The following is a 120779-nucleotide window of genomic DNA, read 5'->3' on the forward strand; positions in this document are numbered from 1 at the left end:
TCAAAAATGGCAGCCTTATCACATGTTTCAAATCTAAACCAGAATAAATCTGTATTAGGAGAGAGAGGTGCTCTATTGCTCAAGAAATCAAGATTTCAGGTCCATGGAGGCTGTCTGGGGATTTTAAGGCAACTCATTAATTCTGTAAAACAGAACATTTGTACTTTAGACTTGAGTAAAGTACAGTTTACAATAGTGCAACATTGTTAGAATATTGCTTTGTTATAATAAAGAAAATATATTTTTTAAATTAGTTTTTTTTACACTGTTATATTCTTCAGAAAAATAAAAATAAATTTTTTTTTTTTTTTTTAAAAAAAGCAGTGCAATAATATTTCAAAAAGATCTCCATAACAGTTTCAAACATGCATGTTACTGACCTGAAAGCCTGTCCTTTTAAAGGAAAACAAAAGACTGATGTCTAGAAATGTTTTGTTAGATGGTAGCACCACTTAATGAAGAGCAGAAAGTGCTTTTAAGAATTTGTCTCCAAACTAAGTTGAGTAATGCCTTGTGAGAATGTATGAGTGATTGGTTAGGAAGCAGGTGATCCACAATATCACACAGCCTTTATGATCTAGCTTTAAAAAGTAGCTGGTTTCATGACATCTGCATGACTGAGTCTCTTTGTAGCCTCCACATCCTGTGGATGTCAAATGATGCAGGTCATGAGTAGAAATTCTTGGCCAGCTTCCTCATTCTTTTATTGTAGTGTGCTGAGACTTCTGTTGCAGAGCTCATCATGCGGAAGTCCACCTGATCTACAGATTGCTGCTCATCGCTGTCAAGGTTTGGGTGGAAGAACTTATAATAAATAACTTTGAGTATTAGACCGAGGATGTAAACCACAACAACACAGACAGCTGTGATTAAAGCGTACGTGGGCTCTATCACAAAATCAGGAGGATCTGTGCTCATCTTCCAGCACCACACAGCACAGAGGATGCAAATATCAGTCAGCATATACCCGTGATAGAGCACAGTCCTGTACCGCGTCTTCCCCTCGGCCACATTAAACCAGTCGAAATACCAAATGAGGCCAACAGTGGCTCGATAAAGCCATTCTCCACAAGGACTATCCATGAACTCTGTCTTGGATCGCCAAGCGAAGAAGAATAAAACCAGCCAAGAGCAGATGAAGTGGGTGAAGATGAAGCAGGGCAGCACGGAGGCGAAAAGAGCGAGGGCAGTGAGACGAGAAGAGATGAGAACCAGGTTCCAGATGAAGTAGATGACTGATGAGGTTATGTTCTGCTTCTTCTTGTCAGGCAGGAAAGAGCGCAGCGAGCGATGATAGGTCGTCACAGCGAAGGCGATAGCCGAGGCCGAGCCGACGGCCTTCAACACTGAGGGAAACGAGAGGCAGCGTTAGAAAGTCCAGAAATGACTGAGAAATCTTGTTAAGCCAGGTGATTCTGTATGAAGACGAAAAAAATCTGGAAAGTATTCCAACCTGATCACCTCAGAATCACCAAATTTTTAATGTAAGATAACATTAGTGCATTTACTGAAGCCAGGGGGAAAATTCCAACAATGACAATATCACACGTGGTTAGAAGCCGTTAAAGGTTTTCCCTCAATGAATTATGCAAAGGAGATCAAAAATCCAAGGTACTAGTGGTCGTTTCTCTACATCAGAAACATAAGCTGTTGGAACTCTAATATATCAAATCAGATTGGTGCTCACAGTTGGTTGCAATAAATGTTTGACAAGAAAGAGATTTTGACTATCTCCTGTACATACAGTGGCTTGCAAAAGTATTCGGCCCCCTTGAACTTTCCCACATTTTGTCACATTACAGCCACAAACATGAATCAATTTTATTGGAATTCCACATGAAAGACCAACACAAAGTGGTGCACACGTGAGAAGTGGAACAAAAATCATACATGATTCCAAACATTTTTTACAAATAAATAACTGCAAAGTGGGGTGTGCGTAATTATTCAGCCCCCTTTGGTCTGAGTGCAGTCAGTTGCCCATAGACATGCCTGATGAGTGCTAATGACTAAACAGAGTGCACCTGTGTGTGATCTAATGTCAGTACAAATACAGCTGCTCTGTGATGGCCTCAGAGGTTGTCTAAGAGAATATTGGGAGCAACAACACCATGAAGTCCAAAGAGCACACCAGACAGGTCAGAGATAAAGTTATTGAGAAATTTAAAGCAGGTTTAGGCTACAAAAAGATTTCCCAAGCCTTGAACATCCCACGGAGCACTGTTCAAGCCATCATTCAGAAATGGAAGGAGTATGGCACAACTGTAAACCTACCAAGACAAGGCCGTCCACCTAAACTCACAGGCCGAACAAGGAGAGCGCTGATCAGAAATGCAGCCAAGAGGCCCATGGTGACTCTGGATGAGCTGCAGAGATCTACAGCTCAGGTGGGGGAATCTGTCCATAGGACAACTATTAGTCGTGCACTGCACAAAGTTGGCCTTTATGTAAGAGTGGCAAGAAGAAAGCCATTGTTAACAGAAAACCATAAGAAGTCCCGTTTGCAGTTTGCCACAAGCCATGTGGGGGACACAGCAGACATGTGGAAGAAGGCGCTCTGGTCAGATGAGACCAAAATGCAAAACGCTATGTGTGGCGGAAAACTAACACTGCACATCACTCTGAACACACCATCCCCACTGTCAAATATGGGGGTGGCAGCATCATGCTCTGGGGGTGCTTCTCTTCAGCAGGGACAGGGAAGCTGGTCAGAGTTGATGGGAAGATGGATGGAGCTAAATACAGGGCAATCTTGGAAGAAAACCTCTTTGAGTCTGCAAAAGACTTGAGACTGGGGCGGAGGTTCACCTTCAAGCAAGACAACGACCCTAAACATAAAGCCAGGGCAACAATGGAATGGTTTAAAACAAAACATATCCATGTGTTAGAATGGCCCAGTCAAAGTCCAGATCTAAATCCAATCGAGAATCTGTGGCAAGATCTGAAAACTGCTGTTCACAAACGCTCTCCATCCAATCTGACTGAGCTGGAGCGGTTTTGCAAAGAAGAATGGATAAGAATTTTAGTCTCTTGATGTGCAAAGCTGGTAGAGACATACCCTAAAATTCTGGCAGCTGTAATTGCAGCAAAAGGTGGTTCTACAAAGTATTGACTCAGGGGGCTGATTAATTACGCACACCCCACTTTGCAGTTATTTATTTGTAAAAAATGTTTGGAATCATGTATGATTTTCGTTCCACTTCTCACGTGTGCACCACTTTGTATTGGTCTTTCACGTGGAAGACCAATAAAATTTATTCATGTTTGTGGCTGTAATGTGACAAAATGTGGGAAAGTTCAAGGGGGCCGAATACTTTTGCAAGCCACTGTATAAAGTTATAAATGAACTTATAAACAAAAAAAAGAAGAGGAAACAAAAAAAAAAAAGCACACAGATATAAAGAACACGTGTCCATTAAGAATTGCACCTGTAATAAGATCTGGATGGCCCTGCTGCAGAAAGATGGTGAGCATGAGCGTGAGCTGCGGGGCGCTCTCTGCAAACGTCTCTATGATTCGTAACATGCTCAGATCGTGGTTCAACGACACGGCTATGCTCTCGGAATCAGGCTCCTGTTCATCTGCAGAGGAACCCGTATGTCGGCTGGCACCATTCTCAGGGTCGGGGATCTTCTTGTAGAAGCTTTGCACAGCCATTTCCAGGACTCCTGCATGCCTGCGAAACAGGAAACATAACCAGTTAGACTGAATCCTCCCGTCAAATATGCTGCATTGAATTTCTAAGGAAGCATGCACGAGAGAAGAAAACTACAATCCAAATAATATCAGGTTCACCCACTCAACATGGAGACAGGAAGGAGCTGCATTACCTCATCAGCTCAGCTATTGTAAACCAGAAAACTGAGGCATGACTCATGTTTCAGATATTTCCCAGGTCTCAACTACGGGTTTACACACAGACATATTTAAAGCAGGGCGAAACGAAACCAAAAATGTAATCTGTGGATAGTTTATTACAGCAGACAGTCAGGTGCACAACATTGTAGTATAGTAACCGCAGATTGTCAGTCTGCATTTCCTGTATGGGACGGTCAGGGTGGCACCCTTAGATAAGCTGAACTTCTTAAGTATTCCCTGCTTACACCTACTTCAAAAACAAAAACAGGCACTTTGCACTTATAGTTATTATTTAAAAAAAAAAAAAAAAAAAAAAACTACCTGAAGTAGATTCCCAGCTGAAATACGTGGAGCAGCTTGAGCTGCCTCGGGGACGGCAGCTTCTCGACCTTTGTCTTCCTCTCAAACTCGTCATAGCTGTACCAAAGCCAGCTGTAAGCCTGAGTGAGCAGCGACGAGCCCAGGAGAAACAGCACCAGCACACCGAGGTACACGTAGGCCCTTTCCTTATAAAAGGACACAGCAGCCAGTACATCCAAAACAACGTCAAGCACGAACAGCGGCAGGCCCACACAAGTGAAGAAGAAGTCCCAGCAGTTGTATTTAAACTTGGTCCGAGTACCTGACATGTTCTCTGCGTGCCTCTGACACAGCTACACGTTAACATTGACAGCTGATTATGATTCAAGCAGCAGTTCTGACACAAACGAAAGCAACGACCAAAGTTCAGCGTTTAAAAACACCTCCTACAGTCTGACCCGCCCATGTTTGCAGGATCGTCTTAAAGGCACATCGAGGTATTTCACACACCAACACGCCTGCTATTGACAGCCGCCCCTTTAACATTAACTGACGGTATTTCCACACAGAAGTTAATGGCTTACAGTAAAATCTAAAGTAAATCTAGTAAAAACAAACAAATAACAAATAGAAAATTTTAACAAATGTGTATTTTTATTGCAGGGAATAGGTTAAAATTTAACAAACACTGAGCCTCACTTTTGATACTCGCCGACAACATGAAAAAACGTGGATTCAAACACTGTCTCGCAGGTTTTTGTAATAAAATGCCTCATATATTACAAATAATGCTGAATCTTTAGGCCAGTACACGTACTGAACTTTGAACTAAGATTGAAGTAAACAAAGTTGTTTTTTGTTTTGTTTTGTTTTTTACATTTGAACGAGCTAAACAAACACTGGATGAGTGAATAAAATTAACACTAAATCTGGTACCTGAACACACTGAAATATCTTCATTTTTAACATATTTATGGCTGTGATGAATCAGCATCTCTCTCATGTGTTTTAATACCTGTGACATGACGGTCATGAGCCTGCACACAGACGTCGTGTTGAACAGATGGCGCTGTGGTGAGGTCAGAATAACTAAGAGCTGATTGCGCTCAAAACTGAGACTTTTTGTCTGATTGTAAACAGCCTTGAAAGTTAAATGTTGCTACCAGGAGCGTCGTAGTGGAGGCTAAAGGGACGCTCAGATAAAGACACCCACGGAGGCAAAGGAAGGAGGCAGCAGTAGGTCTGGATGCAACGCAAAACAGCAAATAGCTGCTTTTAAGATTGATTAAGAAAAACTGCATTATTTTCTAAACACAAGAGAAGTAATCTTATTTCAATATATAACACAAAAAACGAAGACGTAATTTTTTTCCATAGTAAAAAAAAATCAGCGCAGTTCGCCCGCTTGTACTAAATATTATCCTTCCTACCTTAGACGTAAGCAACAGGCACATGACACGTTCATATTGACCCACAGTCGTGTGAAGCTGTAAAATGTGAGTGTTTAATGAGGGTCTGTACAGCTTTGGAGTGTGTTAGTGTGTGTTTGAACTGACCTGAACCTCCTCTCTGTGGGCAGAAGGTCAAAGGGGTGATTTTTGCGTGCATCAATCCTGCAGAGGATCTGTGTAGCAAATAGTGGGGGAAAAGATGTGAGAAGGGCTGATGGAAGTGAAGAGAGCGTGAAAATTAAGGTTTTCTACCACAGAGAAGAGCTTCTGTGTCAGGGGTGAAAATAGTTTTAGGGTAAATGTAGAAGAGAGATGAATCAAAAAAAAAAAAAAACCAAACATATTTCTAATTGATGTATGAATTTCATTGTAAAATTCTGAGAGCCTGTTGTTTGTGTTCTTTCAACGAGCCAGTGGGCGGGGCCTGTCTAAGACATCAGAGGAAAGAGAATCAGGCCTGACGTCACAGTCGCCCTATGACAGCTGGGATAGGCTCCAGCGCCCCCCCCCCCCGCAACCCTGAAAAGGATAAGCGGAAGCAAATGGATGGATGGAAATTTAAAAACAAACAATTTCTAATTAATGTATCAATTTTTAGAGCCTGTTCTGTGTGGGCGGGGCCTATTTTCAATGAGTGTACGTTGTTGTGGGGGCCTGTCTCAAACATCAAAGGAAAGAGAATCAGGCCTGACGTCACAGTCAACACAAGTCTATAAATTGCCAGGTGAACCTGCACACAGGACAAGCACGTTTCTTACCTACAGTCACGAGCAAGTGTCTAGACGAACTTTTGTTCTGCTACAGACAACTTTAAACCCTGATTCATATCTGAATATCTGACTCATTGTACCACAGTAGATTTGTTTCACAGTTAAATATCAAAAATGAGCTACGAGAAAGGAAATCCAAAATTTGTATGCACTCTCCCACAGAGTAAATTCTACGACTTTATTCAGGCTAGGAAAACCTTCGAAAACACTATGTCTGAGACACTCAAACAGCTGAATGCCCAAATTTCAATGGTACCCACCAAGCCGGACCAAAATGAGATCCAAGCTGGAGAACTCACTGATCAATCAGCTTCATGCCCAGTTCAAATGAACAGTACCACCAAAGAAAAATGGGATCAGGCCTGTTCATATCAGGAAAAGACCAGAAACTTTGACCTTGAGATGAACCGTCTTAAAGAGCAGCTTCAGCAGAGGGACAGCGAAATCCTGATCCTGAAACAGGAGAAGGACAGTCTGTCTGCCGAGCTCACGCAGTTTCAGAAACATGAAGGAAATCTGAAAAAAACTCTGTGGAAAGAACAAACACAGAGAGAGAATCTGGAGCGGGAGAAAAAGGTCCTGGAGGAAGGAAATAAGAAACTCCTGGAAGAACAGAAAGTGGTAAACGACACAAACGAAAAACTTAAAGAGGCCATAACAAAATTTAAGGAAGCAAACGAAGCATGTAAAAAAGAACTGGAGGCCATGAAAGCTCTGCAACTACAGAGTGAAAAGAGAGAAATTTTTACACAGGATCATCAGGAAGCATCTGGGACGACACAGAAGAAAATCTTCACAGCTGAAAAACAAGACTTTGATAAAATAAAGTCTTGTTTGTCTGGCTCAGATTTAGGTCCTTCTGACATCAGTCTGGCATCTGATTGTCTGAGTGGGGAAAAGTTGTGTGTCAACATACTGATCCAGTTGGTGGTTTTTCAGGCCATAGAGAAAAAATACAAGCTCTTCACAGAGCGCCTCACTCCTGACTGCATCAGCGATCGTCTGATTGAGAAGATCTGGCCTGAAATCAAGCAGAAACATTTGGATCTGTCCCCAAAACGGCTGAAAAATCTAGACAAGGCCATTCTCAAGGATCTTTGCAAAGCACACAACTGCAAGGAAAAACATTTGATTTTTAATCTGAGGGAACACCTTGATAATATTACTGTCCCAGCCTTCACCAAACGCCTGTTGTCATTACCAAGAAGAGTACTCAGTGTCTCTAAACACAGAGAAGAGTACAAGGAAGTGGTGAAAAATGTCACTAAAGATCTGGTATTGCACGCTATGAGCCAAGAAAATGATACAATGGATCCAGGAACATCTGATTTTATTATAGAGAAGCTTTCCCATAAGATCTGGATGGAAATTTTGTCCAAAAACTACAAAATGTCCTTGGAGAACATTGAACAACTCGCCCTGACAATGTACAACGACCTTAATGAAAAGTGGCCTTCTCCAGTACTCTCAATGAAGTCGAGCAGCCTGGCGGTTGACAAAGAAATCGTCAGCAGCTTCAAAAAACACGCCAAACTGAGGAGTCAAAACATCATCTTTAGGGTTTTCTCGTGTGCACGCTAAAATTGAACTGAAACGTGCATGCGACTATGTGACAAAACTCTCAAAGTGGCTTAAATTATTCATTTAAATTTGGCATCTAAGTTTAATTTTAAAACCAGAGTGGTTAAAAAGAACCCCTCTTCTTCTCCCAACTTCCTTCCCTCATCACCAACTGGCCGAGGCAGATGGCCACCCCCATCCCAGAGCCTGGGTCTGCCGGAGGTTTCTCTCTTTTAAAAGTGAGTTTTTCCTTCCCACTGTCGCCAAAGTGCTTGCTCTAGGGGGTTAGTTTTTGTGCATTCTTGTAGGGTCTTCACCTTACAATATAAAGCACCATGAGGGAAGTGTTGTTGGGGCTTGGCGCTGTTTCTTAGCTCAAAATGTCCAATTACAACAGGACATTTTGAGTTAAGAAACAGCGTCAAACCACAAATTAAAATAAAAAAATTAAATGAAAAAAAACAACTGTGACTTTGTGCTTTGTTTCATTTGCTGTAAATTTGCTAAGAATGTAATATAAGATTAGAATAGTGTTTATTTGTCTGCTTATTTATAAGGAACTCCATTAGCTTCCACAACAGTGGTTGCTAGTCTTCCTGGGGCCTAAGCCATCAAATACAATCAATTAAAATATTACACAATAAAGTGGATTTTATATGAAAGTGCAAAATTCCTCCTCTGCCACACTCCTGGCTGTAATCTAAAGCACAGCGTTAACATAACTTTATGGCAGTTCAGGTACTACCATAAACAAGGTATAGCGTCACATCAGCAGTGACAACATCAGTGACATCGCTTCACGTCCTTTATAAGATTTTGTTTTCCTGATGTGTCATGATTTTTAGTATTCCCCAAAATCCGTAATTAGTAATAAGCTGTTGAAAAATAAAAAGATCACCTTAAAAAAAACTAGTACACATATTCTCTGTGTTTTAATTTGATGCAGGATGAAAGCAAACATGTCACACTGATGTGTTACAGCATTTTTCTTTTTTTAAATGAGTGAAGTTATCAAACCAGAAGCCAAGAGGCTTGATGTTGTGTCCAGTCCTACTGGATCCCTACTGTCTGTTTAACGAGCAGGCTGTGAAGTGTTAACAGCTCAATGTTGCTCTTTTTTTTGCCACCTGTTAGATGTTTAGTAATGATGCTGGATTCCTGATTCCTTGCAAGCTTTGTTTACTATGTAACTGAGAGACATTAGATGCAAGCAGCTTGACTCCCGGGGGCGGGTCTAGCGTTAGACGTTTTCTCACTGGCTGCGTGCGCAGAGTATTACTTTGAACAGGAATAGGAAACAAGCATTAATGAACAATACTAATCAGATGTTCTACAGCACCTGAAACATTTGAACAAGCTAAACAAACCCTGGATGACTGAATAAAATTAGCACTAAATCTGGTACTTGAACACAGTGAAATCTCTTCATTTCTAACATATTTATGGCTGTGATGAACACGCAGCGCTCTGAAAATGGGCTTAGGTTAAATTTAGAAGAGGGATGAATTAAAATTTAAAAATAAACAAAAACACATTTCAAATTAATGTATGAATTTAACTGACAAATTCTGAGAGCCTGTGGGCGGGACCTATTTTCAATGGGCGGGAACTATTTTCAAACATCAAAGCAAAGAGAATGAGGCCATGACATCACAGTCACCAAAATTCTATAAATAGGGGTGAAACAGCACACTGGTCAAGCACGTTTCTTACTTACAGTCACGAGCGATTCACTAGACGAACTTTTGTTCTGCTACAGCCAACTTCAAACCCTGATTCACATTTGATTATCGAATTCACATCTGAATATCTTATTTAGTGTAACACGCTAAATTTGTTTCAAAGTTAAATATCAAAAATGAGCAATCAGGAAGGAAAACCAGAATTTGTCTTCACTCTGCCAAAGAGTGCACTCGACAACCTCATGCTGGTTAGGAAAGCCTTGCAAAACTCTCTGACTGAAAACAAACTTTTAAAAGAGGGTGAAAGTAGAGCCAGACAGCAAATCAAACAGATGATGACTCAAATTTCAAACATGCGCACCAAGCTGGAGCTGTATGAGAACCAAGCTGCAGGAGTCACTGACGAATCAGTGTCGCGCAAACCGCAGGTGAGCAGCGCCACCAAAGAAAAAGAGCAACAGACGTGTTCAGATCAGGAAAAGGTCAGCAACCTTGACCTTGAGATGAACTGTCTGAAAGAGCAGCTTCAGCAGAGGGACAACGAAATCCTGATGCTGCAACAGGAGAAGGACACTCTGTCTGCCAAGTTCACGCAGCTCCAGAAACATGAAAGAGATCTGAAAGAAACTATGTGGAATGCTCTGTGGAAAGAACAAACACTGAGAGAGAATCTGGAGCAGGAGAAAAAAGTCCTGGAGGAACAAAATAAGAAACTCCTGGAAGAACAGAAAGTGGTGAAGGACACAACAGAAGAAGTCAAAGAGGCCATCACAAAATGTCAGGATGCAGAGAAAGAAGAGAAAGAACTGGAGGAGGACAAGAAAGCTCTGCAGCCACAGAGTGAGGACTCCAGCGAGATTAAAGAAAGTCAGGCAGAGACAAACATACCAGAAATGCAGACAGAACTGGACACGCAGAGAAAAGAATTAGTAGAGTCTCAGACTGAAACACAGGAGACGGCAACCCCAGAGTCGTCCTCATCTGATTGTCTGAGTGGGGAAAAGTTGTGTGTCAACAAAGTGATTGAGTTGGTGGTTTCACAGGCCATAGAACAAGTCTCCACTAAATACAAGCTCTTCACAGAGCGCCTCACTGCTGACTGCATTAGCGATCGCCTGATGGAAAAAATTTGGCCTGAAATTGAGCTGAAACATTTGGATCTATCCCCCAAATGGCTGAAAAACATAGACAAGGCCATTCTCAAGGATCTTTGCAAAACACACAACTGCAAGGGAAAATATCTGATTTTCAATCTGAGGGAACAGCTTGATAGTATTACTGTCCCAGCCTTCACCAAACACCTGTTGGCATTACCAACAAGAGTACTTAGTGTCTCTAAACACAGGGAAGAGTACCAGGAGGCTGTGAAAAATGTCACCAAAGATCTGGTAATGCACGCTATGAAGGGAGAAAATGAGACAGCTACATGGAATGCAGGAACATCAGAGTTTATTGTACAGAGGCTTTCCCACAAGATCTGGAACAAAATTTTGTCCAAAAGCTACAAAATGTCCATGGAAAACATTGAACAACTCGGCCTGAAAGTAGCCAATGATCTCCGTGAAAAGTGGCCTTCTCCAATACTGTTAATGAGGTCAAGCAACCCAGTGGTTGACGAAGCGGTCGTCAGCATATTCAAAAAACATGCCAAGCTGAGGAGCCAAAATGTCATCTTGAGGGTTTTCTCATGAGCATGCTAAAATCGAACTGAAACGTGCACGTGATTATGTTACAAAACTCTTAAACTGGCGTCAAATATTCTTTTAATTCAGCAACCTAAATTACATTTTAAAACCCCAACTTCCTTCCCTCATCACTAACTGGCCGAGGCAGATGGCCACCCCCATCTCAGAGCCTGGTTCTGCCGGAGGTTTCTCTCTTTTAAAAGTGAGTTTTTCCTTCCCACTGTCGCCAATGTGCTTGCTCTAGGGGGTTCGTTTTTGTGCATTATTGTAGGGTCTTCACCTTACAATATAAAGCACCATGAGGGAAGTGTTGTTGGGGCTTGGCGCTGTTTCTTAGCTCAAAATGTCCAATTACAACAGGACATTTTGAGTTAAGAAACAGCGTCAAACCACAAATTAAAATTAAAAAATAAAATGAAAAAAAAAACAACTGTGACTTTGTGCTTTGTTTCATTTGCTGTAAATTTGCTAAGAATGTAATATAAGATTAGAATAGTGTTTATTTGTCTGCTTATTTATAAGGAACTCCATTAGCTTCCACAACAGTGGTTGCTAGTCTTCCTGGGGCCTAAGCCATCAAATACAATCAATTAAAATATTACACAATAAAGTGGATTTTATATGAAAGTGCAAAATTCCTCCTCTGCCACACTCCTGGCTGTAATCTAAAGCACAGCGTTAACATAACTTTATGGCAGTTCAGGTACTACCATAAACAAGGTATAGCGTCACATCAGCAGTGACAACATCAGTGACATCGCTTCACGTCCTTTATAAGATTTTGTTTTCCTGATGTGTCATGATTTTTAGTATTCCCCAAAATCCGTAATTAGTAATAAGCTGTTGAAAAATAAAAAGATCACCTTAAAAAAAACTAGTACACATATTCTCTGTGTTTTAATTTGATGCAGGATGAAAGCAAACATGTCACACTGATGTGTTACAGCATTTTTCTTTTTTTAAATGAGTGAAGTTATCAAACCAGAAGCCAAGAGGCTTGATGTTGTGTCCAGTCCTACTGGATCCCTACTGTCTGTTTAACGAGCAGGCTGTGAAGTGTTAACAGCTCAATGTTGCTCTTTTTTTTGGCACCTGTTAGATGTTTAGTAATGATGCTGGATTCCTGATTCCTTGCAAGCTTTGTTTACTATGTAACTGAGAGACATTAGATGCAAGCAGCTTGACTCCCGGGGGCGGGTCTAGCGTTAGACGTTTTCTCACTGGCTGCGTGCGCAGAGTATTACTTTGAACAGGAATAGGAAACAAGCATTAATGAACAATACTAATCAGATGTTCTACAGCACCTGAAACATTTGAACAAGCTAAACAAACCCTGGATGACTGAATAAAATTAGCACTAAATCTGGTACTTGAACACAGTGAAATCTCTTCATTTCTAACATATTTATGGCTGTGATGAACACGCAGCGCTCTGAAAATGGGCTTAGGTTAAATTTAGAAGAGGGATGAATTAAAATTTAAAAATAAACAAAAACATTTTTCAAATTAATGTATGAATTTAACTGACAAATTCTGAGAGCCTGTGGGCGGGACCTATTTTCAATGGGCGGGACCTATTTTCAAACATCAAAGCAAAGAGAATGAGGCCATGACATCACAGTCACCAAAATTCTATAAATAGGGGTGAAACAGCACACTGGTCAAGCACGTTTCTTACTTACAGTCACGAGCGATTCACTAGACGAACTTTTGTTCTGCTACAGCCAACTTCAAACCCTGATTCACATTTGATTATCGAATTCACATCTGAATATCTTATTTAGTGTAACACGCTAAATTTGTTTCAAAGTTAAATATCAAAAATGAGCAATCAGGAAGGAAAACCAGAATTTGTCTTCACTCTGCCAAAGAGTGCACTCGACAACCTCATGCTGGTTAGGAAAGCCTTGCAAAACTCTCTGACTGAAAACAAACTTTTAAAAGAGGGTGAAAGTAGAGCCAGACAGCAAATCAAACAGATGATGACTCAAATTTCAAACATGCGCACCAAGCTGGAGCTGTATGAGAACCAAGCTGCAGGAGTCACTGACGAATCAGTGTCGCGCAAACCGCAGGTGAGCAGCGCCACCAAAGAAAAAGAGCAACAGACGTGTTCAGATCAGGAAAAGGTCAGCAACCTTGACCTTGAGATGAACTGTCTGAAAGAGCAGCTTCAGCAGAGGGACAACGAAATCCTGATGCTGCAACAGGAGAAGGACACTCTGTCTGCCAAGTTCACGCAGCTCCAGAAACATGAAAGATATCTGAAAGAAACTATGTGGAATGCTCTGTGGAAAGAACAAACACTGAGAGAGAATCTGGAGCAGGAGAAAAAAGTCCTGGAGGAACAAAATAAGAAACTCCTGGAAGAACAGAAAGTGGTGAAGGACACAACAGAAGAAGTCAAAGAGGCCATCACAAAATGTCAGGATGCAGAGAAAGAAGAGAAAGAACTGGAGGAGGACAAGAAAGCTCTGCAGCCACAGAGTGAGGACTCCAGCGAGATTAAAGAAAGTCAGGCAGAGACAAACATACCAGAAATGCAGACAGAACTGGACACGCAGAGAAAAGAATTAGTAGAGTCTCAGACTGAAACACAGGAGACGGCAACCCCAGAGTCGTCCTCATCTGATTGTCTGAGTGGGGAAAAGTTGTGTGTCAACAAAGTGATTGAGTTGGTGGTTTCACAGGCCATAGAACAAGTCTCCACTAAATACAAGCTCTTCACAGAGCGCCTCACTGCTGACTGCATTAGCGATCGCCTGATGGAAAAAATTTGGCCTGAAATTGAGCTGAAACATTTGGATCTATCCCCCAAATGGCTGAAAAACATAGACAAGGCCATTCTCAAGGATCTTTGCAAAACACACAACTGCAAGGGAAAATATCTGATTTTCAATCTGAGGGAACAGCTTGATAGTATTACTGTCCCAACCTTCACCAAACACCTGTTGGCATTACCAACAAGAGTACTTAGTGTCTCTAAACACAGGGAAGAGTACCAGGAGGCTGTGAAAAATGTCACCAAAGATCTGGTAATGCACGCTATGAAGGGAGAAAATGAGGCAGCTACATGGAATGCAGGAACATCAGAGTTTATTGTACAGAGGCTTTCCCACAAGATCTGGAACAAAATTTTGTCCAAAAGCTACAAAATGTCCATGGAAAACATTGAACAACTCGGCCTGAAAGTAGCCAATGATCTCCGTGAAAAGTGGCCTTCTCCAATACTGTTAATGAGGTCAAGCAACCCAGTGGTTGACGAAGCGGTCGTCAGCATATTCAAAAAACATGCCAAGCTGAGGAGCCAAAATGTCATCTTGAGGGTTTTCTCATGAGCACGCTAAAATCGAACTGAAACGTGCACGTGATTCTGTTACAAAACTCTTAAACTGGCGTCAAATATTCTTTTAATTCAGCAACCTAAATTACATTTTAAAACCCCAACTTCCTTCCCTCATCACTAACTGGCCGAGGCAGATGGCCACCCCCATCTCAGAGCCTGGTTCTGCCGGAGGTTTCTCTCTTTTAAAAGTGAGTTTTTCCTTCCCACTGTCGCCAATGTGCTTGCTCTAGGGGCTTAGTTTTTGTGCATTATTGTAGGGTCTTCACCTTACAATATAAAGCACCATGAGGGAAGTGTTGTTGGGGCTTGGCGCTGTTTCTTAGCTCAAAATGTCCAATTACAACAGGACATTTTGAGTTAAGAAACAGCGTCAAACCACAAAATAAAATAAAAAAAATAAAATAAAAAAAACAACTGTGACTTTGTGCTTTGTTTCATTTGCTGTAAATTTGCTAAGAATGTAATATAAGATTAGAATAGTGTTTATTTGTCTGCTTATTTATAAGGAACTCCATTAGCTTCCACAACAGTGGTTGCTAGTCTTCCTGGGGCCTAAGCCATCAAATACAATCAATTAAAATATTACACAATAAAGTGGATGCAAAATATCCACAATTTGGCTCTTATATCCACAGTGAGATTTTGCAATTGTGAAAATATAAGCATATAAATATCAATAACACTGAGGCAAAACACACCAATAATGTTGTTTAGATATTCTGCTTTCCATGTTCCAGATCCCCAGAATTGATATTTTCACCGAATGGTCTTTTCTGTCTGCCAGTGTGTCATGCAGGTTTCAAGATTAATAAGCGCTGACACTCAACCTGACAAAGTGTGAATTTGCCAAGGCCACTGTAACATACTTGAGCAGGGAAGTGGGACGTGGTCAGGTGCGGCCCCTTAGCGCCAAAGTGGTGGCGATTAATGAATATCCCACACCTAAATAAAGGACTTGAACTGTGCAGATTCCTGGGAATGGTAGGTTATTACAGGAACTTCTGCAAAAACTTCTCCTCCATAGTCCAGCCATTAACTGATCTACTTAGTCCAAAAGTGGATTTTATATGAAAGTGCAAAATTCCTCCTCTGCCACACTCCTGGCTGTAATCTAAAGCACAGCGTTAACATAACTTTATGGCAGTTCAGGTACTACCATAAACAAGGTATAGCGTCACATCAGCAGTGACAACATCAGTGACATCGCTTCACGTCCTTTATAAGATTTTGTTTTCCTGATGTGTCATGATTTTCAGTATTCCCCAAAATCCGTAATTAGTAATAAGCTGTTGAAAAATAAAAAGATCACCTTAAAAAAAACTAGTACACATATTCTCTGTGTTTTAATTTGATGCAGGATGAAAGCAAACATGTCACACTGATGTGTTACAGCATTTTTCTTTTTTTAAATGAGTGAAGTTATCAAACCAGAAGCCAAGAGGCTTGATGTTGTGTCCAGTCCTACTGGATCCCTACTGTCTGTTTAACGAGCAGGCTGTGAAGTGTTAACAGCTCAATGTTGCTCTTTTTTTTGGCACCTGTTAGATGTTTAGTAATGATGCTGGATTCGTGATTCCTTGCAAGCTTTGTTTACTATGTAACTGAGAGACATTAGATGCAAGCAGCTTGACTCCCGGGGGCGGGTCTAGCGTTAGACGTTTTCTCACTGGCTGCGTGCGCAGAGTATTACTTTGAACAGGAATAGGAAACAAGCATTAATGAACAATACTAATCAGATGTTCTACAGCACCTGAAACATTTGAACAAGCTAAACAAACCCTGGATGACTGAATAAAATTAGCACTAAATCTGGTACTTGAACACAGTGAAATCTCTTCATTTCTAACATATTTATGGCTGTGATGAACACGCAGCGCTCTGAAAATGGGCTTAGGTTAAATTTAGAAGAGGGATGAATTAAAATTTAAAAATAAACAAAAACACATTTCAAATTAATGTATGAATTTAACTGACAAATTCTGAGAGCCTGTGGGCGGGACCTATTTTCAATGGGCGGGAACTATTTTCAAACATCAAAGCAAAGAGAATGAGGCCATGACATCACAGTCACCAAAATTCTATAAATAGGGGTGAAACAGCACACTGGTCAAGCACGTTTCTTACTTACAGTCACGAGCGATTCACTAGACGAACTTTTGTTCTGCTACAGCCAACTTCAAACCCTGATTCACATTTGATTATCGAATTCACATCTGAATATCTTATTTAGTGTAACACGCTAAATTTGTTTCAAAGTTAAATATCAAAAATGAGCAATCAGGAAGGAAAACCAGAATTTGTCTTCACTCTGCCAAAGAGTGCACTCGACAACCTCATGCTGGTTAGGAAAGCCTTGCAAAACTCTCTGACTGAAAACAAACTTTTAAAAGAGGGTGAAAGTAGAGCCAGACAGCAAATCAAACAGATGATGACTCAAATTTCAAACATGCGCACCAAGCTGGAGCTGTATGAGAACCAAGCTGCAGGAGTCACTGACGAATCAGTGTCGCGCAAACCGCAGGTGAGCAGCGCCACCAAAGAAAAAGAGCAACAGACGTGTTTAGATCAGGAAAAGGTCAGCAACCTTGACCTTGAGATGAACTGTCTGAAAGAGCAGCTTCAGCAGAGGGACAACGAAATCCTGATGCTGCAACAGGAGAAGGACACTCTGTCTGCCAAGTTCACGCAGCTCCAGAAACATGAAAGATATCTGAAAGAAACTATGTGGAATGCTCTGTGGAAAGAACAAACACTGAGAGAGAATCTGGAGCAGGAGAAAAAAGTCCTGGAGGAACAAAATAAGAAACTCCTGGAAGAACAGAAAGTGGTGAAGGACACAACAGAAGAAGTCAAAGAGGCCATCACAAAATGTCAGGATGCAGAGAAAGAAGAGAAAGAACTGGAGGAGGACAAGAAAGCTCTGCAGCCACAGAGTGAGGACTCCAGCGAGATTAAAGAAAGTCAGGCAGAGACAAACATACCAGAAATGCAGACAGAACTGGACACGCAGAGAAAAGAATTAGTAGAGTCTCAGACTGAAACACAGGAGACGGCAACCCCAGAGTCGTCCTCATCTGATTGTCTGAGTGGGGAAAAGTTGTGTGTCAACAAAGTGATTGAGTTGGTGGTTTCACAGGCCATAGAACAAGTCTCCACTAAATACAAGCTCTTCACAGAGCGCCTCACTGCTGACTGCATTAGCGATCGCCTGATGGAAAAAATTTGGCCTGAAATTGAGCTGAAACATTTGGATCTATCCCCCAAATGGCTGAAAAACATAGACAAGGCCATTCTCAAGGATCTTTGCAAAAGACACAACTGCAAGGGAAAATATCTGATTTTCAATCTGAGGGAACAGCTTGATAGTATTACTGTCCCAACCTTCACCAAACACCTGTTGGCATTACCAACAAGAGTACTTAGTGTCTCTAAACACAGGGAAGAGTACCAGGAGGCTGTGAAAAATGTCACCAAAGATCTGGTAATGCACGCTATGAAGGGAGAAAATGAGGCAGCTACATGGAATGCAGGAACATCAGAGTTTATTGTACAGAGGCTTTCCCACAAGATCTGGAACAAAATTTTGTCCAAAAGCTACAAAATGTCCATGGAAAACATTGAACAACTCGGCCTGAAAGTAGCCAATGATCTCCGTGAAAAGTGGCCTTCTCCAATACTGTTAATGAGGTCAAGCAACCCAGTGGTTGACGAAGCGGTCGTCAGCATATTCAAAAAACATGCCAAGCTGAGGAGCCAAAATGTCATCTTGAGGGTTTTCTCATGAGCACGCTAAAATCGAACTGAAACGTGCACGTGATTCTGTTACAAAACTCTTAAACTGGCGTCAAATATTCTTTTAATTCAGCAACCTAAATTACATTTTAAAACCCCAACTTCCTTCCCTCATCACTAACTGGCCGAGGCAGATGGCCACCCCCATCTCAGAGCCTGGTTCTGCCGGAGGTTTCTCTCTTTTAAAAGTGAGTTTTTCCTTCCCACTGTCGCCAATGTGCTTGCTCTAGGGGCTTAGTTTTTGTGCATTATTGTAGGGTCTTCACCTTACAATATAAAGCACCATGAGGGAAGTGTTGTTGGGGCTTGGCGCTGTTTCTTAGCTCAAAATGTCCAATTACAACAGGACATTTTGAGTTAAGAAACAGCGTCAAACCACAAATTAAAATTAAAAAATAAAATGAAAAAAAACAACTGTGACTTTGTGCTTTGTTTCATTTGCTGTAAATTTGCTAAGAATGTAATATAAGATTAGAATAGTGTTTATTTGTCTGCTTATTTATAAGGAACTCCATTAGCTTCCACAACAGTGGTTGCTAGTCTTCCTGGGGCCTAAGCCATCAAATACAATCAATTAAAATATTACACAATAAAGTGGATGCAAAATATCCACAATTTGGCTCTTATATCCACAGTGAGATTTTGCAATTGTGAAAATATAAGCATATAAATATCAATAACACTGAGGCAAAACACACCAATAATGTTGTTTAGATATTCTACTTTCCATGTTCCAGATCCCCAGAATTGATATTTTCACCGAATGGTCTTTTCTGTCTGCCAGTGTGTCATGCAGGTTTCAAGATTAATAAGCGCTGACACTCAACCTGACAAAGTGTGAATTTGCCAAGGCCACTGTAACATACTTGAGCAGGGAAGTGGGACGTGGTCAGGTGCGGCCCCTTAGCGCCAAAGTGGTGGCGATTAATGAATATCCCACACCTAAACAAAGGACTTGAACTGTGCAGATTCCTGGGAATGGTAGGTTATTACAGGAACTTCTGCAAAAACTTCTCCTCCATAGTCCAGCCATTAACTGATCTACTTAGTCCAAAAGTGGATTTTATATGAAAGTGCAAAATTCCTCCTCTGCCACACTCCTGGCTGTAATCTAAAGCACAGCGTTAACATAACTTTATGGCAGTTCAGGTACTACCATAAACAAGGTATAGCGTCACATCAGCAGTGACAACATCAGTGACATCGCTTCACGTCCTTTATAAGATTTTGTTTTCCTGATGTGTCATGATTTTTAGTATTCCCCAAAATCCGTAATTAGTAATAAGCTGTTGAAAAATAAAAAGATCACCTTAAAAAAACCTAGTACACATATTCTCTGTGTTTTAATTTGATGCAGGATGAAAGCAAACATGTCACACTGATGTGTTACAGCATTTTTCTTTTTTTAAATGAGTGAAGTTATCAAACCAGAAGCCAAGAGGCTTGATGTTGTGTCCAGTCCTACTGGATCCCTACTGTCTGTTTAACGAGCAGGCTGTGAAGTGTTAACAGCTCAATGTTGCTCTTTTTTTTGGCACCTGTTAGATGTTTAGTAATGATGCTGGATTCCTGATTCCTTGCAAGCTTTGTTTACTATGTAACTGAGAGACATTAGATGCAAGCAGCTTGACTCCCGGGGGCGGGTCTAGCATTAGACGTTTTCTCACTGGCTGCGTGCGCAGAGTATTACTTTGAACAGGAATAGGAAACAAGCATTAATGAACAATACTAATCAGATGTTCTACAGCACCTGAAACATTTGAACAAGCTAAACAAACCCTGGATGACTGAATAAAATTAGCACTAAATCTGGTACTTGAACACAGTGAAATCTCTTCATTTCTAACATATTTATGGCTGTGATGAACACGCAGCGCTCTGAAAATGGGCTTAGGTTAAATTTAGAAGAGGGATGAATTAAAATTTAAAAATAAACAAAAACACATTTCAAATTAATGTATGAATTTAACTGACAAATTCTGAGAGCCTGTGGGCGGGACCTATTTTCAATGGGCGGGAACTATTTTCAAACATCAAAGCAAAGAGAATGAGGCCATGACATCACAGTCACCAAAATTCTATAAATAGGGGTGAAACAGCACACTGGTCAAGCACGTTTCTTACTTACAGTCACGAGCGATTCACTAGACGAACTTTTGTTCTGCTACAGCCAACTTCAAACCCTGATTCACATTTGATTATCGAATTCACATCTGAATATCTTATTTAGTGTAACACGCTAAATTTGTTTCAAAGTTAAATATCAAAAATGAGCAATCAGGAAGGAAAACCAGAATTTGTCTTCACTCTGCCAAAGAGTGCACTCGACAACCTCATGCTGGTTAGGAAAGCCTTGCAAAACTCTCTGACTGAAAACAAACTTTTAAAAGAGGGTGAAAGTAGAGCCAGACAGCAAATCAAACAGATGATGACTCAAATTTCAAACATGCGCACCAAGCTGGAGCTGTATGAGAACCAAGCTGCAGGAGTCACTGACGAATCAGTGTCGCGCAAACCGCAGGTGAGCAGCGCCACCAAAGAAAAAGAGCAACAGACGTGTTCAGATCAGGAAAAGGTCAGCAACCTTGACCTTGAGATGAACTGTCTGAAAGAGCAGCTTCAGCAGAGGGACAACGAAATCCTGATGCTGAAACAGGAGAAGGACACTCTGTCTGCCAAGTTCACGCAGCTCCAGAAACATGAAAGATATCTGAAAGAAACTATGTGGAATGCTCTGTGGAAAGAACAAACACTGAGAGAGAATCTGGAGCAGGAGAAAAAAGTCCTGGAGGAACAAAATAAGAAACTCCTGGAAGAACAGAAAGTGGTGAAGGACACAACAGAAGAAGTCAAAGAGGCCATCACAAAATGTCAGGATGCAGAGAAAGAAGAGAAAGAACTGGAGGAGGACAAGAAAGCTCTGCAGCCACAGAGTGAGGACTCCAGCGAGATTAAAGAAAGTCAGGCAGAGACAAACATACCAGAAATGCAGACAGGACTGGACACGCAGAGAAAAGAATTAGTAGAGTCTCAGACTGAAACACAGGAGACGGCAACCCCAGAGTCGTCCTCATCTGATTGTCTGAGTGGGGAAAAGTTGTGTGTCAACAAAGTGATTGAGTTGGTGGTTTCACAGGCCATAGAACAAGTCTCCACTAAATACAAGCTCTTCACAGAGCGCCTCACTGCTGACTGCATTAGCGATCGCCTGATGGAAAAAATTTGGCCTGAAATTGAGCTGAAACATTTGGATCTATCCCCCAAATGGCTGAAAAACATAGACAAGGCCATTCTCAAGGATCTTTGCAAAAGACACAACTGCAAGGGAAAATATCTGATTTTCAATCTGAGGGAACAGCTTGATAGTATTACTGTCCCAGCCTTCACCAAACACCTGTTGGCATTACCAACAAGAGTACTTAGTGTCTCTAAACACAGGGAAGAGTACCAGGAGGCTGTGAAAAATGTCACCAAAGATCTGGTAATGCACGCTATGAAGGGAGAAAATGAGGCAGCTACATGGAATGCAGGAACATCAGAGTTTATTGTACAGAGGCTTTCCCACAAGATCTGGAACAAAATTTTGTCCAAAAGCTACAAAATGTCCATGGAAAACATTGAACAACTCGGCCTGAAAGTAGCCAATGATCTCCGTGAAAAGTGGCCTTCTCCAATACTGTTAATGAGGTCAAGCAACCCAGTGGTTGACGAAGCGGTCGTCAGCATATTCAAAAAACATGCCAAGCTGAGGAGCCAAAATGTCATCTTGAGGGTTTTCTCATGAGCACGCTAAAATCGAACTGAAACGTGCACGTGATTCTGTTACAAAACTCTTAAACTGGCGTCAAATATTCTTTTAATTCAGCAACCTAAATTACATTTTAAAACCCCAACTTCCTTCCCTCATCACTAACTGGCCGAGGCAGATGGCCACCCCCATCTCAGAGCCTGGTTCTGCCGGAGGTTTCTCTCTTTTAAAAGTGAGTTTTTCCTTCCCACTGTCGCCAATGTGCTTGCTCTAGGGGGTTCGTTTTTGTGCATTATTGTAGGGTCTTCACCTTACAATATAAAGCACCATGGGGGAAGTGTTGTTGGGGCTTGGTGCTGTTTCTTAGCTCAAAATGTCCAATTACAACAGGACATTTTGAGTTAAGAAACAGCGTCAAACCACAAATTAAAATTAAAAAATAAAATGAAAAAAAAAAACAACTGTGACTTTGTGCTTTGTTTCATTTGCTGTAAATTTGCTAAGAATGTAATATAAGATTAGAATAGTGTTTATTTGTCTGCTTATTTATAAGGAACTCCATTAGCTTCCACAACAGTGGTTGCTAGTCTTCCTGGGGCCTAAGCCATCAAATACAATCAATTAAAATATTACACAATAAAGTGGATGCAAAATATCCACAATTTGGCTCTTATATCCACAGTGAGATTTTGCAATTGTGAAAATATAAGCATATAAATATCAATAACACTGAGGCAAAACACACCAATAATGTTGTTTAGATATTCTACTCTCCATGTTCCAGATCCCCAGAATTGATATTTTCACCGAATGGTCTTTTCTGTCTGCCAGTGTGTCATGCAGGTTTCAAGATTAATAAGCGCTGACACTCAACCTGACAAAGTGTGAATTTGCCAAGGCCACTGTAACATACTTGAGCAGGGAAGTGGGACGTGGTCAGGTGCGGCCCCTTAGCGCCAAAGTGGTGGCGATTAATGAATATCCCACACCTAAACAAAGGACTTGAACTGTGCAGATTCCTGGGAATGGTAGGTTATTACAGGAACTTCTGCAAAAACTTCTCCTCCATAGTCCAGCCATTAACTGATCTACTTAGTCCAAAAGTGGATTTTATATGAAAGTGCAAAATTCCTCCTCTGCCACACTCCTGGCTGTAATCTAAAGCACAGCGTTAACATAACTTTATGGCAGTTCAGGTACTACCATAAACAAGGTATAGCGTCACATCAGCAGTGACAACATCAGTGACATCGCTTCACGTCCTTTATAAGATTTTGTTTTCCTGATGTGTCATGATTTTTAGTATTCCCCAAAATCCGTAATTAGTAATAAGCTGTTGAAAAATAAAAAGATCACCTTAAAAAAACCTAGTACACATATTCTCTGTGTTTTAATTGGATGCAGGATGAAAGCAAACATGTCACACTGATGTGTTACAGCATTTTTCTTTTTTTAAATGAGTGAAGTTATCAAACCAGAAGCCAAGAGGCTTGATGTTGTGTCCAGTCCTACTGGATCCCTACTGTCTGTTTAACGAGCAGGCTGTGAAGTGTTAACAGCTCAATGTTGCTCTTTTTTTTGCCACCTGTTAGATGTTTAGTAATGATGCTGGATTCCTGATTCCTTGCAAGCTTTGTTTACTATGTAACTGAGAGACATTAGATGCAAGCAGCTTGACTCCCGGGGGCGGGTCTAGCGTTAGACGTTTTCTCACTGGCTGCGTGCGCAGAGTATTACTTTGAACAGGAATAGGAAACAAGCATTAATGAACAATACTAATCAGATGTTCTACAGCACCTGAAACATTTGAACAAGCTAAACAAACCCTGGATGACTGAATAAAATTAGCACTAAATCTGGTACTTGAACACAGTGAAATCTCTTCATTTCTAACATATTTATGGCTGTGATGAACACGCAGCGCTCTGAAAATGGGCTTAGGTTAAATTTAGAAGAGGGATGAATTAAAATTTAAAAATAAACAAAAACACATTTCAAATTAATGTATGAATTTAACTGACAAATTCTGAGAGCCTGTGGGCGGGACCTATTTTCAATGGGCGGGACCTATTTTCAAACATCAAAGCAAAGAGAATGAGGCCATGACATCACAGTCACCAAAATTCTATAAATAGGGGTGAAACAGCACACTGGTCAAGCACGTTTCTTACTTACAGTCACGAGCGATTCACTAGACGAACTTTTGTTCTGCTACAGCCAACTTCAAACCCTGATTCACATTTGATTATCGAATTCACATCTGAATATCTTATTTAGTGTAACACGCTAAATTTGTTTCAAAGTTAAATATCAAAAATGAGCAATCAGGAAGGAAAACCAGAATTTGTCTTCACTCTGCCAAAGAGTGCACTCGACAACCTCATGCTGGTTAGGAAAGCCTTGCAAAACTCTCTGACTGAAAACAAACTTTTAAAAGAGGGTGAAAGTAGAGCCAGACAGCAAATCAAACAGATGATGACTCAAATTTCAAACATGCGCACCAAGCTGGAGCTGTATGAGAACCAAGCTGCAGGAGTCACTGACGAATCAGTGTCGCGCAAACCGCAGGTGAGCAGCGCCACCAAAGAAAAAGAGCAACAGACGTGTTCAGATCAGGAAAAGGTCAGCAACCTTGACCTTGAGATGAACTGTCTGAAAGAGCAGCTTCAGCAGAGGGACAACGAAATCCTGATGCTGAAACAGGAGAAGGACACTCTGTCTGCCAAGTTCACGCAGCTCCAGAAACATGAAAGATATCTGAAAGAAACTATGTGGAATGCTCTGTGGAAAGAACAAACACTGAGAGAGAATCTGGAGCAGGAGAAAAAAGTCCTGGAGGAACAAAATAAGAAACTCCTGGAAGAACAGAAAGTGGTGAAGGACACAACAGAAGAAGTCAAAGAGGCCATCACAAAATGTCAGCATGCAGAGAAAGAAGAGAAAGAACTGGAGGAGGACAAGAAAGCTCTGCAGCCACAGAGTGAGGACTCCAGCGAGATTAAAGAAAGTCAGGCAGAGACAAACATACCAGAAATGCAGACAGAACTGGACACGCAGAGAAAAGAATTAGTAGAGTCTCAGACTGAAACACAGGAGACGGCAACCCCAGAGTCGTCCTCATCTGATTGTCTGAGTGGGGAAAAGTTGTGTGTCAACAAAGTGATTGAGTTGGTGGTTTCACAGGCCATAGAACAAGTCTCCACTAAATACAAGCTCTTCACAGAGCGCCTCACTGCTGACTGCATTAGCGATCGCCTGATGGAAAAAATTTGGCCTGAAATTGAGCTGAAACATTTGGATCTATCCCCCAAATGGCTGAAAAACATAGACAAGGCCATTCTCAAGGATCTTTGCAAAAGACACAACTGCAAGGGAAAATATCTGATTTTCAATCTGAGGGAACAGCTTGATAGTATTACTGTCCCAACCTTCACCAAACACCTGTTGGCATTACCAACAAGAGTACTTAGTGTCTCTAAACACAGGGAAGAGTACCAGGAGGCTGTGAAAAATGTCACCAAAGATCTGGTAATGCACGCTATGAAGGGAGAAAATGAGGCAGCTACATGGAATGCAGGAACATCAGAGTTTATTGTACAGAGGCTTTCCCACAAGATCTGGAACAAAATTTTGTCCAAAAGCTACAAAATGTCCATGGAAAACATTGAACAACTCGGCCTGAAAGTAGCCAATGATCTCCGTGAAAAGTGGCCTTCTCCAATACTGTTAATGAGGTCAAGCAACCCAGTGGTTGACGAAGCGGTCGTCAGCATATTCAAAAAACATGCCAAGCTGAGGAGCCAAAATGTCATCTTGAGGGTTTTCTCATGAGCACGCTAAAATCGAACTGAAACGTGCACGTGATTCTGTTACAAAACTCTTAAACTGGCGTCAAATATTCTTTTAATTCAGCAACCTAAATTACATTTTAAAACCCCAACTTCCTTCCCTCATCACTAACTGGCCGAGGCAGATGGCCACCCCCATCTCAGAGCCTGGTTCTGCCGGAGGTTTCTCTCTTTTAAAAGTGAGTTTTTCCTTCCCACTGTCGCCAATGTGCTTGCTCTAGGGGCTTAGTTTTTGTGCATTATTGTAGGGTCTTCACCTTACAATATAAAGCACCATGAGGGAAGTGTTGTTGGGGCTTGGCGCTGTTTCTTAGCTCAAAATGTCCAATTACAACAGGACATTTTGAGTTAAGAAACAGCGTCAAACCACAAATTAAAATTAAAAAATAAAATGAAAAAAAACAACTGTGACTTTGTGCTTTGTTTCATTTGCTGTAAATTTGCTAAGAATGTAATATAAGATTAGAATAGTGTTTATTTGTCTGCTTATTTATAAGGAACTCCATTAGCTTCCACAACAGTGGTTGCTAGTCTTCCTGGGGCCTAAGCCATCAAATACAATCAATTAAAATATTACACAATAAAGTGGATGCAAAATATCCACAATTTGGCTCTTATATCCACAGTGAGATTTTGCAATTGTGAAAATATAAGCATATAAATATCAATAACACTGAGGCAAAACACACCAATAATGTTGTTTAGATATTCTACTTTCCATGTTCCAGATCCCCAGAATTGATATTTTCACCGAATGGTCTTTTCTGTCTGCCAGTGTGTCATGCAGGTTTCAAGATTAATAAGCGCTGACACTCAACCTGACAAAGTGTGAATTTGCCAAGGCCACTGTAACATACTTGAGCAGGGAAGTGGGACGTGGTCAGGTGCGGCCCCTTAGCGCCAAAGTGGTGGCGATTAATGAATATCCCACACCTAAACAAAGGACTTGAACTGTGCAGATTCCTGGGAATGGTAGGTTATTACAGGAACTTCTGCAAAAACTTCTCCTCCATAGTCCAGCCATTAACTGATCTACTTAGTCCAAAAGTGGATTTTATATGAAAGTGCAAAATTCCTCCTCTGCCACACTCCTGGCTGTAATCTAAAGCACAGCGTTAACATAACTTTATGGCAGTTCAGGTACTACCATAAACAAGGTATAGCGTCACATCAGCAGTGACAACATCAGTGACATCGCTTCACGTCCTTTATAAGATTTTGTTTTCCTGATGTGTCATGATTTTTAGTATTCCCCAAAATCCGTAATTAGTAATAAGCTGTTGAAAAATAAAAAGATCACCTTAAAAAAACCTAGTACACATATTCTCTGTGTTTTAATTTGATGCAGGATGAAAGCAAACATGTCACACTGATGTGTTACAGCATTTTTCTTTTTTTAAATGAGTGAAGTTATCAAACCAGAAGCCAAGAGGCTTGATGTTGTGTCCAGTCCTACTGGATCCCTACTGTCTGTTTAACGAGCAGGCTGTGAAGTGTTAACAGCTCAATGTTGCTCTTTTTTTTGCCACCTGTTAGATGTTTAGTAATGATGCTGGATTCCTGATTCCTTGCAAGCTTTGTTTACTATGTAACTGAGAGACATTAGATGCAAGCAGCTTGACTCCCGGGGGCGGGTCTAGCATTAGACGTTTTCTCACTGGCTGCGTGCGCAGAGTATTACTTTGAACAGGAATAGGAAACAAGCATTAATGAACAATACTAATCAGATGTTCTACAGCACCTGAAACATTTGAACAAGCTAAACAAACCCTGGATGACTGAATAAAATTAGCACTAAATCTGGTACTTGAACACAGTGAAATCTCTTCATTTCTAACATATTTATGGCTGTGATGAACACGCAGCGCTCTGAAAATGGGCTTAGGTTAAATTTAGAAGAGGGATGAATTAAAATTTAAAAATAAACAAAAACACATTTCAAATTAATGTATGAATTTAACTGACAAATTCTGAGAGCCTGTGGGCGGGACCTATTTTCAATGGGCGGGAACTATTTTCAAACATCAAAGCAAAGAGAATGAGGCCATGACATCACAGTCACCAAAATTCTATAAATAGGGGTGAAACAGCACACTGGTCAAGCACGTTTCTTACTTACAGTCACGAGCGATTCACTAGACGAACTTTTGTTCTGCTACAGCCAACTTCAAACCCTGATTCACATTTGATTATCGAATTCACATCTGAATATCTTATTTAGTGTAACACGCTAAATTTGTTTCAAAGTTAAATATCAAAAATGAGCAATCAGGAAGGAAAACCAGAATTTGTCTTCACTCTGCCAAAGAGTGCACTCGACAACCTCATGCTGGTTAGGAAAGCCTTGCAAAACTCTCTGACTGAAAACAAACTTTTAAAAGAGGGTGAAAGTAGAGCCAGACAGCAAATCAAACAGATGATGACTCAAATTTCAAACATGCGCACCAAGCTGGAGCTGTATGAGAACCAAGCTGCAGGAGTCACTGACGAATCAGTGTCGCGCAAACCGCAGGTGAGCAGCGCCACCAAAGAAAAAGAGCAACAGACGTGTTCAGATCAGGAAAAGGTCAGCAACCTTGACCTTGAGATGAACTGTCTGAAAGAGCAGCTTCAGCAGAGGGACAACGAAATCCTGATGCTGAAACAGGAGAAGGACACTCTGTCTGCCAAGTTCACGCAGCTCCAGAAACATGAAAGATATCTGAAAGAAACTATGTGGAATGCTCTGTGGAAAGAACAAACACTGAGAGAGAATCTGGAGCAGGAGAAAAAAGTCCTGGAGGAACAAAATAAGAAACTCCTGGAAGAACAGAAAGTGGTGAAGGACACAACAGAAGAAGTCAAAGAGGCCATCACAAAATGTCAGGATGCAGAGAAAGAAGAGAAAGAACTGGAGGAGGACAAGAAAGCTCTGCAGCCACAGAGTGAGGACTCCAGCGAGATTAAAGAAAGTCAGGCAGAGACAAACATACCAGAAATGCAGACAGGACTGGACACGCAGAGAAAAGAATTAGTAGAGTCTCAGACTGAAACACAGGAGACGGCAACCCCAGAGTCGTCCTCATCTGATTGTCTGAGTGGGGAAAAGTTGTGTGTCAACAAAGTGATTGAGTTGGTGGTTTCACAGGCCATAGAACAAGTCTCCACTAAATACAAGCTCTTCACAGAGCGCCTCACTGCTGACTGCATTAGCGATCGCCTGATGGAAAAAATTTGGCCTGAAATTGAGCTGAAACATTTGGATCTATCCCCCAAATGGCTGAAAAACATAGACAAGGCCATTCTCAAGGATCTTTGCAAAAGACACAACTGCAAGGGAAAATATCTGATTTTCAATCTGAGGGAACAGCTTGATAGTATTACTGTCCCAACCTTCACCAAACACCTGTTGGCATTACCAACAAGAGTACTTAGTGTCTCTAAACACAGGGAAGAGTACCAGGAGGCTGTGAAAAATGTCACCAAAGATCTGGTAATGCACGCTATGAAGGGAGAAAATGAGGCAGCTACATGGAATGCAGGAACATCAGAGTTTATTGTACAGAGGCTTTCCCACAAGATCTGGAACAAAATTTTGTCCAAAAGATACAAAATGTCCATGGAAAACATTGAACAACTCGGCCTGAAAGTAGCCAATGATCTCCGTGAAAAGTGGCCTTCTCCAATACTGTTAATGAGGTCAAGCAACCCAGTGGTTGACGAAGCGGTCGTCAGCATATTCAAAAAACATGCCAAGCTGAGGAGCCAAAATGTCATCTTGAGGGTTTTCTCATGTGCACGCTAAAATCGAACTGAAACGTGCACGTGATTCTGTTACAAAACTCTTAAACTGGCGTCAAATATTCTTTTAATTCAGCAACCTAAATTACATTTTAAAACCCCAACTTCCTTCCCTCATCACTAACTGGCCGAGGCAGATGGCCACCCCCATCTCAGAGCCTGGTTCTGCCGGAGGTTTCTCTCTTTTAAAAGTGAGTTTTTCCTTCCCACTGTCGCCAATGTGCTTGCTCTAGGGGGTTCGTTTTTGTGCATTATTGTAGGGTCTTCACCTTACAATATAAAGCACCATGGGGGAAGTGTTGTTGGGGCTTGGCGCTGTTTCTTAGCTCAAAATGTCCAATTACAACAGGACATTTTGAGTTAAGAAACAGTGTCAAACCACAAATTAAAATTAAAAAATAAAATGAAAAAAAAACAACTGTGACTTTGTGCTTTGTTTCATTTGCTGTAAATTTGCTAAGAATGTAATATAAGATTAGAATAGTGTTTATTTGTCTGCTTATTTATAAGGAACTCCATTAGCTTCCACAACAGTGGTTGCTAGTCTTCCTGGGGCCTAAGCCATCAAATACAATCAATTAAAATATTACACAATAAAGTGGATGCAAAATATCCACAATTTGGCTCTTATATCCACAGTGAGATTTTGCAATTGTGAAAATATAAGCATATAAATATCAATAACACTGAGGCAAAACACACCAATAATGTTGTTTAGATATTCTGCTTTCCATGTTCCAGATCCCCAGAATTGATATTTTCACCGAATGGTCTTTTCTGTCTGCCAGTGTGTCATGCAGGTTTCAAGATTAATAAGCGCTGACACTCAACCTGACAAAGTGTGAATTTGCCAAGGCCACTGTAACATACTTGAGCAGGGAAGTGGGACGTGGTCAGGTGCGGCCCCTTAGCGCCAAAGTGGTGGCGATTAATGAATATCCCACACCTAAACAAAGGACTTGAACTGTGCAGATTCCTGGGAATGGTAGGTTATTACAGGAACTTCTGCAAAAACTTCTCCTCCATAGTCCAGCCATTAACTGATCTACTTAGTCCAAAAGTGGATTTTATATGAAAGTGCAAAATTCCTCCTCTGCCACACTCCTGGCTGTAATCTAAAGCACAGCGTTAACATAACTTTATGGCAGTTCAGGTACTACCATAAACAAGGTATAGCGTCACATCAGCAGTGACAACATCAGTGACATCGCTTCACGTCCTTTATAAGATTTTGTTTTCCTGATGTGTCATGATTTTTAGTATTCCCCAAAATCCGTAATTAGTAATAAGCTGTTGAAAAATAAAAAGATCACCTTAAAAAAAACTAGTACACATATTCTCTGTGTTTTAATTTGATGCAGGATGAAAGCAAACATGTCACACTGATGTGTTACAGCATTTTTCTTTTTTTAAATGAGTGAAGTTATCAAACCAGAAGCCAAGAGGCTTGATGTTGTGTCCAGTCCTACTGGATCCCTACTGTCTGTTTAACGAGCAGGCTGTGAAGTGTTAACAGCTCAATGTTGCTCTTTTTTTTGGCACCTGTTAGATGTTTAGTAATGATGCTGGATTCGTGATTCCTTGCAAGCTTTGTTTACTATGTAACTGAGAGACATTAGATGCAAGCAGCTTGACTCCCGGGGGCGGGTCTAGCGTTAGACGTTTTCTCACTGGCTGCGTGCGCAGAGTATTACTTTGAACAGGAATAGGAAACAAGCATTAATGAACAATACTAATCAGATGTTCTACAGCACCTGAAACATTTGAACAAGCTAAACAAACCCTGGATGACTGAATAAAATTAGCACTAAATCTGGTACTTGAACACAGTGAAATCTCTTCATTTCTAACATATTTATGGCTGTGATGAACACGCAGCGCTCTGAAAATGGGCTTAGGTTAAATTTAGAAGAGGGATGAATTAAAATTTAAAAATAAACAAAAACACATTTCAAATTAATGTATGAATTTAACTGACAAATTCTGAGAGCCTGTGGGCGGGACCTATTTTCAATGGGCGGGACCTATTTTCAAACATCAAAGCAAAGAGAATGAGGCCATGACATCACAGTCACCAAAATTCTATAAATAGGGGTGAAACAGCACACTGGTCAAGCACGTTTCTTACTTACAGTCACGAGCGATTCACTAGACGAACTTTTGTTCTGCTACAGCCAACTTCAAACCCTGATTCACATTTGATTATCGAATTCACATCTGAATATCTTATTTAGTGTAACACGCTAAATTTGTTTCAAAGTTAAATATCAAAAATGAGCAATCAGGAAGGAAAACCAGAATTTGTCTTCACTCTGCCAAAGAGTGCACTCGACAACCTCATGCTGGTTAGGAAAGCCTTGCAAAACTCTCTGACTGAAAACAAACTTTTAAAAGAGGGTGAAAGTAGAGCCAGACAGCAAATCAAACAGATGATGACTCAAATTTCAAACATGCGCACCAAGCTGGAGCTGTATGAGAACCAAGCTGCAGGAGTCACTGACGAATCAGTGTCGCGCAAACCGCAGGTGAGCAGCGCCACCAAAGAAAAAGAGCAACAGACGTGTTCAGATCAGGAAAAGGTCAGCAACCTTGACCTTGAGATGAACTGTCTGAAAGAGCAGCTTCAGCAGAGGGACAACGAAATCCTGATGCTGCAACAGGAGAAGGACACTCTGTCTGCCAAGTTCACGCAGCTCCAGAAACATGAAAGATATCTGAAAGAAACTATGTGGAATGCTCTGTGGAAAGAACAAACACTGAGAGAGAATCTGGAGCAGGAGAAAAAAGTCCTGGAGGAACAAAATAAGAAACTCCTGGAAGAACAGAAAGTGGTGAAGGACACAACAGAAGAAGTCAAAGAGGCCATCACAAAATGTCAGGATGCAGAGAAAGAAGAGAAAGAACTGGAGGAGGACAAGAAAGCTCTGCAGCCACAGAGTGAGGACTCCAGCGAGATTAAAGAAAGTCAGGCAGAGACAAACATACCAGAAATGCAGACAGAACTGGACACGCAGAGAAAAGAATTAGTAGAGTCTCAGACTGAAACACAGGAGACGGCAACCCCAGAGTCGTCCTCATCTGATTGTCTGAGTGGGGAAAAGTTGTGTGTCAACAAAGTGATTGAGTTGGTGGTTTCACAGGCCATAGAACAAGTCTCCACTAAATACAAGCTCTTCACAGAGCGCCTCACTGCTGACTGCATTAGCGATCGCCTGATGGAAAAAATTTGGCCTGAAATTGAGCCGAAACATTTGGATCTATCCCCCAAATGGCTGAAAAACATAGACAAGGCCATTCTCAAGGATCTTTGCAAAAGACACAACTGCAAGGGAAAATATCTGATTTTCAATCTGAGGGAACAGCTTGATAGTATTACTGTCCCAACCTTCACCAAACACCTGTTGGCATTACCAACAAGAGTACTTAGTGTCTCTAAACACAGGGAAGAGTACCAGGAGGCTGTGAAAAATGTCACCAAAGATCTGGTAATGCACGCTATGAAGGGAGAAAATGAGGCAGCTACATGGAATGCAGGAACATCAGAGTTTATTGTACAGAGGCTTTCCCACAAGATCTGGAACAAAATTTTGTCCAAAAGCTACAAAATGTCCATGGAAAACATTGAACAACTCGGCCTGAAAGTAGCCAATGATCTCCGTGAAAAGTGGCCTTCTCCAATACTGTTAATGAGGTCAAGCAACCCAGTGGTTGACGAAGCGGTCGTCAGCATATTCAAAAAACATGCCAAGCTGAGGAGCCAAAATGTCATCTTGAGGGTTTTCTCATGAGCACGCTAAAATCGAACTGAAACGTGCACGTGATTCTGTTACAAAACTCTTAAACTGGCGTCAAATATTCTTTTAATTCAGCAACCTAAATTACATTTTAAAACCCCAACTTCCTTCCCTCATCACTAACTGGCCGAGGCAGATGGCCACCCCCATCTCAGAGCCTGGTTCTGCCGGAGGTTTCTCTCTTTTAAAAGTGAGTTTTTCCTTCCCACTGTCGCCAATGTGCTTGCTCTAGGGGGTTAGTTTTTGTGCATTATTGTAGGGTCTTCACCTTACAATATAAAGCACCATGGGGGAAGTGTTGTTGGGGCTTGGCGCTGTTTCTTAGCTCAAAATGTCCAATTACAACAGGACATTTTGAGTTAAGAAACAGCGTCAAACCACAAATTAAAATTAAAAAATAAAATGAAAAAAAACAACTGTGACTTTGTGCTTTGTTTCATTTGCTGTATTCCTCAATATTGAACCCTTAACAATGGCCTATATTTGTGACTGTTTCTTTTGTAGTTTATTCCTATATGAATATTAAAAACTTGACTCAAAGTATTAAAAATGTATTTACATTGCTTTACAGAAAAAGGGAAAAATCATAGGACTGTGGGGGAAAGAGTGATTACCTCAGTTAAATAACCAGTGTTGACCAGTGTTGGTCAAGTTACTTGAAAAGGGTAATCAGTAACTAATTACTGATTACTTCCCCAAAAAAGTAATCCCGTTACTTTACTGATTACTTATTTTCAAAAGTAATTAATTACTTAGTTACTTAGTTACTTTTTAAAAACACGATTTACAACATGAAGAGGTGATAAAGCGATAGATCTTTCAGCCCAATTCTACTTTTTCTACATAATCCATCATGCAAAATGTAATCAAATGGAAAAGTCTCTTTTTTTAAACTTGTTTTATCAGTTTTAATCTTTTAACTTTATGCATCAAGCAAAAAATTTAATTATATGCAATATTCTCTGACTTGAATAAATTAGTTTAACATTTAAACCTATTTTCTGCACATTCCAGCACATAAAATAAAATATTTTTTGTGTTTACACTCACTCTTTCAAATAGATGCAAGTAAAACACAGCAGAAAATAAATAAAGTCATAGACTCAGCGGTCCTGTTGCTCTATTTTCACCTGTAAAGCAGGACTGACTGCGGTAGGCGGAGGTTTACCCTGGTGCAGGTGTGCCGCGGTCAGTTGAAGAATCCGCGAGTTTCTCTGTGAATTTCCCATTATGTCATTGCGCACTCGGTGCTTGCTTGGAAGTTTAGGGGGTTTTTTTGCTGTTAAAAAGAAGTTTTCTTCCCAGGCACAATGGACGCTAATGTTTTTGTCACTTTTTATGGAATCAAACTCAAAGTAAGGTCAGTACTTCCAGGCTTTAAACGCTGCACGCTCATACTCTCTCCCACAATCATATGTGATCCATTGTTGATCTGCACACAGCTGTTGTCAATACCTCACTGTTGTCAGAAAAATCACGGTTTTAGTAACGCAGCGTTCCTACGGGAAAGTAACGGTAATCTAATTACCGTTTTTGCAATAGTAATCCCTTACTTTACTCGTTACTTGAAAAAAGTAATCAGATTACAGTAACGCGTTACCCATCTCTGGTGTTGACTATATTAGGTTCAGCTTTAAGGACCTCTGCATGTCTCCAAATGGCTTTGAATGTCTTTGAAATGAGAATAATACAAATAGAAAAAAAGAAAAGTGGACATCTGAACATTTCCATTAAACTTTACATTTGTGAAAATGACATTGGTTGTATTTATGAGGTTTCTACACAACACTTAAGCTTTAAATAATGTGCATTATGTTTTTTGTTGTTGTTATTGTTTTGAACCACTCGAATGCAAATCTAAACTCTGACATGAATGTTTTCTCCTTTTTTACAAAAGATGTTAGTTGTGAGTTCAGCTCACATGTTGATTAATCGAAGAAATGAATATTTTAGACATCAAATCTCTGTTTGTTGAAAACTTTTTCATCTCTTCAGTGTAATTATTAAAGTATTAAATCACTTCTTTTTCTTCTATGATGTTTTGTGTCTTTATTTCCACATAAACTGATGAAGCAGTAGTGATGGACTGCCTGACAGATGAGGTCAGCAGGAGTCTCTGTGAACTGTGATGTTTGTTGATGACACTGTGATATGTAGTGAGAGTAGGGAGCAGGTGAGGTGGAGGTGTGCTCTGGAGAGAAGATACAGCTTCTCTGCAACTGTGAAAACTTTGACATGAAGTCAGAGGTTCAGGACCAAACCACAGTAACTCCAGTAGCTGAGTCTGCTGCAATAAACCATCTACAGATTACATCATCGGTTTCATGTCTCCTTGTTGTAAAATATGCCTGTGTGTAGACTCATTTAAGAACTGGGAAAATGTTGATGCATGAGTCAAGTCTCAGTCTCCTGACTTACAATAACAAAAGTTTTCTTTCATTTGTTGTAACTGAATTTATTTGCTTCTTCTTGTGTGTGACAAAAATGCTGTTTTTCAGAGAAGCTGGTTATGTTTCATAATCGTTTGGCTCTCAGTCACAGAGGATTCATGGAAAACAAGAGAAACACACAGAGCTTCTACACAAAGTCAGTAAGAGTGTGTCCAGATTCCTGAACCATGATGTCCGCATGTTATGAATGTTCGTGGCAGTGCTCCATGGCTTATGTCATGTGCATGCTCACCATTTTTCCTTCAGCTGGATCCTGTGACAAGAGTTTATTACTCAAGCTAGGTCATGCAGATACTCTGTCAGTATCAGAACAGAGCAACCAGAAGTTAACTTTGACTTCTGCACGTCAGAACGTACAACATACGTTGTGCACTGCAATGAGGAAGCTGGTTTAGAGCTATTACTCCTGATCTGCATCATTTGACATCCACAGGAGTCATGCTATACCACAAATTTTAAATTTAGATCACAGGATTGTGTAGGATTAAGGACTTGGACTTGCATCCTGATTAACCACAGTTCCAGTCTCATATTACTCAGCCTAATGTGGACATAAAATCTCATCTGCACTGTCTGCTCTGGAGAAACATGACTGTATGAAATTGATGTTTGAGGGCTGAGAGGAAAGACTTCTTTGAAAGATATTTTAATGGATCTCTAAATAAAATAAGTGTGAAATTGGTGTAAAAAGCATGTTGACGAATGTGTTATTGTTTAAGGTAAAAGAGGAAAAAACCCGTATTATTGGTAAACCTGTTCAAAGAATATTGCACTGTTACTAGGCTGTACTTTATTGAATTGTAATACATTCACTAAATAAAGGTTAAACGAGCTGAAAGGATACCAAGCTTCCCTTGTTTTTTCAAATGTATGTGAGCTCTGTTTATTTTCTCTGTTTCACTTTTGTAATTTTTCCTTAGAAGAGACTAATAATTAAAGAGGAAACAAATATTCTTTTTACCCCAGGACTGATATACTGATCAAGAGCTGAGCATCAGCATAGAGCACTCAGGTGTGTGTTAACAGAATGTTACACCTCCCAGGAGAAAATTCATCCCAAAGCCAGATGGTGCAATGCTCAGAAAAACTACAAATCTCCCAACAGCTACACCTCAAACTCCACAGGCCTCAGCATGTTAAATATTAATGACAGTTGAATTAGAAAAGGGCTGCACAATTATTTTTTTCAATGGTTACCAGGAGAAAACCATTGTTCTCTTTCTCTGTGTATTTGCACAGCAGCAGATCTACAACAGAATGGCTGAAAAACAATTGAACGTTTGAATTGTCCAGCCATGAAGTCTAGATTCGATTTAATTTAAATGCTGTGGCAGAACCGTGAGAGAGCTGTGCACAAGAGAAACTTAGGATAACTTGATGATCCAAAGCAACATTGTGTGATGTAGAAGAGTGGGTCAAAATTCCTTCGCAATGAGACTGATAACGTCATATAGAAAACTCCCTCGCTGAAACACATTCAGTTTCATTTTCCCACACTTCTTACTACTTTCAGTATTGCGTTGTCATTCATGTTTGCGTGACGGAGGTCACACACATTGTGTGTAAAACAGCCACACGCCGGATGTTGCAACACAGACTTCAAAGCAGCTGACTGCTGTTTCTTATGGGCTCATCATGATTCACTCAGGTTAACAGCTGGATGTGGTACAGCTGTGACAACTGAAGCCATCCACATGACCCACCTCCCACGTGATCTTAATTCGGTCATTCCTGATCACCTTAGCTGGTGTCACCCATTGGGGCTTCCAGGCCCCACATCAGCACAAATGTTTCTTTATACTATACCATATTGCCTGTTGTATTGGGTGCAAAAAATTAGGGCTGGGCAATGTGAGGAAAATCTCAAATCAGAACATTTCTTTTTTGCTGTATCACGATATATGTAAATAACCTAAAGATTCAATGTATCGCCCACCCCTACTAGAAATACTTGTAAATATCTTCAAATACAGGAAGCTATCTGGGCAAAGCGATCTGGAACACGGAAAGTAGAATATCTAAACAAATGTAACCAGCTAACATCAAACACAGGTTATACTTTATTTATCTTCTGTGTTTTTTCACTACCGGTTTGTACACACATACAGAAAGACAGTACTATGACATCCACTTCAAACTGGGAAATGATGCTATGATACATAAGATTGAGACACACTATTCTAATCTACTATTGCATTCTTTGTAAATTTACAGCAAATGAAAGGAAGCACAAATTCAAAGGTTTTTTGTTTTTTTTAATTTGTTTTATTTTTTTAATTTCTGGTTTGGTGCTATTTCTTAACTCAAAATGTCCTGATGTAATTGGACATTTGAGTTAAGAAGCACCAAATTCCAACAACACTTCCCTCATGGTGCTTTATATTGTAAGGTGAAGACCCTACAATAATGCACAAAAACTAAGCCCCTAGAGCAAGCACATTGGCGACAGTGGGAAGGAAAAACTCACTTTTAAAAGAGAGAAACCTCCGGCAGAACCAGGCTCTGAGATGGGGGTGGCCATCTGCCTCGGCCAGTTAGTGATGAGGGAAGGAAGTTGGGGTTTTAAAATGTAATTTAGGTTGCTGAATTAAAAGAATATTTGACGCCAGTTTAAGAGTTTTGTAACATAATCACGTGCACGTTTCAGTTCGATTTTAGCGTGCTCATGAGAAAACCCTCAAGATGACATTTTGGCTCCTCAGCTTGGCATGTTTTTTGAATATGCTGACGACCGCTTCGTCAACCACTGGGTTGCTTGACCTCATTAACAGTATTGGAGAAGGCCACTTTTCACGGAGATCATTGGCTACTTTCAGGCCGAGTTGTTCAATGTTTTCCATGGACATTTTGTAGCTTTTGGACAAAATTTTGTTCCAGATCTTGTGGGAAAGCCTCTGTACAATAAACTCTGATGTTCCTGCATTCCATGTAGCTGCCTCATTTTCTCCCTTCATAGCGTGCATTACCAGATCTTTGGTGACATTTTTCACAGCCTCCTGGTACTCTTCCCTGTGTTTAGAGACACTAAGTACTCTTGTTGGTAATGCCAACAGGTGTTTGGTGAAGGCTGGGACAGTAATACTATCAAGCTGTTCCCTCAGATTGAAAATCAGATATTTTCCCTTGCAGTTGTGTCTTTTGCAAAGATCCTTGAGAATGGCCTTGTCTATGTTTTTCAGCCATTTGGGGGATAGATCCAAATGTTTCAGCTCAATTTCAGGCCAAATTTTTTCCATCAGGCGATCGCTAATGCAGTCAGCAGTGAGGCGCTCTGTGAAGAGCTTGTATTTAGTGGAGACTTGTTCTATGGCCTGTGAAACCACCAACTCAATCACTTTGTTGACACACAACTTTTCCCCACTCAGACAATCAGATGAGGACGACTCTGGGGTTGCCGTCTCCTGTGTTTCAGTCTGAGACTCTACTAATTCTTTTCTCTGCGTGTCCAGTTCTGTCTGCATTTCTGGTATGTTTGTCTCTGCCTGACTTTCTTTAATCTCGCTGGAGTCCTCACTCTGTGGCTGCAGAGCTTTCTTGTCCTCCTCCAGTTCTTTCTCTTCTTTCTCTGCATGCTGACATTTTGTGATGGCCTCTTTGACTTCTTCTGTTGTGTCATTCACCACTTTCTGTTCTTCCAGGAGTTTCTTATTTTGTTCCTCCAGGACTTTTTTCTCCTGCTCCAGATTCTCTCTCAGTGTTTGTTCTTTCCACAGAGCATTCCACATAGTTTCTTTCAGATATCTTTCATGTTTCTGGAGCTGCGTGAACTTGGCAGACAGAGTGTCCTTCTCCTGTTGCAGCATCAGGATTTCGTTGTCCCTCTGCTGAAGCTGCTCTTTCAGACAGTTCATCTCAAGGTCAAGGTTGCTGACCTTTTCCTGATCTGAACACGTCTGTTGCTCTTTTTCTTTGGTGGCGCTGCTCACCTGCGGTTTGCGCGACACTGATTCGTCAGTGACTCCTGCAGCTTGGTTCTCATACAGCTCCAGCTTGGTGCGCATGTTTGAAATTTGAGTCATCATCTGTTTGATTTGCTGTCTGGCTCTACTTTCACCCTCTTTTAAAAGTTTGTTTTCAGTCAGAGAGTTTTGCAAGGCTTTCCTAACCAGCATGAGGTTGTCGAGTGCACTCTTTGGCAGAGTGAAGACAAATTCTGGTTTTCCTTCCTGATTGCTCATTTTTGATATTTAACTTTGAAACAAATTTAGCGTGTTACACTAAATAAGATATTCAGATGTGAATTCGATAATCAAATGTGAATCAGGGTTTGAAGTTGGCTGTAGCAGAACAAAAGTTCGTCTAGTGAATCGCTCGTGACTGTAAGTAAGAAACGTGCTTGACCAGTGTGCTGTTTCACCCCTATTTATAGAATTTTGGTGACTGTGATGTCATGGCCTCATTCTCTTTGCTTTGATGTTTGAAAATAGTTCCCGCCCATTGAAAATAGGTCCCGCCCACAGGCTCTCAGAATTTGTCAGTTAAATTCATACATTAATTTGAAATGTGTTTTTGTTTATTTTTAAATTTTAATTCATCCCTCTTCTAAATTTAACCTAAGCCCATTTTCAGAGCGCTGCGTGTTCATCACAGCCATAAATATGTTAGAAATGAAGAGATTTCACTGTGTTCAAGTACCAGATTTAGTGCTAATTTTATTCAGTCATCCAGGGTTTGTTTAGCTTGTTCAAATGTTTCAGGTGCTGTAGAACATCTGATTAGTATTGTTCATTAATGCTTGTTTCCTATTCCTGTTCAAAGTAATACTCTGCGCACGCAGCCAGTGAGAAAACGTCTAACGCTAGACCCGCCCCCGGGAGTCAAGCTGCTTGCATCTAATGTCTCTCAGTTACATAGTAAACAAAGCTTGCAAGGAATCACGAATCCAGCATCATTACTAAACATCTAACAGGTGCCAAAAAAAAGAGCAACATTGAGCTGTTAACACTTCACAGCCTGCTCGTTAAACAGACAGTAGGGATCCAGTAGGACTGGACACAACATCAAGCCTCTTGGCTTCTGGTTTGATAACTTCACTCATTTAAAAAAAGAAAAATGCTGTAACACATCAGTGTGACATGTTTGCTTTCATCCTGCATCCAATTAAAACACAGAGAATATGTGTACTAGTTTTTTTTAAGGTGATCTTTTTATTTTTCAACAGCTTATTACTAATTACGGATTTTGGGGAATACTGAAAATCATGACACATCAGGAAAACAAAATCTTATAAAGGACGTGAAGCGATGTCACTGATGTTGTCACTGCTGATGTGACGCTATACCTTGTTTATGGTAGTACCTGAACTGCCATAAAGTTATGTTAACGCTGTGCTTTAGATTACAGCCAGGAGTGTGGCAGAGGAGGAATTTTGCACTTTCATATAAAATCCACTTTTGGACTAAGTAGATCAGTTAATGGCTGGACTATGGAGGAGAAGTTTTTGCAGAAGTTCCTGTAATAACCTACCATTCCCAGGAATCTGCACAGTTCTAGTCCTTTATTTAGGTGTGGGATATTCATTAATCGCCACCACTTTGGCGCTAAGGGGCCGCACCTGACCACGTCCCACTTCCCTGCTCAAGTATGTTACAGTGGCCTTGGCAAATTCACACTTTGTCAGGTTGAGTGTCAGCGCTTATTAATCTTGAAACCTGCATGACACACTGGCAGACAGAAAAGACCATTCGGTGAAAATATCAATTCTGGGGATCTGGAACATGGAAAGCAGAATATCTAAACAACATTATTGGTGTGTTTTGCCTCAGTGTTATTGATATTTATATGCTTATATTTTCACAATTGCAAAATCTCACTGTGGATGTAAGAGCCAAATTGTGGATATTTTGCATCCACTTTATTGTGTAATATTTTAATTGATTGGGCAGCACGGTGGCACGGTGGTTAGCACTGTTGCCTCACAGCAAGAAGGTCCTGAGTTCAATTCCACCATCAGGCCGGGGTCTTTCTGTGTGGAGTTTGCATGTTCTCCCCGTGTTTGCGTGGGTTCCCTCCGGGTACTCCGGCTTCCTCCCACCGTCCAAAGACATGCACTTAGTGGGGATAGGTTAATTGGATAATCCAAATTGTCACTAGGTATGAATGTGCGAATGGAAGTGAGTGCGAATGGTTGTCTGTCCCTGTATGTTGGCCCTGCGACAGACTGGCGACCTGTCCCGGGTGTACCCCGGCTCTCGCCCTATGACAACTGGGATAGGCTCCAGCGCCCCCCGCAACCCTGAAAAAGGATAAGCGGAAGCGAATGGATGGATGTATTTGATGGCTTAGGCCCCAGGAAGACTAGCAACCACTGTTGTGGAAGCTAATGGAGTTCCTTATAAATAAGCAGACAAATAAACACTATTCTAATCTTATATTACATTCTTAGCAAATTTACAGCAAATGAAACAAAGCACAAAGTCACAGTTGTTTTTTTTTCATTTTATTTTTTAATTTTAATTTGTGGTTTGACACTGTTTCTTAACTCAAAATGTCCTGTTGTAATTGGACATTTTGAGCTAAGAAACAGCGCCAAGCCCCAACAACACTTCCCTCATGGTGCTTTATATTGTAAGGTGAAGACCCTACAATAATGCACAAAAACTAACCCCCTAGAGCAAGCACATTGGCGACAGTGGGAAGGAAAAACTCACTTTTAAAAGAGAGAAACCTCCGGCAGAACCAGGCTCTGAGATGGGGGTGGCCATCTGCCTCGGCCAGTTAGTGATGAGGGAAGGAAGTTGGGGTTTTAAAATGTAATTTAGGTTGCTGAATTAAAAGAATATTTGACGCCAGTTTAAGAGTTTTGTAACAGAATCACGTGCACGTTTCAGTTCGATTTTAGCGTGCACATGAGAAAACCCTCAAGATGACATTTTGGCTCCTCAGCTTGGCATGTTTTTTGAATATGCTGACGACCGCTTCGTCAACCACTGGGTTGCTTGACCTCATTAACAGTATTGGAGAAGGCCACTTTTCACGGAGATCATTGGCTACTTTCAGGCCGAGTTGTTCAATGTTTTCCATGGACATTTTGTAGCTTTTGGACAAAATTTTGTTCCAGATCTTGTGGGAAAGCCTCTGTACAATAAACTCTGATGTTCCTGCATTCCATGTAGCTGCCTCATTTTCTCCCTTCATAGCGTGCATTACCAGATCTTTGGTGACATTTTTCACAGCCTCCTGGTACTCTTCCCTGTGTTTAGAGACACTAAGTACTCTTGTTGGTAATGCCAACAGGTGTTTGGTGAAGGTTGGGACAGTAATACTATCAAGCTGTTCCCTCAGATTGAAAATCAGATATTTTCCCTTGCAGTTGTGTGTTTTGCAAAGATCCTTGAGAATGGCCTTGTCTATGTTTTTCAGCCATTTGGGGGATAGATCCAAATGTTTCGGCTCAATTTCAGGCCAAATTTTTTCCATCAGGCGATCGCTAATGCAGTCAGCAGTGAGGCGCTCTGTGAAGAGCTTGTATTTAGTGGAGACTTGTTCTATGGCCTGTGAAACCACCAACTCAATCACTTTGTTGACACACAACTTTTCCCCACTCAGACAATCAGATGAGGACGACTCTGGGGTTGCCGTCTCCTGTGTTTCAGTCTGAGACTCTACTAATTCTTTTCTCTGCGTGTCCAGTTCTGTCTGCATTTCTGGTATGTTTGTCTCTGCCTGACTTTCTTTAATCTCGCTGGAGTCCTCACTCTGTGGCTGCAGAGCTTTCTTGTCCTCCTCCAGTTCTTTCTCTTCTTTCTCTGCATGCTGACATTTTGTGATGGCCTCTTTGACTTCTTCTGTTGTGTCATTCACCACTTTCTGTTCTTCCAGGAGTTTCTTATTTTGTTCCTCCAGGACTTTTTTCTCCTGCTCCAGATTCTCTCTCAGTGTTTGTTCTTTCCACAGAGCATTCCACATAGTTTCTTTCAGATATCTTTCATGTTTCTGGAGCTGCGTGAACTTGGCAGACAGAGTGTCCTTCTCCTGTTGCAGCATCAGGATTTCGTTGTCCCTCTGCTGAAGCTGCTCTTTCAGACAGTTCATCTCAAGGTCAAGGTTGCTGACCTTTTCCTGATCTGAACACGTCTGTTGCTCTTTTTCTTTGGTGGCGCTGCTCACCTGCGGTTTGCGCGACACTGATTCGTCAGTGACTCCTGCAGCTTGGTTCTCATACAGCTCCAGCTTGGTGCGCATGTTTGAAATTTGAGTCATCATCTGTTTGATTTGCTGTCTGGCTCTACTTTCACCCTCTTTTAAAAGTTTGTTTTCAGTCAGAGAGTTTTGCAAGGCTTTCCTAACCAGCATGAGGTTGTCGAGTGCACTCTTTGGCAGAGTGAAGACAAATTCTGGTTTTCCTTCCTGATTGCTCATTTTTGATATTTAACTTTGAAACAAATTTAGCGTGTTACACTAAATAAGATATTCAGATGTGAATTCGATAATCAAATGTGAATCAGGGTTTGAAGTTGGCTGTAGCAGAACAAAAGTTCGTCTAGTGAATCGCTCGTGACTGTAAGTAAGAAACGTGCTTGACCAGTGTGCTGTTTCACCCCTATTTATAGAATTTTGGTGACTGTGATGTCATGGCCTCATTCTCTTTGCTTTGATGTTTGAAAATAGTTCCCGCCCATTGAAAATAGGTCCCGCCCACAGGCTCTCAGAATTTGTCAGTTAAATTCATACATTAATTTGAAATGTGTTTTTGTTTATTTTTAAATTTTAATTCATCCCTCTTCTAAATTTAACCTAAGCCCATTTTCAGAGCGCTGCGTGTTCATCACAGCCATAAATATGTTAGAAATGAAGAGATTTCACTGTGTTCAAGTACCAGATTTAGTGCTAATTTTATTCAGTCATCCAGGGTTTGTTTAGCTTGTTCAAATGTTTCAGGTGCTGTAGAACATCTGATTAGTATTGTTCATTAATGCTTGTTTCCTATTCCTGTTCAAAGTAATACTCTGCGCACGCAGCCAGTGAGAAAACGTCTAACGCTAGACCCGCCCCCGGGAGTCAAGCTGCTTGCATCTAATGTCTCTCAGTTACATAGTAAACAAAGCTTGCAAGGAATCACGAATCCAGCATCATTACTAAACATCTAACAGGTGCCAAAAAAAAGAGCAACATTGAGCTGTTAACACTTCACAGCCTGCTCGTTAAACAGACAGTAGGGATCCAGTAGGACTGGACACAACATCAAGCCTCTTGGCTTCTGGTTTGATAACTTCACTCATTTAAAAAAAGAAAAATGCTGTAACACATCAGTGTGACATGTTTGCTTTCATCCTGCATCCAATTAAAACACAGAGAATATGTGTACTAGTTTTTTTTAAGGTGATCTTTTTATTTTTCAACAGCTTATTACTAATTACGGATTTTGGGGAATACTGAAAATCATGACACATCAGGAAAACAAAATCTTATAAAGGACGTGAAGCGATGTCACTGATGTTGTCACTGCTGATGTGACGCTATACCTTGTTTATGGTAGTACCTGAACTGCCATAAAGTTATGTTAACGCTGTGCTTTAGATTACAGCCAGGAGTGTGGCAGAGGAGGAATTTTGCACTTTCATATAAAATCCACTTTTGGACTAAGTAGATCAGTTAATGGCTGGACTATGGAGGAGAAGTTTTTGCAGAAGTTCCTGTAATAACCTACCATTCCCAGGAATCTGCACAGTTCTAGTCCTTTATTTAGGTGTGGGATATTCATTAATCGCCACCACTTTGGCGCTAAGGGGCCGCACCTGACCACGTCCCACTTCCCTGCTCAAGTATGTTACAGTGGCCTTGGCAAATTCACACTTTGTCAGGTTGAGTGTCAGCGCTTATTAATCTTGAAACCTGCATGACACACTGGCAGACAGAAAAGACCATTCGGTGAAAATATCAATTCTGGGGATCTGGAACATGGAAAGCAGAATATCTAAACAACATTATTGGTGTGTTTTGCCTCAGTGTTATTGATATTTATATGCTTATATTTTCACAATTGCAAAATCTCACTGTGGATGTAAGAGCCAAATTGTGGATATTTTGCATCCACTTTATTGTGTAATATTTTAATTGATTGGGCAGCACGGTGGCACGGTGGTTAGCACTGTTGCCTCACAGCAAGAAGGTCCTGAGTTCAATTCCACCATCAGGCCGGGGTCTTTCTGTGTGGAGTTTGCATGTTCTCCCCGTGTTTGCGTGGGTTCCCTCCGGGTACTCCGGCTTCCTCCCACCGTCCAAAGACATGCACTTAGTGGGGATAGGTTAATTGGATAATCCAAATTGTCACTAGGTATGAATGTGCGAATGGAAGTGAGTGCGAATGGTTGTCTGTCCCTGTATGTTGGCCCTGCGACAGACTGGCGACCTGTCCCGGGTGTACCCCGGCTCTCGCCCTATGACAACTGGGATAGGCTCCAGCGCCCCCCGCGACCCTGAAAAAGGATAAGCGGAAGCGAATGGATGGATGTATTTGATGGCTTAGGCCCCAGGAAGACTAGCAACCACTGTTGTGGAAGCTAATGGAGTTCCTTATAAATAAGCAGACAAATAAACACTATTCTAATCTTATATTACATTCTTAGCAAATTTACAGCAAATGAAACAAAGCACAAAGTCACAGTTGTTTTTTTTCATTTTATTTTTTAATTTTAATTTGTGGTTTGACGCTGTTTCTTAACTCAAAATGTCCTGTTGTAATTGGACATTTTGAGCTAAGAAACAGCGCCAAGCCCCAACAACACTTCCCTCATGGTGCTTTATATTGTAAGGTGAAGACCCTACAATAATGCACAAAAACTAACCCCCTAGAGCAAGCACATTGGCGACAGTGGGAAGGAAAAACTCACTTTTAAAAGAGAGAAACCTCCGGCAGAACCAGGCTCTGAGATGGGGGTGGCCATCTGCCTCGGCCAGTTAGTGATGAGGGAAGGAAGTTGGGGTTTTAAAATGTAATTTAGGTTGCTGAATTAAAAGAATATTTGACGCCAGTTTAAGAGTTTTGTAACAGAATCACGTGCACGTTTCAGTTCGATTTTAGCGTGCTCATGAGAAAACCCTCAAGATGACATTTTGGCTCCTCAGCTTGGCATGTTTTTTGAATATGCTGACGACCGCTTCGTCAACCACTGGGTTGCTTGACCTCATTAACAGTATTGGAGAAGGCCACTTTTCACGGAGATCATTGGCTACTTTCAGGCCGAGTTGTTCAATGTTTTCCATGGACATTTTGTAGCTTTTGGACAAAATTTTGTTCCAGATCTTGTGGGAAAGCCTCTGTACAATAAACTCTGATGTTCCTGCATTCCATGTAGCTGCCTCATTTTCTCCCTTCATAGCGTGCATTACCAGATCTTTGGTGACATTTTTCACAGCCTCCTGGTACTCTTCCCTGTGTTTAGAGACACTAAGTACTCTTGTTGGTAATGCCAACAGGTGTTTGGTGAAGGTTGGGACAGTAATACTATCAAGCTGTTCCCTCAGATTGAAAATCAGATATTTTCCCTTGCAGTTGTGTGTTTTGCAAAGATCCTTGAGAATGGCCTTGTCTATGTTTTTCAGCCATTTGGGGGATAGATCCAAATGTTTCGGCTCAATTTCAGGCCAAATTTTTTCCATCAGGCGATCGCTAATGCAGTCAGCAGTGAGGCGCTCTGTGAAGAGCTTGTATTTAGTGGAGACTTGTTCTATGGCCTGTGAAACCACCAACTCAATCACTTTGTTGACACACAACTTTTCCCCACTCAGACAATCAGATGAGGACGACTCTGGGGTTGCCGTCTCCTGTGTTTCAGTCTGAGACTCTACTAATTCTTTTCTCTGCGTGTCCAGTTCTGTCTGCATTTCTGGTATGTTTGTCTCTGCCTGACTTTCTTTAATCTCGCTGGAGTCCTCACTCTGTGGCTGCAGAGCTTTCTTGTCCTCCTCCAGTTCTTTCTCTTCTTTCTCTGCATGCTGACATTTTGTGATGGCCTCTTTGACTTCTTCTGTTGTGTCATTCACCACTTTCTGTTCTTCCAGGAGTTTCTTATTTTGTTCCTCCAGGACTTTTTTCTCCTGCTCCAGATTCTCTCTCAGTGTTTGTTCTTTCCACAGAGCATTCCACATAGTTTCTTTCAGATATCTTTCATGTTTCTGGAGCTGCGTGAACTTGGCAGACAGAGTGTCCTTCTCCTGTTGCAGCATCAGGATTTCGTTGTCCCTCTGCTGAAGCTGCTCTTTCAGACAGTTCATCTCAAGGTCAAGGTTGCTGACCTTTTCCTGATCTGAACACGTCTGTTGCTCTTTTTCTTTGGTGGCGCTGCTCACCTGCGGTTTGCGCGACACTGATTCGTCAGTGACTCCTGCAGCTTGGTTCTCATACAGCTCCAGCTTGGTGCGCATGTTTGAAATTTGAGTCATCATCTGTTTGATTTGCTGTCTGGCTCTACTTTCACCCTCTTTTAAAAGTTTGTTTTCAGTCAGAGAGTTTTGCAAGGCTTTCCTAACCAGCATGAGGTTGTCGAGTGCACTCTTTGGCAGAGTGAAGACAAATTCTGGTTTTCCTTCCTGATTGCTCATTTTTGATATTTAACTTTGAAACAAATTTAGCGTGTTACACTAAATAAGATATTCAGATGTGAATTCGATAATCAAATGTGAATCAGGGATTGAAGTTGGCTGTAGCAGAACAAAAGTTCGTCTAGTGAATCGCTCGTGACTGTAAGTAAGAAACGTGCTTGACCAGTGTGCTGTTTCACCCCTATTTATAGAATTTTGGTGACTGTGATGTCATGGCCTCATTCTCTTTGCTTTGATGTTTGAAAATAGTTCCCGCCCATTGAAAATAGGTCCCGCCCACAGGCTCTCAGAATTTGTCAGTTAAATTCATACATTAATTTGAAATGTGTTTTTGTTTATTTTTAAATTTTAATTCATCCCTCTTCTAAATTTAACCTAAGCCCATTTTCAGAGCGCTGCGTGTTCATCACAGCCATAAATATGTTAGAAATGAAGAGATTTCACTGTGTTCAAGTACCAGATTTAGTGCTAATTTTATTCAGTCATCCAGGGTTTGTTTAGCTTGTTCAAATGTTTCAGGTGCTGTAGAACATCTGATTAGTATTGTTCATTAATGCTTGTTTCCTATTCCTGTTCAAAGTAATACTCTGCGCACGCAGCCAGTGAGAAAACGTCTAACGCTAGACCCGCCCCCGGGAGTCAAGCTGCTTGCATCTAATGTCTCTCAGTTACATAGTAAACAAAGCTTGCAAGGAATCAGGAATCCAGCATCATTACTAAACATCTAACAGGTGCCAAAAAAAAGAGCAACATTGAGCTGTTAACACTTCACAGCCTGCTCGTTAAACAGACAGTAGGGATCCAGTAGGACTGGACACAACATCAAGCCTCTTGGCTTCTGGTTTGATAACTTCACTCATTTAAAAAAAGAAAAATGCTGTAACACATCAGTGTGACATGTTTGCTTTCATCCTGCATCAAATTAAAACACAGAGAATATGTGTACTAGGTTTTTTTAAGGTGATCTTTTTATTTTTCAACAGCTTATTACTAATTACGGATTTTGGGGAATACTAAAAATCATGACACATCAGGAAAACAAAATCTTATAAAGGACGTGAAGCGATGTCACTGATGTTGTCACTGCTGATGTGACGCTATACCTTGTTTATGGTAGTACCTGAACTGCCATAAAGTTATGTTAACGCTGTGCTTTAGATTACAGCCAGGAGTGTGGCAGAGGAGGAATTTTGCACTTTCATATAAAATCCACTTTTGGACTAAGTAGATCAGTTAATGGCTGGACTATGGAGGAGAAGTTTTTGCAGAAGTTCCTGTAATAACCTACCATTCCCAGGAATCTGCACAGTTCTAGTCCTTTATTTAGGTGTGGGATATTCATTAATCGCCACCACTTTGGCGCTAAGGGGCCGCACCTGACCACGTCCCACTTCCCTGCTCAAGTATGTTACAGTGGCCTTGGCAAATTCACACTTTGTCAGGTTGAGTGTCAGCGCTTATTAATCTTGAAACCTGCATGACACACTGGCAGACAGAAAAGACCATTCGGTGAAAATATCAATTCTGGGGATCTGGAACATGGAAAGTAGAATATCTAAACAACATTATTGGTGTGTTTTGCCTCAGTGTTATTGATATTTATATGCTTATATTTTCACAATTGCAAAATCTCACTGTGGATGTAAGAGCCAAATTGTGGATATTTTGCATCCACTTTATTGTGTAATATTTTAATTGATTGGGCAGCACGGTGGCACGGTGGTTAGCACTGTTGCCTCACAGCAAGAAGGTCCTGAGTTCAATTCCACCATCAGGCCGGGGTCTTTCTGTGTGGAGTTTGCATGTTCTCCCCGTGTTTGCGTGGGTTCCCTCCGGGTACTCCGGCTTCCTCCCACCGTCCAAAGACATGCACTTAGTGGGGATAGGTTAATTGGATAATCCAAATTGTCACTAGGTATGAATGTGCGAATGGAAGTGAGTGCGAATGGTTGTCTGTCCCTGTATGTTGGCCCTGCGACAGACTGGCGACCTGTCCCGGGTGTACCCCGGCTCTCGCCCTATGACAACTGGGATAGGCTCCAGCGCCCCCCGCGACCCTGAAAAAGGATAAGCGAATGGATGGATGGATGGATGTATTTGATGGCTTAGGCCCCAGGAAGACTAGCAACCACTGTTGTGGAAGCTAATGGAGTTCCTTATAAATAAGCAGACAAATAAACACTATTCTAATCTTATATTACATTCTTAGCAAATTTACAGCAAATGAAACAAAGCACAAAGTCACAGTTGTTTTTTTTCATTTTATTTTTTAATTTTAATTTGTGGTTTGACGCTGTTTCTTAACTCAAAATGTCCTGTTGTAATTGGACATTTTGAGCTAAGAAACAGCGCCAAGCCCCAACAACACTTCCCTCATGGTGCTTTATATTGTAAGGTGAAGACCCTACAATAATGCACAAAAACTAACCCCCTAGAGCAAGCACATTGGCGACAGTGGGAAGGAAAAACTCACTTTTAAAAGAGAGAAACCTCCGGCAGAACCAGGCTCTGAGATGGGGGTGGCCATCTGCCTCGGCCAGTTAGTGATGAGGGAAGGAAGTTGGGGTTTTAAAATGTAATTTAGGTTGCTGAATTAAAAGAATATTTGACGCCAGTTTAAGAGTTTTGTAACAGAATCACGTGCACGTTTCAGTTCGATTTTAGCGTGCACATGAGAAAACCCTCAAGATGACATTTTGGCTCCTCAGCTTGGCATGTTTTTTGAATATGCTGACGACCGCTTCGTCAACCACTGGGTTGCTTGACCTCATTAACAGTATTGGAGAAGGCCACTTTTCACGGAGATCATTGGCTACTTTCAGGCCGAGTTGTTCAATGTTTTCCATGGACATTTTGTAGCTTTTGGACAAAATTTTGTTCCAGATCTTGTGGGAAAGCCTCTGTACAATAAACTCTGATGTTCCTGCATTCCATGTAGCTGCCTCATTTTCTCCCTTCATAGCGTGCATTACCAGATCTTTGGTGACATTTTTCACAGCCTCCTGGTACTCTTCCCTGTGTTTAGAGACACTAAGTACTCTTGTTGGTAATGCCAACAGGTGTTTGGTGAAGGCTGGGACAGTAATACTATCAAGCTGTTCCCTCAGATTGAAAATCAGATATTTTCCCTTGCAGTTGTGTGTTTTGCAAAGATCCTTGAGAATGGCCTTGTCTATGTTTTTCAGCCATTTGGGGGATAGATCCAAATGTTTCAGCTCAATTTCAGGCCAAATTTTTTCCATCAGGCGATCGCTAATGCAGTCAGCAGTGAGGCGCTCTGTGAAGAGCTTGTATTTAGTGGAGACTTGTTCTATGGCCTGTGAAACCACCAACTCAATCACTTTGTTGACACACAACTTTTCCCCACTCAGACAATCAGATGAGGACGACTCTGGGGTTGCCGTCTCCTGTGTTTCAGTCTGAGACTCTACTAATTCTTTTCTCTGCGTGTCCAGTTCTGTCTGCATTTCTGGTATGTTTGTCTCTGCCTGACTTTCTTTAATCTCGCTGGAGTCCTCACTCTGTGGCTGCAGAGCTTTCTTGTCCTCCTCCAGTTCTTTCTCTTCTTTCTCTGCATGCTGACATTTTGTGATGGCCTCTTTGACTTCTTCTGTTGTGTCATTCACCACTTTCTGTTCTTCCAGGAGTTTCTTATTTTGTTCCTCCAGGACTTTTTTCTCCTGCTCCAGATTCTCTCTCAGTGTTTGTTCTTTCCACAGAGCATTCCACATAGTTTCTTTCAGATATCTTTCATGTTTCTGGAGCTGCGTGAACTTGGCAGACAGAGTGTCCTTCTCCTGTTGCAGCATCAGGATTTCGTTGTCCCTCTGCTGAAGCTGCTCTTTCAGACAGTTCATCTCAAGGTCAAGGTTGCTGACCTTTTCCTGATCTGAACACGTCTGTTGCTCTTTTTCTTTGGTGGCGCTGCTCACCTGCGGTTTGCGCGACACTGATTCGTCAGTGACTCCTGCAGCTTGGTTCTCATACAGCTCCAGCTTGGTGCGCATGTTTGAAATTTGAGTCATCATCTGTTTGATTTGCTGTCTGGCTCTACTTTCACCCTCTTTTAAAAGTTTGTTTTCAGTCAGAGAGTTTTGCAAGGCTTTCCTAACCAGCATGAGGTTGTCGAGTGCACTCTTTGGCAGAGTGAAGACAAATTCTGGTTTTCCTTCCTGATTGCTCATTTTTGATATTTAACTTTGAAACAAATTTAGCGTGTTACACTAAATAAGATATTCAGATGTGAATTCGATAATCAAATGTGAATCAGGGTTTGAAGTTTGCTGTAGCAGAACAAAAGTTCGTCTAGTGAATCGCTCGTGACTGTAAGTAAGAAACGTGCTTGACCAATGTGCTGTTTCACCCCTATTTATAGAATTTTGGTGACTGTGATGTCATGGCCTCATTCTCTTTGCTTTGATGTTTGAAAATAGTTCCCGCCCATTGAAAATAGGTCCCGCCCACAGGCTCTCAGAATTTGTCAGTTAAATTCATACATTAATTTGAAATGTGTTTTTGTTTATTTTTAAATTTTAATTCATCCCTCTTCTAAATTTAACCTAAGCCCATTTTCAGAGCGCTGCGTGTTCATCACAGCCATAAATATGTTAGAAATGAAGAGATTTCACTGTGTTCAAGTACCAGATTTAGTGCTAACTTTATTCAGTCATCCAGGGTTTGTTTAGCTTGTTCAAATGTTTCAGGTGCTGTAGAACATCTGATTAGTATTGTTCATTAATGCTTGTTTCCTATTCCTGTTCAAAGTAATACTCTGCGCACGCAGCCAGTGAGAAAACGTCTAACGCTAGACCCGCCCCCGGGAGTCAAGCTGCTTGCATCTAATGTCTCTCAGTTACATAGTAAACAAAGCTTGCAAGGAATCAGGAATCCAGCATCATTACTAAACATCTAACAGGTGCCAAAAAAAAGAGCAACATTGAGCTGTTAACACTTCACAGCCTGCTCGTTAAACAGACAGTAGGGATCCAGTAGGACTGGACACAACATCAAGCCTCTTGGCTTCTGGTTTGATAACTTCACTCATTTAAAAAAAGAAAAATGCTGTAACACATCAGTGTGACATGTTTGCTTTCATCCTGCATCCAATTAAAACACAGAGAATATGTGTACTAGTTTTTTTTAAGGTGATCTTTTTATTTTTCAACAGCTTATTACTAATTACGGATTTTGGGGAATACTAAAAATCATGACACATCAGGAAAACAAAATCTTATAAAGGACGTGAAGCGATGTCACTGATGTTGTCACTGCTGATGTGACGCTATACCTTGTTTATGGTAGTACCTGAACTGCCATAAAGTTATGTTAACGCTGTGCTTTAGATTACAGCCAGGAGTGTGGCAGAGGAGGAATTTTGCACTTTCATATAAAATCCACTTTTGGACTAAGTAGATCAGTTAATGGCTGGACTATGGAGGAGAAGTTTTTGCAGAAGTTCCTGTAATAACCTACCATTCCCAGGAATCTGCACAGTTCTAGTCCTTTATTTAGGTGTGGGATATTCATTAATCGCCACCACTTTGGCGCTAAGGGGCCGCACCTGACCACGTCCCACTTCCCTGCTCAAGTGTGTTACAGTGGCCTTGGCAAATTCACACTTTGTCAGGTTGAGTGTCAGCGCTTATTAATCTTGAAACCTGCATGACACACTGGCAGACAGAAAAGACCATTTGGTGAAAATATCAATTCTGGGGATCTGGAACATGGAAAGTAGAATATCTAAACAACATTATTGGTGTGTTTTGCCTCAGTGTTATTGATATTTATATGCTTATATTTTCACAATTGCAAAATCTCACTGTGGATGTAAGAGCCAAATTGTGGATATTTTGCATCCACTTTATTGTGTAATATTTTAATTGATTGGGCAGCACGGTGGCACGGTGGTTAGCACTGTTGCCTCACAGCAAGAAGGTCCTGAGTTCAATTCCACCATCAGGCCGGGGTCTTTCTGTGTGGAGTTTGCATGTTCTCCCCGTGTTTGCGTGGGTTCCCTCCGGGTACTCCGGCTTCCTCCCACCGTCCAAAGACATGCACTTAGTGGGGATAGGTTAATTGGATAATCCAAATTGTCACTAGGTATGAATGTGCGAATGGAAGTGAGTGCGAATGGTTGTCTGTCCCTGTATGTTGGCCCTGCGACAGACTGGCGACCTGTCCCGGGTGTACCCCGGCTCTCGCCCTATGACAACTGGGATAGGCTCCAGCGCCCCCCGCGACCCTGAAAAAGGATAAGCGAATGGATGGATGGATGGATGTATTTGATGGCTTAGGCCCCAGGAAGACTAGCAACCACTGTTGTGGAAGCTAATGGAGTTCCTTATAAATAAGCAGACAAATAAACACTATTCTAATCTTATATTACATTCTTAGCAAATTTACAGCAAATGAAACAAAGCACAAAGTCACAGTTGTTTTTTTTCATTTTATTTTTTAATTTTAATTTGTGGTTTGACGCTGTTTCTTAACTCAAAATGTCCTGTTGTAATTGGACATTTTGAGCTAAGAAACAGCGCCAAGCCCCAACAACACTTCCCTCATGGTGCTTTATATTGTAAGGTGAAGACCCTACAATAATGCACAAAAACTAACCCCCTAGAGCAAGCACATTGGCGACAGTGGGAAGGAAAAACTCACTTTTAAAAGAGAGAAACCTCCGGCAGAACCAGGCTCTGAGATGGGGGTGGCCATCTGCCTCGGCCAGTTAGTGATGAGGGAAGGAAGTTGGGGTTTTAAAATGTAATTTAGGTTGCTGAATTAAAAGAATATTTGACGCCAGTTTAAGAGTTTTGTAACAGAATCACGTGCACGTTTCAGTTCGATTTTAGCGTGCACATGAGAAAACCCTCAAGATGACATTTTGGCTCCTCAGCTTGGCATGTTTTTTGAATATGCTGACGACCGCTTCGTCAACCACTGGGTTGCTTGACCTCATTAACAGTATTGGAGAAGGCCACTTTTCACGGAGATCATTGGCTACTTTCAGGCCGAGTTGTTCAATGTTTTCCATGGACATTTTGTAGCTTTTGGACAAAATTTTGTTCCAGATCTTGTGGGAAAGCCTCTGTACAATAAACTCTGATGTTCCTGCATTCCATGTAGCTGCCTCATTTTCTCCCTTCATAGCGTGCATTACCAGATCTTTGGTGACATTTTTCACAGCCTCCTGGTACTCTTCCCTGTGTTTAGAGACACTAAGTACTCTTGTTGGTAATGCCAACAGGTGTTTGGTGAAGGCTGGGACAGTAATACTATCAAGCTGTTCCCTCAGATTGAAAATCAGATATTTTCCCTTGCAGTTGTGTGTTTTGCAAAGATCCTTGAGAATGGCCTTGTCTATGTTTTTCAGCCATTTGGGGGATAGATCCAAATGTTTCAGCTCAATTTCAGGCCAAATTTTTTCCATCAGGCGATCGCTAATGCAGTCAGCAGTGAGGCGCTCTGTGAAGAGCTTGTATTTAGTGGAGACTTGTTCTATGGCCTGTGAAACCACCAACTCAATCACTTTGTTGACACACAACTTTTCCCCACTCAGACAATCAGATGAGGACGACTCTGGGGTTGCCGTCTCCTGTGTTTCAGTCTGAGACTCTACTAATTCTTTTCTCTGCGTGTCCAGTTCTGTCTGCATTTCTGGTATGTTTGTCTCTGCCTGACTTTCTTTAATCTCGCTGGAGTCCTCACTCTGTGGCTGCAGAGCTTTCTTGTCCTCCTCCAGTTCTTTCTCTTCTTTCTCTGCATGCTGACATTTTGTGATGGCCTCTTTGACTTCTTCTGTTGTGTCATTCACCACTTTCTGTTCTTCCAGGAGTTTCTTATTTTGTTCCTCCAGGACTTTTTTCTCCTGCTCCAGATTCTCTCTCAGTGTTTGTTCTTTCCACAGAGCATTCCACATAGTTTCTTTCAGATATCTTTCATGTTTCTGGAGCTGCGTGAACTTGGCAGACAGAGTGTCCTTCTCCTGTTGCAGCATCAGGATTTCGTTGTCCCTCTGCTGAAGCTGCTCTTTCAGACAGTTCATCTCAAGGTCAAGGTTGCTGACCTTTTCCTGATCTGAACACGTCTGTTGCTCTTTTTCTTTGGTGGCGCTGCTCACCTGCGGTTTGCGCGACACTGATTCGTCAGTGACTCCTGCAGCTTGGTTCTCATACAGCTCCAGCTTGGTGCGCATGTTTGAAATTTGAGTCATCATCTGTTTGATTTGCTGTCTGGCTCTACTTTCACCCTCTTTTAAAAGTTTGTTTTCAGTCAGAGAGTTTTGCAAGGCTTTCCTAACCAGCATGAGGTTGTCGAGTGCACTCTTTGGCAGAGTGAAGACAAATTCTGGTTTTCCTTCCTGATTGCTCATTTTTGATATTTAACTTTGAAACAAATTTAGCGTGTTACACTAAATAAGATATTCAGATGTGAATTCGATAATCAAATGTGAATCAGGGTTTGAAGTTTGCTGTAGCAGAACAAAAGTTCGTCTAGTGAATCGCTCGTGACTGTAAGTAAGAAACGTGCTTGACCAGTGTGCTGTTTCACCCCTATTTATAGAATTTTGGTGACTGTGATGTCATGGCCTCATTCTCTTTGCTTTGATGTTTGAAAATAGTTCCCGCCCATTGAAAATAGGTCCCGCCCACAGGCTCTCAGAATTTGTCAGTTAAATTCATACATTAATTTGAAATGTGTTTTTGTTTATTTTTAAATTTTAATTCATCCCTCTTCTAAATTTAACCTAAGCCCATTTTCAGAGCGCTGCGTGTTCATCACAGCCATAAATATGTTAGAAATGAAGAGATTTCACTGTGTTCAAGTACCAGATTTAGTGCTAATTTTATTCAGTCATCCAGGGTTTGTTTAGCTTGTTCAAATGTTTCAGGTGCTGTAGAACATCTGATTAGTATTGTTCATTAATGCTTGTTTCCTATTCCTGTTCAAAGTAATACTCTGCACACGCAGCCAGTGAGAAAACGTCTAACGCTAGACCCGCCCCCGGGAGTCAAGCTGCTTGCATCTAATGTCTCTCAGTTACATAGTAAACAAAGCTTGCAAGGAATCAGGAATCCAGCATCATTACTAAACATCTAACAGGTGCCAAAAAAAAGAGCAACATTGAGCTGTTAACACTTCACAGCCTGCTCGTTAAACAGACAGTAGGGATCCAGTAGGACTGGACACAACATCAAGCCTCTTGGCTTCTGGTTTGATAACTTCACTCATTTAAAAAAAGAAAAATGCTGTAACACATCAGTGTGACATGTTTGCTTTCATCCTGCATCCAATTAAAACACAGAGAATATGTGTACTAGTTTTTTTTAAGGTGATCTTTTTATTTTTCAACAGCTTATTACTAATTACGGATTTTGGGGAATACTAAAAATCATGACACATCAGGAAAACAAAATCTTATAAAGGACGTGAAGCGATGTCACTGATGTTGTCACTGCTGATGTGACGCTATACCTTGTTTATGGTAGTACCTGAACTGCCATAAAGTTATGTTAACGCTGTGCTTTAGATTACAGCCAGGAGTGTGGCAGAGGAGGAATTTTGCACTTTCATATAAAATCCACTTTTGGACTAAGTAGATCAGTTAATGGCTGGACTATGGAGGAGAAGTTTTTGCAGAAGTTCCTGTAATAACCTACCATTCCCAGGAATCTGCACAGTTCTAGTCCTTTATTTAGGTGTGGGATATTCATTAATCGCCACCACTTTGGCGCTAAGGGGCCGCACCTGACCACGTCCCACTTCCCTGCTCAAGTATGTTACAGTGGCCTTGGCAAATTCACACTTTGTCAGGTTGAGTGTCAGCGCTTATTAATCTTGAAACCTGCATGACACACTGGCAGACAGAAAAGACCATTCGGTGAAAATATCAATTCTGGGGATCTGGAACATGGAAAGTAGAATATCTAAACAACATTATTGGTGTGTTTTGCCTCAGTGTTATTGATATTTATATGCTTATATTTTCACAATTGCAAAATCTCACTGTGGATGTAAGAGCCAAATTGTGGATATTTTGCATCCACTTTATTGTGTAATATTTTAATTGATTGGGCAGCACGGTGGCACGGTGGTTAGCACTGTTGCCTCACAGCAAGAAGGTCCTGAGTTCAATTCCACCATCAGGCCGGGGTCTTTCTGTGTGGAGTTTGCATGTTCTCCCCGTGTTTGCGTGGGTTCCCTCCGGGTACTCCGGCTTCCTCCCACCGTCCAAAGACATGCACTTAGTGGGGATAGGTTAATTGGATAATCCAAATTGTCACTAGGTATGAATGTGCGAATGGAAGTGAGTGCGAATGGTTGTCTGTCCCTGTATGTTGGCCCTGCGACAGACTGGCGACCTGTCCCGGGTGTACCCCGGCTCTCGCCCTATGACAACTGGGATAGGCTCCAGCGCCCCCCGCGACCCTGAAAAAGGATAAGCGAATGGATGGATGTATTTGATGGCTTAGGCCCCAGGAAGACTAGCAACCACTGTTGTGGAAGCTAATGGAGTTCCTTATAAATAAGCAGACAAATAAACACTATTCTAATCTTATATTACATTCTTAGCAAATTTACAGCAAATGAAACAAAGCACAAAGTCACAGTTGTTTTTTTTCATTTTATTTTTTAATTTTAATTTGTGGTTTGACGCTGTTTCTTAACTCAAAATGTCCTGTTGTAATTGGACATTTTGAGCTAAGAAACAGCGCCAAGCCCCAACAACACTTCCCTCATGGTGCTTTATATTGTAAGGTGAAGACCCTACAATAATGCACAAAAACTAACCCCCTAGAGCAAGCACATTGGCGACAGTGGGAAGGAAAAACTCACTTTTAAAAGAGAGAAACCTCCGGCAGAACCAGGCTCTGAGATGGGGGTGGCCATCTGCCTCGGCCAGTTAGTGATGAGGGAAGGAAGTTGGGGTTTTAAAATGTAATTTAGGTTGCTGAATTAAAAGAATATTTGACGCCAGTTTAAGAGTTTTGTAACAGAATCACGTGCACGTTTCAGTTCGATTTTAGCGTGCACATGAGAAAACCCTCAAGATGACATTTTGGCTCCTCAGCTTGGCATGTTTTTTGAATATGCTGACGACCGCTTCGTCAACCACTGGGTTGCTTGACCTCATTAACAGTATTGGAGAAGGCCACTTTTCACGGAGATCATTGGCTACTTTCAGGCCGAGTTGTTCAATGTTTTCCATGGACATTTTGTAGCTTTTGGACAAAATTTTGTTCCAGATCTTGTGGGAAAGCCTCTGTACAATAAACTCTGATGTTCCTGCATTCCATGTAGCTGCCTCATTTTCTCCCTTCATAGCGTGCATTACCAGATCTTTGGTGACATTTTTCACAGCCTCCTGGTACTCTTCCCTGTGTTTAGAGACACTAAGTACTCTTGTTGGTAATGCCAACAGGTGTTTGGTGAAGGCTGGGACAGTAATACTATCAAGCTGTTCCCTCAGATTGAAAATCAGATATTTTCCCTTGCAGTTGTGTGTTTTGCAAAGATCCTTGAGAATGGCCTTGTCTATGTTTTTCAGCCATTTGGGGGATAGATCCAAATGTTTCAGCTCAATTTCAGGCCAAATTTTTTCCATCAGGCGATCGCTAATGCAGTCAGCAGTGAGGCGCTCTGTGAAGAGCTTGTATTTAGTGGAGACTTGTTCTATGGCCTGTGAAACCACCAACTCAATCACTTTGTTGACACACAACTTTTCCCCACTCAGACAATCAGATGAGGACGACTCTGGGGTTGCCGTCTCCTGTGTTTCAGTCTGAGATTCTACTAATTCTTTTCTCTGCGTGTCCAGTTCTGTCTGCATTTCTGGTATGTTTGTCTCTGCCTGACTTTCTTTAATCTCGCTGGAGTCCTCACTCTGTGGCTGCAGAGCTTTCTTGTCCTCCTCCAGTTCTTTCTCTTCTTTCTCTGCATGCTGACATTTTGTGATGGCCTCTTTGACTTCTTCTGTTGTGTCATTCACCACTTTCTGTTCTTCCAGGAGTTTCTTATTTTGTTCCTCCAGGACTTTTTTCTCCTGCTCCAGATTCTCTCTCAGTGTTTGTTCTTTCCACAGAGCATTCCACATAGTTTCTTTCAGATATCTTTCATGTTTCTGGAGCTGCGTGAACTTGGCAGACAGAGTGTCCTTCTCCTGTTGCAGCATCAGGATTTCGTTGTCCCTCTGCTGAAGCTGCTCTTTCAGACAGTTCATCTCAAGGTCAAGGTTGCTGACCTTTTCCTGATCTGAACACGTCTGTTGCTCTTTTTCTTTGGTGGCGCTGCTCACCTGCGGTTTGCGCGACACTGATTCGTCAGTGACTCCTGCAGCTTGGTTCTCATACAGCTCCAGCTTGGTGCGCATGTTTGAAATTTGAGTCATCATCTGTTTGATTTGCTGTCTGGCTCTACTTTCACCCTCTTTTAAAAGTTTGTTTTCAGTCAGAGAGTTTTGCAAGGCTTTCCTAACCAGCATGAGGTTGTCGAGTGCACTCTTTGGCAGAGTGAAGACAAATTCTGGTTTTCCTTCCTGATTGCTCATTTTTGATATTTAACTTTGAAACAAATTTAGCATGTTACACTAAATAAGATATTCAGATGTGAATTCGATAATCAAATGTGAATCAGGGTTTGAAGTTGGCTGTAGCAGAACAAAAGTTCGTCTAGTGAATCGCTCGTGACTGTAAGTAAGAAACGTGCTTGACCAGTGTGCTGTTTCACCCCTATTTATAGAATTTTGGTGACTGTGATGTCATGGCCTCATTCTCTTTGCTTTGATGTTTGAAAATAGTTCCCGCCCATTGAAAATAGGTCCCGCCCACAGGCTCTCAGAATTTGTCAGTTAAATTCATACATTAATTTGAAATGTGTTTTTGTTTATTTTTAAATTTTAATTCATCCCTCTTCTAAATTTAACCTAAGCCCATTTTCAGAGCGCTGCGTGTTCATCACAGCCATAAATATGTTAGAAATGAAGAGATTTCACTGTGTTCAAGTACCAGATTTAGTGCTAATTTTATTCAGTCATCCAGGGTTTGTTTAGCTTGTTCAAATGTTTCAGGTGCTGTAGAACATCTGATTAGTATTGTTCATTAATGCTTGTTTCCTATTCCTGTTCAAAGTAATACTCTGCGCACGCAGCCAGTGAGAAAACGTCTAACGCTAGACCCGCCCCCGGGAGTCAAGCTGCTTGCATCTAATGTCTCTCAGTTACATAGTAAACAAAGCTTGCAAGGAATCAGGAATCCAGCATCATTACTAAACATCTAACAGGTGCCAAAAAAAAGAGCAACATTGAGTTGTTAACACTTCACAGCCTGCTCGTTAAACAGACAGTAGGGATCCAGTAGGACTGGACACAACATCAAGCCTCTTGGCTTCTGGTTTGATAACTTCACTCATTTAAAAAAAGAAAAATGCTGTAACACATCAGTGTGACATGTTTGCTTTCATCCTGCATCCAATTAAAACACAGAGAATATGTGTACTAGTTTTTTTTAAGGTGATCTTTTTATTTTTCAACAGCTTATTACTAATTACGGATTTTGGGGAATACTGAAAATCATGACACATCAGGAAAAAAAAATCTTATAAAGGACGTGAAGCGATGTCACTGATGTTGTCACTGCTGATGTGACGCTATACCTTGTTTATGGTAGTACCTGACCTGCCATAAAGTTATGTTAACGCTGTGCTTTAGATTACAGCCAGGAGTGTGGCAGAGGAGGAATTTTGCACTTTCATATAAAATCCACTTTTGGACTAAGTAGATCAGTTAATGGCTGGACTATGGAGGAGAAGTTTTTGCAGAAGTTCCTGTAATAACCTACCATTCCCAGGAATCTGCACAGTTCAAGTCCTTTGTTTAGGTGTGGGATATTCATTAATCGCCACCACTTTGCCGCTAAGGGGCCGCACCTGACCACGTCCCACTTCCCTGCTCAAGTATGTTACAGTGGCCTTGGCAAATTCACACTTTGTCAGGTTGAGTGTCAGCGCTTATTAATCTTGAAACCTGCATGACACACTGGCAGACAGAAAAGACCATTCGGTGAAAATATCAATTCTGGGGATCTGGAACATGGAAAGTAGAATATCTAAACAACATTATTGGTGTGTTTTGCCTCAGTGTTATTGATATTTATATGCTTATATTTTCACAATTGCAAAATCTCACTGTGGATATAAGAGCCAAATTGTGGATATTTTGCATCCACTTTATTGTGTAATATTTTAATTGATTGTATTTGATGGCTTAGGCCCCAGGAAGACTAGCAACCACTGTTGTGGAAGCTAATGGAGTTCCTTATAAATAAGCAGACAAATAAACACTATTCTAATCTTATATTACATTCTTAGCAAATTTACAGCAAATGAAACAAAGCACAAAGTCACAGTTGTTTTTTTATTTTATTTTTTTTATTTTATTTTGTGGTTTGACGCTGTTTCTTAACTCAAAATGTCCTGTTGTAATTGGACATTTTGAGCTAAGAAACAGCGCCAAGCCCCAACAACACTTCCCTCATGGTGCTTTATATTGTAAGGTGAAGATCCTACAATAATGCACAAAAACTAACCCCCTAGAGCAAGCACATTGGCGACAGTGGGAAGGAAAAACTCACTTTTAAAAGAGAGAAACCTCCGGCAGAACCAGGCTCTGAGATGGGGGTGGCCATCTGCCTCGGCCAGTTAGTGATGAGGGAAGGAAGTTGGGGTTTTAAAATGTAATTTAGGTTGCTGAATTAAAAGAATATTTGACGCCAGTTTAAGAGTTTTGTAACAGAATCACGTGCACGTTTCAGTTCGATTTTAGCGTGCTCATGAGAAAACCCTCAAGATGACATTTTGGCTCCTCAGCTTGGCATGTTTTTTGAATATGCTGACGACCGCTTCGTCAACCACTGGGTTGCTTGACCTCATTAACAGTATTGGAGAAGGCCACTTTTCACGGAGATCATTGGCTACTTTCAGGCCGAGTTGTTCAATGTTTTCCATGGACATTTTGTAGCTTTTGGACAAAATTTTGTTCCAGATCTTGTGGGAAAGCCTCTGTACAATAAACTCTGATGTTCCTGCATTCCATGTAGCTGCCTCATTTTCTCCCTTCATAGCGTGCATTACCAGATCTTTGGTGACATTTTTCACAGCCTCCTGGTACTCTTCCCTGTGTTTAGAGACACTAAGTACTCTTGTTGGTAATGCCAACAGGTGTTTGGTGAAGGTTGGGACAGTAATACTATCAAGCTGTTCCCTCAGATTGAAAATCAGATATTTTCCCTTGCAGTTGTGTGTTTTGCAAAGATCCTTGAGAATGGCCTTGTCTATGTTTTTCAGCCATTTGGGGGATAGATCCAAATGTTTCAGCTCAATTTCAGGCCAAATTTTTTCCATCAGGCGATCGCTAATGCAGTCAGCAGTGAGGCGCTCTGTGAAGAGCTTGTATTTAGTGGAGACTTGTTCTATGGCCTGTGAAACCACCAACTCAATCACTTTGTTGACACACAACTTTTCCCCACTCAGACAATCAGATGAGGACGACTCTGGGGTTGCCGTCTCCTGTGTTTCAGTCTGAGATTCTACTAATTCTTTTCTCTGCGTGTCCAGTTCTGTCTGCATTTCTGGTATGTTTGTCTCTGCCTGACTTTCTTTAATCTCGCTGGAGTCCTCACTCTGTGGCTGCAGAGCTTTCTTGTCCTCCTCCAGTTCTTTCTCTTCTTTCTCTGCATGCTGACATTTTGTGATGGCCTCTTTGACTTCTTCTGTTGTGTCCTTCACCACTTTCTGTTCTTCCAGGAGTTTCTTATTTTGTTCCTCCAGGACTTTTTTCTCCTGCTCCAGATTCTCTCTCAGTGTTTGTTCTTTCCACAGAGCATTCCACATAGTTTCTTTCAGATATCTTTCATGTTTCTGGAGCTGCGTGAACTTGGCAGACAGAGTGTCCTTCTCCTGTTGCAGCATCAGGATTTCGTTGTCCCTCTGCTGAAGCTGCTCTTTCAGACAGTTCATCTCAAGGTCAAGGTTGCTGACCTTTTCCTGATCTGAACACGTCTGTTGCTCTTTTTCTTTGGTGGCGCTGCTCACCTGCGGTTTGCGCGACACTGATTCGTCAGTGACTCCTGCAGCTTGGTTCTCATACAGCTCCAGCTTGGTGCGCATGTTTGAAATTTGAGTCATCATCTGTTTGATTTGCTGTCTGGCTCTACTTTCACCCTCTTTTAAAAGTTTGTTTTCAGTCAGAGAGTTTTGCAAGGCTTTCCTAACCAGCATGAGGTTGTCGAGTGCACTCTTTGGCAGAGTGAAGACAAATTCTGGTTTTCCTTCCTGATTGCTCATTTTTGATATTTAACTTTGAAACAAATTTAGCATGTTACACTAAATAAGATATTCAGATGTGAATTCGATAATCAAATGTGAATCAGGGTTTGAAGTTGGCTGTAGCAGAACAAAAGTTCGTCTAGTGAATCGCTCGTGACTGTAAGTAAGAAACGTGCTTGACCAGTGTGCTGTTTCACCCCTATTTATAGAATTTTGGTGACTGTGATGTCATGGCCTCATTCTCTTTGCTTTGATGTTTGAAAATAGTTCCCGCCCATTGAAAATAGGTCCCGCCCACAGGCTCTCAGAATTTGTCAGTTAAATTCATACATTAATTTGAAATGTGTTTTTGTTTATTTTTAAATTTTAATTCATCCCTCTTCTAAATTTAACCTAAGCCCATTTTCAGAGCGCTGCGTGTTCATCACAGCCATAAATATGTTAGAAATGAAGAGATTTCACTGTGTTCAAGTACCAGATTTAGTGCTAATTTTATTCAGTCATCCAGGGTTTGTTTAGCTTGTTCAAATGTTTCAGGTGCTGTAGAACATCTGATTAGTATTGTTCATTAATGCTTGTTTCCTATTCCTGTTCAAAGTAATACTCTGCGCACGCAGCCAGTGAGAAAACGTCTAACGCTAGACCCGCCCCCGGGAGTCAAGCTGCTTGCATCTAATGTCTCTCAGTTACATAGTAAACAAAGCTTGCAAGGAATCACGAATCCAGCATCATTACTAAACATCTAACAGGTGCCAAAAAAAAGAGCAACATTGAGCTGTTAACACTTCACAGCCTGCTCGTTAAACAGACAGTAGGGATCCAGTAGGACTGGACACAACATCAAGCCTCTTGGCTTCTGGTTTGATAACTTCACTCATTTAAAAAAAGAAAAATGCTGTAACACATCAGTGTGACATGTTTGCTTTCATCCTGCATCAAATTAAAACACAGAGAATATGTGTACTAGGTTTTTTTAAGGTGATCTTTTTATTTTTCAACAGCTTATTACTAATTACGGATTTTGGGGAATACTAAAAATCATGACACATCAGGAAAACAAAATCTTATAAAGGACGTGAAGCGATGTCACTGATGTTGTCACTGCTGATGTGACGCTATACCTTGTTTATGGTAGTACCTGAACTGCCATAAAGTTATGTTAACGCTGTGCTTTAGATTACAGCCAGGAGTGTGGCAGAGGAGGAATTTTGCACTTTCATATAAAATCCACTTTTGGACTAAGTAGATCAGTTAATGGCTGGACTATGGAGGAGAAGTTTTTGCAGAAGTTCCTGTAATAACCTACCATTCCCAGGAATCTGCACAGTTCTAGTCCTTTATTTAGGTGTGGGATATTCATTAATCGCCACCACTTTGGCACTAAGGGGCCGCACCTGACCACGTCCCACTTCCCTGCTCAAGTGTGTTACAGTGGCCTTGGCAAATTCACACTTTGTCAGGTTGAGTGTCAGCGCTTATTAATCTTGAAACCTGCATGACACACTGGCAGACAGAAAAGACCATTCGGTGAAAATATCAATTCTGGGGATCTGGAACATGGAAAGCAGAATATCTAAACAACATTATTGGTGTGTTTTGCCTCAGTGTTATTGATATTTATATGCTTATATTTTCACAATTGCAAAATCTCACTGTGGATGTAAGAGCCAAATTGTGGATATTTTGCATCCACTTTATTGTGTAATATTTTAATTGATTGGGCAGCACGGTGGCACGGTGGTTAGCACTGTTGCCTCACAGCAAGAAGGTCCTGAGTTCAATTCCACCATCAGGCCGGGGTCTTTCTGTGTGGAGTTTGCATGTTCTCCCCGTGTTTGCGTGGGTTCCCTCCGGGTACTCCGGCTTCCTCCCACCGTCCAAAGACATGCACTTAGTGGGGATAGGTTAATTGGATAATCCAAATTGTCACTAGGTGCGAATGGAAGTGAGTGCGAATGGTTGTCTGTCCCTGTATGTTGGCCCTGCGACAGACTGGCGACCTGTCCCGGGTGTACCCCGCCTCTCGCCCTATGACAGCTGGGATAGGCTCCAGCGCCCCCCGCGACCCTGAAAAAGGATAAGCGGAAGCGAATGGATGGATGTATTTGATGGCTTAGGCCCCAGGAAGACTAGCAACCACTGTTGTGGAAGCTAATGGAGTTCCTTATAAATAAGCAGACAAATAAACACTATTCTAATCTTATATTACATTCTTAGCAAATTTACACTGTAAAAAGAATAACCCTATTCAAATTTAAAAAAATGATGTCCAATTGTCACATCCAAAATATTTGGCTTCAGAGAATCCAAATTGAGTCACTTGATTTGACCTGATACTTTTATGTTGATATAAACAATATTACTAGACTTGACTGAAACTTTAAATTTTGCATTGATCCAAATTGATTTTTTTTACATTGAACCATATTTTAATTATTGAACCAAGCTAATATATTGAAATTTAACCAACCTAATGTATTCACATCGAACCAAATTAACATGAACTAATATGTTTGTGTTGAAGCCAGGTAATTGATTTACATATATTCAAACTATATTTTTTACATTTCATTTTATTTCAGTTCAAAAATGCTCTGCATTTCCTATAAAAAACAAGACAGTTGGCCAACCAATTATTTCAAAATTATTTATTGTTCCAAACCATTTTAATTATAATCAATAGAGAGGATTAGTAATATACAGATTTAGTGCTACGACAGAAATGATTAGAGAAATGTTTGTTTTATAAAACCTGCAACCTTTTGAAAACCAGTATAAAACCTGCAACCTGTCTAAAACTGGCATAAAACCATTATAAAAACTCTTTTTAAACCAATTTGCAAGTACTCAAAAATGTTTATATGTGCACTGTGCCTGTACAATGTAAAAAAAAAATCTACACATGTATCAATGAAATCAACTTAAATCTCCCTTTCAAATGGGTGTTCTTATAATTTTTGAATGTAGAATACCACTGCAGGCCAACCAAGAAAATAACCAAGCACACATGCACATGCATGTGCACATACACATGCATGTAAACACACTACTGTGCAGTGTTAAGTTCACAATTAAGTTTGCGAATCTTAGAGGTCATCTTGTTAAAGTCAAGCTCCATCATAATCTTTTGAAGAGCCTCAAAGGTGAACCTGAATCCTCGTGGATATTCCATTTTAAGAGCATAACAGAGTCCAAAGACCATTGCCACTCCAGCTGCCACAGAAGGCAACTCATTCAGGACTTCCACACCATCAATGATTATCCCGATGTCTCGACGCTGATGTAGGAGGCTTGAGTTGTCCCTGAAGATGAAGAGTGCCATGGTGGTTACTCTGCAGCTCTTCCTCAGCTTCATCTTTCTGGGATATCTTGAGGTAAAATATGGAACAAAATGTACAAGTGAAGAACTGAAGTCTGGCACACCTGATAAATCTTTGACCATAATAAACTACTATTTTGATAGTTGTTTGGTCACAGACTATTAGAACAATTATTTGACTAATCAGATTGTGAATTGCATAATCATTAAATTAAATCAATGGTGGAAAATTTTCATAAATGTTCCACAAAGCCCAAGAAAAAAAAGAAAACAATACAGAACCCTAAGATATTAACTTGATGAGTTGATTAATCGTTGCTGTCCTACATTAATCATTGCATTTAATAGCAGAGTTGTCAAATTTACATCAAGAGACTGCATCTCATGTAGAGACAGAACAGATATGGACATACCATGTATTCTTTTATCAAGTCCTCAACACATCAGCAAGGTGAATGAGAGGATAATGAGGGAGAGTCTAGATTATTATGAAATGTTTAAAAAGGATGTGCAGTGTAAATGCAAAATGATACCTGTTCAGATTAAATGAAAATGTATGCTTCAGCCATGGAATGGATGGAGCGATCTGTGGTTCTGAAAGCATACAGAAAAAAAAGAATAATGTTACTTCTCTATAAAACACATAACATAGAAAAACCAAGAAATACGTAACATGACATACACATCCTTATAAAAAGCTAGTACTATAATTTGATTTAGGTTTACCAAACAGTCTACAGACCAGCCATTAGCAACTAAGTTTGGCATAGGGTCAATTTAATGCTGTTAAAATTACAATTTCTTCAGAAAATGCACATTTTTCCGAGCCGCGCCTGAAAGTCAATTGAAGGAATTAGTCTTATATCATTGATCTTATATGCTGGCGTGTTATTTCTGTCTCTAAATCATGCACATTAATAATTATCTTTTGCGCTCGGTGTACACACACATAACACACAGATATTTATATGAAGAGAGACAGAGACAAACGTGCGCGCACAAACACAAGCTTGTGTCTAGAAACCGCGCGCTCACCAGAAAAATTCAAACGAAGCGGAGCACGGAGTTATACTATGAATGTTATGAACTATGAACTTATGCTAGCTAGCTGTATCCACCACCGATGCATCGTGGTAACGCTAGCTAGTTAGTATACTGGTAAAAAACGGCTTTTTGCCTAACTTGCATTCCTGACTGTGATGGTCGGTTTCTGGTAACCAGTTCTAACGTCGCGCCGGATAGCTAGCTAGCTTGTAGCTAGCAGCTACAATCATGCAAAAATTAGGGGTGGCTGTCGACCCAGCTTAAATGGGGTTATTTTCTGCAATTTTGGCAATACAAATTATAAAAGCTTTTGTAACACACTTGGCTTTACGTTTATTTTCAGATGAAATTAATCAAAGATGTGACACGATGTTTCCAGCAGCCATGCAGAATAAAAATGGGTCCCGGTCTATTTCTGGTGGGCGTGTTCAAGTGCAAATCACTTTGACTCAAATTAAAGATATTATCTGTTCAACATGAAAAGAAATATATGTTTTGAGAGAAATCAAAAACTTTGCGTTGTGTCCTTTGTACAGATATTTAGTTTCATCCAAATCAAAAGTGGTATTTTAAAATGCAAAAAGAAAGGGTTTCACAATCAAATCAATGATTTTATTCTGTTTTGAATGGCACTTATTAGATTGAATGAATGACTGCATGTTAGACTTTTTTCAGTGAAGGGTACAAGAGGTAAATCGAAGAATAACCACACTGATCCGGCCGGGTGAAGTCAAACAATGATTTAATGCACGCGTGGGAAGATCACTGCATACGCAGACAGCAATTGATGATCTTCGACTTAATCAAAGCATAAACATATATTTTATACCATCAGGGCTTAAATTTAATGACGCCCCCTCAACGTCAGATCCATTTCATACATAGGTCAGATCAAAACCACAATAACTTTTAACACAGTTTAAAAAGAACATTGTCTTCGTCTTCCCAGCAGGTACTTCCTGTCACTGCCGGATGCTCGCTTATCATCTTGACACATGAGCAGCAGTTCTGCTGTATATATACAGACACCATGTTTACATATATATTTAGCATCAACATAATGTTCAAAAGGAGTCTGATTCTTCAAGTGATAAACATTTGGCTTGGATGTCCAGGAACTCTCGGCCAGAGCTTTTCAGCTGCCGGCTACACACACACACACACACACACACACACACACACACACACACACACACACACACACACACACACTGTCAGATTATAATATTATTTTATGCCATGTTATGCCCCTAATTAAAGATTGTGAATTATTATGTAGTCTTAGTTTGCATTATTCTCCTGAATTAGAAGAAGCTGATAACTATTGCATTAGTTAAACTGATTTGCATTACATTAGACTGCTGATTTATTGTGGATGAATGATATTGTTTTATGATGTTATAAGAAATACTGTTTGCAGAGTCATCGCCTTATTTGTCTGATTAGAAGAGAACAGAACATGCTGGAGTTTTCTGCCCCATCTCAGCAGGAGCAGATAAACAGGGAGCCAAGGTCGTAGCTTAGGCGCCGTGTGAGAGAAAGCATGTGAATGTTTAGGCTTTTGTGATAAGGTGGGGGCACCAGAGGCTATAAGAGTTTGATCAATGCTCCACCATTTTGAGATCTGAGGCTGTCTGCATACAGTGTCCATCTCCCACATGTGTGACCATTAAAATCATCGTTTGACTTAACCCGGCCGGACCAGTGTTGTTATTGTGGTTTTTCCTCTTGTGTTCATCCCCAATTTTTGAACTCGTAACAACACACACACACACACACAACAACACAACCTCAGGTCCCGACACGTCATATGCAGTGGAGGTGTGATGAGCTCATTGAGCTCCGCTGTGTCAGCCTCACCTGCAGCCGTGCACAAATCAAAGTGAAGTAAGAAAAACCAGAACAAACGCACACTAATCATGAAGCTACAGAGCCCCTTTACTCACATGGGTAAGGAATATTTTCATTGCATGTCCACATGTTGATGTGGCAACAAGACATATACAGCAGGTTACCCCACAGTCAGACGCCTGCCATCTACCAGCTAACTGTGTGAAGAGGAAAAAATGCTATAAATATCTATTTTTTTGTTGACACGCCTGCTCAGTTTATGGTAGCAGCAACTTAATCCAGTGCTAAGCACAGTGAGACTGATTACGTGGACATTCGTAGAAACCTTCTTGTCTGGAAGGAGGGATGGCAGACTCAGTCACTGCTGACAATAATTTTAACCTGTTACATTCTTTAGAAAAGATGATCCAGTGAAATAGCCTTTGAAAAAGGGTCTCTTCACATGTAAACAACAATTATTTAATACAGATTTAATAATTAAAGCCTCTCATTTTCCACCTCATTTACCCTTTAATTTACGACTGATATGATGAAATGGTTTGACACACAGTGAAATGATTTAATACACAGCAGAAAGTGCATATTCAAATTCATCTCCACATTAAGATGAGTAATGCCTTGAGACATTATATCTGTGGCTAAATCAGACAAAAGGTCAGAGTCCTAGAAAACACAGCCAAGTGATCTCAAATAAAACATTCTACATGACTCGGTCTCTTTCTAGTCGTCCTGTGGATATCAAGTGCACATCAGGAGTAAAAGTTCTCGGCCAGCTTCCTCATTCTTTTATTGCAGTGTGCTGATGGGGCGGGCGGATGATGAGCTGCCACATTTGCTGCGGCTGCAAACATACAAAGTCCCACTTCACCTTCAGGTTGCTGCTCTGTGCTGGCCCCTTTAAGCTCATCTTTGTCAGGGTTTGGATGGAAGACTTTATAATAAATAATTTTAAGTATTAGACCGAGGACGTAAACTGCAATAACACAGGCAGCTGTGATTAAAGCGTACGTGGGCTCTATCACAAAATCAGGAGGATCTGTGCTCATCTTCCAGCACCACACAGCACAGAGGATGCAAATATCAGTCAGTATATACCCGTGATAGAGCGCAGTCCTGTACCGCGTCTTCCCCTCGGCCACATTAAACCAGTCGAAATACCAAATGATGCCAACAGTGGCTCGATAAAGCCATTCTCCACAAGGACTATCCATGAAGTCCGTCTTGGATCGCCAAGCGAAGAAGAATAAAACCAACCAAGAGCAGATGAAGTGGGCAAAGATGAAGCAGGGCAGCACGGAGGCGAAAAGAGCGAGAGCAGTGAGACGAGAAGAGATGAGAACCAGGTTCCAGATGAAGTAGATGACTGATGAGGATATCTTCTGGTTTTCTTTGGCAGGCAGGAAGGAGCGCAGCGAGCGATGGTAGGTCGTCACAGTGCAGGCGATAGCTGAGGCTGAGCCGACGGCTTTTAGAACTGAGGGAGAACGAGAGGCAGCGTCAGAACAAGCAAAGAGAAATGTTGTGAAGTGTGCCACTCCACATAAAGACAAGCAAACTGGTCCCAGAATCAGCAGACTTTTAATGTATCATAACTTTGGTATATTTAGAGAAATTCTAGGTTCAGGTTGTGCAAAAGTGCAAAAGTCTAGCATAGGCCTCAGTTTTCAACAGAGTCACATATGAAAATTTTAGGTCTGAAAAAACACATTTGAAAATGTTGGCTTCAAAATGCAGATAAACATCAGACCTTTGATATGGTAGAACTGTTTGGATCAGGCCCCATCACTCACATAAAAATAACCTAAAAAGCACTTTGTTAAGTTTTCCCAACTGAATGATCAGGAAAAAGAACAAGGATCCCATGCATCCCAAGCATCACAGATATTAAACTGGTCCAGGTTTGTGATTGAAACACTGGTTTATGCCATTAGACTAGTGGTTATTTTAAAAAATCTGCTTTCAATTTGTAACATTTGAAGTGGGTGTAAAATTGATTTGAGCTCAAACATGTTTTTCAGCGCTGAATAATTCACGTGGATATCGCCTGTATTTAAGAGTTATCGAAGATCAACAACATCACATTTAAAACCACTCCCATGTACTTCACCAGCCTGTAACTCACAAAGCATTCGTAGTATGAAGGTAAAGTTTTGCATGATTTCAACAAATATACCAGAGTTCTTATACAAGGAAATCAGCTGATTCTGTGAGGGTCATGTGGAAGACAATGACCTGTCTTGGGTTCCTCTTCAAGCATTGTTCCTTTTAATGGTTAGGGATTTTCCTGCACAAGACATTTTTAGATATGCATGTGATCGGTAGCTGGAGTTACAAAGGACACAAATTACATTACTTTTTTTAAAAAGTTTTTTTTTTTAAACTGTGGCACAGAAGAACATGTGTCTGTATTTGTTTGGATTAGGCTAATCGTTCTAGGCCAAATACATGTTTTTGGTCTCTCACTCTTATCAGTTTTTTGTGCATGTGGCAGAAATTAATCAGGAATAATACTTTAAACAAAAACATGTAAGTACAATAAACATGGCTTTGTTTTTAAATCTTTTAGCCGAGCGCCGGCAAATGTTTCAGCACGTGGTGACCCTGTTGTGTAACTTTATGTGGTCTGCCACTTCCTGTCCAGGTTACTGAGGTTCCTAAACACTGAGGTTGGAGTAATTTCACTTACAGATGATAAAGGAATATCTGGGAGGGGAGACATTTCACAAACTGAATGGTTACTGAACTATGGCTTGATATTACAGCACCACACTTGAATTGAGTGAGCTCTTTAGAACAAAGCATTCTTTTAAAAATGTTTTTGACAGCGTGGCTAGCTACCTTAATTATTTTGTACACGGTGGCACTGAGATCAAAGATCTGTGGCTGAATACTTTTGTATTGTGCATATTGTATTTGTACTGTGTACAAAAAGTGCATACTCTATGTCTAAGAAAGTACACTGCTAGCATAAAAATACTTCGATTTAGTTGAAGTGAATATGGGTGAGCTGATCTTTAATAATCTGAAGACTTTAAACTTACTTTAAAGTAGCAATGAGCCACCCCATTTAGTTTTTCATTAAGAATTTATTTTACAGTGTCACTATTTCTGCCCAAAACATACATGACTTTAACTCGAGTAATAAACTGTACCTGTAACAGGATCCAGATGGCCCTGCTGCAGAATGATGGTGAGCATGAGTGTGAGCTGCGGGGCGCTCTCTGAAAACGTCTCTACGATTCGCAACATGCTCAGATCTTGGCTCAGAAACACAGCTACACTCTCAGGGTCAGGGAGCTTTGTGCGGAAGCTTTCTACAGCCTTTTCCAGGACTCCTGCGTGCCTGAGAGCCAAAATATAATAAATGAGTCACAACCAGGTAAAGCAAATCCAAATGTCAAACACACCTAGTTGAATTTTCCTGAAAGCATTCTTCTTATGGAAGCAAGTGAGCAAATAAAATCAGTTTGCCCGACACACAGTGAAGGAAAGAAAACAAAATGTAGCTTATCTTGTGAAACAGAGAAAATTAAAGCATGACTCGGGAATTCGGGAAGTTATAAATGCTGATTTTCACATAATAGTTCAAAAATAAAATAAAATGAAACTGACAGAACCACAGCACTACAGATGATGAAATCTGTACTCTTGTGGTTTAATGCACAAACCTGATGGAGTTCTTGCACTACAGGCACTTTAAACACGCTTTATTAATTTAATACTACCTGAAGTAGATGCCCAGCTGGAAAACATGCAACAGTTTGAGCAGCCTCTTGGTAGGCCAGCCCTCGACCTTTGTCTTCATCCTGAACTTGTCATAGCTATACCAAAGCCAGCTGTAAGCCTGAGTGAGCAGTGACGAGACCAGGAGCAGAAACAGCAGAACAGCAAGGCACACGTAGGCCTTTTCCTTATAGAAGGACACAGCGGTCCATATATCCAGCCCTATGTCAACCAGGTACAGCGGCAGGCCCACACAAGTGAAGAGGAAGTCCCAGCAGGAGTATTTAAAGTTAGCCTGAGTGCCTGACATGTTCACCCGTCTCTCTGCGTGCCTCTAACACAGCTGCATGTGATGCATGAGCTGAAAGACAACTTATATAGACAGATAACGAAAGTAAACTCAAGATTTGAGAGTTTCAAAACCCCTCCTACCAACCAGCCCGTGTCCTGAAACTTATCTTAAAGGCACATTGTGTTAATTCACACACATACACACCTCCTGCTGGCGAATATCCCGTTAACAGTAAACATCGTATTTGGATGACTTTCAGAAAGACTGAAACTGAAATTCCTTTCTGGATATTTTAAGCATCATCCAGAACTCCTGCCCTTTAGTCTTCTCCTTACCTGGCACAGGTTGACAGCTGTGAGGTGGGAGCACTGCATTAATGCACCCGCTGGTTTACCTAAAGGGGAAGCCCAGATCTTTTTACTGTAAGCCAATGACTTACAGTAAAAAGATGTGCGGATGCTCGTAATCTGAGTTTGCAGAAAGACACAAAAACAAAAAGAAGTGACTTAACTTAGGTACTACTTTAATAATTGCACGGGACAGATGAGGTAAAGGTTTAAAAGGAAGTAATCCCCTTAACCTTTCATACCAGCTGACAGCATGCCAAAAAGTGGCTCCAAACACTATCAACTCTTTTACAGAACAGAGTTTCAACATATTGTAAATGATGTAAATGATGATGTGGAGGCAGGTTTACTGAAAAAGCTGGGAGATGGATGTGCTTTCAGCTCTGTATGTATACTAAAGTAAAAGTATCTTGGCACATGACATATTTGAACAAGCTAAACAGATAGTGGATGGATGAGCGACAATAACACTAGATTTGGCAGCTAGATGCAGAGAAATATCTAAAACATTCGTGTCTGTGACAAATCAGCAGGTTAGCTGAACTTGCTTTACAACACAAAAGAAAAAAGTAGAAACCAAGCTAGTGGATTTAAAACACTTGACCAGCTTTTGAAAAGAAACTATGAACGAACGAACTTACAGTGAAATTTACATTCAAAAAGGTTCCAGCAGCAACTCTAACAAGATAAAATAAAACACACACACGACAACAAAGGTAATTTAAAACCTCAGAAACAAGTTTTGCAGTGTTTCAAAAACAAATTCCAATTTAGAGGGAAAATCCAGATCTCCCACACTTTTAGTAAAAAAGAAAACCCACTAGAAACAATGTACAAATGTAAGATTGCTGTTTTTATTTTACTCTTTAACCAAGTCTCTTTATTAAACCATTTATAGCTTAGTTTTTATAATTACATATTGAATAAATACAATTCTATTCTAAATCTATTTCTAGAAATCCTAAAGTGAACTGAACTATATATAGAAAAACTGTCTTTCTGCTCACACTTAACAGTAATATTTCGGCTACTAACAGGCTGGAGTAATAAAACACAATTAAAAAGCACACAAACAGATTTGGTTTAGCTTATGAAACTATTCCTGCTTCAAACAGAATGAAAAATTAAAGCTGTATGCAATTTTTTTTCTAACGTAATTTATACATTAGCCACAACACTAAAACCTTTAGCAGATTTTGTATTTGCTGAGAACACCCATAAACCTACCAACCACCAAACGCTCTCACAGCTCCTGTGTTGGTAACCCAGCAGGTCTGAGAGGCTTTGACAGCATGAGGCACATAATTAGGCAAGTGGTGTTAATGTTGTGGCTGACTAGTGTTTGTATAGTTACAGTACAGTATTTGTGGTTGTAAGAAGCCACTGTGGGAGCATCTTTGTGTAAACACTGGACTGAGCTGAGTGCTCATCAGGTATTTCATTTGACACTTCAGTTAAAAATGTATCCAGAAATCCCCTTTATTACAATATAAACACTGTCTGTATGTTTATGCTTGAATGTAAAAGTACACTTAGTGTAAATACAAGTTTATTATTGCAAGTTTCTTGTTTCATGTACGATTTTAGAATCTGTACTTTGAAGCCACAGAAGGGAATGGTTCACTTCAGACATGTTTGCACTAGTGGGAATATTCGCATTTGCAGAGGTGATATTGTCCTATGTGCACATTGGACTATGAAGCTACAAGTTGGAGACCAGCTAATGTCTGATCTTAATTTGTCAATCATTTATGTTCTTAAGTGCACTTTGGCTGGGAAAACTTCAGAGTTTTAGTGCACATTGGAAAACTATTTTAGTGCACTAAGCCTGCAGAAAAAAACTGCAGCACAAATCTGAGAAACAGAAACAGATGCTTCATTCAGTAAAAAGCCAAACATCACAGATGAGGGGGCTCGGCACCATTTGTGCCGTGAGGGTTTCGGAGGACTCTTTGATCTGTGTAAAAATTAGTGGCGTGGCAGGCCATGCGTTTGTTGACAAGTGTAGAGGACGGGGTGCTGTCCTGGATGGAAAAGTCTCTAAAGGACACTTCTGCATCAGGCAGATCACTGGGCAGTCCGGGCTCCCTCCCCAGAGGTCTCCACAGTTTAGGGTGGAAACAGCAGTAGTACAGAGTTTTAAAAAGCAGCCCCAGGAGGTAAGTGAGAGGTAGAGAGATGAGAAGTGGGAGGACGAACGCATCAGTCTGGACCAGGTCTCTGTAGCACCACCAGGTCACCAGCAGGATCACCCCATCTATGGTCATGAAGGAATGGTAGATTAGACTCCTGCCACGGGTCTGACCCTCAGCCACGTTAAACCAGCTGAAGTACCAGATGAGCCCCACGGTGGACCGGTACAGCCACTCCCCACCCACGCTGTCCATGAAGTTTGTCCTCTGTTGCCACGCCCACAGCACAAAGACGAACCACAGCATCAGAAAATGGGCGGCGATGTATCCAGGAAGGACAGAGGAGAACAGGGCGAGTGCCACCACCCGTGGAGCGATTAGCAGCAGATTCCACAGGAAATAGATTAAGGAGGACCCCCATCCCTGCTTGGCTTTCTCTATGAGGAAGGCACGCAGGCAGCGGTGGTAATCCACTACCATCCAGGCTATGGAGGTGGTTGAAGCAGCAATACTTACAACTGAAAAACAGAAGTCAAACCAAGAGGAAGTGAACAAGTGCACAACTGTGATGTTTGCTTGCTGTTCACAGAGAGAGAACTCACACTGAACTGTCCTGGCCTTGTTGGTGCGAAGTATGACGTGGATCATCAGGGTGAGCTGAGGTGCGCTCTCACAGAAGGTCTCGATAAGACGGAGCATGCTCAGGTCATGTGTCAGGTAAACGGCATACTCTGACCCTTCCTCTTTCCTCCACCAGACTCTAAAGCCCTGACGTATGGCGGAGATGTGTCTGAGTGCGGATGGGAGAGCAGCGTGAGAAAATGACACAGCAATGAACAAACCAAACTCATGGAAATAATCGGGTGTGATTCATTAGGAGAGGTCAAAAACAGTGTGACTGAGCTTTTCATACCTCATTAATTCATTTTTATGCAGTCAGTTGTGCTCAGACTTACTGGATTTACAACTTACCACACCTGACACTGACATTTGTACATGGCTTGAGGTGTTTTAAAGAAAAATATATGGTTTCATTTTTGATTAAAAAATAAAGAAAGTGAAAAAACTATGCTAAGGAAACTTTCACAACAAACAGGCAGAGGCCTTAGCTGTTGAAACACTTATTGAGAAACAGATTCAGTGATGAATTCGGAGTGATTACATGAAATGACCTTACTAACACTTAACAGATGTGTTTTACATTTACTTAGTTCCTAAAGCTAAAACCCGGGATGTTTTACTGTTTTAAATTATTAGCACCCTGAGTTTATTTATCATTGCCAAACTTTAAAATGTTCAAAACAGGTACTACTATACCATAACACCTTTATTCATAAAGTACTTTAAAATAAACCGGGGTTCACAAAGTGCTGTACATATAAAATAGCATAAACAGAAAATAAAATCAAACATTAAAAAAAAATAGAGAATTAGAGAAAACAGAAAAATGGAGCCAACCTTTCAAAAGGTGCCAGAGGCTTCAGCAAATAAATATGTTTTAATACGAGTCTTAAACTCAAAAGGAGAAGACGCGCATCCGAACAATCAAGCAGCTGCATTACCCCGATGTTTATCAAATTAAATTTTTATTTCAGTTTTAAATTTATGGACTGTGCACTGTTGCTGTTCAAACATGAAAAACCTAGTGTTAAAGCTAAAATAAAACTGCTTTAACCTTGCCACACTTCCATAAAATCCTGCCATTTAGTCTTCTCCTTACGGTGACAGCTGAGAGTTGGGAACTCTGCGTTAAAGCACCTGCGGGTTTACCTAAAGAGGAAGCCCAGTTGTAGAACATGCAGCAGGCAAGACAACTTCACTCTGTCCCCGAAGAGCACGCTTTTCGCCCCAGTGTGTTCGCTGAAGCCCGGCAGCTCTCGGTCGTACTTGAACCAGAACCAGCTGAACATCTGGACCACGACGGACGACAGGACCATGAGGCCAACCAGGACTCCGAACCAGAAGAAGTCTCCTCGGCAGTAAAACTCAGTGGCCACCCAAACATCGGAGCCCCAGTCTACGAGAAAAGTGCACACTCCGATCACGGAGAAGACGAAGTCGGTCCAGGAGTACTTTGAAAAAGTTCCGCGCTCCATGGCTGAGCCTCCCTCTCTCAGCAGCTAGCTGTCCACTCGAGCTACCTGTTTCTGAGAAGCTAACCTTCAGCTAACGTCGTGTACCGTTATGTTCCTCCCAAAGTGGCTCCACAGTCTTCTTCACCACGATGAAGAGAGGTTGCAGAGGGTTTGACATTTTGAGCTCCAGTAAATTAATGTTACGCCCCAAGACAAATAAATTACGTTTAAAAACTAAAAAATACTTCCAAAGAGAAGAACGGGTGTGTTTGTGTGATTGTTGGCCACGCCCACCGCGGCTCATGCAGGTTTTAAACGCATCACAACAGTCAGAGCACCGCTTTCCGACATTCGCCATTTTTATTTCAGGCATGAGGCTAGCAGTTTCAGAGAATTTCCAGAAACGGCCTCCTAATTGCAGTGCTCTTGGGCCACAAAAAATACTTGTTTCTTATACACTCTCACAAAGTTTCTGTAGTTGTTTAACTACGCTTTTAATGTCTATTTGTTGTTTGTAGTCCGGTGCCATCAAGGAGTGCGTCTTGTCGCAAATCCTTAACTGGCCGATCTCCCACTGTTGTACCTTTGCGTGAATTGCACCCGATAGTTTCAGTGTTTTAAACAAAGCTTGTCATAGCTGTGTATGCTTGTGGATTTATTTGCGTACTTAGAAATCCGATTACATACACAGTGATCTGAATAGTCACACACAGATTTTAATATGCACACAAAAACTGAGATAGACATTCGCACAAATAGTTCTGGTTCAATAATAACCCCACAATGTCTGTGATAACTAGGAATGGAAACTCCTATCCAACGGTGGCTCTGGTCTAACTGTAAAAAGTTATTTTCATTCATTCTTAAAATCGCCTAATCGCACGATATATTTTCTAAAAACTAAAGTTAAAAAAACTAATACAACCCCCCTTTTAGTCGTGGCCTATCATATCAAAGGAGGGCCTTATGTATGGCGGCAGTCTCACGCCTGCGCTGTAGCCGCTTGGTTGTTGTCGGGTTTGTCGTTTCGGCAGCACGCTCGGAAGAGGCAGCAGCATGTCGCGGGTGTATATCGGAAGGTTGAGCTACAGAGCCAGAGAGAAGGACGTAGAGAGGTTCTTTAAAGGCTACGGGAAGATACTCGAAGTCGACTTGAAAAACGGGTAACGATGCTGTGAATTAATCGTGTTTAACATGGAAATTGGTGCTTGAAGGGCCGCGTACGGCCTTGTTGAATCCAAAGCGGGTCAGACTTGCTAATGCTAATATAGCTACTCTACACCAAATTTCGCTTTTCCCGTTATTACGCGTGTTTTTTTTCCCTAAAGTACGCCTTCGTTTTACACGAGTGCTTGTTTTATCGATGTAAAGGATGTAAAGGTCAAGCTAAATTTTCCCATCTTTATTGTTGGTTATTGTTTGCGTTAGCGCCAAATCGCTAGCGAGCTAATGTTGGACGTGGCAAAGTCAAAGGCGGCTGTGTGCATTACAAGCAAACGGTCTGCTGCAGCTGTAACTTCACCCACCGTTATATTTTTAACGCAATATGAAACTGTAGGGGGAATAGTTTCAACCGTATGCATAGCCTTCCTTTACGTTAAATATCTCTTTGCAGTCGTACTGGCGCTAATCTGAACAAATTAACGTGTAGGGCCGCTAAAATCTAAGGCTCCAACCGGATGGTTTTATTGTCTCTTTAATATGATTGAATAGTCTGTAAAGTTCGATTACTTGGTCTGTATGTGTCACAAAGCTGTGGAAAAATACCCACTGATGGCTGAGATATAAAATTTACAAAAATGCACAACAAAAATTTGTATTTGTTCACATTTGAGGAAGTAAAATGGTGTATTGAGAAATTTATGCGTTACAACAGCCAACAATATTAAATGAGAGGTATAATAAAAAATTGGTTCAAGGAAGTCGAATAGCTTAATAAAATGTAGTAATTCAATAATAATATATAAAAACATAAAAAAAACATATAAAAAGCTTGATAACATGAAAATGTTTAGAAAAAAACAATAGGAAAAAGGTTAAAATTTATATTACTAAAATAAAATAAATCATCCAAGTTAAAAAAAAACAACACACACACAACTTGTCAGTAAAAAAAAAAACTAAACAGGAGCAAAACTTAAGTAAAATTTGCATAAAGTATTATATCATAAAACACAGATAACAGTAAAAGATGTAAAATGTTGGATTTAAAGTAGGGCTGCTCAATTAATCGAATTTTAATCACGATTACGATCTGGGCTTTCAACGATCATTAAAAATGACTGAGCCGATTATTAGCCCCTCCCTCATTTATCCGCGACACCTTAAAGGCCGGTCCGTGAAAATATTGTCGGGCATAAACCGGCCCGTGGCGCAAAAAAGGTTGGAGACCGCTGATTAAGAGGACCCGAGGGAAGCTCGGAAAGCTAAGCAGAAGTTATTTGGAGAGTGACTGCCGTTGGTTGAAAAGAGAGTTAAAAAAAAAAAACTTCAGTGGTGTTGCACACTATTTTATATTATTTTTTTAAAGTCATTGTTAACCCTTTAAAGCCGGTCAGAGCAGCACGCTCCGTTTTGTGTAACTATTTTTAAATCCCTGTAGAACCTGAACCGTGTAAGCTAGCGCAATAATTTGTTTTGCATATGAAACCGGAGGAGTTGTACTTACATCTGATGCCATCAGCTTGTCCTCGGTCACGGTTTCGTTCCACATATAGCTTTGCAAAAATTGCATAAAAAGCGCTTGCAGGAACAAAAACATAATATTCCAGAAACAGGCTTTGCCGTTCCTATCAGCTGTTCGTAACACTTCCCACAGTGAAATGATGCACCTGCTGTTTTCTTTGCAAATTTGCATCATAGGATTGTTTTTTGTTTTTCCTGCAGTATATAAAAATTGCTGTATCTCCAAAATAAAACTATGAAGACACTCAAAATAAATTTCCTGTGGTGGGAAACTATTTTTTGCAACTTTATTGTATTTAAAGTTTTGAGGGATAAGCCTCTTAAATTTCTCCAAGTAGAAATATATGTAAACAAAAGCGATTTTCAATTTTTTTTGTAGTTTATTGCACTTTTTTGCAATTTATGTAATTACTATGGACTTAATGCATACATATTATTAAAATATGGGCTATAACAGTTGTATTGATGTATAGCAACTTGAAATGCTCCCACAAATGGCACTACAGCATGTAAAAAAAATAATATAAGCTCTGGTGGACTTGGTTCTATAGTAGGTCTTAAAGGGTTAAATAAATATCGTCAAATAATCGTGATCTCAATTTCAGTGAAAATAATCGTGATTATCATTTTTGCCATAATCGAGCAGCCCTAATTTAAAGGACAATAATAATTTATCCTGCTCAGTTACCTGCTGCCATCAGTAAACTTGTTACATTGCTGCAACTCTGCTGTAAAGTCCTTTCTTCTTTTTATTTAAACATGTTTCATTTCCATCTGCAGGTATGGGTTCGTTGAATTCGACGACCCCCGTGATGCTGATGATGCAGTATATGACCTAAACGGCAAAGAGCTGTGTGGAGAGAGGGTCATTGTGGAGCACACCAGGGGACCACGTCGTGATGGAGGCTATGGTGGTGGTGGTGGTGGTGGAGGAGGAGGTGGTGGAGGAGGTGGAGGAGGAGGAGGGCGGAGTAAGTGTCCAGCGGTGTATTTCCCGTATTTCACGTGAATAATAATTTATAAGAAATCTCATTTATTTCAGGGAATTCTTAAATTTCATGGGGGGCAGAACTGGTCCTTGGTGGCTAAAGTGCATTCAGTTTATATCATAATTTCATGGTGGAAACTGACAGAGGTGGTTTTTCTGTAGCTGGTTCTTAGAATTGGGTGGAGTGAGGTGAAGCTGGTTTGTTCTCTATTAATTCAATTTTCGTTTCTGGGTCACACCTTCACAGTAGTTTCATCACAGTTCACCTTTGTTGCAATCTCAATGAGCATTCCTGGTTTCTAGTGGTGTTTTTGAATTGGGGAAATCTTACTCATGTACTACTTAACAGTTGCTTCTGCGATGCAGTCCCTGACAGATGGCGGCATCTTTCTTTCTGTGATGGAAAGCTGGAAACAGGCAAGGTGGAACCTAAGAAAGAAAATGGCGCTGCTCTGCTGTCTAAAGTGAACATTTAACAGTTTAACCACAATTTGGCATGTTATCACGGACTGATTAAGCTTTTCAAATCAGGATTTGACCAATATCTGGTCCTTGTGTCTGGTAGGTGTATCCCCGATACCTCTAGATCGTTCTTTGAGAACCAAAGGGGAATTATTCCTGCTAAGCCGCTGACCTCATTTTCTTTGTTTTGGTCGTTGAGACACTCCCACCCGTCCACATTTCACTATTGTTCTGGCTTGAGTGAGCCTTTTAGGTTTCTAGTGGTCTCTTAGCCTGCGAGTACATCTGAGTTTCTGGATAGAGCAGTAATTTGGTTTTGAATTGCTTTGCTATACATCACTTCACAGCTTCTACTCAGAAAAGAACAGCAGGCGTGGGAGGAGGTGTCGTAACGTGATTAAATCTGTGTGCACCAGAGCCACCAATGACTTCTTCAAATATCTTGGGTTTCCATGTGATGGATTTGAAACTAACAATACATGTGAATGTGTGATGATGCAGGAATTGGCTTACTAATTAAAACAGTATAAATGTATTGATTGAGCATTGTAGAGTAACTATTTGACTGTCAAATATCTTGTAATCTATTGATGTCTTATTCCGTTTTTATTTCATTTAAAGTGATTGTCAATTTAAAGGTAAAGATTTAACAAAGAACCTCAATGTTTTAATTGAAAGAGTCCTTTGCTGACTGCCTGCCCCTATTGCTGGCCATGGTGTCCCCCCTTTCCAAGAGTGTGGTTTGACCATTCTGGGCCCCTGGGCAGACCAAAAAAGGGAGCCATTGTGAATGAAGACCGCTTTTCCCATTAGGCCCAGGCCGGGTGGTGAGGATGCCATGGGGTTAGGAACAGATGTGGGTTCAGCTCTTATAGGTGCCTGAAAAAAAACAACATGTTTTGTATCAGTGAAATGTTTTTAGATAGGATAGATTAGACACTTGATTTAGTTCAACGTAAGTACTTCCTCCTTCAGTTATTAATTTGATTTTTATTGCTTTTTTTCTTTTCTTTTTTCTTATTAAAATAGGCCTGTTGAGCATCAACCAAAATTTAATATCCATAGGGTTTTTTTTTCTTCTTGTTGGCTTAAAAATTTAAAGAAAGACTAATAGAAAGAAATAATTAGGGTCTTTTTAGGAATTAATAGCTTTTTCTCTTTTTTTCAGCCTTTTTGCTTTTTCCCTATTTTGTTTTCTTTCCCAAGAGATTATTGATATATTTTAATAGTGTGTAGCTGGAAGTTTAGTATGACTGCACCATCCCGGTTGCTTTCCAGTCCTCATTGTTCCTTCTGTTTCCTTGTTACCCTGAAAGGTGGATATGGACGCTGGGGAGGAAGAGACAGATATGGTCCACCTATACGGACAGATTATCGGCTTATTGTTGAGAATCTTTCCAGCCGCTGTAGCTGGCAAGACTTAAAGGTATGTTTTTGCTTAATTCACCCTCCTCTCTCATATTAAATACTTATTGTGAAGGAAGTAAGGCTTACAGTCCTGATTTAAAAAAAAAAAAAAAAAAAAATTGAAGTGAACCATTATTTCAGCGTTTTAACATTTCCCATAGTGAGATTTTCCCCGTCTTTTTCTTTTTTTAAAATTTTTTTTTCCTTATTTTACCCAACTTTAAGAACGTTGCATTAGATTTTGATTTTTGTTTTTATTGTGGCCACATGATTATATAAACATTCATAAAGCACAACACACCCATTCTGATCAGGTTGTCCATAAGGGAAGATGTAATATGAATCCATGATTCAGAAGCTCTCATGGATTTTATGTAAAATATTTACATGCAGTTTGGTCAGAGCCTCCAGTGGACACATTCTCATGATCTCATCTGTTTCCTCTCCTTGGTAGGACTACATGAGGCAGGCGGGTGAAGTGACTTACGCTGACACCCACAAGGGCCGGAAGAATGAGGGGGTGATCGAGTTCAGGCTCTACTCTGATATGAAGAGGGCCCTGGAGAAGCTCGACGGCACAGAGGTGAACGGCAGAAAGATCCGGCTCATTGAGGACCGTCCTGGTGCCAGGCGCCGCCGCTCGTATTCTCGTAGCCGCAGCCGTTCCAGGTAAAAAAGGCACTGTTGTTTGGTATTATATTAGGAATTGCATGCTGCTGCAGTCGGATCCAAGATCGATAAATGGTATAATATTTTGTCAGGTCTCGCTCCAGGAGCCGCAGGTCTCGTAAGAGCCGCAGCCGCAGTGAGAGCAGCAGTCGCAGCCGCTCCCGCTCCAGGTGAGAAAAACTTTATTTTGCTGTTTTGTCCAGAAACTGATAGATGTTCGATCGATTTGTCCTCTCACTAGCTGCCTTGAGACAGCTTGAGACTTTGTATCCAGTTCAGTTCATTTGTTTTTATAAGTATGTTACAGGAAACGTGTTACGCTCATTTATAGCTTTCATATTCGTAGACTCTACTAGAGTTACTTTGCATGATTCAAATCAAGGCTTATCTTTCTTTCTTATCCTCTTTGTTGTGACTTATTACTTCATCCTGTCTGTAAGAAGCCGTTATAGCTCCTGTGCTCACAGCCAGAGCCGTGAGACTGAGATTGCCATATTAGGATAGATCTCTCGTTCTCACTGTAGAGGAAAGCTAGCTGAAAATAAGGGGTTGCGTTTACTTCTATCCTGACTTCATTAATACAGACTTTGTTTAAATATGACCATCCGTTACTGAAATCGTGGGTGTATATATAAAAATAAGGAATGCATAATGGGTTTAATAATACATGTACAAAAATGTAAATAAATCTTCAGGTCAAACTTTCAGTCTTTGTCATAAGACGATGACATCGCGCATTGGTTTGTAAAGTCGTGCTTAGCTGCAAACGGAGCGTTTTCAGGACTGCAACTGCAATTAGGACTGCATGCTGCCTGGCTAATCCTTTGTCATTAACAATAACAAAGGATGAGCAGATCCTGAATAATCCTCCTTTGTGATTTCTGATTCTTAGTTACTAAATATGACTGAGCGCATAAATTGATCATAAGTGTTTACTGAGGTTAGCGCTGAGGGCTGTCTTACTGTAGACTTCTATAGGGCAAGAAGTCTTTTATTTATTTTTTTTGTATGGTGGCCTTTAAAAAGCATGAAGACTACGTACTTTCTCTTTACTGTCTTCAGACAGGATGTAGAAATTTCTGTTTAAATTATGTCTCTCAGATGCTTTTAAAGCTGCTCACAATCATTCCATTTTTGTGTTGCAGAACATCGAAACAGAGAAAACAGACCTTAGAAAAACCCCTAAAATTCTAGTAATTTTACCCAGCTGTTCAGTGCTTTATGTTAATGAGAATTTTGGTGGATGGGTTGGTGCAATAAGACTTGGTTTGTCTTTTGTCCACAGAGCTGCTTCTCGCTCCCGCAGCCGATCTCGTAGCAAGAAGAATAAGGGAAAGGGCAAGAAGGAGGAGGAGGAGCGCAGCAACGGCGCTCAGAAGAACAAGGATCGCAGCCGGAGCCGCAGCCCCAAGAGTAAAAAGAGCAAGAAAGAGGGGAAAAAGGGCAAGAAGGGGGAGTCCAGGTCCAGGTCTCGCTCTCGTTCTCGCTCCAGGTCTCGCTCTAGATCTCGTTCTGCATCTGGAGCTAAGGATCAGTCAAGGAAATCTGTCTCAAAGGGCCGGGAGGAGCCCAAGAGCGATGACGAGGGCGGCGAGCCTGAGCGAGGCTCACGCTCTCGTTCTCGTTCCCGTTCTCAGTCTCCTGAGGAGTCCAAATCCAGAGCCAGGTCTAAATCAAAGTCCAAATCCCGTTCCCCCTCACCTGCCAAAGCCCGCTCCCGTTCCCGCTCCGCCTCCAGATCGGAGTCCCGCTCTAAATCCCGCTCCCAGTCTCGTTCTCGTTCCCGTTCCCGCTCTTAGTTCAGATTTTGGACTGTTTGTCACAAGCCCTCCTCCCAGTGTCTCCCTCCTGCCCTCTATTTACATTCCCCGTGCCCGACAACACTATCCTCACCTCCTGTTTTTTGATAAGTAGCTGTAGAATACCAGGCGCTCATGCTCGATGTCTCTTATGCACATGCTACTCCATTTCATTTGCCCTTTACCAACATACATTTTCATTAGTGGTGTTTGTAACAATAACAACAGGGTGCAATGTCAGTTTTATAAGTTCAAGCGAAGGTATGGTATTTGTCTTAGCCTTTTTTAATCAAATGTAGAAGCATACTGTTTTTGTCGATATGCTGGTTGGGAACACCTTCCCCACTTTTGTGAAATCCTTGTAATCTTTGTTTCACATTTAAAAAAAAAAAAAAAAAAGCTTGTTCTGGACTTGTTAGTCATGTTTATGTTGGTAATAAATTCGGTGTGTGAGGGAAGCAGGTTGGCTCTTTTATTTATTTATTTATTTTTTTTGCATGATGGTGTAAATATCACTGGGGTGAGTTTGTGTTTCTTTGTTTGCTCAGAAAACAGTTGGAACAGTTTTTAGAAAATGTTTTTGGGGTTTTTTTTGTTTTGTTATCCTATGTTAACATAGGATTAATTTAAAAAAAAAACAACAACAACTCATAAGGCAGTTTTATCTGTTTTTAAAAAGCCAAAGATGTGTTTTGTAAAGTAAAAGGCTGGTTTGACTGCTGGCAGGCTTCAGTTTCATAACGTAAATTCCTCTCAAACTCAGCTGATTACACGTTTTCGTCTAATAAACAATTAGTGGGTACATTTTTATTCACGCCAAGCTTAATATTACATTTAAATTTATAAAACTGATTCAAGCCACCTGTTTTCCACGTGACAGAAATTTAAGTAGGATAAATCAAAGAACCCTGTTACCGTGATTCCTTGGATGACATGATTCACGATACACTTAATATTTAATCATTTGTCTAAGACTTACTTTGAAGGTAGAACTGTAATTTGTCAGTAAGATCGCTGAAACAACAATTTAGTCCTTAGGCTCTGATTTTATCCATGATGTGAGAAGAAGAAAACATGTAGTACAAAGTCCCAATTTTTACTTTGTGTGTTTCACATCTTACAAAGCCATCCACTCCGTCTACCCTTTGGCTGACATCCCTGAGTTAAACTATAGCTGCTGGCAGAATTGGTCAAGTCAGTTTTCCTTAGGTTTCCAATGTGTATCTGCATGTGAGCCATAACAGGAGCTGGCTAAATAAATACTCTTCGCACACAGGAAAGAGAGTGTTTGAGAATACACTAAGAATTATCAGAGTTCATAGAAGGAAAAACTGAGGTGACTCGGATCATAAGAATATTTTCCATTTTATGGCATAAAGTTTGGATATGTTCAGTGACAGATTCTCAACGTTGGGGTGTGAGGACTAGAAGGGTTTGGTTTACAAGACCTGTGCTGCCAAATGGTATGGGGACTGTAATTAATTTTAGATCAGTTTAATAGTTATTTGCACTACTGAGCACTCAAAACAAAAGTTATAGATTCCCATGATCAAGTTGCTTGTGCATGTGTGGCAGAAGGCTGTGTGCGTGAACCAGAGCAAGGTCAAGAAACAAAAGCCCTCACAGATGTTGCCTCAGATGCAGAAAACTAGATAACAGGTTAGAGGGAGGGAGGCAGGTGTATCGGTCCATCCCAATGTGAAGCTCCAGCTGAGGGAGGAGAGGAAGAGCAGAACTTTGCTACGTAAACAACGGCCGCTTCTCAATAGTTTTGACCAATCAGATAAACGCACATTCTCTATAAATCTCTCTCCCAGGAGTTGGCTACAGCAGACTGCTGCTGACTGGTTTTATAACCAGAGGGAGATCCATGTATTATTCTTTGGACCAGAGCTGACCACACAACAGCAGCAATAAACCTTTCTTATCAAGTTCTGGTGTGGAGAAAATATTTTTCTATAAAGATTAAACTTTATTAAATAATTTAAGTTTCACCACAATTCAGTCCATATTAGTCATTTACATTTTTTAATACTTTAGTTTGACCTAAATCACAGAAAGCTTTATTAAAGGCAGGACTTGCACTGGATTATTGATCCAGCATGAACCAGATGATAAGCATTACAAATATTTGTGTTTAACTTTATAGGCTCTTTATTCCATTTTTAAATGTTATTACAACCATGGCAATTTATATTTTTGTCATGAAATGCATTAAACAAGTGTCTAAGATGTGCTTTTTGTAATCCCATCTAAAGCAAATTGTGGTTTTAACACAGAAGACTCACATCAACATCTGCTGTCATGTGATTAAGGCGCCCAGTGTGAATGCATTCATTATTTCCTTGGTCTTATGTTTTCCTTTGAGGGGGAATTTTAAATTTTTTATGATGTTCTATGAAAGGTTTGCAGCACAAACAGGCAGACTTGGCCGAGGATACTAAATGTCCCATTAAACCCCAAATTAGTTGATTCTGCTTTGGACAAATTACAAAAACCCCAAAGCATGTTCAACAGTTTACTGTTCATTTGAGGCCGCAGAAAACAAACAAACAAACAAAGAGTCCCTTTCTTTGCTCTGAGAGCTGTGAATGCTACAATCTATGCAACCTGTGGTGAAAGCTACGTCTTTATGTAAATACAGTCCTATGATGTGCATTTTGTATAAAATACTTTTAATTACATATGAACAGTCATTGAATTACAAACTACATGGGCAGAACTTCCTCTTTTCTGTCACCCATTACTTCAGTCCTCATCCTTTCACACAGCAGAGCACAGCTCCTCTATCTCCCTGCATCAGGCTGACAGCATGCAGGCTGGTAAACAAAGCAGGCAGATACAAGTCGTGCTAGCCAACTTCAGTCATCGTCCTCTTCCTCGGAGGAAGAGCGCATCACGCCTCTGCTGTCGTCTCTGTAACACCGGGCCAGCAGGCGCAGCTGCTCCAGGGCCTCCTGGTAGTCTGACACTTCAGGCCCTTGAGAAAGGAAGCTGGGGGCAACACGGCGGATGTCGAAAGCACTCACACCGCGATGCAGCTCGGAGAGCCAGGGGTCGAGCGCAGGACCCGACTGGAGGGAAGTCATGACGGGTACGGAGGAGACAACACGGGGAGTACCTGCAGAGAAAGATCATTCATGAAAACCTATAATAGAACGGCTCTGCGTTACACACAGACAAAAACAGAAAAACACTCACTGCCAGGCGGGGGCGGCTGGCCCTCCAGGAAGCCCTGAGCACCGAGGGATTGACTGAATATCTGCGGGAAAGGTGGTGCCAGCTCACTGGGAGTAGAAACCAGCTGCAGAGCCCTGAGACAGGGATGACAAGATGATGGAGAGAGCAAGGGTGAGAGATGAGAATTTGTTAGGAAAAAAAAAGAAATAGCAAGTGTCACGTGTCAGTGCAGAGACTCACAGAGGAGCTGAAGGATAGAAGGATCTGATGTAGGAAGCCAGGACGTCCTCTCCGCTGTGGAGACTGTGCAGAGGAGTGGGCGGTTTAGTTCCTGCAGCCAGCGAGCTGGTGAAAAGAGAATAAAGGGGGGGGGAGCAAGTTGTTTATTCAAAAATGTTGACAAAACTGTCATTCACAACCTTAGCTGAAGTTTAACCTAAAGTCATTAGCATAAAGACACCAGAGCAACCTCCCCGAAGAGAGTCCAGTAACCATCACAGTGGCAGACATCCAAGAACGGGTTTCCAGTATGAAGAGCTGGACAACACCTGTTATCAGGTACCCTGCTGAGGCGCCTGTATGCAGTAAGGGTCCTAGGCTAGACCCCTAATGCTAAATAAGCCTCCAGTATGAAGAGTTGGACATGAGGGAGAGAGATAAATATGAATGCTACGGTAAGGGGGACCCAGGACAACGTTCAGGGGGGAGATATCCACCAGAGTGGAGAAAGGCACTAATCAATGCAGCACAGGAACAAGCTCTGAGGCTGGGGTCTATCACACACCAGCTATCATAGATGAAGAAGGTCAGTGGTAATTTCGTAGGGGCAGAAGCAAACTTAAACTAAAGAGTCAGAGTAGAATATAACTGACTCAATAACTTCATTCTGACCTGATGAGTTTCTGGCCTTCGAAGCCTTTGAGCGTCGCCCACTGGCCGTAGCATCGGCCGTCTCCTGCTTCAGCGCACCCAGACAGAGGCCTCCACGGCAGTACGTCGGTGTATGTGCTCAGGGCGTCAGGGAGAGAGGAGCCGTGCATCATGGGAAAGGGGACGGCACCATAAGCAGCCACGACCTGTGATTTAAACATTGGTTACCATAATCTCAGGCATCTCCACAGATAAATAACCTAGCTGCAACATCCAGCTAGCTTGTGAGACTTCATGTCCTTTATATACCTATAGAGCTTCGAGCTGGTTCCTTTCATGACTTGATTAAAAAAATAAAATAATATTTGCTGAAGGGGGAGGAAAAAAACCCCCAAATAAACGAACAATTGTTAAATACCTTCCTCCCTGATACAGCCAAGTCATCTGCCAACTGCCACATGGGGACGCTGTTATTTCTCAGCCTGTAAGGTGCAGTAAGGGTGTCCAATGCCAAAGCCAGGACAGAACTGGAGTGGTACCACAGTGAGGGCTGGCACAGAAGACAGACAGATACATGTTTATATATAATCCTGCATACCTGCACATATAAACTGTGTTTCTATGAGTTGAATTATCTCTTTAATCAGAGCTGTGCCAAAGTTTAAAGTTTGAGTGCTTACATTTGGATAGAACATAAAATAAGTCGGTACAAGGTCTTAAAATAATTGCTTGTTGACCAAAGGACACAATAATAGTACTGCAGCCAGTCTCACATCATAACTGAGGTGGGTGAACGTCGTGGGAGAGGACGGTCGTCTTCCCAGACCACCTCGCAAGGTCAACGGGCAGAACAAAGAACTGTGACTGGCCATGTGTACCATCCCTAAAGTGCAGTTCAGCAGGCGGTAGAGATCCTTCACTGGCGTCTGTTCAAACAGAGACAACAAATATAAATAAAGAAGCCGCGTTACAAAACATTTGCTTTTAAAGAAAGAGACACTCACTGAATCTGGGTGACTGACGGGTAACAACCCCCAGGTTAGGATGCCCCTTCCTCCGTAAGAGTCGTGAAGCAGCTCAGTGACCTTCGACCCCAGACCTGCAAAGCCATCAGCCAAGTCGCACAGCACCTGGAAGCCCTGAAAGGAAAAAAAGGATTGAGGAAGCACAAAGAGATATGCAAGAAGATGGCAGATACGAAATGGTGTACAAGTAAACTTTGATTAGCATCTTTTTAAAGGTCTTACAGTACAAAAAAATATTTCTAATTATAGGGGAGAGTGAAATGGAAGAGTTACCTGAAGGTAATCGCACTCCTCCACAAAGAAGTGCAGCCTGTCCTCCAGCTCCTCGAGCACCGACCCCTGGAGGAGAGACTCGCCCTGGCCGAAAGCCTCCAGACGGTGAGCCTCTCTGAACGCCCATAAAAGCAAATATAAAGCACTCAGTTTAAATACCTCATAACTGTAAGTCAGCAAGTCTCAAGAAGCCTTTTTAAGTGTGGTGGAGAAGCAGTTGTGGGTATGTTTTAGATCTTTATTTCATTCTGTCAACCAATTTAAGAATTTAAGAATAGAATTAATTTAGAAAACTAACTGAATGTTCTTTAATTTTATTCTAAAGTATTCATGTTTCATCTAATTACTTTAATAAAACAAAAAAAATGACAGATTGGATATGTGAAGTTGTATAATAAACTTGTTTATACATTTTCTGCCTTTTCTTCCATACTGACCCACAGAGAACAGTCAGTTTTAATCCTGATTGTGAGGGAAGGCTGACATCTAGTGGTGAAATGCAGGTGAGGGCCTTCCACTCTTATTTTGTGGTCTAATATATAAAAAGTTTTCTCTGTCATAATAATCTAGATCTGGAGAAACTTCTTTGATGACAACATACAACAGTTTGCATAATGAGGTTTGGAAAATATTGGGAACATTTCCCAAACATTTTAAGCTGTTTCGATGAGATGTGACAGGAAATTCTGCACCTGCAGTTTTTATGTTGAAGTTATGGCTCTGACTCCTTTAGAGGTTCAAAGTAAGAAGCATCAACAAACTACAGGTAATGTTGCACCCGCCTTACCCATCGTGGTTGTACTGGTGGATGACCGAGATGGTCCGAGGGTGCAGGTGGATCCTGAGGAAGTCAGACCACACCTTCACGCTGCACTCCAGCCTGTAGCTCTTCTGTACTCTAGCCAGGTGGCTGTTCACTGTATCCACACTCAGTGACCTTGCTGCTGGGAGAGATTGGTTTTTTTTTAAGCTCATGTGATGATTTTGGTACAGAAACTTGTTATTTCATGCACGTTTGGTTGAGAGGTTTTCATACCTGAGCACTGAGGCTGGGAGCTGGAGGGAAAATCAGCCTCTGCGAGTATCTCCCCTTTCTACACACAAAGAACAGAATGACGGGCTCAACTCTTTGGAGACGTCTCTATTGAGCTATTTTTTTTCTGGAAATTTGCTCTCGCACAGCCAGTTTCATCACTTATTGCATTCTGTGGATTAATTTGGGAAGCTATGACACACAGCAGTGCATCCTTATTTATTACTTACTTATAGGGATTTTTACAAAGAGAGAAAGCAACGGTGATCTGTAACCTGGTCGCAGTCAGTGATGACACGCATGTATGCGAGTCCCTTCAAGCAGTCCAGGGCATGACACGCTTCGACCCGACTATAACTGTAATGTGTGTGTTTGTTGTGAAAATCTCTTTGTGTTAGTTTTCATTTCTACTTGAAATACTCACATCCAACTTATCAAGGTCTTCAAGGAAGGAGTTCTTTGCAGGAGGACTTTCTTCGTGCATAGTGATACTTCCATCCCTGCCAAATTTAAAAAAGTTTTCAGTATATACACTAAATATGAACAGTCTTAGGACCAGTGCATGTACTAAATGGATTAGTTAAGAATAATGGCGACTGTCAGTGCAACCCCTTAGCCTCCTAGCAGATTCACCTATGTATCAATTACAAAGTCCTACATTGGCTCATTTTCATGTCATCGTATTCACAAAGTGTCCATACCACCTGCCCAGTGGGGTGACTACAAATACTCATTCCTTTTATCACCACAGGGTAAAAAAGGGATATGCTATAGGATTTGATTTGTCCTATAGATAAATAGATTTAAATGTAGATAAATATCCATATGTAAACAAATAAACAGACCAAAAAACAAAAAAAACAAAACATGTGACAGTGTTGAAACCAGAAAACAACACAAATAAAATTTGTTATACCAGGCAGAAAACAAATAGAAAGGGTCTTGTTTACCATGTGACAGCAGACGTGTCCTTGCCTGCATCGTACAAACTTCCCTCCTGTCGCAGAGTACGAAGACTTCCTGTTACAGAATGAGAGAAAGACGGTCAGAATTCACCAAAAAAAACAAAAAAACAACAACTTTGTAACAAGTGCTCTAAATTAATGCTAACATATTATATTTCAGTCAGTAAACTGGACAAAGTAAAGACACAAAGTTTCCAGTATTTCTAAAAGCAAGTTACCTTTGAGATCCATGGCAATGAGTCGTGGTGTGTAGGTGACGTGGCCGCCCAGAGTCTGTCCTTCACGAAACACGACATCGCTCTGGATCTCACCTGGCGGTGACTCCGGATCGTACGATAAAGATGCATCCTGCAAACAAAGAGAGGAGCACCTCTGTTTATCTGCTAGCACGGTCAAAGCAATTGAACAATGCTTACAGAAATTCACAAAGCAAACGTATCATTGTTAACAATCAACAGTCCCGTTCATGAATGTATATACAACAGGTTGACAGTAAGGTGCAACCCACTGATTACATGGTCGAACAAGAACACCAGTTTAGACTTCAACAGAAAACATTTAAAAGAGCACAAATCTGGGGGGAAAAAATGAAGAAATCTTTGCACAGATGAAACCTAGATCAACTTGAACCAGAACACTGGAAGAGAAAAGTAAGGAGAAGGAGAGACACTGATTGTCATCCCAAGCATACCACAGTATCTGTCAAACATGGGAGAGGCAGTGTTGTTGCATGGGCACATATGGCTGACAGTGGAACCAGGTTATGAGTGTTCGCTAATGATGTGACTTGACAAAAGTAACAGGATGGATGCTGATGTGTACAGGCCTGTACTTTCTGCTCAGTTGAGCCAAAAGCTGGAAAATTTATTAGACAGCACTTCACAGTGTAAAAGAATAATGACCCCAAATCATCCTGCAAAAGCAACCTTAAATATTCCTCCATGACCAAATCAGTCACATGATTTCAACCCAATTCAGCATTTTTATTTTTTTTAGCTACTGAAGACAAAACAAAAAGCAGAGAGACCGACAAACAAGCAGCAACTGAGGGTGGCTAAAGGAATAGCTTGATATAGAGCACCTAAAAGGAGATGGGGAGAACAACACATTTGATGAGGTCCAATTTTGGATCTTTATCCATTTATTAAAAATAAACCTTATGTTTTGAAATACGAAAACTTTTTAATTGAGCTAGAGCCTTTGAAAATGGGGAGACTATATATAATAATATTTGCTTTAAATCTTGGACCAACAAATTATGGACCTAAATGCTCAGGTAACAGTTCTGAGTGTTTTTTATGAAAAGCTCGTAACAGTTTGCTAACCTGCTAATTCAGCAGCTTTAGCCACACAACTGTTGGCGGTTATGCCTCTGTTTATGGTCAATGCCATGCTGGTCAGTTTGACCATACTTCGTGTCCCAGTCTGTCAAACTGAGACTAACCAGAGCTAACGGTTCACAGCAAGCTCACAAGTTTGACAACACATGCACAGCTAACGTTAGCCAGCTAGCCTAACGTTAGCCTTGCACGCGCACTCCTCACCTGTAAATTCCACCAGTGAGTTCCCGCAAAGTTGGAGTAATGTCCGAGCTGGAGGGTGATCACCTCTCTGCAGAGGCTGCTCATCGTGACGAAAATCAACACGCAAGACAGAAGATAAAGCCCACAACTACGAGCATGATGGGCATGTTTAGAATTGACGGCACTGAGAGGAGACGAGCTAGCAGCGGCGACGGCTGCAAGCCATTGGCTGACAGGAGAGTAAGACGAAATGTGATTGGATGGATCAGCGACGTCAGTATGATAGTTTGGTTTCACTGTGCCTTATATTCACGTGGGGTCCAACCATCCAGTACTACAGTACTGCGTGTTTGATTGTTTATTAGACTGTTTCAAACACTCAAAGAGTATGTGACAAATATTTATATTAAAACTCATCTGAGGCTTTTTAAAATAATGCAATAGTGAACACAATAATATGAGTTATGAGTAATAAATATGTTTATATACATTTTTAGGTAATGTGATGTTTGCTTTGAGAATGATTTGATGGACAAGTATAAAAGTAGAGGATGTAGAGAAATTATATGATAGGTGCACCAGCCTCAGAAATTCCTCTGCCACTTCTGACTTCAGTCAAACAACTAACTTTCTGGTTAAAGTTTAATTGTTTTGTTTTGTTTTTAAATGTATGACATAAGTTTGTAGAAGGTTTACCCGAAGTACTTTGTGTTTGTGTACAGCTGATGCAGAACCTTTCAGATAATTATTCAAATATCCACGCTCCCTGAACTTAAAGTGACGATCAGTTATTTATATTTTCTAATCAGGTTTTTATTTTTACGTTTTATTTTTTTAATTTATTTATTTTAAAGAAGTTTAGTTTCAGTGAGTTTCCTGAATGGATTTGCTTGATTTAGTTTCTTTTTTATAAAAACATGGCCAGGTACAAAAACTTAGATGAGAACGCACATTTAAAACAAACCCTTTTTGAAGACAGCTGAATCACTGTCCAGTAGACATCAGAATTCTAAGCAAGCAAATACACTAAAGGCAAAACTAATAATTAAAACTAATTATTTGTATATGTTTTGTCTTTTGGTTTATTTTATGAGCACACAAAACAATTCAAGATCCCATTTTTCTTTCAGAAGTGCAGTTTTTATTTTTACTTCGGTTAACTAAGATATTATTCAAGTTTAAATTTCAGGTTTTAGTTATCATAATAATGGGATTTTAAAAAAGGTATATTTTCTACTGTAGAATCTTTAATATGCTTATGATGGCATACCATTTGTGTTCTGTGCAATTTATATGTCGCTTTTAACAAAGCGTAGCAGTCAAAGGCAAAAATAACTTTCAAACACAAAGTTATTTATTTTCCAGTGTCCATATGCTCTGCAGGAAGTAGTCTTTGTCTTGTTTTCAGGATGTTCATCTCATCAAAGTGTAACTCTTTTAAATCAGGTGTTTGAATGTGAGAGAAGACTGCAAATGAGCTGTCTGAAGACATTACAGAGAACTCAAATGTGAGCAGCTGGTTTTTATTAAAGTCACAGGGAGTGGTCGAACAAACACATTTGATGACTTTAAACTGTTGAATTAGGGTTTTAACTTATGAAGCGATGGATAAATGAGCAGTCCAGGCTAGTTGTAGGGTTTACTGGCTTCCACTGAAATAGGACACAAAGGACTGAAAAATGTCGCGCACATCCTGCATCTTCCCCTTCAGGGTGGATCGCAGGTTGTCAGTGGTGTCCTCAAGGCGATCTTTGATGTCCTCAGCTGTATTCTGAATCTTGAGCTTCATGTTCTCCATCTGAGACGTCAGCAGGTCCTTCAGGGTGGTGATCTTTGTCTGGGCGTTGTCTCGCACCTGAGCAAAGTAAGGGTCCAGTCTAGTCTTCAGGTCCTCCACGTTCTCAGAGGTGCGGGACTGAAGCTCCTCAAAATACTCTGTGACGTGTCTGAAAAATATATGTTTATATTTATATGCTTATTAATAGCTTAATCATTAAGACATTAAGTCAAACTGAAAAATAGACAAAAAAGTGGTAAAAGTTCCCACCAAGGTCAAATTCTTTCCTTCTTTCACACCAAAATGTTTCTTACATTTTAAATTCACCAGCTAAAAAGCATCAAATCCTAATATCTGAGCTGAGTTTGGGTTATTTCACCTGAATAATCCACTCACTATCTGTTCCTTTGTTTTTCTACACTGTTAAAACCCCCCAAATGTTGTTATTTTTCTGGTGAGGTTGTCCCACTCACCTCTTGATCTCCTGTGTGTCCTTGCTGAGGCGCTTCTTCATTTTACGGGTGTAGGTGGCAATTCTGCTCCTGACGTCGTCGGTGTTCTGCTCCATCATGGTCTGAAGCTCCTGGACGTACTTGTCCATCTGCTCTCGGGCCTCAGTCATGTGTTCACGGAGTTTGTCGGCCATGAGCTGCAGGTCTTTTCCCAGACGATCTGCGGCTTCTTGAGTGTAGGGAGCCAGCTTGGTCTGCAGGTCATCCTTGTACATGGCCAGCTCGGCCATGCTGTCCTGGATCAGGGTGCTGTTCATGGACGGGAGAGGAGATGGATCGGTTTAGAGGTTTTGTCTGTGGTTTTGATGCATTCAGGATCCAAAGGGGGTAAAGCACTGAATCATTTAAGATAAGTAGAAATATCAGCAGATTTTAATTGAAACACTGAGAAAGATTCGGTAAACTGTAGGACTAAAGCAAAACTCAGGAGACGCACAGGTCAAAGTTCAGCTCTCAAAATGTCTCACCTCACTGCAACCTGCTGATCAGACTCTGACACTCTGCTGTTATATAACAAAGCCAAAGCCCAGCACCATTTTGTTAAGAGCGTTTCTGTTGTAAATTCAGTGTTTCTAAGTCGTGGAGTTAAACTTTAGTAACTAGATAGAAGCAATTTGTATTTAATTTATGAAGTGAAAATTTCTGTGAACTTAAACTTTAACAAAAATATTGAAATTAATGGTTGGCAGCTGAACTGAGACACTGACTGAGACAATTGCATGTTACTGTTTTATATTAATAAAGGATAAAATCTATGAGCTGGATTCAATTTTTAATCACAATTTTAGTGATTCAAATGCAGCCGACAGCCGAGCAGCACTGATAAAAGTCAGTATGCTCGACTACGATTACAGGAATAATTGAACTCACTCCAGTTCCCTGCTGATCTGGGAGCTCTTGATGTCCTTCACCACTACATCAGCCTTTGAGTTCAGGTCCGTGATGTAATCCCTAAACTTGTCGACTGTGGTTTCCCAGCTGTCCTGCCAGTCCTGCTGAAGCAAGCTTCGTGCGTGGCAGCCTGGTTTGAACAAAGGAAAACATGTCAAATGGTCACTTTTGAATGGTTATCCATCTTTGATCAAAAGATGCAAATTGTAGTATAAGGCTTTAAAATTATGTTTTAATTTGTCAAATCTGGGACCTATGGCAGCATTTAACTGTTAAAGGACAACTCTGATGACTAAAAAAGCTGCAGAATGCATAGTTTGTTTTATTCAGTATGTAACTAAAAGTTGAGTTGGTGTAGGCCGCATTTTTGCAAAATAAAAGCCCCCAAATGTAACAGGCGCTTACATCTTACGTCCTCATTTTCTTCTCACTCCTGTATTCTACTTTGCATCCACTTTTCTTTCTATTATTTGACCCTAAATAGACAATAAACTCACCTGAGAAGACCGCCAGTGCAAGGATTACTGCAAACACCCTCATGATGACCAGAGATTAGGACACCTGGAATATGATGTACAAATAAATTTTAGTTACAAAAGACTAAAAAAAACGTATTCAAGAGACCCTTTATTGACAAATACATAACATTTTGATGTCTAAATCATCTAACTCTCATTTGATTTGATTAATGAATCTAATAAGTATTCAAATATTTTGGACTGCAAAAAGAAATTCGACTTTTAAAGATTTCAGATCGGTAATGTTACCTCAGCGATCTGATCTGTGACGTCTGTGAGAACGACTGAGCTCGTCTCCCAGTATTTATACAGTATGGGGGCTGTTGATGTAATCACATGGATGTCAAGAGGAATTCTGACCCGTGGCCGAAGTTCCCGACTGCGTTGTTGTAACTTTATTGCTGAGCGTGTCGTTTTGGCTCCACGTCGCACACAGAAAGGAGACGTGCAGACACAGGTCAGAAATAGTAAACACTTTTGGACTCACGGCTTCCTCTCTGGATCTTCTGCTGAACTTGTGTTTGAGTTTGTTAACTAAAATGTGATTCTTTCAGCCACTCTGCCTCGAGCACCATCACATGATCAGAGAAACACGATTTTTGGTTTTCTTTTACCGTGACCTTTTCAGCCAGTGCCAGCTGACAGCACAACAATGACGAGGTTAAAGGTCGTTTTTTTGATATCACTGTTCATTGGATCTGGTTCAAAGTCTTCTTTAATTGCCACTGTGTTCATTTCTAGGACTGATATAAGATGGGAAACTTTCCAGTTAGCAAGTTTGACACAGAACAGAGCAAAGTTAATAGCTTTATTGTCTGCAGATGTGGGAACTTACATGTAGCCTTCTTCTTATTAAATATATATGTAGAAAATGTGATACATTAAACATATAACATGCAAAAAACAAAAAAAAAAATCAGAAAAGTCATGAAGACATCTACACTAATATACAAATATATTGCTTTACAAATATTTAGACCAAAAAAAACTTCTATTTTTATTTTATATTTTTTATTTGTAAGAAGTCAGAAATTAATCAAATATATCATTCAACCACTAAAACTATTTTTTCTGTTCAAGAATCGCACTAAATTACTGTCATTTGGCATCTTAATCGAAAAATAATAACATGCTTTACTGGTTTTTTCAGCTGTTTTCTAAAATAGTAAATGTGAAAAATAATTGATAACAAAATTATTATATTTTAGCATTAAAAATATATAATTTTGATTAAAGATGTTGCACTGGTGGATAAACAAATATAGAAGTATAATATATTTTGGTAATTATGAGCATGTTTAACACTGCGGCATAAACCTTACAATAATACATTTGTAAAGCACTGTACAGTAACATTTATGTATTTTAGCATAAAGGAATATTGCAATCCAAGCACATTGTGTGTAGTTGTTTGATTTATTTTTAACAGCCAAATAAACTATTAAATTTATTACTTCATGTTGACATTACTGTTTGAAATTGTGTAATTAAAACAGATAATATTCAGTAGTGCATTTATTACACACTAAATTGTTTTTATGCATTTATTCAGTTTATCGATTTAACAGTTTTGCTTGTCTTATTTTTTCTTCTTCTATTTTGACCTCTAAAAATCAGTAAATAAAAACAGCAACACTAAAAGTTATGTGATCTTTTATTTTAACGAGTTACAAGGCACTTAACATGAATAAAAACGAATGCCTTTATTTATCAATTTAAATAATAATTTTATCATTATTTATTAAGTTTAATATTTATTTGATATATATTTTTAGTGAAACAGCAAAGAAACCAAACTGGAAACTTCTGTATTCTGACAAAGTGTAATTAATTATCTTTGTAACCAATAAAACAAACTCTGTGCTTTGTAATTAAATTAATGCCACAGTATTTTGGCAGCATGTGGAAACACTTTTAAAGAAGTTTACTTACCAATCAGAGGTTGGGCCCTGTGAGTATTTGGTTTGCATGACAGTGAAGACATATATTTAAGATATGGGAAAAAGGTGGAGAACTAGAGGATTTTGCTACGGAGAAGAATGAGGGCAAAGAGAGAAACACAATGTGTAAATGATGAAATCACTGGTGACCATGTGACGAGCAAACGTTCAACCAAATCTGAGCCCCTGTACTGTTAAAGATATCGTCCCGATGCATTGATTGAAAAGTCGCTCTCTTCTTAAATCCTACTGAAAAAAATGGTATGATCACCAGCCACACCGACAGGGCGAGGGTGGAGGGGTTGACGGTTTTGTTCAGTATTTACTGAGCTTTTGTTCCTTTGTTGCTTTTTTAGAAGCTGTCTTCCTTTGTCTTGTCTTTGTGTCCCCTTTATTTCCCCTCTTAGAGATTCCAAGCCCTAAGCCTCATTCTTCATTGTGGTTGACTTTGCCCACCTGTGTCCTTTGGTTCCCTGCATACTCGTTCTACTTAAAAGTACTCAATAGTTTATGGAGAATCTGCAATTTTTTAAAAAAGTAAAAAAACGTGTAATGTTTGCTGCAATATTGTTCTTTTTGATGTTTCACCCATAAATACAGGGCAGCTTTCTCATTTCTGTTGAACTGCAGAATTAACAGCTGTATCTGTCTTAACCTTTCCTGAACAGTGAACATGCCGAAAGAGCCAAACAGAAGATCAAAGTTATCACAGAGATAACAGTCTGACCTAGTAGCAAAACCTATGTAAAGTCAGATAACACTGGCTACCAGATCAAGTGAGGCAGTAAATTTTTAAAAAAGAGGCAGCTGAGTGCATTTTGTTACCTGATGGTGATGATTTTTCTGCTCATCATTTAAACGTTTGATTGTTTTTTCTCTGCAGTATTGCTCGGTTTGTGTTTGTGAGATTTTGTTAAACACATAAAGGTGACCGTGCTTGACTTCATTTGCACATTTTTTTAAACATCACATGTATTTTCTCTTTCTAACACAAAGAAAAGACCAAAAGTTCCTTGAATGTGTTTATTGTTGTTTGTCAGATAACACTTTTAGAGGTAAAACGTAACATGTAAGCCAAGAGCCCTGAGAGGCTCTTTCACAGATATAAAATCTGTAACATGAGGTATTGTGTTTTCTATGTAGACATTAAAATCCACCTTGATTTAGCAGCAATCACTGATGACAAGGCAGAAGAAAATATCTGACACCTAGTTTTTATTCAAGTCCATTTACAGGGTCAGTTTTAAGCACGCCCGTGGATCAGACCGTTGATTTTCTGGCTTATCTGGGTCATCTGGGCCTCAAAGCTCCTCTGAAACTCCTCCAGGCTCTCCTGCATCTTCTCCTTTATCTCCTCTGTGTAGGGCACCATCTGAGCCTGCAGCCGGTTCACTTTCTGCTCCAACTGCATCTTCAGCTCCTGGCTCTTCTGCTGCAGAGCAGCCTTCAGGGCCTCTGGGTCCTCAGCGTAGGAGGCCGTGTCTTTCTTCAGCTCCTCCACCTTGGCCAGCAGCTCCTCGGTGTAGGGCTGCAGTCGGGCCCTCACGGCTTCCAGATCCGTCTCCATTTGGGTCTTCAGCTTTTCTGCCTCCTGGGAGAACTTAGACATGAAGTCCTGGGCGAGAGGAGCCACCTGAGTGCGCAGGGTGTTGGTGACCGTGTTGATGGCATCAGTGCTTGTTGCAATGAAGGTGCTGCAGAGATAAGCAGAACTTTGAATTAAAACTTCTTCATCTTCAAGTTTTTTCTGTCAATATAAACTAAAGCCACTTGAAACACAAAATTCAAGCTTTTTAAGCACTGTAGGACTCTTACTTCATTTCCTGTCCCATTTCGGACTCTCTCATCTTCTTCAGGGACTCCTCAGCGGTCGCGGTTACCTTTGCAACGTAGTCCCAGAAAGCATCTTTCACCATTTCTTCCTTCTGTTTGGGCTGGTCGTGCCATGTGACGTTGGCATTGCAGCCAGCTACGAGAAATGAGGCAAAAGCATTTCTCATTCACTGTTGTTTGTGAATATCATGAATACTTCTTGATCAAAGATAATGGATGAGAAGTCTCTCACCAGTGAAAACGGCGAGGACGAGAACCACGAGGACCTGCATGTCTGACGTGGCACCTGTAAAGAAACTCAGTAAAATTAACAGTTTGTGGTGATTTTTGTCAGAGAAGGCAACAAATCTCACTGCTGTCCTAACTGGTGCACCTTCTGTTCAGTCTATCAGCTGCTGAATGCTGTGTGTGCTGTCAGGACTCAGTATATATAGGCAGCCGGTCGTGTGGAGGAATCAGGAGTAAAGTCCAGCGCTGAGTGCTGTTCTGTCATGGCTGCTTCCACATCACAGGAGTGCTAACAGTGTCACTGCACACATCTTTCAGAGCAGCATCTGACCTCTCTCACTGCTGACATGACTGACATTTTGGTGTTTATTTTGGAAATCTACAAATTCACACATGATCAGAACTTTAATTCAATTTTACATCATGTTTTTTGATCTGATCAACTCTGTGAGGCTTTCTGTTTTCTGCATACAAACATCTGTGGGTTGGCACTGAATGGAAACTCCTTTTTTCTAGTGCACAAAAAGGTTTTTATAAACTCTTTCATTTAACAAACTATTATCACCAAAAAAAACTCCAAGACTGGTTGAAATCAAAACTTTGATGCTCTAAAGACGCCAAAGGAAGCACACTGGTGCTGAAAAGAGAGAGGACAACACTTCCACTAAAGGCAATGGTGCGGATCGCCTGCTGGGGCCATAACTAGACAATAAAAGCAAGTATCACACAATTCTTTAATTTAAAAAAACAGACCTAACATGCAGAATTGACAACGAAGGGCAGGCAGGGGGTGAACAACAAAGACTAATACTTACATAATCACTAATAAAACATACGAAACAAAGAGAAAAGAACTGCATTTTGATACAACATAACACAAGTCCAACAGTGTTATTGTGTAATAGGGTAGAATTAGAGAAAAGGAAAACAACAAAGATAGATGAGACCACGAGGAGCAAACCCTCAAAATTAATATATAATAAATAAATAATGAAACAGTTAACTGACTGAGACAACACTGAGATGTAGAGAGGGGGAGGAAGAAAAGGGGAAACACTTCAGAGCAAGGAAGGAAGGACAGTAAAGAAAGTAAAACTAAGCATTAAAACACATAAATCACAAGTACAAAGACTCTGACAGGCAGGTAATTTAAAATGAATGTTTCTTTCAATTCATCCTCTGAGGGGATGTTGGAGCCACATGTTGTGTTGGTTTTTAACACATTTCCATAAGCCAGACTAGCATCGTCACCATCGTCTTCATCTTCTTCTCCCAGTGATTTCCAGTCCTGCAACAGTTATTCTACTGCACCGGAAAATCCGGAAGTTTCCCCTACTTTAAAAAGTTATGCAAACTTGCTTCCTTAAAAAAAAACTAAAAAACAACAACAACAACAAGTACAGTTCACATACTTTGACTCAGGACAGTCATGGTAAGGGAACTCTTTCACTGTACTTAGAGTAATTTAATTTCTAAGAACTGGCAAATATTTGTCTGGAACTAATTCATTTGTACTCCTAAATGAGAAAAATCAAGTTAATCTAAATGTCCAGCTAAGTACTGGCAACTTTAAGAAAAAGAAGTTTTTCACTTGTTAAATTGATTTATTTACAGTAGTGGATTAAAAGAGCAGCTAAATACTTCCCTAAAAATTTTCATTTAAAACATATTATTGTTTTTGTTAAAGCCTTAATGCTATCTTTATTTTAACTTAATTTTAATTATCTGCTTCTTTTTCTTCTTCTTTTTGCTGCTATCCATCCACAGACCTTCTCTGAGGTTTCCCTCCAGCCTGGCAGCTCCATCTAGTGAGAGAAAACTAGAATTTTTATGAGTTACACATTAATAATCAAGTTGTCCATGTAAACAGTCGAGTTTCTACCATTTCTCTATTGTACATATGTAACTGACCCATCTGGTTTTACAGATTCACTTCATCACAGAGTCTCAATAAAGGTTGAATAAAAAAAAACTTTAGGCATTGTTTTGATTTTAAAGTGAGAAACAGTAGATGTAATTTGTTTTACTGCAGTGCAAACAGCGTGTGTCACAAAGAAATCTCAGGTCAGTCAAGTGTGAGTCAGACTTGGTGCCCTCTGATCTGAAAATTATCTTCACTAAAGAACGTCCTTTGGCTGTTCCCTCTCAACAAACTGATAAGAGAAGCTAAAGTCTTCCTCTCAGGACAAACTGCTGATAAACACCACGCTGTTTTCAAATGATGTATGTATGTATGTATGTATATATATATATATATATATATATATATATATATATATATATATATATGAAAAAAGACCTTGAAGCAACTGAAACAAGCGTGTGGAAGTTGGTAGACTGAAAAGATTTTCATTCAGTTTCTAATAGTTTACAGAATTAAAATTGTGTAGCTGTACAGATGTTAAGTGTAAGGCTACGTATTTGGGAAGAGTGAGGTGGAACTATGAGGGCAGCGTGTACGGGGTTAGGGCTGGGTTATGTTCTCTGAGACGTGCCGTCCAATCACGTTACAAATCCTGGAAACCTTCGTAGCTGTAAAGCTGTGTGGTCAATGAGTCTTGCTTTTATTAGTCTTTCACTAACTTCACATACTGTATATGTAAATATTTCTTTAATTTCTCTCATGTTTTAAAGCCCTCACTGTGTGCATATTTTTATTCTTTATTCTGCTGCTGTAGCACAGTAATTGTGGGATCAATAAAGTATCTGTCGAGCCATCAAAAAGCCATAGACTGTATATAAAAGACAGAAACCATTCATGTGCAAGATCAGGTACAAAGGTCCAGAAAATGGTACAAAAATAACTTGAAGAAACATTAATAGTTCATAATTCCTGGATTTGTGGTATATGAAGCGTGCTATATTCATTTAGTTAGGTTTAAATTCATTAACAAAGTGTCTGAGAGTTTGCTTGTTGGTCTCTGAGATCAGATGGGCAGATATTTAACACACCGATCAGCACAAATAGTAGTAGGCATCTACTAATTAGGGCAACAGAAGACTTCTTCACCTCTGAAAATCCACCAGTGGTTAAAGTTTGGGTTCAGTTAACGTCCAACCATTGTTATAGACTTTTCACTTGGTTTATGTCAGTTTGTTTCTATTTCACATGCAACTTTAAAAGTCTAATTTGTCCCAAATTTCCATTAACACAGTCTCAGAAGCCACGAGCAGAACAAAAACGGTAAATAGGTGCAGTTCAGTGACTCATATCAGTGGAGGTGAGGTCAACGGCTGCTTGTGTTGGCGCACCTGTCAGTCAAAGCGGCCACTCCCCTTAACTCTAAGCCTTTAATAAAATCCAAATAGATGATTAAATAAAAATAAAAGAAAGACCATACAGTTGTTATAAAGGTGTAAACCAACCAAAGAGACCCAAAACAATTTTTGTACCAGTCTCGTCTTTATTTCATCAATACAAATAAAGACTTAAACATGGTGGTCTATGGAGGAAATCTAGCCAGCCTCAAATGGAAATTACAGGGGAGGCAACCTGGTTTTCCTGTTTCTCCTGAAAAAAAAGCTTTCACGAGTTGTTTTCTGCTGCACCTGATTCTGTTTAGGATGTTCAAACCTAAAGAAAAACTACTCTAACCAAGCCAGATTCCAGTAAGCCTGTATCATAAGATATGGAAACACTAAGATTGTGACGTGGAGTCACAACAGTGACAAGAAACTGTCCAGCGGGGCAACCAGAGGAGGACTTTAACCTTCAGCGTCGCTATAAAGCCCGCGAGCGGTCGTCTGCACAGCACAAACCATCAGACAGTGAAGAAGAGACAAGCTGCATCTGTAAGGTAAAAGATCTTATTTCAAACTATATAATCTTAAATCAACCACTAAATCCAGCTTTAAACTAAGCACCTGTTCTCTTCATCCAACAGCATCAACTTCAATCATGAAGACGCTCATCGTTCTCGCTCTTTTCTCCGGTGAGTAAATCTTCCCTTCAAATTAAAAGCGGAACCCATTTTAAATCACAGCTGATCAAATTAACCGTCTGCTTTCATCCACAGTTTGCAACGCCAACATCCTGTGGCCAGAGCCTCCCAAGTCCAACCTGGAAGTGGTGAAAGATGCCTTTTGGGATTATGTTGCAAAGGCCACACAAACCGCTGAGGAGTCCCTGAAGCAGATCAGAGAGTCCCAGCTGGGAGAGGAAGTGAAGTAAGAGTCAGCATGAGGAGTCTGAAGAAGTACAAAATATGTACATATATTATATGTTTTCAGTTTAATAACTTCCTGTTTCTGTGTATCAGCACCAAGATCTCTCAGAGCGCCGACACCGTGAATCAATACGTCGCTACGCTGCACACTCAGGTGGCTCCTTTGACCCAGAACTTCATGACTCAGTTCTCCCAGGAGGCCGAGCAGCTGAAGGCTCGCCTGGAGAAAGACCTGGCCGCTATGGGCACCAACGCAGAGGAGATGGTGGCGAAGATCCAGACCAAGGTGGATGAGCTGAAGAGTGGAGCTGAAGCCTACGCTCAGGCCATGGACCCAGAGCCCATGAAGGCCGTCCTGCAGCAGAAGAGCCAGGAGCTGAAGGAGCAGCTGGAGCAGAGCATGAGCCAGCTGCAGGCCCAGATGGTTCCCTACACCGAGAACATGAAACAGAAGATGGAGCAGAGCCTGGAGGAGTTTCAGAGGAACATGATGCCCCTGACCGAGAGCTTTGAGACCCAGGTGGCTCAGAAAACCCAGGAGATCCAGCAGAGGTTGGCTCCCTATGGAGACGAGCTGAGGGAACGGCTGGACTCCAGCGCTCAGGACCTGCAGACTCAGCTGAACGCCCTGTGGAAAACCTTCACCAAGATCGGCCAGTAAATGGACTCTGTCTCAGTCTTAAGCCTTAAGCGCTTTCTCTGTATCACAAACCAAATATTTATTTCATCTTCACTCCTGTCTGTTTTATGAAATAAAAATCCAGAAGTTCTGCATTTTCTGCGTCTTGATTATCATTAAAGGTGTGTCAGTAATTCAACGAGCATGTTTAATCTCTGAAAAGCTTTACTCGTGAAAAGTTGAACATTGATCTTACCAGTTGGGGAATGGGGGGGGGGGGGGGGGGGGGGGTGGTCAAACTCACTTTAGTTTTATGATCTTGTTTTTTTTCCACATTCAGTTTGTAATTACACAGCACAACAAACCTTTAAATTTAGAGCATTGTGAATAGTTAAAATACTTCTCTGGAATTTTCATACTTTGCAAAGGACCTTTTGGTGGGCCAAAGGTTTGACACCCTCCATCTAAAATAGCATAATGTATCGCTCACCTACAGATTAGTAGTAGCGGTAAATAGGTGCCCCAAGGTCAATAACTATTCATCATAAGTAAATACCAAGCTTCAGTGGCGCTCATATATGTACTGGTATACATGTTAAGCTTTAAATGCCACTGGAGGAGTGCAATTTGTCATGATGTTTATGTTCTATAGGCTGATAATCCTGAAGGATCACTATTTTCATACCAATTAAACATGTGCATCTCTCATGTCTCAAATTGATTTATATCTATTATTTATACTTCCACTTGTTCTATTTACTTTTTCCATTAGTTTTTACTACCTGTCTCCAACTTCTTTTATTAAATACATCTAAAAATATTGCTGTTGTGACAAACAGCCTCTGGGATGTACTTCTGGTTTATGGATCTAACATGCGGGAGAAAATATCTTAACAGAGAAAAGTCCTTTGGCTGTTCCCACAACAACCTGATAAGACAAAGGAGCAAAGTCTCCAACCCAAGATAAACTGATGAACAATTCAAATGACGCATAGAGAGATTGAAGCAAATGAAACAGTTATTCAAGCAGCTCACTCTGTTGTACTCCGAGCACAAAATGATATATGTGAAAGATTTCATTCAAAAGTTCTGTTTTACTTTCAATTTGTTAGAAAGTGATTAATGCCACCTCTTATTGATTTGTGGGTTTTGTCTTCTTTTTAGGACATTGTAAGGCAGACTAAGAGGGGCTAATTCTGATCTATTTTCCACCATAGAATATATTTACTTTCAGTTTCTAATAGTTTATGATATTAAAGTTAAACTGTCGTTGGATCCTAATGGTGCAGACCAGGAGATGTGATGCCCACAAACTACAATAAATATAAGGCAAAGAGTTTGTGTGGGTCAATGAGGGGCATTTACCAAAGCTGAGCCTGAACTTTTGACATTAAACATTAAAACTGCATGTTATAGATTTGCCATTTGAATATGAAAAATAAGCTGTAATTTATTACAGTTCCTCAACTTACTATAAACATGAATGGAAGCTGACGTTTCTTTCTGAACTTCTGTGGTATGTTCATTGCACTTGTGTATTCCTCTTTTTCTATTAGAACTATTAACGCACAGCCACAAACAGTTTCAGTTGTACAGTAGAAATCGATTGATCCTCTCTTTGAGCCACATGTTTCTTGTGATGCATTTGTGGACATCTGGAAACTAGAATCAATCAAAATGTGGGATACTGATTCAGTACATACCCATACTACAGTACCGATTGGCAAGCTTAGTTACACTGACAACAGAAAAAAAACTTGGCGTGGTAGATTGTTTATACGTGGTATGCAGATCAGCATTGCTGCCTCACAACAAGAAAGTCCTGGGTTTGAATCCAGCGTGGGATGTCTGTGGGATGAGTTTCCATGTTCTCCTTGACTCTGTAGCTTCCTCCCCCAGTCCAGAATCACGCATTTTTGGTTAATCGGTGATTCTGCTGCCTTATCTACTCATTTAGCTCCACTCAAACAGAACTAATCCAATAAGATAGCGGTGAAGTAACCAGTTACGTGCTGTGAGGGGTGAAATTGAAGTTTTTTTGTCATCACAGATGATGAGAATGCCTTTAGTTCCTCCTCACAAACCTGTGATCAGGTGTAGGCTTCTTCTCGCCCTATGACACCCAGGCTCCAGCTCTGCTACAACCCTGAAGCAGACTGATGACAGATGCTGATTATCTGCCAAAACTGGGTCATTCTTGAAGGTTGCCAGGCAGAGGTAATTCAAATTCTGTGAAATAAACGATATATTGTTGAGGAGAGCAACTGATGCTTTCACAATATGCTGCAGGAGTATAAAGGCTAAAAAATGGTCATGGTAGTGCCATTGCTAGGTGGATGTCAGGCAGCATATCATAGATAATTTAACAAGTGGGTATGAATAAGATGTGAAATAAAAAAGTGATACAATAGTTTTTTATAAAGTGTTGTAGGTGGCTAAAGCCTAAAAACATTTATCCCATTGGTAGAGTGTTGCTAGGCAACATGGCAACAACATGGCAACAACATAATATCTGATATTAGATAAGATGTACCTGTGTGCAAAGTATGATTGCTCAACTCCTGAAGGTTCAGGAGTACGCACACAGCAGCTACAAATGGCTCTTAAAAAAAAAAGTTGACGTTGACAGAAGGAAACGAGCACAACGTCCAGTTTTTGTAAGAAATTGTATTGATCAGCTTTGAAGAGGTATATACAGCTCATATATACTGTTCAGTATGTATGTAACATAAAAAAGGCAACAAAACAAGTGATGCATTGTGAACATGACATACAGTACAGTACACTCCTTCCTAACACCTGGTAAACTTGTCTGTAACCAACAACTGATACTTCTTTCACTCACTGCACACCAAGACAGACTTAATGGTAAAAAAAAAAATATTAATAAGAGAAATGTTTAAATCAGGAGCAAAATAAAAAATAAACATGACAGGCACTGAACTCAAACAAAGAGCTCTGTAAATCTGTCTTCTAATGTTACGTCCGCCTGCTGTCTATGTGTCTGTTTATGACGAGGGTCTGCTTGTTCCTGACAGGTAACATTATTCATCACACTACTGATCATCGAGGGGATTCGTCTTTAAGGATTAGAGTCAAATGTAGATTTATATTAACCGCTTATATTCACCACATGTGGTGAAAAATGATTTGAGGAAACCAGCACTATAATTATTGGTCAAAGCTACCAAAGAGGTCACCGGCAGTTTCCGTGGTAAAGTCTCTAGGTCAGTGGTGCGTCTGCGCCGTTTGTGAGCCGGCACTACGTCGGCCTAACCGATGTTGACGCCAAAACCGCACTGGAACTTGTTTTTGCGGTGGTTGAGGAAGCCGGAGAGGGCCAGAGAGAGGGGCAGCGGGAGCAACTTCTTTTCCAACGTTGCCCCAACTATCCAGTTACTGTCAATTGAACCTGAAAGAGGCAGAACGGCAGATTTAAAGTAAGAAAAACTCTCAAATTGAGAAAGCCTTTGTGTATATGTACACCTCTGGATTTTTCTAACCTGGTGCGTTTCACAGCTGGGTGTGATCGTGTCAGTTTTTACCTCCATTTGAATGATTTTGGAACATTACACTGGGATGAGACTTTGTGGGGGGGAAAAATACACCCAGCAATGTCTTTGCTTCCAGTTCTGGCTTCTTCTCTTCCTACATCAGCATTATGTGGCAGTAATGTGGCAACATCTATCATTCAGCAGAATACTGTAGCGGCCTCCTCTGCCTTAATGGCGGTTCTTGTCCAGAAAGTGAGTCGCTTTCTTGTTATTGGGCAGCAGTATGACCTTAAGCACAATTTAAGTGGACACACAACAAGGGATCGTTGTGTGTAAGCTCGCCACACCACAAACTCATCTGTCCATTGGTTGGATGAGATAAAAACTAATGAGGACTTATTTTCTTACTGCAGCAGTTACATTTCTGTTTGGTAAACCTACCAGATCCCATTGACAAAAAACACAAATGTTATCTCACAGAACATAAACCATGAGGGTTTGTCAAGCTGCTGTGATGCTAGTTTGACTCCAAATTTGTCTTCTTTCAGGAGGCAGATCACACTATCCCAGCATCCTTGTGCCACACTACATCCGTGAATCTTCTCTTTCCCAGCAGCTCCATATTCAGCATCCTTTGTCCAATATATTCACTATCCCAAAACTCATCCAACTTCACTCAAACAAAACTAACCCAATGAAGCAGTGGTGCCCTAACCAGCTGTGTGTGGGGGTGTCAGCACAGTCTGGAGGCTGTGATGAGAGTTCCTCGTCAGTTCCTCATCACCAAGAGCAGTGAGACAGCAGCTCGAGAGCCAAAACTCATCAAATACATCCTATACTCACCCTGGAAGAAGTGAACAACCTAAGGATGGGACGACGGGGCAGATTTAAGCTCGACTGCTTTAAAATTACCTTTTTTTTTTAATGTATAATCATTTGGAAATTCTGAGGGGCTTATAAAACTGGGACACAGTTTTGTTGCTAGGTGGGCAATTTCTGATGCAAGCAACTTCAGATCTTCACAGCTCATATTTGACACCACAAGGTTTATAAAAACTCTAAAAACGCTATAAATGACAAAGCACATTTATAACGTCAACTTTGTTCTATAATCTGTCACAAAAATTTGGCTGCAAATAAAATGCAGCGATGGATGAAGATGAAACTGCTCTCCTGAAATTATTTTACCAAACGTGCACATCTTTACCTTTAAATTGTAAATTTGCTTTAGGGACATCTAGCTGGTAGCCAAACGACATACTGGTGTCTTGCATGCGGGCACTCGCCTCAAACTCCACACCGACCTGTAACTGTAGAAGAGACCGATCATCATGAAGGCCGACTGTAAAAATACTGAGTCCTTTCTTACAAAAAGGATGCATGCGGATGCGGTTACCTGATCGTTGGCTTTATGGTAGTAAGATGCATGAGCTCCCGCTGAGCCGAGTGTTAAAGTGGCGATGTAGTTGTTGCCTACAGAGAAGTAAATCTATCAGTTAGGACATGTGTCTGACGTTATAGTTCAGGCTTTGTATTAATCTTTAAACTGTGTCTCACCTGTGTATCTGCCAACTAAAGACATTACTGAGCCCTCCTCTCCAGGCCTGCGGTGATAAACCAGCTCCCCTCCCAGAGCCAGAGCCGGCGTTATGGACTGGAGGTAGTGTGCGACGACGATACCTGACAGGTGCACGACAGCAAGATGACAACAGATGTTCAGATGCAGATCACAGTTTTGGTTTTGTCTGACTACATAGCTGCTTTTCACCAATTTAAAAGAACAGACAACAGTAACAGTGACCTGCACACCGTCTGTGACTGATGACCTACCAGAGCCAACAAGGACATCTGGGTTTCCGAGCGTGACAGTTGCAGTAAAATCTTCTCCCCTGAACTCAGCGTCGCCCTGCCAGTTCACAAATTTGTTTTGCTGTGTCTGAGGATACAACATATTTAACAGTTAGAATCATGCAAGAACAATAACACATAAAATGGAAACATCTCAGAAGACATTTTTGAGCGTAGAAACTTCTCGCCACATGAAAAAATAAAGATAAAAATAAGAATCTGACCATGAAAAAACCCAGCAACTTCTACTGTATAATGATGGAGCAGATATAGACACTCTGCACATCTGGTGCTTAATAATCAAAGATAACTGGAAATGTGGCTGCTAACAAGTGACGCATCCCTAGTTTTATCCCACAGGGTTGTGTCAGAGAGTCTGGTGGAAAAAATCTGTCAAACATGCAGAGGTGCCTGCTGTGGTGACCCCTGGTGAATAAGGGACCAGCTGAAAGCAGGTTTAACTGGAAATGTGACTGGCACAAAGTGCTCCGAGGGGATTTATGTCAAAATGGCACGTCTTATCACAACGGAAAATATATGAATAAACTGTAAATGTAAAAAGTTAAAAAACGCCAACATGACACATTCTTTTAGTCTTTACCCCTTGAAAGCCAACTAGGAGTAATCCATGAGGCTGTTTGTTTAACAGAGAGGTTTCTGTAATATTTCAGGCCTGCTTATGGAACAAATTAAATGGGTCTGCAACAGAGGGTACAGAGGGTGGTCTCTGCATAGGCAGCTACCCTCAGAAAAACTGAAAACTATTCTTATAGTCATCAAACACATCTTAATTAATATATACTTATGTGTCAAAATTGGCCATTTAGGGTACTGGGGAGGTCTTCAAACGTTGCCTTTATATAATATATAAAAACATCAGCTGACTCTAGTCTGAAATTAGTGGGAACCCCCCCCCCCCCCAAAATCAATCATTCGTAAAGTGTAAACTGTGATTTTGTGAAGACTTCAAAATATATTAAAACACTGGCTCAGTCTGATAAAGTCCAAAGCCTTTAACTTGTTTGAACTGTTGAATGATCTATTAAAAAGTATGGTGGCACACTAGACGGCCAAAGTTGGTTGGATTGTTTTTATTATTTTCTTTCTATGGAGTAAAACATTTTTATTTTTAAAGAAATTACTAAAAACTGCAGTGAATTGTTAACAAGAGTCACTGCAGAGCCCCACTCGACCCACACATTTTGATGGTTGTATTAAAGGGAAAAAGTCCAGACAGCAGTAAGAGGTTTCACCTGGAAGGCCACTTTGGATCGTATCCTGTTGGTGATCTGGTGGATGATCTGGGCGTTAAGGCTGCCGCTGTTGTCCATGTCTCCCACCATGACTGGAAAAGACTGAACAACAGGAGAGTGTTTGTATAACAGTTTAAACCACAGCGTAAAGATGAGATTCACATTGAATTTAAGGCTTCACACCTCTGCTGGACCCGTCTGCTTCGATCCAACATACGTAGCACCGAACCTGTAGAGGGAATCTCCAGTGGTGCTCAGCAGCACAGTGTGAATCACCTGCAAGCACGCAGATTAAAAATGCACTTTATTCACATTTATTACAGTTCGCTGAAAACAGTCCAGTGACGGCAAAACTTTAGACTAAAACGACACCGTAAAATCTGAGTTTGAAATATGTTGCTGGACTTCATGAATCGACATAAAGGAGAATCGCTTCAGTCATGCAATGACTGTAAAAACCTGCGTCAATGCCAAAGTTTGACACAATCTTATTTTGCTTCCAGTATTTATTCCCCCTCTCATTCTACAGACACAGGGAATCTTAAGTGTATATAATCTAACTATCTTCATCACACCATCCTTGAACATTTGGGTACACAGATATCAGTCGAGACAGCCAATTTTAGCCAAGCTAATAACAAGGTTAAATGAGCTTAACTGACCTGGAAGTGATTGCTAAGACCTTTATTAACAACTAGCTTCACGCCTTCCATCTGCAAAGGAAAAACCTCTGAGGAGAAAACACACACAGGTAAGACAAATCGAGAGCAAACAGACATTCCACTCCAATAAACATTTTTTTTAAATCTGCTCCTCTTACCTTTGCACTTCCGATGACACTCGTCAAACGCCCCTGGATTGGGCAAAGCATTTTCTGACTCCTGCTGCTGAGCAGAGGTTTCCCCAGTCTGGGGTATAACTGCGGAAACTGGAGGCATCCCAAAGCCCGGAGGCACCGTCAAGCCAGGGGCAGGAGTGCCGCCCGAGGCTGGTGGTGGTGGGTTGGGGGAGCTGGCAGCCAAAACACTGCCCATTCTGAATAGCCAGGACAGAAACACAGAGACAGAGAGGGAAGGACAGAGTGAGTAGCTGATTTATAACGCAATAACAGACTGCCAGTACAAGCTGAGGAAACGTTAAAGGAAACTTGTTATGGTTTTCTTCATTTTCTCTCATATCCTGTATATATACTGTTACAACACGCACTCAAGTCATGGTTCCAGCAGCTTTTCTACTCTTTGTGCTGTATGATGTCAATAATAGCTGATATCCCCAATATCTCCAGGCAAATAACTCTGTCTGTGACCCACTTACTGTTTTAACCTTCTGTTTGTGAGGGTCAGCCAATCAGAACAATGTTGGCTTACAGGAAAAGAAGCTTAAGCAGCTAGTTACAGATGGGGGAGGAACTGAGAGTATATCAAGGCCCTGAATTAAAGGCCTAGGTCTTGGATTATTTTGGACTAGAACGCTGTAAAGCCTCTGCAGTAAACATGTGGAGCTCGATATGAGCAGAATAGGTTTCTTTTCAACAATCAGCACTGTTAGTATAAGTAAAATACAAATATGTCAATAACACAGGCAAACCTAGAGACTACTCATATTTTATCCATATCAATTACAACATTATCAACTAACTTTGAGCATCAAAACTGAACCCAGCACAGTAACAGAGCCCCACCACAAAGAGTCAGATGCTATTGTTTAGCAACTGTCAGAAAAGCACTTCAGTATGGATACAAGGGATTCATAAGCTTGGAGTCTTATGATTTAGACCAACCAGTCAATCATCCTGAGCTGGTTCTAGTTCCCCAGGACGGCAAAAAGTTAATGAGCTGAGTTATCGGTCCACTCCACACTTAAAATAGTCCTGAGTGACTTGAGCAGGGTATGTTGTTGAACAAAACTGGAGTTTTAAAGTCAGAGTTTTCATGTCATGATGGTGACTCTCTTAACCTGGTAAGATCACTGTGGTGACTTCAGCTGAGGACATGAGCTGGTCCAGAGGAGATTATGTTCAGATTTGGGTTTAAAACTGAGAGGAACCATCACCAATTCTCCTCCCTCTAAATGTGATATAAATCAGATAATGTCTGATCAGACATTTCCACTCACCCCAAAACAAATCTGTGATACAAACCATTACAAAATAGGCCCCACAAGCACTGAAATTATGTAGAAAATAGCAGCTTTTGAATGAATTCAGAAAATGAATTATTTTCTGCAGCACCAGGAATACCTTTAGGTTTATCTTATATGCATCCCCTATTCTCTGATAACATCACTGAAGCAGCTTGCATTCAAGGGATCCATTTGTGCAGAGGCGTCAAATGACACAGCCTTTTATGTTAGTACACAGAGCTTGGAGCCGAAAGCATGGGCTGGGAAAGATGATAACCACTACTGTGACACTTGTTGTCTTTGACAGGGGTTTCTGGTTTTGTTGAACCAGCAAACACAAAGTCAGTCTGACTACATCAGACCTGTGTTGTAGCCCACCCCTCTGTTTTCACACTAAAAACTCAAGTCAGCATAGTTTCCAAAATGACAGTAATAAATCGCATACACTTTAAAATATTAGTGTGAACATACAGAGCTGTAGATTTTTTTTCGCCCTTTCTTGTTTCTCTTTTTTTTCTTAATTATGAAGGAATAACGTTATCCAAACATACCTGGCTCTAAAAAACTACCTGCCCTCTATACCTAATAACTAGGTACCATTGGCAGCAAAAACTGCAATCAAGCAACAAAGCAGCCCTGGACCATCACACTACCACTGCCGTGTTTGACTGTTGATATGTTTGATATGTTGTTTGTTTAAATAAAACGCTGTGTTAGTTTTACTTCAGATGTAAAGGAATTCAAACCTTTCTAAAAACGTTCATCAGTCCACAGAATATTTTCCCAGATATCTTGGGGATCATTAAGACGTTTTAGTAAAAATCCTGGATGCCATTTTTGTCCAGTCTCTTTCTTGTGTTTTTTCATCATGAACTCTGACCCTGAGTGAGGGTTAGAGTGAGAGCTGTTCTTTAGATGTTGTTTTTGGCTCTTTTGTAACTTCTTTTGGAGTAATTTTGGTAAACTGGCCACTCCAGTGAAGGTTCATCACTGTTCGAAGTTTTCTCCATTAGTGGATAATGAGCTTAGCTCTCACTGTGGTTCACTGAAGTCCCAAAGGCTTAGAAATTGCTTTGTAACCCTTTCCAGAGTGACAGATGTCACTAACTTGGTTTCTCATCTGTTCTTGGTTTTCTGTAGATCGTTGCATGATTGCAGATCTTTTAACCTACTGCACTTTGTCAGAGGTTCTATTTAAGTGATCTGATAATTCATCAGCTCTTGCATTAATCAGGCCTGGGTGTGGCTACTGAAAGTCAATTCAACTTTCCAAAAAAATGTGATTAATTACAGTTTGGCTTAACAATAAGGGGTAATTACTCTTTCACAGCACTATACCTTTAGCAGCAGCACCCTGTACCACTCTGTCCCACCACCTGCCAAGCGCCACTAGGAGGATCCCGTTTCTCTCTGATGTTGCCATTAAGTCATAAACTTATAATTATGTAAAAGCATATCACGGTGACAGATCAAACTGATCCTTTCGGAGTTTGGGAAGCGTTTGCTTGAACTAATTAAGCATTAAAACAGCAGTGCCTCAGGTTGCTCATGAGTGAACATGTGCAGAATAGGTGTAGTGTCCCTTTAACCTTCCTTCCACACAGCTCACACTCATTCATTTGCAGTTAAGGTAAAAAGAAGGCGGTTAAATTAAACTAACAATGATGCAATAAGAATGAAAATGTCCACAAACCAGCAATTATTATATACTCTCATAATTTTTTGTAGCTAACACCCTGAATGGGAACTGCCTCATGTATAAGAAAGCATGAATGGGTTAGCCGTGCTAGCTCCTTTAGCACCCGATTAGCTTGCTGGCTAGCTTTACAAACAGCAACTGACAGCCTGGAGATGAAACGCTGCTGCTTATGGAGGAAAACTGCGGCCGATCTGTGAGACAAAAGTTGCCGAACAAAACCGCCAACACGCTTCCACTGAAGCGTCACGTTATATAAAATACAGAGCTTTCAAATGCTACTCACGTTGTGATTTCCAGAGGACGATACAGCCGGAAGTTGAAGCCAATGGCACCAACGAAGAAGACGCGGGAGCCCCGCCTTTTTCGTCAATGCAAAATGATGATTGGATGAAGGAGCATGTATCCGCGGACATGATTGACGAAGTCATCTATCAGTCATATGAGGCGTCCTTGACGAATCGCAGGCCGGGCTTCGAGATGATGTAATGCTCATTCTCAAGCATTATTGGCTAAACAAGGAACGGTCAGCCGTAAGGGGGCGGGGCGCTGACGCCGATTAAGAGAGAATAGGCGGGCGGTTGGTTGGAGTTTTAAGGGCGGTTGTAGTAAAAGGTGAAGAAGAAATACTTTCAAGGTCAAAAGGTAGCCTGAGGATCTCCAAGCAAACAAAAAACATTGTTTTCAAACAACAGGCCTCTGTCCCATTATGGCTACACAACGAGCAGCACCTTTACATTTTTTAGCTGGAGGCCCAAAACAGTAGATGAACAGTTAGCAAGGTGGAGAAAGACGTACACATACAAACCCAGAGTACACAGAGAAAAATGTACTATCATCTTCCACTAGTGAAGTGCAATACTGCAAACTTTGGTATCCAGCCCACACCAAGTAAATACAGGGCTGATACCAAGAAGGACACTGATACAAGTTTAACCTATAAAGGTAGCTTGAGTGACCACTAAATCATGATTCATACCTTCTGTAATAATTACTTAAATAAATAAAAATAGATGTTCAGATATTTTTCATAATGTATGTTTGAGGTGTGGCTTTTCCATTTCCCCAAAAATATTTTATTTACCACAATTCACATGCAGATAAAAATGGGTTATATACTGAACTTAGAGGATAGACACAAGGTCTTAATCCCATTGTGCTAATATCAATCAGATACGAGTACCAGCATTAGTGTCCACACTATCGATATTTGTATTGATCCGCCCACCTCTCTCCCCAAAATACAGCATATCACTAGGGTTTGGATAGCTCAGTAGTCATAAAAATGAAATGTTTA

At 40.7% G+C, this 120779-nt stretch overlaps 9 protein-coding genes and 1 long non-coding RNA gene across 12 annotated transcripts in view; 2 read left to right on the forward strand and 8 right to left on the reverse strand.

The window, feature by feature from the left end:
* The window catches only part of LOC308384433 (uncharacterized protein), a 13528-nt gene extending 7628 nt beyond the window's left edge, over window positions 1-5900 (reverse strand). The window contains exons 1-3 of the mRNA XM_080862998.1: window positions 4180-5900; window positions 3429-3676; window positions 669-1346 (exon numbers count right to left, since the gene is read on the reverse strand). Of these exons, the coding sequence (XP_080719124.1) occupies window positions 669-1346; window positions 3429-3676; window positions 4180-4487 (1234 nt within the window). The 5' untranslated portion in view covers window positions 4488-5900. The remainder of the gene's footprint in view (window positions 1-668; window positions 1347-3428; window positions 3677-4179) is intronic.
* Window positions 5901-67957: 62057 nt separating this feature from the next.
* On the reverse strand, window positions 67958-69532 carry LOC308384096. The gene is made up of 3 exons (XR_013969265.1): window positions 69279-69532; window positions 68777-68837; window positions 67958-68292 (listed from the first exon to the last, which is right to left on the reverse strand). It is a non-coding gene; the product is annotated as an uncharacterized lncRNA (long non-coding RNA).
* A 1537-nt stretch (window positions 69533-71069) lies between these two features.
* LOC308384094 (XK-related protein 8-like) lies at window positions 71070-75284 on the reverse strand. The gene is made up of 3 exons (XM_080862434.1): window positions 74864-75284; window positions 74291-74481; window positions 71070-72612 (listed from the first exon to the last, which is right to left on the reverse strand). The coding sequence occupies exons 1-3, from the start codon at window positions 75169-75171 to the stop codon at window positions 71888-71890; spliced, it is 1224 nt and encodes a 407-aa protein (XP_080718560.1). The 5' UTR covers window positions 75172-75284; the 3' UTR covers window positions 71070-71887.
* Window positions 75285-75659: 375 nt separating this feature from the next.
* On the reverse strand, window positions 75660-80017 carry LOC308384571 (XK-related protein 8-like). Its single transcript, XM_080863100.1, has 3 exons — window positions 79403-80017; window positions 78235-78422; window positions 75660-78150 (listed from the first exon to the last, which is right to left on the reverse strand). The coding sequence occupies exons 1-3, from the start codon at window positions 79726-79728 to the stop codon at window positions 77399-77401; spliced, it is 1266 nt and encodes a 421-aa protein (XP_080719226.1). The 5' UTR covers window positions 79729-80017; the 3' UTR covers window positions 75660-77398.
* A 686-nt stretch (window positions 80018-80703) lies between these two features.
* srsf4 (serine and arginine rich splicing factor 4) lies at window positions 80704-88175 on the forward strand. Its single transcript, XM_080863101.1, has 6 exons — window positions 80704-80870; window positions 83173-83363; window positions 85159-85268; window positions 85704-85918; window positions 86011-86088; window positions 87204-88175. Exons 1-6 carry the CDS (start codon window positions 80764-80766, stop codon window positions 87715-87717), a joined length of 1215 nt encoding a protein of 404 aa, XP_080719227.1. The 5' UTR covers window positions 80704-80763; the 3' UTR covers window positions 87718-88175.
* msto1 (misato mitochondrial distribution and morphology regulator 1) lies at window positions 88017-96803 on the reverse strand. Of its 2 annotated transcripts, none has more exons than XM_080863097.1 (14): window positions 96608-96803; window positions 95282-95411; window positions 95049-95118; window positions 94523-94598; window positions 94102-94159; window positions 93853-94009; window positions 93066-93180; window positions 92772-92906; window positions 92541-92693; window positions 92186-92317; window positions 91789-91973; window positions 91138-91242; window positions 90919-91031; window positions 88017-90838 (listed from the first exon to the last, which is right to left on the reverse strand). In XM_080863097.1, exons 1-14 carry the CDS (start codon window positions 96689-96691, stop codon window positions 90579-90581), a joined length of 1773 nt encoding a protein of 590 aa, XP_080719223.1. In that variant the 5' UTR covers window positions 96692-96803; the 3' UTR covers window positions 88017-90578. The 2 variants fall into 2 exon arrangements, with proteins under 2 accessions (XP_080719223.1, XP_080719224.1); XM_080863098.1 differs by having other exon boundaries at window positions 93853-94006; window positions 96608-96802.
* Window positions 96804-98093: 1290 nt separating this feature from the next.
* On the reverse strand, window positions 98094-100622 carry apoea (apolipoprotein Ea). Its single transcript, XM_080862561.1, has 5 exons — window positions 100534-100622; window positions 100264-100327; window positions 99746-99896; window positions 98837-99124; window positions 98094-98532 (listed from the first exon to the last, which is right to left on the reverse strand). The coding sequence occupies exons 2-5, from the start codon at window positions 100304-100306 to the stop codon at window positions 98226-98228; spliced, it is 789 nt and encodes a 262-aa protein (XP_080718687.1). The 5' UTR covers window positions 100307-100327; window positions 100534-100622; the 3' UTR covers window positions 98094-98225.
* A 2611-nt stretch (window positions 100623-103233) lies between these two features.
* Window positions 103234-104467, reverse strand: LOC308384352 (apolipoprotein A-I-like). The gene is made up of 3 exons (XM_080862853.1): window positions 104290-104467; window positions 104040-104193; window positions 103234-103918 (listed from the first exon to the last, which is right to left on the reverse strand). Exons 1-3 carry the CDS (start codon window positions 104327-104329, stop codon window positions 103468-103470), a joined length of 645 nt encoding a protein of 214 aa, XP_080718979.1. The 5' UTR covers window positions 104330-104467; the 3' UTR covers window positions 103234-103467.
* A 2374-nt stretch (window positions 104468-106841) lies between these two features.
* LOC308385141 (uncharacterized protein) lies at window positions 106842-112436 on the forward strand. Of its 2 annotated transcripts, XM_080863925.1 has the most exons (4): window positions 106842-108082; window positions 108170-108217; window positions 108302-108452; window positions 108545-112436. In XM_080863925.1, the coding sequence occupies exons 2-4, from the start codon at window positions 108184-108186 to the stop codon at window positions 109110-109112; spliced, it is 753 nt and encodes a 250-aa protein (XP_080720051.1). In that variant the 5' UTR covers window positions 106842-108082; window positions 108170-108183; the 3' UTR covers window positions 109113-112436. The 2 variants fall into 2 exon arrangements, with proteins under 2 accessions (XP_080720051.1, XP_080720052.1); XM_080863926.1 differs by having other exon boundaries at window positions 106842-108217.
* On the reverse strand, window positions 111720-119906 carry tomm40l (translocase of outer mitochondrial membrane 40 homolog, like). The gene is made up of 10 exons (XM_080863924.1): window positions 119769-119906; window positions 116486-116700; window positions 116328-116395; window positions 115849-115941; window positions 115666-115767; window positions 114395-114500; window positions 114122-114244; window positions 113961-114037; window positions 113772-113874; window positions 111720-112482 (listed from the first exon to the last, which is right to left on the reverse strand). The coding sequence occupies exons 2-10, from the start codon at window positions 116697-116699 to the stop codon at window positions 112343-112345; spliced, it is 1026 nt and encodes a 341-aa protein (XP_080720050.1). The 5' UTR covers window position 116700; window positions 119769-119906; the 3' UTR covers window positions 111720-112342.
* Between the last annotated feature and the right edge of the window lie 873 nt (window positions 119907-120779).

Source organism: Rhamphochromis sp. 'chilingali' (assembly GCF_963969265.1).
Source record: "Rhamphochromis sp. 'chilingali' genome assembly, chromosome: 17".
Lineage (NCBI taxonomy): Eukaryota > Metazoa > Chordata > Actinopteri > Cichliformes > Cichlidae > Rhamphochromis > Rhamphochromis sp. 'chilingali'.

Bases quoted from the DNA above. Each gene is read 5' to 3' on its own strand.
- LOC308384094 (XM_080862434.1), bottom strand. From the start codon at position 75,171: ATGTCAGGCACTCAGGCTAACTTTAAATACTCCTGCTGGGACTTCCTC. The intron at 74,482-74,863 runs GTAGTATTAAAT...TTTGGCTCTCAG, and splicing joins CAGCTGGGCATCTACTTCAG to GCACGCAGGAGTCCTGGAAA. The intron at 72,613-74,290 runs GTACAGTTTATT...GTTCTCCCTCAG, and splicing joins CCATCTGGATCCTGTTACAG to TTCTAAAAGCCGTCGGCTCA.
- LOC308384571 (XM_080863100.1), bottom strand. From the start codon at position 79,728: ATGGAGCGCGGAACTTTTTCAAAGTACTCCTGGACCGACTTCGTCTTC. The intron at 78,423-79,402 runs GTAAACCCGCAG...ATCCGCACTCAG, and splicing joins CAACTGGGCTTCCTCTTTAG to ACACATCTCCGCCATACGTC. The intron at 78,151-78,234 runs GTGAGTTCTCTC...TCTGTTTTTCAG, and splicing joins CAAGGCCAGGACAGTTCAGT to TTGTAAGTATTGCTGCTTCA.
- srsf4 (XM_080863101.1), top strand. From the start codon at position 80,764: ATGTCGCGGGTGTATATCGGAAGGTTGAGCTACAGAGCCAGAGAGAAG. The intron at 80,871-83,172 runs GTAACGATGCTG...TTCCATCTGCAG, and splicing joins GAAGTCGACTTGAAAAACGG to GTATGGGTTCGTTGAATTCG. The intron at 86,089-87,203 runs GTGAGAAAAACT...TTTTGTCCACAG, and splicing joins CGCAGCCGCTCCCGCTCCAG to AGCTGCTTCTCGCTCCCGCA.
- msto1 (XM_080863097.1), bottom strand. From the start codon at position 96,691: ATGAGCAGCCTCTGCAGAGAGGTGATCACCCTCCAGCTCGGACATTAC. The intron at 95,119-95,281 runs GTAACTTGCTTT...ATTCTGTAACAG, and splicing joins CATTGCCATGGATCTCAAAG to GAAGTCTTCGTACTCTGCGA. The intron at 94,599-95,048 runs GTAAACAAGACC...TAAATTTGGCAG, and splicing joins GACACGTCTGCTGTCACATG to GGATGGAAGTATCACTATGC.
- apoea (XM_080862561.1), bottom strand. From the start codon at position 100,306: ATGAGGGTGTTTGCAGTAATCCTTGCACTGGCGGTCTTCTCAG. The intron at 99,897-100,263 runs GTGAGTTTATTG...TGTTCAAACCAG, and splicing joins TGCACTGGCGGTCTTCTCAG to GCTGCCACGCACGAAGCTTG. The intron at 99,125-99,745 runs GTGAGTTCAATT...GTCCATGAACAG, and splicing joins CAGATCAGCAGGGAACTGGA to CACCCTGATCCAGGACAGCA.
- LOC308384352 (XM_080862853.1), bottom strand. From the start codon at position 104,329: ATGCAGGTCCTCGTGGTTCTCGTCCTCGCCGTTTTCACTG. The intron at 104,194-104,289 runs GTGAGAGACTTC...CATTTCTCGTAG, and splicing joins CGTCCTCGCCGTTTTCACTG to CTGGCTGCAATGCCAACGTC. The intron at 103,919-104,039 runs GTAAGAGTCCTA...TTATCTCTGCAG, and splicing joins GAAATGGGACAGGAAATGAA to CACCTTCATTGCAACAAGCA.
- LOC308385141 (XM_080863926.1), top strand. From the start codon at position 108,184: ATGAAGACGCTCATCGTTCTCGCTCTTTTCTCCG. The intron at 108,218-108,301 runs GTGAGTAAATCT...TTTCATCCACAG, and splicing joins CGTTCTCGCTCTTTTCTCCG to TTTGCAACGCCAACATCCTG. The intron at 108,453-108,544 runs GTAAGAGTCAGC...TCTGTGTATCAG, and splicing joins CAGCTGGGAGAGGAAGTGAA to CACCAAGATCTCTCAGAGCG.
- tomm40l (XM_080863924.1), bottom strand. From the start codon at position 116,699: ATGGGCAGTGTTTTGGCTGCCAGCTCCCCCAACCCACCACCACCAGCC. The intron at 116,396-116,485 runs GTAAGAGGAGCA...TTTTCTCCTCAG, and splicing joins GTGTCATCGGAAGTGCAAAG to AGGTTTTTCCTTTGCAGATG. The intron at 114,245-114,394 runs GTAGGTCATCAG...TGCACCTGTCAG, and splicing joins AGATGTCCTTGTTGGCTCTG to GTATCGTCGTCGCACACTAC.